The following is a 119,072-nucleotide window of genomic DNA, read 5'->3' on the forward strand; positions in this document are numbered from 1 at the left end:
ATAATGATACCAAATAAGTGATTAGTTGATAAAACTAATAATAATTAAATATACTAATCAGAGTAATTTTGTTGACTAAGAAACAATAAAGATAAACAAATAATTACAAGTGATCTTAAATTACATATTAAATTTGTTCTAAGAATATGTAAAATATATATATATATATATATATATATATATATATATATATATATATATATATATATATATATAAATGATTGTGAGAGGTTTAAATTAAAAATTTGAAACAAATTATATTATATACTGATATCAAAATCTAAGCATATTTCATATTTTATATTGAGTTAGCTACTAATTTGATATCCGAAAAATTTTGTCGTTAATAAAAAAATTTCCAAAAGATATTATCGATAAAATAGTTTTTAAATAATTTAAAAATACGATAAAACAAATCAATAAATATTAAAAATTTTTTTGTAAATAACCAAAAAAAATTTATATTTAGGAAATAAATTATACCATTAATAAAGAAGAAGAAAGCCCGTGAAAGGTTCATATCAGAATTTTGGCACTTTGTTAATGGCAAGAAGCCAACAAGGCAACAACCACCTATGAATGTGTCAGAAAACTAACATGGTGCCTCAGAATGTTGTCTCCTCTTTAAACCAATAATACTGTCATCATCATTCAGCTACTACTACAATCCAATTCTTAATTCTCTAGTCCTCTCCTCAAAGGGTTTTTTTTTTTTTTTTTTTTTCTATTTCAAAAAAAAAAATTTCCAAGTTCATACATATTTCAATGTTAGATTATGAATTAAGGGGAAAAAACATAGCAATATTTCAAAAACTTTGTCTCATTATTAATTTACCTAAATAAATTTCAGATAACAATGTAAAAAAAAAAAAAGAAGTGTAAAATCAACTTGTCATGGAAATTACTTACTTAGTACATTACTTTTACAGTCATTGAAAATTGATAAGAATAAAAAAACACATTTTACTTTGGAAATAGTATAAGCATTGCATTTTCTGTGTATAAAAAATAGGAGAATTGATATTGTAAAAGTTAATTTCCAAGTGAGAAAACAGGATATAATATATGATGTTCATGAAGACTTTGGGGATTTGGATTTGGGTTTGGGCCAGCTTTATTAGACCCAAAAGATTTTTATGTGGGCCTACAAAACATAAATAGCAAACTTAATGGACCTACATAGGCCCAGTAGTTTTGTATTCCTTATGAAACTTGGTTGATTTTCATTATGAAATGAAAACTATTATCAAATTCAGGGGTGTCAGTACATCTTAATTTGGGGTTGAAATTCAGTTATATGTTTCACTAATTCCAATTATCCATTTTTCAAATTGAAATTAGACCCTCTAAATTTTAGATTTTCACTTTAGAAGATAAAGTGAGATCTCTCATAATTGAATATTTTTTCTCTCATATTTTCTCTCGGTCTCACCTATGAAATAAATGGTGATAGATCATATTTTGCCCTATAAAATGAAATTTAAACTTTAAATAATCCAAATCCAAAAATAAAGTAACCAACCTCAAGAATCTTTCTTAAGTTCTTCTTAATTACTCAACTTGATTAAAATTAGATTAACTAGTGTATAATTAAATCAAGACACATAGAGATAAAAAAATTTTTACGCGGTATTCTCTAATTCAGTCAATTAAAGATAAAAATCGGAGATTTATTTAAGAATTTATTATTAACTAATAAATTACTGTAAATATAGCAAGATTTAAACTCTTAACATTTATTTGTGCGAGCCAATGTACAGATCAACTAATCCAAGCTAGTTAATTACAGAGATAACTAATGGCATAGGAAATTGAATATGAACATTTCTGATCATACTTTGACAAGTTTTATAGAGCTATAGATTTTATTTATTTATTTATTTAGAGGAAATTGGTATCATCAAGTTGCATTAGCCATGACCATGACAACCTTGTCGTTATCGCCACTTCATTGGACAAAAAGAAAGGAAAAAATTAAAAGCAAGGGATAAAGAAAAGGATGTATAAGAAGGCAAGAAAAAAATAATTTATAAATGGCCTCATTAAATATTAAAATAGAGGAAGCAGTGACCCACTTCAATGAAGTGTAATGTGAGCAGGAAAATGAAAGCACCTAAGTATGTGCTGTATAAGAAAAATTAAATTCACCCCTCCACATCACCCCCATACATTTATTAATTATGCTTATTATATGCTTCTGTTTTCACATTAATATCAAACTACTGAACTTGCAACTATCAGATTGATTTCCACCTATTTAGTACAATGTCAAGTTAGTTATTAGGTTGTCACAATAGCAGTTAATTGCACATATAAATATTATGTTTGTTAGAATAATATTCCCCCCATTTAAAAATAAAAAACGACATTTAATTTTAAACGAAGAGTAATAAAAAGATCAATTTAATTTATTACTATGAATTTTATGACTGAATTATATTATATGAAAACTCATACTAAATTGAGCCTCATATTAAAAAAATGTGTATAAGTAAAACAATTATGTTTTGCGATAAATTTTGTGTAATTTTTTCATATTAATGACTTTAAATTTCATGTTTTAAGACATTTATCAAATAATCTATAAAATTTTCAAATTTTGATTATGGTAATCAAAACATGCTATTAATACAAAAGTGATTACTATTTTTTGTATGATTAGGAGAACTTCACCAAATCAGTCGATTCTGTTAAATTAACTAAGAATCTACTATTGAAATCGGTCTAATTCAAGATAAAAATCTATTGTTAAAAAATCAATCAAAAACCTAAAAAATTGATAAATCGATTAAACTGGTCTAATTTAACCAACTTGAGTTGGTCGAGTGGTCAACTCACTTGTCTGCTTAAGCAAGTGTTGGGGGTTCGAATCCTGCCTTGTGTATGCAGCAACCCATTAGCCAGCAACAGACCCTTAAATGGAGCTCCGATCCGCGACGGATTAGTCCTTGGCCTATCAGGTTGGGGGATACCGTGGACAAAAAAAAAAAAACTGGTCTAATTTTTTAACGGATAACCAATTTAAAATAATAAAATAAAAGAATAAATTTTTAAAAATATTACATATTTAGATAAATATATTATTTATTATATTAGTTGACCTTTAAACTTCTAATTTTCAGAACCGTTTTGGGACCTTTATTTGTAGTTAATAATATAAGAACCCATATAAACACTAAATCATTAAAAAAAAATGCTAGATTTAGATGGAAGAAATGTGATTGTGGGAAATGGGAATAGGCTAATTGGGCCTTAAGAATTAGATATAATGAATCTTTGGTAAAAGGGCTTATTAGAAAAGAAGTCAATGTCACAAAAGAAATTGGTCCCTCAAAGAGACAAAGGCGATGTAGTTTGGGACAGTTTTTTTTAGTCCCTCATTGGAGTGTGTGGTCCTCTTTTGAAGTGTGGTCCATACATTTTTCAATGTCCAAAAGTGGCTTAGTCCAATGAATAAATCAATCACAACCATTGATTCCACTCAGGGATTTTAATCCTATGGACCACACTTTGCTTTCAATGAACATTTAAAAATAAATAAAAAACACTTTGATTCAATGGGGTCATCATAAATGCTGAATAAATCCACAGGTGAAATTTATAACTCCAAGCCACAGCTTTAATTTATAACAGCCTTCGCTGTCATGATGCTTTTGTATTATTTTCCTTTTTATTTTTTTTATTAATATAGAATTATAGAATAATTTCTAGCCATGAATAATATAAATATAAATCTCACAAGACAGAAAGTTGTAGTAGTATAAAATTAATTTGTGTCTGTGGTAAAATGTTAAAATTGTAAGGAGAAATAAATGTTAGAATTTTACTTGAATTTTATTTTCCCATTCTTGTAAATAAAAATTTGGTACTGAAGGCATTAGCTCTACATTATTTTCTATTTGAACTCAAAATATTTTAATTGAAAAAACACATTAAATGTGAATTTATTTTTCAAAAATACTAATTAAATATAAATAATTAAAAATTAGTTACTAAATCGGTTACTGTATATATCTTGTTTTATATATTTTATATTAATGACTAATTTAGTAGTTAATTTTATAAATATATATAATAATTAAAAAAAGTTAGTTGACGTGTAAGGGTGGGTGATGGTGGGGAATAGGAGAAGATTTGAGAGTTACTTATGGTTTTATATGTATGGCCCTCAAGACTTACAATAATAACAAATGATGTTACCTATTAACTACTTTCTGTACCACACAATGTGCAAGATTCAATACCGTTTTCTCATTCTATATCTATCTGCTTTTAATGTTCACAAAAATAATTGCCAGCCAGCAATTTATTTCATGGCAATTTAAGAAAGTGATTGCAAATAAAATAGATTCAATCTTTTCTTATAATAATAATAATAATAATATACATGGAAGATGTAGATGTGTATAAGGTTACATGTGAAATTGGAAATCATTTTAGACTTCTTAATTAATGAAACAAATTAAATTAACACACACACACACACACACACATATATATATATATATATATATATATATATAGAGAATTATTTTTAACTCAAATTCTTTTATTGTTTTAGACTATTAAAATAGTAAAAATTGAGAGGTAACTATTCTTATTCATATGGCAGAAAAATTTACATGTATTAATTATGTATAGTATATAAATATCAAATCAATGTCTTATATATCTTCATTCTTTCATTTATTTAATTATTATTAGGGTGTATTGTCTTCACTAGCATTATAAAGATCTATGCCTAGTTAATATCATTTTCAACATTTGCATAATTAAAATATTAACATTTATTTAGAACTTCTACCATTACCACACATGATGTTAATTAATTTAATCTCTATATAGAACCTTTTTGCATATGACCATATCTAGAGATAGCTTAGGTTTGGTAATGGTGAACAACTTCACAATCTAGCTACTTTGGACTTTTCAACGTGCATATTAAACTACACTTCTATATTAGTCCATGACAACAATAAAGAAGTCTTGTGGCCCACAAATTCAGCCCAACAGAATACACAAATTAAATTATAATTTAGTCTTTTATTGATTGTTGATTGATTGAATTGTACTGAAATGTATTGTAAACTATGAGGGTAAAACTAAATATATATAGAGCATTGTCCTATGAAAGATAAAAGCAAATAAAGATAAGATAGAGATAAAGATAAAGATAACTATAAGATAAGATAAAGACTAAATTATAATTTAATTTGTGTATTCTGTTGGGCTGAATTTGTGGGCCACAAGACTTCTTTATTGTTGTCATGGACTAATATAGAAGTGTAGTTTAATATGCCCCCGCAAGCTGGTGGATGGAAGATGTCAATAATCCACAGCTTGGATAAGTTCCAATGAAATTGTTGAGGAAGACGCCTCTGACGTAGTGACGCGGAGGAAGATGCGTGCGGCAGAGCTTGAGCTGCCTACTGCAAAAATATAAAAGGAGATGCTGTGCTTGAACAGCGATCTTTAAACAATTGCGTGCGGCGGAGCTTGAGCTGCCGACGGCAAAAATACATAGAAGGAGATGCTGTGCTTGAAGGAGAGAGAGCAAGCAGCGATCTTCATAAAAAAAAAAAGAATGAAAAAATAAAAAATAAAAAAAATAAGCGTGTAAAACGCAACAAGATTGATCTTTAGAGAGCGCGTATGGCGCAATAAGAGTGGTCTTCAAATGGCGCGTAGAGCGCAATAAGAGTGCAGATGGAACTGCTAGAACAGATGCAGATTGAACTGCTAGAACAGATGCAGATTGAACTGCTGAAACAGAATACTGACAAAACTCCTGGAAGAAGAAGTTGCAGATGAAATGCTAGAAGAAGGCGCAGACGGAATTGCTGGTAAAGAACCGGGATAATTAAAACTATGGTAGAATTTTCACTTGGATGCATGTAACTAAATCTATGATTATTTATTGTGGGAGGAAGTTGAAAAAGAAGCATGGTGATTTCTCACCGAAAAGATGATAACTTATATATCCTCCTCAAGGAGGATACCATGGCTCTGATACCATGATAAAATTGTGAAAGAATAGGAAAAGCAAAGAAAAGAACTTTTATTGATTGTTGATTGATTGAATTGTACTGAAATGTATTGTAAACTATGAGGGTAAAACTAAATATATATAGAGCATTGTCCTATGAAAGATAAAAGCAAATAAAGATAAGATAGAGATAAAGATAAAGATAACTATAAGATAAGATAAAGACTAAATTATAATTTAATTTGTGTATTCTGTTGGGCTGAATTTGTGGGCCACAAGACTTCTTTATTGTTGTCATGGACTAATATAGAAGTGTAGTTTAATAGTGCAAGCAAGCCAAAAATATAATAAACTAAAAATAAAAAAAATCTTTGTACTTCGGATATATTGCATTGTGGCAGTTATAATGTGACATTTATTTATACATGTTGTTCTTATGTTATTTTATCAAATAATATGGTTGACGTGAATTTAATTTGTACTATTGATTTGATTATTATCATCAGTATTTTTGTTTGAAATTTGTAAGCATTTTTAAAGTTTTAAAATTTTAAAAATATATCTTACTTTTGAAAAAGTAGTTGTAAAAAAATAAAAGACTATACAAGTTGGATTTGACTATTAAAAAATTAGTCTTTTTTGTTCTGATTAGACAAATAATATTTAAATTTTATTATTAAAAGATTGTCTAATTCTATCCAAACAGACTATAATTCTACAAAAGAAGTAAAAGTTTCTACAATTTTTTTCTTTTTTATTTCATTCTCAAAATTTGACCTCATAATTTCTAATTCTTGCAACTTTTTATTTTTTATATTTTATGTTTTTGGTCACGCTATATGCATGCAAGTAATTATGGGTTCATTCCTAATTTTGTAACAAAATTTTCTATACAAAGTGGAAAGTATTGACCCTCTAATAAGCGTGCCGAATTTGAATTTGTCATGTAGTGGAAAAATACTAAGAAAAAGCCTCTAATCCTTTTTGAAAAGGTTGTACACAGAACATGGGTTGGAGTAGTAGTATTGGCATGGCATTACTTTATTTTTCTAAAATGAAAAAATATTGCAACAAATCACAATACCATATATACAAAAACAAGTCTCTTAATTTTTCTCCCAATTACACAAGATAACTATATACAAATATAACAGATATGATGTTTGAGATTATAAATTTAATACATATTATATACATCTGTTTATTTTATTTTTTCATATTTGTCAAATATAATTATTTGTATAATATTATAAACCAATTTAAGTTGATCAATTAGTCAACTCATCACCCGCTTTTTTAAACAAGTGTAAAAGAAAGTGTAAAAGAAGTAGGATGATAAAAAAATTCGCACTCACTGATAGGGCTGGCAATTCATACCCTACTCGTGAGTACCCAATTCGGTCCAATCCGTTCTGGTAGGGTAGGCTACCCTATCCGCTGCGGGTAGGGTAGGGTACGGTCCGGGTATGCTTGCGGGTAGGGTAGGGTACGGATTTAGAGTGTACTTTACCCTATCCTACCCGCACCACATATATAGCACATATTTTATAAAAATCTCTCTATATAGTGAAGGAAGTAAGAGTTAAACCCACAACCTCTCTTATGTAATGACTTATAATAAATGAACAACCACTAAACTAGTTAGTTAATTTAGTAATTTAGAGCATTAGTTTTTTATTTTTTATGTTATTAATACGTATAAAATTCGAAATAATTGAATTTTATATTTACTTTAAAAAATTTTGATATTTCTGCGGGTAGGGTAGGGTTTAGAATTTTAGGGTGCGGGTAGGGTTAGGGTTGAGAAATTCTCAACCAGCGGGTAGGATAGAATAGAGTTTTAATAAAATTTTCAACTCGCAGTAGGATTAGGGTCGGGTCCAAACCCTACCCTACCCTACCCATTGCCAACCCTACTCACAGATACTCGTGATGGAAAAGCTAATAGGATTGGCAAATTTTTTTTAGAGATGGACCTACCTCCACGAATAAATGGGATGGAGGTGGAAATTGAAGTATCCGTCCCACAGAGACTTGTAAATAATTTTAATTTATTTTATTTTAATTTATATATGTTAAATTTTATGTGTAAGTTATTATGTTAAATTTGTATTTAAATTGTGTTTGATTTGATATATTTAATTGAATTAGGTAAGATTTTATTATGGTGGTGTTAATTCAAAATAAAATAAAATTTAATATTCATAGACTACTCGCAAATATTCATCTCTCCCTATAAGAAAAAATAAACGAGAGTCTGTAACGAAAATGGAGTGAGAATAGAAGTATTTTACTAAATGAAAACGAGAGATGGAAGAAAAGTCTCCACTCTACAAAGACTCATTCCTAAAAGAATTTGAAACCTCCTATCTCAGAATAAATTTTAAATAAAATTTAAGTTCGTAATAAATTAGTCGTTAACCTAATTGAATTATTTGGGAGATATAATAGAAAAAAATTATATAACATTATTAGTGAAAAAAAGTTGGAATAAAAGAAAGTGATCAAAAGTCAATGATACATAAGCCTCATCCCTCCCCCTCCCCCTCCCCCCTCCCAAAAAGTTTCATGCGTGTTCCTAATTGTGGCTTGAAAATGACAAAATTTGAATCTAATAATCATATAGCCTTTCATTTTCTCAAAATAACAACATAAGCCTAATTTTGAATGTAACTAACAAACTTATGATAAGATCACGCCTTACATTTAAGAATATATAATCGTCATTATCCTAATCTTAAATAAACCTTAGACATATATACATTTATATTAGCTAAGCTAGCTTCCAATATTGCATGAGAATTTCAAAATGTTTGAAGGTGAGAGATTTTGTTCCCCTATATATTCTCTCCAATGACCAATTAGCTTTTATGTTTGCATCACCCAATTATTTGATTAGATTATTCTTTTCTTCTTTAAGGAGAAAGGTTGCTTAAGTTAGGTGAATCATATCTTCAACTTTTGACTTGTATATATCTGCATCAACAACGTTATGCACATCCACGCTTATATTTTCAAACTTTTATCACGTAGCTGAATTTAACTTTTCTTTCTCTTTTATTTTATTTTTTTATTTTTGATAAATAAGCAAAGTGATTCTAAAGATCAAGTAACTACAAAGATACGACCTAACCAAAATAAAACACACATAAGTGTGAATTTGATGATGAATAAGAATGGCAATGGGTTAAGACACGGCAGATATTTTAATACACACCTATTTTGAATATTAATTACATGTTTTATTATCTGCAGATATTTTATTTATCGTTTTAAAATGATATCTACAAGTATTTTATATACTCATATCCGTTTTGTTCCGTTTTTTGAACATGATATATTTTTTGGTTCTTTTAGTGACATTTTTTTTGCCTAAATTAAAATATAATATATCGCATGTGAAAATAGAATTCAAAGTACTAATATAAAACTATATGTAAACTCTAAATACAATTAACGTCATCACATTATAAATTTAAAGTAATATTAATGCAGTTTAAATTCATTAAATTCGATAACATATTTCAAACATTCATTTGTGTCTATTCGAGGCGAGACAATCTCTATAATTATCATCAGATGTTATCCATATGGAAAAGGAAAGTATAGGTAATCAATAATATTTTTTAACAATGTGTAAACAATATGAATTAATAGAATTAAAAGAGTAAATTAATCTTAAATTTAATTAGTAGTATTAAACTAGAATGTAATGTATTTTTATTTGATTAATGGTTGTTCATGTTGTTTAAAATAGTCATTATTTACCTATCACTTCCCTATCTATATTTGTCGTAATTTCTTGTTATCGATTAAAAAATTCGTTCTGTTTGAAGTAAAATAGGTCGGATCGGCTCAAATTGTCATATCTAATAATGATGAGAGAATTATAAAACCTACCTTAAAGACTCAAATATGAATGAATGAAATATTCAAATAGGTGTTACTTGTGATTATTAAACAAATGTAGTACCCAGGTGTAAGACAAAAGTTTTCAGCATAGCTTTGGCTTGCAACATTGCATGAGCTGAAATGTTTAAAATACCAAAAGTTAAATAAATAAAAGCAATGCTATGTATGGAAATGATAATGTTGTATTGAATTAATGAACAATTTCGGTCTATATTAAATATAATTAAGGTAGCATCTATTGATTAAAATTATGGGATTTAATCTTGTTTGTTTAGGTATTTTTTTTTTTTTTTGCTTGTGCAAAAGAGGTATATAGAACCCCTAATAATGCTTCAGCTGGATTGCATTAGAGTATATAATAAAGAATAATGCTACGTATATTTAAATTTTTTTGTTAATTAAATTTAATTAACTTGATCTAATATAATAAAAATTAGTTATAGTTAATATTATTTTAAGTCGTATTATTTGATTTCATTAAACTTGATTCATAGAAAAATTTAGGGATAAGTACGATTTTGGTCCCTGACGTTAAGGGTCAGAATCGAAATCGTCCCTCTTGTATATTTGAATTTAAAGTCATCCTTAAAGTCAGAATTAAAATTAAAATCGTCCTTTACAGTGTAATTTTTTTCTAAATGACCATAGTACCCTTCTATCCTTGAAGTGTTACGCATGAAACACTTCACCCCTTCATATGCTTCCAAACCCTCAACGTAAACAACAAAACCCATCAGAACGTTTCACTTCACCAATGTAGTTGCACTGTGCCCTAAGTAAGAATCTGAAACGACAGACGGTGTTCTTGGACCGAAGATCGAAGGCGAGTCTGGTTCACTGGAAGGCAGGGTCGTGCATAGGCATTCAGGTATGTTTCACTGTTTACTGAGAATAGGGATAAACATCACAGTGCGGTTTATTTTTTAATTTTTTCTTTTTTTTTCTGTGATATGGCACTGTAGGTTGTTGTAGAGGACAATGGTGTACTTTAAACTGAAAGTCTACCATGATGCAGATTCCATTGCTATGTGCAAAATAGCTGAGTTAAGAGATTATGTTGACTTGTATGTAATGCACAAGGTTGAGGAAGAAGACGTGTTTCCTGCGTCTGGCTACATTGATGTTGGGGGAGATCATAGGATGGATGATGAGGGACAACATATGGTTCTGTATGGAGGAGAACATCCTGGTTCAAAACATGCTGAAGCAGCTGCTGATATCTCTGGGGCAGAGAATAGTGAGGGTGGTGATGATGTTAATCTAGAAGCTGATATGGGTAACTATAATGATAATGACAGCGTTGATTCAGAGTATAAACCATCTGAGGAAGAGGAGGAGACTGAAGATGATTCGAACTTTACGAACAGTGAAGATGAGCTTGATCCTGATGTTAGTGGATTTCAAGATGTTAATGTGGCGAATAAAAAATGTAGGGCAGGGAAAAAGAAGGGTGTCGCAACTGATAACTTTGGAGACGAGGATGTAGCAAGGAGTGATGAATTAGAGAATGACCATGAGGTTGGAGGTGATGTCTCAGATTCAGAGAACCAGGGACAGAGTTATCCAGTTCACAAGCCTCAAAAAGACATGAGCTAATACAAGTGGGAAGTGGGCACATTGTATGCATCCAGAGAAGAGTTCAAGGACACTGTGACTGCATATGCCGTGCAGACAGCTAGGGCGATCACATTTAGGAAATGTGATCTGCAGAGGGTTAGGGCAGTTTGTACTGGCGAGTGTCCGTTTTGGGTATATGCAGCGAAAATGAAAGAAGAGGATACTTGGCAGCTTTGCAGCATGAATCTGAGTCACACTTGTACACAGGCACACAGGGTGGGGATTATGCACTCGAGATGGCTTGGCAAGGGATTCAAGAAGAAGGTCAGTTCAAATCCGAAGGTGAAGATTAGGGAGTTAGTGTCAAAGGCTCAAAAGAAGTGGAACTTGACAGTCACCAAGTCAATGGCAACGAGGACCAAGCAGATTGCCCTAGATGAAATCCAGGGAACCTTCCGAGAGCAGTATAAGAGGATATATGACTATGCACATGAGGTGATGCGGGCAAATCCAGGGTCATCCGTTCGCATACAGGTGCAGAGGTTCCCTGAACAAGATAATGCAGCAGAATCCTCATCCATGAGTAGCCACTGTATCTTTCAGAGAATCTATATATGCTTGGAAGCATGCAAGCAGAGCTTCAGCCATTGTAGGAGCTTCATTAATTGGTTTGGACGGCTGTTTTCTGAAGACACCCCAGGGGGGACAATTGCTCACTGCCATTGGTTGGGATCCAAATGACCAGATGCTGCCCCTTGCATATGCAGTTGTAGAGGCCGAGACGAAGGACTCATGGAGTTGGTTCCTACATCATCTGGCATCTGACATTGGTATTGAGAAAATGGGAAGAACTACTTTCATGTCTGACCAGCAGAAAGTAAGAAACTATTACCACATTGACTTATGTACATTGAAGTTGTGTATCACTGCATGTAAATATTTTACTAATTGTATCATCCTCCATATTCTGCTTGCAGGGTTTGTTGCCAGCATACGATGAAGTTATACCAAGTGTGGAGAATCGATTCTGTGTGAGGCACCTGTACAGCAATTTCAGAAAACGGTTCCCAGGGTTACAATTGAAGCAACTAATGTGGAGGTGTGCTAAGGCAACTCACTGGAGGGACTGGGAGAGGAACATGGCTGAACTGAAAGCTGTTAATCAGGAAGCATATAGGTACCTAAATGCTATCCCTCCTAGGTATTGGTCTAGATCTAGATTTACCTATAATTCTAAAGTAGATACACTGGTAAACAATATGTCTGAAAGATTTAATGCTGCCATAGTTGATGCTAGAGAGAAACCTATACTTACAATGTTAGAGGATATCAGGGTTAAACTAATGACTAGGTGGGCAGAGAATAGGGATCTGGCTCAGAACTATGCAGGGACAATCTTACCTAGGATTAGAATCAAGTTGGAGAGGAGGTCTAGATCTGCCGGAGAATGGCGGCCATATTGGTCTGCAGCTCAAAAATATGAGGTTGTGAGTGGGTTAGATAAGTTTACTGTTGACTTAGGATCCTTTGAGTGCTCATGTAGAAGGTGGCAGTTGAGTGGTATACCCTGTGTCCATGCGATTAGCTGCATCAAGTTCAAGGGATTTGGCTTGGAACCTTATGTGGCCGATTGCTACAAGATAGAAACATACCTGAAGTGCTATGAAGCAGTTATACACTACTTGTCTCAGATTTTTCATTAAGCCTTATGTTTATCTATATTAACTGCATCTGTTTCATAGGCCCAAAATTCCAAGGATGTAAGCAAAGGCAAGCAATCCAGGGGCAGCAACAAGTCAAACCCTCTTGTTGCTAAGGGAGGAAAGAAAACTGCATCTACACAGCCCACTCCTAAGCTCACTGTCAACAGAAAAGTTACCTCAGCAACACAGCCACCAACTTCAGCCCAGTCCAACACTGTAGCACAGCTAAAGAGGCCTAGAGGCAGGCCCAAGGGGACCACCAAGCCCACATCTTCAGCCCAACATGATCCACCACCCAAGACAACTGCAAGCCCAAAAACCTCAGCACCTTCTGCATCCTCATCACAGCCAACCACCACAACTCTTCCAGCATCTCAGCCATCCATTGCCACAGCTTCAAACCAACCCACTGGGCACTTCTCTGTCAGCCTTACTGGAGGACCTCATGTTTCTCCCAGAAAATTGAAGTTAATGGCAAAGTTGCCTCCAAGAAAATGGGGATTGCTTTAGGAAAATGACAACACTTAGCATCAATATGTCATAGTTATATAGCATGGATGTTGGTTTATTTTGTTTTAAGTTTGTGTTTAAGCTTCTGGTTAAACAGTGTGAACTTGTTGGTTACTTTTTGTTGCTTATGTTTTGCTTGTTAAGTTTCTGCTCAAACTCTTGTACTGAATTATTAGCTTCTTCCCAGCCAATCCTTTTGATGGTTACTTTATTTTGAGTTAAGCTTCTTTTAAGATGCTGCTAATGTCAAACACTATGCTTATGCTTATCATGTATTCAGACATTTACCGAACTCATGACACTGTTATGTTATTGATCAGTAATTGAACTCATGTTTGTGCCAAGAAAAGGCCTCAATCTCATTTCATTATCCAACCATGCTTACAAAACATTCATATATACATCTTGAAATAGACTCAACATAACACAATCAGGAACCACCCTAATAGATAAACCCTACCCCCAATTCACCAACAATAACAACACCAAAAGTGTACACATGTTTCATACCAGGTTCAATGGAATTACACACTATTGCGTTTCTTTAGACCAACTCTGCAACAACAAACAAAGAAACCCCACCCACCCAAAACACCCTAACACTGCAACGACCTTCACCTTCCACTCTGCCGCTTTGGTTCTTGATTTCATCATCGAAAGCTTCTTCCTTATTCTAGCAACTTCTGACTGTTCCACCTCTGTCTCCGGATCTGCCCAACGGAAGAAATTGCAGCCTTCTTGCACCTGCACATACCCACCAACATCATCCACCATTCCATCACCCAGCAGACCCAATTCAGAGGAAAAGTAACAAAACAAACCTCGAAGTAGACACAACCCCAAAATCTGCGACCTGGGTTCTCCTTGGTCCCTGAGATTCGCAACACTGGCTTCTCACCATGGGAACAAAGTAACGGCCTACCATGAGACGAAGCTCTGCTACGAGACGAGGTTGAGCTTTGTGCAGCTATGGCATTCTCCCTCCGGCAGCTCCTCCACGGTGATCTCTGCTCTGCAACAGTGGCTTCCACGATGCTTTACCCTTTCTTCCTTTCAATTCAATGTATACTTATTAAGGTTTTCCATTCATTTTAATTTTCTATGCATATATATATTTATAATTGTTTTCGATGGTAATAACTGCCTCATAACGACGCAAGGGCATTTTCGTCCGAAAATGTTATAAAGGACGATTTTAATTTTAAATATGACTTTAAGGATGAGTTTAAATCCAAATATACAAGAGGGACGATTTCGATTCTGACCCCTAACGTCAGGGACCAAAATCGTACTTATCCCAAAAATTTAGATGTATAGTATTATTTTATAAAAAAATTTAAAAGAATATTATATTATATATTGGTTTTTGTTACTATTTCATTTTTTGTATAAAAGGATTTTGTGAGATAAAAATGAGGAACTTATTATTTGTTAGCTCATGTATATATAAACAAGTGAAAAATAACCGAAAAAATTTTTAGCTGTTACTTTATCTGATTTTTAATTTAAAAATCATTTAACTCGTTTTTTTTGGGCCATTGTCCATTCTCAGTTACAAACAATGTTGGCTATCGACATCACCTACTACTAGTTTTATATTATAATAATGAAAGAGTTTCAAGTATATCGAGAAACTGATATTCAGTTGTTTTAACTGTTGAAATATAAAAAATATATAAAATATATTAATTAAAATCAACGGTTAAAATAATTGGAACACTAATATTTTCGATACATTTAAAATTTTTCTTATAATAATACATAAGGGGAAAAAAACAAATAAAACTGTTGTATTAATATCAGCAGCAGTATACAAATATATATGTATATTAAGTTATTAACGCAACATAATAAAATCATGTCAATTGGTTCCCTTTCACGAGGAAAAGTTTAAATATAATGAAAAATGAATATCAAATCTTTTTGATACATGTGTAATTTTTTTATAATTTTTTAAACAAACTAAAACTAATTAAAAAAAATTAAAACATTAATAGTTACAAATACAATTATGAAAATCAGACCGAATCAGCTGGTTTAACGATCGAAATTCATGAGATAATAAAATATCAATCATCAAATCGATCCACTTGAGATAAAAAATTGATTAGCAATAAATTGATCGAAAAGTTAAAAAAATCAATCAAAAAATTAATTAATCAATTAAAACAGTATATTTGTTATTATTAACTGATATAAAATATAAAAAATATATATTATATTTAATTTATCTTCTGATTAAATTTTAGTTTAATTTTTAAATGTTTAACTTTATCGGGTGAATAACCATTGAAGAACCTTGGTCACAACCTACAAGTTACAAGTGAATCATTTTAATGGTTAAAATTTGTATTACAAAAATATTATTATTGAGAGAATAAAAGAAAGGCAGAGAATGAATGAAAGGTTGTGTCACTGCCACTTTGATAAGACAGTTGAGGCCGGCGATAGAGGCGGCATGGCTTTTGTCAAAGCCTCTTTGCCATTTCATCATCAACAATAGTCTCACAAAATTAAAAAAGACCATTTCTATTCCTTTATATATTTGTTACTAATTATTTTCTTATATGATTTAAAATTGTTGGGGAAACACTAAAAAATGGGTTGGGATGAGATTTGTAAGAATATGTAATGGTGCATAATTTAAACAAATTTTAGTTATACAAATACTTAATTATATATTATTGCTAAGTTAATAATATATCTTAATTAACTACTCAAAAATTTATCATTATTAAATGTATAGTTAAAAAAAATAAAAATAGACAATTCTTAATCAGCTAATTTTAAATAACTATAATTAATAATTATTAATATATTTTTAGAAGTATAGGTAGTTAATTTTAAAGTTTAGTAGTTAAGTTTTGTAAAATATTTTCAGAATTAATTTTTAATTATGTTAAAAAAATAATTTAATAATTATTTATAAAAATTAATTAAACGACACATAATAAAATATATTTTAATGAGATGAAAATTAAATTCCATTTGGGGAAGAATGATGGGGATGGGGTCCCCCAAAAAATTATTTCTCTTTTAGGTTCGGATTAAATTAAATATATTCTTGCCTTATATGGTTCCTAGTTGCTGTGCTGCATGGAATATGATTATGGTATCCTTTTGCAATTTTAGGTGGTAATGGTGAATTGGCGGCAACCACTAAAAAATGGGTCATTTTCATTTTTGTATCCAATTTTCCTGAAAAAGAAAACAAGGGTCTTTAAAGTGAAAGAGAAAGTTGTGTATGCAAATGCAGAGATGCAAACTGTGTCCGACGTAGAATGCAACGATTTTCTTTCTTTCATCATTATCATGATTCATGAGATGATTTATTCATACATGGTTGACGTATGAGTGTGGTATTGAATAATAACAAAACACTATTCCTACCCTATACTACAATATTTTTAGTCTATCATCACGTTTTTAAATCATCACCATAATTAATAAAAATTGTGACTCATAAATTTTTAATTACCGTTTTTTATTTTAGATCACCTGACCTATTTTTTGTAGTCATAGTTTTATAATCACGATTTTTCGGTCTAAGTTATTATTATTTTTGTCAAACACTTTTTACATCACGATTTAAAACAGTAAACATAACTTATTTTATGGCCACGATTAACTTGTTATATATACGATCACGTTAGTTTAAAACTGTGATTATAGTTTATTTTATAGTCATAATTTTAAACCGTGACTATAAATTATTCTATAACTAGTTAACTACGCTAGTTTAAAATTGTGATCATAGATCATTTTATAATCACCCTTGTTTAAAATTATAGACGATAGTGTATTTTATGATCACTTTTTTAATCTATGGCCATAACTTAATCTATAATCACACTTGTTTAAAACGATAATCATAACTTTCTCTATAATTGTTGATAAAATTGTGAAAGAATAGGAAAAGAAAAAAAAAAGATGAAGACATTTTTATTAATTGTTGATTGATTGAATTGTGAATGTAAAACTAAATATATATAGAGTATTGTTTATGAAAGATAAAAATAAAAATAAGATAAAATAAGAAGATAACATAAAGATGAGATAAGATAATAAAGACTAAAATTGTAACTGAATTTATGTATTTTGTTGGGTTGAATTTGTGGACCGTGAGACTTCTTTATTGTTGTCATTGGATAAGGTGGAAGGATGGTTTAATACGCCCTCGCAAGGTGGAGGGTGAAAGATGCCAAGAACACCAAGTTTATTGAGATTAAGATGGAAGGGTTGAGAAGATAAAGGTTTGGTGAAGATGTCAGCTAGTTGTCCAGAAGAGGGAATAGGGAAAAATTTCATCACTCTTACTTGAACTTTTTGTCGAACCAAGTGACAATCAACTTCTAAATGTTTAGTTCGTTCATGAAAACTGGGTTAGCAGCAATATGAAGAGCACTCTGATTATCACAATATAAAACTGGTGGGCGGATAGGAGAGATGCGTAAAAATTGCAACACATTTAGTATCCATTGAAGTTTACAAGTTGTGTTGGTAAGTGCACGATATTCTACTTCAGTGGATGAGCGGACAACGATGGTTTGTTTCTTAGTCTTCCAAGAGACTAAAGAACTGCCTAAGAAGAAACAATAGCCTGTTAAAGATCGCTGAGTGTCAGGACATCTGCCCCAATCAGAGTTACTGAAGCCGAGAAGCTGAATTTCTGATTCTCTTGAAAAAAAGGTCCTTTGCTAAAGCTGATTTTCAGATATCGTAACACATGCTTAGCATCTTGAAAATGAAATTCAATAGGAGATACCATAAATTAACTTAATTGTTGAGTGGCGTACATAATGTCTGGTCGAGTAGTGGTGAGATAGATAAGACGCCCAACCAAACAGCGATATACAAAAGGGTCAGATAGTAGGAAACTTTTGTCTTAATATAGTCTTGGGGTACTATCCATTGGAACAGAGGCATGTTTAGCACCTAATAAACCAGAATCCTCCAAAGATCAAGATAATATTTTCTTTGATATAAACAAATTTTCTTCGCTGATTGAGCAACTTCAATACCCAAAAAATATTTTAATGGACCCAAATCTTTAATTCGAAAGTGTTGGTGCAAAATAAACTTAAAGACAGCAAGTTCAGAAATGGAATTACCAATGAGAACAATATCTTGACTAGAAGGATAGAAATTTGAGTACTAATGAATTTAACAAATAGACTATAATCAGCTAAGGTCTGCTGATATCCATGAGATAGTAAAAGATGAAAAAGTTTGCCATACCACATACGACTAGATTATTGTAAACTATACAGTGACTTCAGTAGCTTGCAGCATTGATTCAGTCAAGGAGATGTAAACTCGGGTGGCAGAGTCATATAAACATCCTCAGAAAGATCCGTATCTAAGAAAGCGTTATTGACATCCAACTGATATATGGGACAATACTTCATAGAGGCCAATGCCAGAAGTAATCTGATGGTGGCAAGCTTGACAACAGTGGAGAAGGTTTCCTAGAAATCAACACCTTCAGTCTGAGTAAACCCTTTAGCCACAAGGCGTGCTTTATATTGATCAACTGAACCATCAGGCTTGCATTTGATGCGATAGACCCATTTACAGCCAACCGGCTTAACGCCAGCAGGGCAATCAACTAGATGCCAAGTTTTGTTCGACTCAAGAGCATCCAACTCATCTTTCATAGCACTACGTCAATTAGGGTGTTGATCAGTGTCCTTAAAATACTTTGGCTCAACATCAGAATGTAAAAATAAAAGAAACTTATGATGAGAAGATGAAAGAGAAGAAAAAGACATAATTGAAGATAGAAGATAATGACACTTTGATGGAGAGAGATTTATGGAGGTAAGAGAGGAATTACACAAGTAATCAAAGAGATATGCTGGAGGTCGGTGAGGTCAGTCGGAATGATGAGGATGGGGTTGGTCAGGTAACGAGAAAGGTGACGTGGGATGAAGAGGTAATGGTGGGATAGTGTCTATTGCCGAAAGAGGGGAGGTTGTATGACTTGAAATAGATTCGGGGGTCATGGGTTCAAGTTGGTTAGGACACGGCAGTGAGAAAGAAAGAGGGGTTGTTGGAAAAGAGAAAGAATTTGATGGAAGTAATGGATATGGGTGTGGATATGGGTGAGGGGTCCAACTGGAAGACTAATTGAATCTTATTTTTTAGAAGGTGTGTTTGGCAATGTTGGGTTGAGTGTATGGAATCGGACATTTTTTGTGACTAAGGGCAAGATCATTTCATAAAAAATTACATTTCTAGAAATCTCAATTCTTTTATCTTCTAAAACATAAACAATATATCCTTTAAAACCATGTTGAAAATCAATAAACACAACCTTTTTGGCTTTTGGATCAAATTTTGATCTGTTTGCCATTAGGGTAGAAACAAAACATAAGCATCCAAAAATTTTAAGGTCATGATAATTTGGTGGATAATTAAATAAAATTTTAAATGGTGTTTTAAAATTAATTGCAGATGATGGAACTCTGTTAAGTAATTAAATAAACAGCATGTTTAACAGTATAAGACAAAAAAGATGATGGTAAATTAGATTGAAACATAAGAGCACGAGTTATATTCAAAATATGTTGATACTTGCGTTATACCCTTTCATTTTGTTGAAGAGTTTCAACACAACTACGTTGATGAATAATGTCTTTTGAAGCATAAAAATCATGTAAAATGAATTCTGCTCCATTATCGAAACGAATAGCTTTGACTTTAGAGTTGAATTGTGTTTCAACTAAAGTAATAAAATTTTTTACATGATTTTGCACTTCTCCTTTTGATTTTAATAAAATAACCCATGTAAAGCGACTAAAAGCATTAACAATCGTAAAAAAAAAATTTATGATTATATATAGAAGTTTGTCGAAACAAACCCAAATATCAAAATGTAATAAATCAAAACTTGCATTGGCTTTGTTAAAACTTTGAGAAAATAAAAGTTTCTTTTGCTCAAAAAGATGACAAACGTCACAAGTCTCATCATGATGCATAGAGATAAAAGAAAAATGTTTATATAAATGATTAAGTCTTTGTTTAGAAAGGTGTTCTAAACGAAATGCCATATATTTGAAGGTGTAATGGGTGGGGATTGGATGGAATTATGGAATGTGTAGTGGATGAATTTTTATTGAAATTGGGTTCAAGGAGATACAATCCCTCTCTCATTCTGCCCAAATCAATCGTCCCCAAATTGTTGCTCTGTAGAGTGCAAGAAGAAGATGAAAAAGTGAGTTCACATTCAAGTGGTAAAGTAATTTTTGAGATGGAGATAAAATTAAAGTTAAAATGAGGTAAATAAAGAATATCATGAAGAACCAAAGATGGTGAAAATTGAACAATGCCTTTATAAGAAACAGTAATTTGAGAACCATTTAGTAAATGAACAATAATAGGAAAATTTTGTGTGTAAGAAAGGAACCAAGAAAAATTTGATACAATGTGATATGTGGCACCAGAATCAATGATTCAAGTGTTCAAGAATGAATCTGGATTTGAAAAATTGTTAACAATAAAAAAAGTACTCAAAGAACAAAGATAATGAATAGTTAAACTTGACAAAAAACCAAGTTGGTTTGAATGACGAATTTTTTTATTGGAAGAAAGTGTCATAAAAGAAGAGCGTTGGGCTGACGAGAGGTCCAAAAGAGGCTCCTGATGAAGTTGCTGGTGTGCCATTTCTCCTTGACCTAGGACAGAGTAGAGAAGCAACTCAGCAATCGAAGAAGATCTGAATTGGTTGGTTTATTCATAGATGTCAACAGAGTTTAAGAGGAGCTCTGATACCATGATAAAATTGTGAAAGAATAGGAAAAGAAAAGAAAAGATAAAATTTTTATTGATTGTTGATTTATTAAATTGTGAAGATAAAACTAAATATATATAGAGCATTGTCTACGAAAGATAAAAATAAAGATAAGATAAGATAATAACTGAATTTATGTATTTTGTTAAGTTGAATTTGTGGACCGTAAGACTTCTTTATTATTGTAATGGGTTAAGGTGATAGAATGATTTAATAGTTATCTTTTTAAACCCATAGTGACAATTTTAGTATTATAGGATCATAATTTTGTCTAATCTACTCTCTATACGTAATATATGAAAATATTTTTTATTATAAAAAATTTGTTAAACCTATTTTCTTAATAACCTACATGATCTATTACAAAATATATAAGTGTAAAAAGGCAAATAAGTTCAAGTCAACCAAACAATAAAGTTGGATAAAAAAGAAACGAGTTTGATTAGGAAGTTTGTGTTTGTTGTATTCATGTGTGTGATATTCCCCTTACTTTGCTATATAGATAGATGGCCATATTTATACACAACTACTAGCACTTATCATCAGTGCTTATATCAAGAATTACACCAAAACTGTTAACTAATTATATTGAGAAATGTAACCAACTAACTAATACCTTCTTAATAATTCTTAGTCATTTGAATTATAACTCATTCACTACTTATATATCATGTTTAATACATATATATTAAGTGAAATTGATTATATTAATTTATTAGTACATCTATATATATTTTCATGATCTATAATCCAAAAAGCACAAATGATAGTAATTAATTATTGATATTATCAAATAAGCTGTTATTAAGGAACATTTCCAACCTCATATACAAGGTAATAATTGATTAAGAAAATTACTTGGGGAATAATTAAAAGGTCTTAATAAGTATCACACCAAACAATTGTGTTTATAATGAAAACAAAAATCAAATTCACACCTTGATGTTGACTAGAATTCTAGGCATGATTATGGGATATACATGTGGCCTCTCCTTATCAAAAGAAATTTGTGTTGATTTCACAATTCTCATTGATTGTGGTCATGGATATCGCAGTAAAGTAAAAAAGTATTGACAAAAAAAAAAAAAAAATTAATGATGGTCACTACATTATTATAAACTCTAATAATCCTTCTCATCTTTTTCAAACTTTATAAGCTTATTTGTAATTTCATTCAAGTTGATTAATGATTAATAATCAGTCAATGATACCTAATGTTGTTAAAGATTCTCTCCTGAGTGGGACTCCATATATATATAATAGTCAATGATATTCAACACTTATATATACATCTTATATATATTATGTAGGCTCATAACAATGTGGCACCTTTTTTTTTATTATATATTTTTCATTCTCTCTCTATTTTGTGTGTGTTTGGAGGGTCAACAAAAGTTAGCTCAGCTGCACCTCCTGTTTGATGGCATGCTCACAAGAATCACCCTTAATTTTGTTGGTTTCTTAATGATGTATAAAAAATATATAAAATAATAAATCTACAGTTTTTTTTAATGATGAAAACAAAATTGTTGAATAAAACTAATAGCAATATCAAATTTAATTTATATAATGAAAAACAAACTTGCCCAATATAATAATTAGGCATTTTTACATAAAAAAAGTATTTGAAAAATAATAAAAAAAATCTAAAAGTAGTTCAAACAAAATTTCCTTACTTTGTATTTATTACTTACTATTAAAATAATTAAATATATATTAAATAAGATAATTTTAGAGTATTATATTCCTAATATTATTTTTTTACATCCTAAAAAGTCAAACTACTATATATATATTTATGATCACCTTATGCCTATAAAAACAAATTGGAGTTTACTACTATATAGTAATTGTATTATTAATATTAATTTTGTAAATTGTGCGTATAAGGTTATAAGGTAATGGTATGTTAAATGTGAAATGGGAGATGAGATCAAAAGCAATAGAGAAAGGAGATAACGACAGAGAAAAGAAAAATAAATAAGAGTTTAAAATAAACTTTAATTATATAATGATAAGAAAGGGACCGTTCCACTAATGGAAAGCCCCATTGACGTAACCATATTAGAATATAAACTATTCTATATGAGAGATTGAGAAAGACACTGTATAATAATAATAATAACAATAATAATAATAATAATATCCTAATCAAGTTAGATTACTCTAAATTAATTCTTTTAAATAAATATAAAAAATTTAAATTTTATTTTGTACATGCAGCAATTAATTAATTATCGACAAATTTTTAAATGAAATTTCGATCCACGATAAATTAATGATTATCCTATTAAATTAAAAGAGAATATGAAAACTCAAAAAATAATATTTACATGATCCAATATTAAAGTTAAGCTCAAAATAAATAAGACCCAACCTACAAAATTCAAGAATAATCTAGATTTCTAACAAAAAAAAGTAGTATATATGCCAGATCCTACTTGTATATAGAATCTTAATTGTATTAATGTGTATCCCTACAAATTAGTCCTTGAATAGGGGGATCTCAACAATAAGTTAATAGTCAAAATCGTTTCTGAAAGATATTTCGATCTTTATTTTAGTCTTTGAAAGACAAAATTAATCGAAATCGTCCCCGAAAGATACATGACTTGGTCACGTTAGTCCTTCCGTCAGTTGGACGATAACATGTCACGTTAAGTGTCACGTGGCATGATGACGTGGTGGATTAATGTCACGTGTCACAAGATGATTAGTTGACGTGTCAGATCAGTGACATCTGGCACACCACGTATCAATTGACATGATGTAAAAAAGCTATTTATAGTCAAAATAATTCTTGAAAGTTCAGACGTAAGTCATTTTCATTTCTAAAATTTTAAAAATTAATCAAATTAGTCCTTATATAATTTTTTTAATTTTTTCTTCATAATATTAAATTTGAAATATTTTTTGATACTACTAATTTTAATAAAAATGTAATTGACAAACAAAAAATTAGTAATCGTATATTTTCTTCTTAAATTTTTTTTCAATAAAATTATCTCTCTTTTAATTCTTCTCAAAATCTCTCTTATTCTTTTCTATTTTAAAACATTTTCTTACATTATTACATTTTGCTGGAATATATATATATATATACTCAAAATTAAAATGTATGTATTTGTTAACCTAAACAAAGTTATATGCTCAAAATCAAAATTTATGTATGTTAACCTAAACAAATTTATACCACTATTTTTTTACTACATCTTTTTTTTCATTATGGTATTACTTACATATAAGATGTAATGATAGTTATATTAAAAGTCAAAATTCAAGAAGATCTATAAATTTTGCTTCAATTTCAAACTTTACAAAATATTAAAAATTTGTTGCTTTTTTATTATTATTATTATTATTATTATTATTATTATTATTATATATGCTAAACGAATTATTTCTTAAGCGTACTACATGCAAAGATCATAATAAATTTTTGTGTGTTTCATATGTTTGAGATAGATTATATAATTTTTCTTTTAATATCATTACCATTACATTCTATATGTAAGTAATACCGTAATGAAAAAAAAAGATGTAGTAGAAAAAAAATAGTGGTATAACTTTGTTTAAATTAACATACATAAATTTTGATTTTGAGCATATAACTTTATTTATGTTAACAAATACATACATTTTAATATATATTCCAGCAAAATGTAATAATGTAAGAAAAAAGTTTTAGAATAGAAAAGAATACGAGAGATTTTGAGAAGAATTAAAGGAGAAAGATAATTTTATTGGAAAGATTTTTAAGAAAAGATACAATTACTAATTTTTTATTTGTCAATTACATTTCTATTAAAATTAATAGTATCAAAAAATATTTTATATTTAATATTATCAAGAAAAATAAAAAAAATTATATAAGGACTAATTTGATTAATTTTTAAAATTTTAGGGATGAAAATGACTTACGTCTGAACTTTCAAAGACTATTTGATTATAAATAACTTTTTTACATGTCAACTGACACATCAACCAATCATCTTGTGACACGTGGCATTAACCCACCACGTCATTATGACACGTGACACTTAACGTGACACGTCATCATCTAACTGACAAAAGGACTAACGTGACCAAGTCGTGTATCTTTCGAGGACGATTTCGATTAATTTTGTCTTTTAAGGACCAAAATGGAGATCGAGATATCTTTCAAGAACGATTTTGACTATTAACTCTCTCAACAATCCTAGACAAGAGAAAAAGTACCCGCCTATCTATCTTTCTTACCGTATAAAATTTCTTTCACACTATGATATTTTTCGACCCAAAAATCCTTCCTACCCTTAAATATTAGAGTCCATTATAGGTACCACTAACCATTCACCATCAAAGACTTGCTTTACTTTATTGGAAAAGACGTCGAAACCCTCCTGAAAGAGTATGGATCTCATATTCAAGCTATGATGTACAGACAGTGATACAGACGCGGGATACGACACAACACGAGATACGCGGACACATGAATTTAAAATTTTTATAAGACACGTGGATATTACGTATTTATAAAATATAAAATATTTTTTAGATAAATTATAATGATATTTTGGTATTTTATTGATATTCAAAAATAAATTAATTTTTAGTTATTATTAATATTTTTTAATTATATAAAATATTTAAAATATTATTCTTTTAATAATTAATAATATATACCATTTATAAACTTATTTCAAGAATACATGATAAGAATAAATTAAAGTTGGATACGCTGACACATAATGGTATTTAGATGTATCTAAATGTATCAAGAGAAAAAATTTTATTTTTTATTAATATACGATTTGACACAAAAAATACGCGTGTCGAATAAATATCGTATTTAAAGTGTGTCTGACATGTAGACACGTAGATCAAGCCAAAATTACATTAATAATAATAATAATAATAATAATAATGATAATAATAATAATAATAATAATATGAGAAGAAATCAAGAAAAGGAAGAAAAAACCTGACAATCAAGGTGAGTTAAAAATGGTTCAAGTGTTCAACTGCAGGTATGTTAGGTTAAAGTATACGTGCCTCAAACTTTTGTCCTATATCACGTGTCTTTACATGGATTATAATTTATGAGTACCAAAAAAATTTCTTAAAGTTCCCATTTATTATTTTTACTATTATTGTTGGGTAGGAATCTATTTGTTTAAAATTTAGAAAATTTTTAATATAGTATTAATATAAAATTAAAGGATTTCATATATATTATAACCAATTAGATTTGAACTTTTAAGACGGTGATCAACTCAAGTGTGAAAAAAACAAAAATTAAAGCCACTAATATGTATATATATTGTTTTTGAATTTTATTGAAATTAAAATGATATAAATTAACAAATACTTACAATCTAGATTTTAATTAATTGTATTATATTGTATAAAATTAAGAGTTAACTGCGTAGAAGTTGGACCAAATAAACAAACATATCTTTTCATCAGGGGCACCTAATCTCCATGATTGGCTTTACTTTCATTTGAGAGCATTATTATTAATATTATTCAGCAAATTTCGGTCGTCCAATAATACATTAAATCCTAACATTTTAATGTGCCAACTTCACAAAAGTCTTTTTCTTTTGAAATTGCCCTGCTATTCAATCTCCACCCCAACTTTAATTTTTTTTCCCCAACAAAAAAAAAATAAAAATATTCCCATATTCCTTATTTTGCTAAACTTCCTACCCAAATAGGAATAATAATGTTTTGAAATTTCGGGTGACTAGAGAATTAGTGCTTTAATAACAAGATCCCATTGGTTAAGAATTAATATAGCTATTAGCAGGCTCTAAACAAAAAGGCTCATATAATATAAGACCCCATTTATAATTAACATGTGTTTGGTTTACACACTTAAAATTTTTCTTCTTTATTCTTTTGTTTCTTTCTTTAAATGTACACAAGTTAGTTGATTGTGCCATAAAATTGAAGATAAGTACTTAATAGGGGATTCACTAAATCTAACAAAATAAATGAGTGATTCTGCTACTCTGTTACAAGATATTGGAATATATTGGGCTTTAAATCTAACGAACCTTAGTCTACGACATTAATTAAATGAATCATATCAGTTTGTAATTAAAAAAAAAAAATCATTAATAATAAATCAATACATCAGTACATAGATTAAAAAGCCAAGTTTGAGCTAAACATTTAAACTTAATTATTAATAAATGAGCTGAACTTAATTTAAACTCGTGAGCTGAATCATAAATTTGTGTGTCGTATTTGTATTAATTAATTAATTAATAATAATAATAATAATAATAATAATAATAATAATAATAATAATAATAATAATAATAATAATAATATGGATTTATCTATCATGTACCTTAAGATATATGTTAAAATTATAAAATAAAAAAGTTTTAATTGAAAATATAAAAAACAATAAGTTTCTAATAATGCATTTGTTTGTATATATTTATTAATGAAAATATTTAAAATTTTTTACTAATAATAAATTTATCATATGCTAAAAATATAACAATTTATGTGATTTTTTTATCAGCTTAAACTTTAAAAAAATAGTATTATAATGTATTTATTTATATTATTTTATTTCATGCGTATAGGTTAAATATATTGACATATATTGAGAATAAATTATGTATTTATAAGAAAAAAAGTTTAATTTATATCTAAATTGAGATAGCTTACAAATTTGATCTTAGATATAATTTTAGGTATTTTTGGTGAGTCAACCTTAAGTGTCATATATTTTTTTTAATTTGTCTTGTGCATAATTTCTTTTTTCATGAATAACAACGATCAAATTTTAAGTTTTTTTATCATAAAAATTATAATATCATATGCTTTAAAACTATTTAATCGAAAAATTTAAATAACTAATAAGAAAAATGAGACTTATATCTCTAACGCCTATTGTATGATAGCTTGCATACACTACCCTGAAAAAAGTCTCTATATAGATTCGATCTCCTTCCAAGCATTATCAATTCTACGCATGCATTTAGATTTGTCAAAGAAAAAGATGTTGATAATGACACGTAGTTTCTTTTGTGGGTAAAATAGAATGCACGTAGGAGCTAAAGCAAAATAAACTAAAATATTGGTTATTTTAGTATAAAATTTTTAAAAATAATAATGTTATTTGTATATTAAAATCAGTCACTAAAATGAGTTATTAATATATTTATGTATAAATATATATGTAGTTTAGTTTATTTTTAATATATATTTATATTCTAATATATATTTTATACTGATGTCTGACTTTGATAGCTGATTTTATTGGATATGTAACATTACTCTTCTAAAAATGAAAACATTAAATACATGTATATATTAAAATTTAATTCTGATACATGATTAGTGTAAAACAGTTTTATACGTGTATATCTAATCATATAATATCACATCATTAAAAATAATAACTAATTTTAATTTTTTGTTGATCTCGTAAATAATCATTTAAAAAAATAAATGTGATTGTATAACTGTATAAAGTATTTTATATTATAAATGCATTAAAATTAAACTCGTCTATGTTAATGGTAAAACAAATGCAACTCGACAAAACAAAATTGTTGTGTTTTTTTTATTCCCATGTTATCACTCAGTTTCACAGACCAAAAACTAATCTATGTTAGATATGAGTTTCATTTAGGAGTTTGTCTCCGTATTTATTATTATTTTAAAACAAATATGAATATAAGCATTTGATTACAGTAATTAGTTTATCTTTTAGAAAAGATTAGAATTATGTGGACATATATAGTTGGATGATTAATCAATATACATTTATTACCGATATAGCGAACATATTCTTTATGATCATTCATCTCACCACATATTCTTTATGAGGATTAGTTGTACCTCAAAAAATAGCTGGATAAGTTGAAAAAACCATACCTTAGGGTAATTTGTTGGGTATATATCAAATCACATTACATATATGTCTCGCAATCGAAGAATTATTCTCATAAAAAGAACCATAGATAATATTATATAAATGGAAGTGTTTTAATTGGATTAAAACGTTATTTTTTTAACGTTTTGTTATTTATTTTTCGTTATTTGAAAAATGCAATTTTAATGAGAAACAAAAAACTTAAGGAAATTAATTAATTAATTACTACGCTACTTATTATTTATTATTATTATTATCTCACAAATTAAATTTTCAATTAAAGTAATGTAATTAATAAGATTCGTAAGGAAATTATTTGAAAAATGAAGTTACATTTTTTCATTTTATATCATATTTTGTTTACAATAATGTGGACAGAGAAAAAAAATAAGTATATTATGTTTGCACTGCAAATAATAAGACAAGTAATGTAACATTTTCAATTTTTCATTGCATTTTGGATTGGATATGTTTATCCAAATTTAGAAAAATTAATAATTTAAAATTTGAATAAAATATAATTTATATTTCAAATTTTTTAAAATTTATATTGGATATAATTTAAACAAATCCGATCAAAATTGATAATAGTTTAAATAAAATTAATTAAAAAATAAATTCAAATTGATCCGGTATAAAATATAATAGTTTAAATTATATCTACTATTTAATTTTGTATTGTTTATACCGTAAAAGATAAATAATAACCTCCGTTAGTTTGTTATTTACTTTTTCTTCAAACAATATACTTAAAAATACTTTTATGCTCTTATATTATTTGTATACAAGATAGATAAGAATTTTACATTATTACTTATCTTACGTGATATGAAATACAAAAATGTAATTTTTTTAAATATACGTATAAATTTATTATTTATTTATTTATTTATTTTTTTTACCAAAGATAGGAGACTCGAACCCGCAACCTCTTAATTGAATATAGAGAGACTATGCCATTTGAGTTATAAAAATATATTATTTATTTATTTATTTAGAATAATCAAGTTTTATGTCTTATTTAGGCCAATGAGTTATAGCTCAAATGACATAGACTCCCATACTCAATTGAGAGGTTGCAGGTTCGAGTCATATATCTCTCCAAAATTTTAGCCAATGAGTAATAGCTCAAACGGCATAGTCTCTTCATACTCAATTAAGAGGTTGCGGGTTCAAGTCTCTTATCTTTGGTAAAAAAAAAGAAGACTCCAGAACATTTTTTTGGTTAATTTCAAATTTAAATGGGATTTCTTTTATTAACATGAAGTTGGTTTTATCGGTTTTTTTTTTTTCTTGATATGGATCGAGAATATGAATAATTTATTAAGATGCTGGTAATAGTTTAAACGTTTAATACACAACCATCATGTATGTTTACAAAAGTAAAATAAGGAATGAAACGCACGCATGGTTTTTAGTCGGCAAAGTGAATTAGTTCTGAAATTCATCATGGTCCTAAAAGGAACAAAATATTAAATAATAATAAATAAAAAACATAAATAAAATAAAAAAAAATAAAAAAATAGGTGTGCATGCCGTTGTCTTGTATGTATGAGATCCAACCATACATACATACATACATACATACATATATATAATATATCAAGATTTGAAAAATATGAAAATATATATGGAGAATGAAAGTATATAAAGTCCTGTGAACATCAACATCAGACTAATAATTATAATGGAGAGTGAAATGAGTTGTAAATAATGAGTTTGAAAAATTAAATATAACATGTCGGTAGATATTATTAACAAATTAAAGTTGATGTGTCAACAATAATATTATCTCTATCTATTAGCTGGTTACAGCAGCCTCAATGTATGTTGATAATATATATGACTATACCTTATAGCATATTATGCAAGCAAAGCTATTTAATCTTATAGCTGTGACTTTGCTATCCAAAATTATAATATGTTTTCAGCATGTGTGCCGCCATGCATTACGCCTCTATCACCATGGATCCTTTGTTGCTTCCTACTCTTCCCTTTCTTTGCATTTTTTCTTTTTTTTAATATTATATATACACTAAAATCAGTCACTAACATATTTATATATAATTATATTTATAATTTAATTTTTAATATATATTTATATTTTAACATATATTTTATATTGATAGTTAATTTATTGTAAATTTAAATTTTATTTAAAAATTTTAATTAATAAATTACTGTATATATAAAACAAAATTCAATCTCTTGTGTGAAATTAAATAAGAAAAATTATTAACGGTGGTATATATATTTAAGGGTAAAGTATATTTTTTGTCCTTGAAATTTGGTAAAAATTTCAAAAATACTCCTAAGTTTTATTTTGTTTCAATTTTGTCCCAAAAGTTTTCGATTTGCATCAAATATACTCTCGACGGCTAAATTTTCAAAAAATTTAAGATCAATTTAACAATAATGCATGAAAATTATGCTTGATTTGTTTGTGTTGAGGGTTGTTTTTATAAAATTGTTGTTAAATTGGTCTTAAATTTTTTGAAAAATTAGCCGTCAGGAGTATATTTGATGCAAATCGAAAACTTTTGGGACAAAATTGAAACAAAATAAAACTTAAGGATATTTTTAAAACTTTTATCAAATTTTAGGAACAAAAAATATACTTTACCTTTTATTTAATTAATTTTTAGAACTTTTTAATTGTTTGGTTAGAAAAATAAAATATCTAGCATATATTGACCAATTTCATTGTCATTATCGTATTTTATTCATTAAATATTTATTGTGATATTTATATAAATCAAAGTTTTATTTTTATTTTTTTCTTTTGATCCTCGACCTTGGGTGTGCAACTTCACGTGTATAGGGGGATAACCATATAAAAATAAGAAACCTAAGTCGTTCAAACCATTAAAATAATTGTTGAGAACAACAATCAATACAAAGAGCATGAGCAAACCTATGCTTTATAATTTAAGATATCTCATTAATTATATCGAATCGAAGTCTTATACATACTACCATTGAAGATTTATTAAATCAAATTTCGTACCATACAGTAGTAGTAATTTTGTTTATTTATTTAATTTTTGGGCTAAGGGGACCAAGTGTATTAATTGAGTTAGACGAATTGATGCACCTTTTCTTTTAAGAATTTTTTTTTTAGAAAAATACAAGATTGTTATAAATGTTTTGATGACATTACATTTCCAAAATGAATAATATATAATATAATATAATGGGAGGTGCCTTAAACAACGGTATTAGAATAAAAAGTCTCCATGGCAATTTCCATATACATATATATATATATATATATATATATATATATATATATATATATATATATATATATATATATATATAGAGAGAGAGAGAGAGAGAGAGAGAGAGAGATTCCCGGAGAACCGTGCGTGGGCTTAATATTAATATTAAACATTTAAACCCATTAATTATCTCAATTGATTAATGTATCGTTTAAATCTTAATCACGATTTCTTGCGAATTAAAAAAATGAGCTATACGTGCAAGACAACTCAGCTCGCGCTAATTACTTTTTATAATCAAATTATTGAACCTAAGCCTAAAACAAAAAGAGAGAGAGGTTAATGGAAATATGGAATGATTGTAATTTGTAAATAAACCTTTGAGAAAAATTCCTCAATTAATAATGTAGACAATGGTTTTCAGTTTTTTTTTTTTTGACAGTAACAACGAAATTTCATCTCTCCCTTTTTTTTGGTGGATACAGATTAATTTTTACTTTATCTTAATGTCTAATTAATAATACTAATTTAAAATAATTTCCTCCTTTTAATAATAATAATATTAATATTTTAAAGTAAGACATACCAAAATCAATTTTTTTTATCTACGGTATATTTTAATAAATCAGTGACTAATTTATTGTGAATCTGTCGTTTAAAAATTTATCGTTGATCAATGTGTTATTATATGTACAAAATAAAATTTAAATTCTGACACATATTTAAGAAAAATACTACTTATCTTTTAAAATTCAGTCTTTGATCAATCTTTTTAAGGATTTATTATTATTTAATTAATTTAAATATCTACTTTTACATATTAATTATTTAAAAATAAAAGAATACTTATTTTTTATTTTTTTCTCCTCTAAAAACGGAATAAAAGATACTTAGTTGTACTGTATATTTAAATAGACAATAAACTAACTATTTAGCCAATTTAAATTGATTCAATTGTATTTGGACTAGTTTTTTACATAGTAAATTACTTAAATTTAAATCTTTTCTTTTTTCCCATTGGACACGTAGTGAAATAAGCTAAATTTTAATAAAGTAATTTAGATAGAAAGAGAATATCTATATATGGTATTTTGTTATTTATTTAAAGCTCAATCCCTCTAAACATTAATAGCAAGTTATAAAGATGTATTTGGTTCCTCTTTTTCTTTTGTTTGGCATGTCTTTGGAGTTATTATTAAGTATATTATTTTGTAACTTTCGTTTTCTTATCTATACATTGATTAAGTCCATATATAATGGTTATGGTAGTGAAACCCCATAATAGCATGTCGTTTTCATCTTCTTGCAATAATGTTTCTCCTTAAGCCTAGAAAGCAGGGAGGAACAACAATGAAGTACAACAATTGATGGGTCATTTGCTAATTGCTTTGGTCATGTTCCATGTTTAGTGTTTATTAATTAATATTTCTCTATTATTATTATTATTATTATTATTAGGTGGAAACTCAAATATAGTCGACTTTACGTGAAGTTAATAGTTGAGAGCGGATAGATAATTTGACTGATTTGACTAAATTTTCATCTAATTAATCTCAGCTATCAACTTTACATGAAGTCGACTGCATTTGAGTTTCTACCTTATTATTATTATTGTTGTTACATTTTTTTTTCACTTTTCTTGTTTGCATTAGTAGTAATAATATATATCTAAATAGATCTCTAACAAATTTTATATTAAATATTTTTGTTTTTAAAAACTTGTTATTACATTAAAATTCTTATATTTTATAAAAATAAAATATATAAATCATTCTGTCAAATTTTTTAAAATTTTTTTTATTCAAATAAAATAATATATTTGATTAAAATAAAAAATTTTTATATATATTTTTTATAAAATTTAAAAACTTTAATATAATAATTTTTTTAAAAAACAAAAACGTCAGACGCAAAATTTTTTAAGAATCGTTTTAGGTATATACTCATGTAATAAGTATTATTTCAGTGGAAATAAAACACTATTTATGGATACATATTAAATTCAAATTATCGTTATCATTAAAATGAATAAAATGCAATAGGCCCTCATGAACTTTGATTTATGTGTATATTTTAGTATTTTACACCATACACCTGAAAATTGTCATATAGTGGAAGAAGAAAGAAAATAATCTTGATGTTGACTTTTCTTCCATATAATAATTCTTTTACGAAATATGTTGCATTGAAAAAGTACTCTTAATGAAAATAAAGTTAATCAACCTTATTATTTACCATAGGCATTTATATCCATTACGAGTTCGATAAATATACAATATAGTACAACGTTTAAAAAAAAATATTTTATAAAAATAATTTAATAATTTTATTTTTTAATGTATTTAGAATATATGTATTAAAATATTGATTTTTTGGATTTAACTATCTTGTAGTTAATTAGAGATACATTTTAAAAATTTAATAATAAATAAATATTTTAAAATTTTTTACGCATTCAATACATTAAAAATAATTTTAAATTAAATATTTTATTTCATAATATTCTTAAAATTAATATATACTTTGATAGTACAAAATGGCAAGAGCATAATTTTTTTTAATAGTGACATATTTATTATGGTGCATTTATTTGAGTTGTTAAGGATGTTACTCGACGTAAACACTGGAGACCTTAATTTTAATGTCAGTATACTAAATACTGAGTATATTTTTTAAGATTTAAAGGACAAAATTTAGTTGGTATTTTGACCCAAATAAGAGGACAAAAACAAGTATGATATGATAGCTGTTTCATTATTATTCATATATATACTCGTCAAAGGTAAATAGTGAAATCGATCATCATTACATATTTACATTATTATTAGCTATCATAAAACGTCAATGATATATATACGGATTGATATTATTATTATTATTATTATTATTATTATTATTTTATGGAGTAAAGTATCGTTTTTGTCCTCAACGTTTGGGGTAAATTCTATTTGTGTTCCTAACGTTTAAATCGTCCTATTTGTATCCCTAACGTTTGTAAAAGTGATTCAATGTTATCCTGCCGTCAATTACACATCATGAGCGCTTTAGTTTGAGTTTTAAAAATCACTTCTTGAAGTTATAATACAAATATATGAGATAAAATCGATAATCTATTCCGAAAAATAGCTCACCAAATGTTGAAACTAATTCCTACAACATTTATATAATTCACTTTTCTAGGGACATATAATTGAATCTAAACACAAATAGTGGGTATAATATTAAAATCGAACACATCCAAATGAGACCTAATTGAGAATGAATACATCCAAGTGAGAATAATTGAAAAATATAATCTGATTTGTTAGTATAATTGATAGTAGGATAACATTGAATCACTTTTATAAACGTTAAAGATACAAATAGGACGATTTAAACGTTAGAGATACAAATAGAACTTACCCTAAGCGTTGGAACAAAAACGATACTTTACTCTTATTTTATGCTATTGTTTATCATTCTTATACCTTTTATATATCATTTCATTTTAATCTAAATTTATCCTTTTAACTTTATCGTCCAAAGAATATTTTTTTTATATTAAAAAAAATTCAATAAATAGTAAGCATGCTCATATTAATTTATACTTTATATTTTTATAATTTCTTTGTGGAAATAATGATAATTAAGTATTTATTTATAAATAAAAACATTTTATTTAAGTATTTTCCTAATATCAAATTTTATATGTTGGTTGAGAAGGAAAATTAAGATCAATTACCAATAAGATTATCTATCACACAAATTGATCATATTTATTTGAAATTGGATAAATTTTTGTAATTAATCATAAATAATTTTATTTATTACACACAAGTTTAATAATTATTATGCATTTCCAATCAAAAGAATAATTACCCTAAAATGATCATTAAAAAAGATAACTAAATGACTGTACAATAATTAAAATGCAATGCAAATAAACATTATTATATAAGGATTTATATAAAATATATAAATAGTAATAATAAAAGGAAAAATGTTTATGTCACAATTGATGAAAGTGGGGTAGATTAGGATTGGGTGAATAAATGAGTTTGACATGACTGTGTGGGGAAACAGTTATATATATATATATATATATATATATATATATATATATATATATATATATATATATATATATATACTTAGAATGAAAACGGTCACATATTATATGATTGGACATGCATGATGTCTAAGTTCCACTGGAATTCATTCATTACCCTAATAGTATGTCTTTTTCAAAATTTAATTTAAGTTTTTTCTTTTCATACTAAACCATTCATAATGTAAAATAATTGCAATAATGATCAAAATAATATGAGTTCGTATATGTGACATAACTATGGAAACATTATCATACCTTATATCTATTTTTGATATCTTACTAATTAAATGTACAATTATCGCTTACATAATTGTCAAATTATGTAAAATAATTTTAGTGATAAAATACTTCATTATTCTTTTATAATTGCCTAATAAACTACTAAACGTACACAGATTAATTTTATAAAATGTAATAAATGTAGTTAAGGGTAAATAAACTATATAAATGGTTCATCCTTATGTAAAAACTAAAAACTTAAGATTTTCTTAATCATGCATCATAAAACAATTTTCCAAATAATAGAAAAGTAATTTTTTAAAAGAAAAAAAAATATAAAAAAAAACTCTTATGGGCATTGACAAATGAAAAAAAAGGCCCAACATTTTTTCTGTACAATAAGTTTGGCACTCTGCTTTTAATTGTGGTTGGCATCTTTTATATTTTAAAAAAAAAATTTACATTAATATCTTTTTTTTTGTTGAACAATTTACAATAATATTTAAATATATAGTTATGAAAATTGAGTAATTATGATAGATAATTGTCATAATAGATAGTAATTATTTAGCATAATTTGTTATTTATAGCATTTTCATTGATTGATACAAAATTACTTTACACTAGATTTCTATCATGACATATTAATTAAATTCATAAAGTTTTATCCAAAATCATGGTATTTTTTTCTTTCTTTCTATTCTATTGGATCCAATGAAGTTTGTGTAACTTATCTAGGGTATGAGAAGATAATAAAAATAAAAAAATATTTATAGAAAAACAGTAGTTAAATTATTTGGATGAAAATGTGGTCCCCATTGCATCCATGATCTTGAGATCAAGCCGTGTAACTTGAATCATGAGATTCCCTTTCCATATCCATTACGATACACATTATAACACTTTATCAAACACACCATCTCGCGATATATTAAAAGAAGAAAGTACATAAATAAATAACAAGAATTTCTCCTTCTCGTCTCTATTTTGTACTTTCTATAATTCTATCCCAAAATTGTTGTACCTTCAAATTCCTTTGGTAAAAATTAGAAATTACGTATGACAGAATACTATGATAAAAAAGTAAGTGAATTTTTGTCATATATTTTGTTCAACTATTATTACCATAAATTGCTATAAAAATTCATATGCTATGAATTGTCATCATTTGATATGTCTAATATTTGTATTATTACAAAATAACCCCTCATTCAAACTCCCAATGATACATAACTTCTTTCATGATAATTTCTCAAGGGATTTACTATTTTTTTGGGGTGACAAGGTAATTTAGTATTATATTCCATAATTCAGTATTTATATCTATAAAAAAAAATACTGAAACTCTGAAAGTAAAATTTATAGTAATAGAATTTTATTATGTAATTTCCTAATTTCATATTAATAAATTAATAAATAAATATAAAACAATAAATAATTTTTTTGGTAATATCATAATAAAAAAAATTAAGAATACTCAACTTTATGGTTAAGTAAAAAAATGAATTTATTTTTTTGGCAGGTACATAAATAGGTTTTTATATTAATGTATTAATTCAATTAAATAATATAGTTTTCATATTGTCTCACATTATTTTTTGATAAGTAAAAAATATTAAAAATAATATTATATATTGCTTTTCTAATTATTTTTATAATACAAAAATTTAAACTAGTAGTAGTATAACATATTCATTTTCACAAAGAAAAAAGAAAAAAAAAAACAATCAACACGTTTATTACTCGCTCCCAATTTCTCTCAACCGGATAAGATCCCACCTTCAATCTCACACCGCTAATCCAACGGTTATCCTTCGACAAAAATCCACCTGGACAGGCTCAGAACCGTAGATCCCACTCTCATCACAACCCTTTCCCTTCAACCACCACCTATTTAACCCTAGTTAATTTCTAACCGTCCCCAATGGTTCATCAATCATCACCATCATCACCACCATCATAATAATAATAAACCTCCACACACACACTCGCACCCTTCTCTCTTCTTATCTTCTCTCTCTTCCACACACCACTCTCTCTCTTTCTCTCTCTTTCAACTCTCTTCTTCAAAATGTCTTCTTCTTTTTCTTCTTCTTCTCAGATCTAACACAACAGACACAAGATTCAGTTATTAAGTGACTCACCTTTCACCGTAAAACGACGTCGTTTCAATAGAATTCGAGAGCTTAACAAAATCGAAACCCTAGCCATGAAGAAAGCTGCGTACTCGTTTCCAGAAGAGGTGCTGGAGCACGTGTTCTCCTTCATCATCTCCGATAAGGACAGAAGCTCGATCTCGCTGGTGTGCAAGTCATGGTACGAGATCGAACGGTGGTGCCGGAGGAAGGTCTTCGTCGGAAACTGCTATGCCGTTAGCCCTCCGATCTTGATTAAGAGGTTCCCGGAGCTGAGATCCGTTACGCTGAAGGGGAAACCGCACTTTGCGGACTTCAATCTTGTTCCAGAAGGTTGGGGAGGGTTTGCTTGTCCTTGGATCAGAGCCATGGCGGGTGCGTATCCTTGGCTTGAAGAGATCAGGCTCAAAAGGATGGTTGTTAGCGACGAGAGCCTCGAGATTATCGCCAAATCGTTTAGGAACTTCAAGGTTCTTGTTCTAAGCTCATGTGAGGGCTTCACCACTGAAGGACTCGCCGCCATTGCTGCCAATTGCAGGTTTGCTTAGCTCTTCTTCTTCTTCTTCACTTTGCTTTGCTTTGGTCTTCTTTCATTTCGCGATCTATTGTGCTGTGTTTTGGTTTTATATCATTACTGTTTACTTCATTACTAGAAATTGTACTGTACTTTTTCTTTTTTGGGTTTTGAATAGTTTTTATTCTGCTTTATTGTTTCTGTTAGTTTTATTTTTTGTTTTGTGGTGTTTGGTTGAGAAATCAAATCAAGTGAACTATGATGTTTAATTTCCAAGTCTAAAGACCAAAGTATGTTGAAATCAGGTTATAGGCAATTTTTTTTGTCTTTTTCCGTTTTTCTTATTAATGATTTTTAGTAAAATCTAGAAACAGGAGTAATTTATTTTCTAAAGGAAAAACTACTAGCTAAATTGTTATATGAAAAGGATAACTTTTTCTTTTAATTTTGGACGGTGCTAGTTCGTGAAATGAGATAGAGATTTGTCTGCTATGTCATGGTAGCTAACTTTTTTTTCTAAGGTGAAAAAATTCAAACATTAATTAAGAGAGTAAATTATTTCATGAGGATGAGAAAAAAGGTTGAAATAATTAAAAGAATTTACAATTAACAATAACATTTTTTACTAATGATTTATTCTTCAGTTCAAGATAAAATTAATGAGGATAATAGGCATTAATCCGCCAGGTAATTTTTTAAATTTCTTATGTAGGGAAAAACTCTAGAGATTTCTGAGTTTGTACCCCGTTTTGTTTCGTCAAAAGAAATTCTACCCTTTCAATGATGGTATTGTTATTTGTGTTTTGTAGTTATTCGACTAGTTATGTTAGTTGGGAGCTACGGTGAATTTGATAGAACTAATAACAGTTAAAAAACATATCCCAGTATTGTTAGTCAACGACAATGATTTTTGTGTATTGGGTCAACGTCTATTGGTTGAAAACCTGAACTTTTGATGGTTTTGTTAACCTAGTGCCTTAACCTCTTTTTGATAAACCTACTATCTGCTCGTGTTGTAGGAATTTGAGGGAGTTGGACTTGCGGGAGAGCGAAGTGGAGGACCTTAGTGGGCGTTGGCTAAGTGATTTTCCTGATTCATACACGTCCTTAGAATCCCTAAACATCTCCTGCTTAGGTAATGAGGTCAATCTGTTGGCACTAGAGCGCCTAGTTAGTCGGTGTCCCAACTTGAAGACCCTCCGGCTCAATCGGGCTGTGCCCCTTGATCGGCTACCCAACCTTCTCCGTGGGGCTCCTCAGCTGGCTGAGTTAGGTACTGGAGCTTACACCTCTGAGATGAGGCCGGACGTCTTCTCGAACTTGGCAGAGGCATTTGCAGGATGCAAGCAGCTGAAGACATTGTCTGGCTTCTGGGATGTGCTCCCGTCTTATCTTCCAGCTGTTTACCCTATCTGCTCCCAGCTAATATCACTAAACTTGAGTTATGCTACAGTTCAGAGCCCCGAACTTATTAAGCTTGTCTCTCTGTGCGAGAAATTGCAGAAGTTATGGGTATGTTGGTCCATATAATGTGATCCATTTATTGTAAGTTTCATGTCCAAACAGTGGTAGTGTTTGATTATTGGCTGATCAAGGTAATTTCTTACAGGTTCTGGATTACATTGAGGATGATGGCCTTGAAGTTCTTGCTGCATCATGTAAGGACTTGAGGGAGTTGAGGGTGTTTCCGTCTGACCCGTTTGGATTGGAACCAAATGTAGCATTGACAGAGCAGGGTCTTGTTTCTGTCTCCGAGGGTTGTCCCAAGCTTCAGTCGGTTCTTTATTTTTGTCGTCAAATGTCAAATGCTGCCCTAAACACAATTGCCAGGAACCGGCCTAATTTGACTCGTTTTCGGCTATGTATAATTGAGCCACGATCCCCTGACTACCTCACCCTCCAACCTCTGGATGATGGTTTTGGAGCTATTGTTGAACACTGCAAGGATCTTCGTCGCCTTTCCCTTTCAGGGCTTCTTACTGATCGTGTTTTTGAGTACATTGGGACATATGGAAAGAAGCTCGAGATGCTTTCTGTAGCTTTTGCTGGAGATAGTGATTTGGGACTCCACCATGTTCTCTCTGGGTGCGACAACCTCAGGAAGCTGGAGATTAGGGACTGCCCGTTTGGTGACAAAGCTCTCTTGGCCAATGCTGCAAAGCTGGAGACAATGCGATCCCTTTGGATGTCCTCTTGCTCGGTGAGCTTTGGAGCATGTAAAGTTCTGGGTCAGAAAATGCCGAGACTCAACGTTGAAGTCATGGATGAAAGTGGACCTCCGGACTCGAGGCCAGAGAGCAGTCCGGTGGAGAAGCTTTATGTCTACAGAACAGTTGCCGGGCCAAGATTGGACATGCCAGGATTCGTATGGACAATGGATGACGATTCTGCATTAAGGATCTCATGATTTGAATTTGCTGTGTGGATTCAGAGCCATGGAGGAAGAATCCTGTGTGAGCATTTTTGTTAATGGAAGCAGGTAAATGCTCTGTATTCTACTCAATAATGCAATAATTTGTTAACTGGCCTATGTTGCAGTTATGGTTGGTGTATGAGCTTGCTAAGTACAGGAGATGAGGGTGTATACAGAAGAGGCTTTGAGCTCTATTGCCAATTCATTTTTCACTTTGGCTGAGCTACGGGATCAATGAAGAAACACATGAACTGTGTTGTTTTTATGTGGGCATCAAATAGAGTTGATATATTATAATTTTTCCTCTTTCGTACCATATGTACTTTTCAGATTTTTAGCATAATTTATATTCATGTTCTTTTCACCTTAGTCTCTTTATGTAGCAAGATATTGTGGACTATTGTTATTTATTATTAGCCTTCGCGAAGGAATAAAATTCATGAATATTCATAATCCGACCATATGGTTGTTTGCTGTGTTTAATATATTTGAAGCAACTTGGGTGTTGATTCTGTTGGTGGATGTGGAGTGAAATAAACAATTGTTTCTTTTTCCTCAACATGCAACTTGCAAACCTTGTACCCCTTAGAAACCAGGAATAAAATCATTAATCTCTATAACTGTTGGAGATCGCTTTTCTTATGAATCCTATATCTTGAAACAGTATCTCTATAGAGCCTGAGGAACCGAAAAAGAGAAAAGAAAAAGGAAATGATGCGGTGATGAAGGGCCCAAAATTGTGGCAATGGCGTTTAAAAATGGGAAAGAAAAGAGAAGAAAAAGGAGTGAGGGTGCCTGGTCTGGTAACAGCAGTGGTAGCGGTCAGGTGTGGTGAGAGCTGCTTTTCATTGAATGTTAATCGAGGAGACTCTCTCCTCGACTGGTGAGCCACGTGATAGATTCGCTCACATTGGATTGTGTCCACTCCACACACTTTACCCTTTTTTCATTTTTTAAGTTTATGTAGAATATACTAAACATGAAACTCTTCTCTTCTTTTCTAATCAGTAACCACCAAACGTTCTTAATATTTTTAGGCTATTCTTTAAGGAGTAAACACGAGAGGTTCCTTTCTTTTTGAATTGTGAAATTTAATTATTTGTTACTTTAAAGTTTAAACATGTTAAATAATGGACCTAGTATATTTCTTAGTAATTTCCTAGTTTGATTTACTGAATTTGTATTAAATATTTGAAAGTTTATACAAGGTATTTATATTCCCTTTAATTTGATCATTAAAATAATAAAATCAAGCAGCATTCAAGCAGTGCCGGAACTACACCGCAAAACCTTGTGGAATGGGCGATTTTGTGCTGGTGCGTTTGGAAAGCTAGGAACCGCTTCATCTTCGACCAAGAGTCTTCACTGCCGGAGCAAATTCTGGAGATCAGTCGCAAGCTCACCAATGAACTTCACCCAAATCCCTAGCTCTTGAGCACTTTTCCTTTCTTAGCTTCACTCCATTTAATTTCTAAATGTTTAACTCGGTTGTGAGGTAGTGTTGGAGACCCCTTTTTTCTTGTATTGAAGTGTTAGATATGGACAATTTCTACTTTATCCTTAATGAATAAAAAAAACAATAATAGTAGAATCAAACTTCAAATTTACAATTGCACCCAGTCTTTTTTACTTATTTATTTATTTTCACTGGTAGGTGTTAGCACATATTGCATACTCATGATCATATTACAGTACAACCCAAATAAAAATGATACCGCCTCTACATGATTAAAAAAAGTTACAATGATGAATTTGCTCTCAAAGTTAAAAGTCACCGTCAGTAACATTTCGTCGGCTTTTTTTTTTTTTTTCTTTTTTATATTTTGCATCATCATAGCATTGCTTTGCGAGTTTTGACATGGCCCAAAATTGAAGTTTCCAAATAATGCAGAGCCAAAATGATTCTTGAAATAAATAGGTCACACACCATTGATGATGATGATGATTGCTTCGATTCATCTTCAAGGACTAGAATTCTATGGTTCGCTGTTTTATCTTACTGGTTACTAGTGGCAAATAATATTCTCTCTGCACTTGTACACTGAAATACGGTGAAGAATAATTAAACCCGTCGTATCTTAGAAAAAAAAAACGAATTTACAGTTTTAGTAATATGAAATTATTGCAAAAAAATGATAATTATACTAATAATCATTTAATGAACTTGCTAATATCATTCAAATAATCATTTATATTAACATCTCTTCGCAATTGCTTGAAAGATGTAATTTATGTTACTTAATAATTAATTTGAGTTAATCTATTAGTTAGTTTATTAGTCTGTTTAAACAAGTATAAAAAATTCGAATTTCGTATTGTACATGCAGCATCTGATTTATTGGCCAAGAAAAAATCTTTAATGGAGATTATATTTACGATAAATTAATCTTTAATTTGACAAACTACAAGATAGTACCGTAAAAAACCAAAATAAAATTCATGTTACTTTAAAAGATCACATTTTTTATTGGATTATTTCATATTTCATGGTTCTTAAAGTATTTGTCACAGAGAAAATATTCTTGCATTAGTCCTTCATCAATATATGCATGATATGATGACATCATGGGCCTTGTTTTTCTTCACTCATCAATCGTCCTAATCAGTCAACATTCTCTGCATTGACAATCCTACATAATATTTTCGTCACAAACCACTTGTGGAATTTTACCACCTTACTAATAAAGCCTTGGTCACACTCATCATCAATATTCAATACTCTATACATAATATTTACGGATTCTCTTCCAGAGTTAAATAGAGGGTAAAGTACTAAATTAATTCTTTATATTTGGATCTAATTTTATTTTGGCTCCTAAAATTTAAAGTATTTTATTTAAATTCAAAAATATTTTATTTAACTTCAATATAGTCCTGTCATGAAATCAATATTAAATAATTAACGAAATTCAATTTTTAGATATAGAAAATTTATATAACAAAACTCTTCGCTTGTCGAGAGAAATTTTCGGCAATAGACGTGACGATTGCCTTGTCCTCATTGTCGCTGACGAATTTTCTCGTGAAAAGTGAGTTATTGACGATGTTCTCTATGTGCTTGGACTAAGGTTAATGGCTTGCAGTGATGCATCCGCTGCTGATTTGTGCCTCTCGAATTTGTACCTCTTCTTTAAGAAAGAATATTAAATTTTGGAAAAATAGTGATGTTAATTATTAATATTGACTTCACTGCAGAACTACACTAAAATAAAATGAAACTTTTTTTTAATTCAAATATAAACTTTAAATCTTAGGGATCAAAACAAGATTAGGCTCAAATATAAGGGACCAATTTAGTATTTTACCCTTAAATATAATACGAGATGTTACTACATCAAGATTATATCTTATTGTTTTTTTTTTAATACTTTTAATTAATGACAATATCATTTTTCTTTATACTTGGTGAATGCTATAACCCTAAGACCATTTCTAGTGTAGTGTAGTGTGCTAGTTTTTTCACCCTAAACAGTGGGATATATATAATGGGGTTTTAAATTTGAGACAAAAGGGTGCAAATACAAAAGAAATTTCGTGACTTCGTTCTTGGCTCTAATTATATCTCCCACCATCACAATATTTTCAATCTTAGTTCTCTCTTATAATAGGTTGCATGTTCAATATTTTAGATTGGGTTATTCACTTCTTAGACATGTATATAACGTTAATTAGTCAACTAATATTTACCAAATATAATGATTGTTCATTTTGAAACTTGTTTGCGTCTCTTATTAAGGCCATTTATGTTTAAATTAAAATTTCAGGATTTTATATAAACGTATATAGCAGCTAATTCAATTCAACCATGCTTCAAATCAACAGCAATATTATCATTCAATTAAATAAATAAGGTTTATAATATGCATATGTGTCTATGGGACCATCAAATGCAACAAAAGTAACTAATTATTGTTAGGAGGCAGATGATCTTCCATCAAACGTTCAATTTGAGTGAAGGCTTTAGCAAATCGGTGGCCCCTTTGACATTTGTGGCTGAAATCCGGCCTCTCGTTGCCTAGCCTTTCAAAATCAATGAAGACAACAACTACAGCAAGGTTGTCGTAGAATCCTTTTTATTTGGAGTAAGAACATGAAGTAGTTGATCATATGTGAAATTTGCCATCTTTATTATTGCTGCCTTCTGAGCTTCTTTAATAAGTCTCATTGCAATAATTTCATTTCTTAGATAGAATTTTGTGTATAGATATAATTTTTTTTTAAAATATGTATATATTAATTTGAATCTTCTAACATGGAAAAGAATGGAAAAATGACTAAATTTATTAAATACAAAAAGAGTACTAAAAAAGAGTATTGATAAAGTATTAAATTTTAACACATATATTTAAGTTTTTTTTTTTAATTATAGTAAAAAAATATTAAAATAATATAATTTATAAAGATATAAATTCATGTCTTTTTAAATAATTTTTATTTAAATATAATTTTAAATAATGTACTCAAAACAATATTTATTTTATTATAATTTATTTTAATATAAATTTATCAAATATAAATTATATTAACATTAACTCACTTTTTATTAAAATCAAATTTGTAAGATCAATTTAATATAAATTTCTATTTGCAAATTTTAATCCAAACACAATAAAAAAACGTAATTACATATGGCATACCTTGATGACTTAGCACCAATTTAATTCTCATCAACAAGAAGAATATTATGAAAGATAGATTACAAGAAGATTATCTTTTTAAGATTTTAATTCATACACTTAGTACGAAATTATAAAAGTTGCATAAACATACAAAAAGAAAAAGTATGTACTTATGATCATTGTTAGTACAATTCAATAAATATTTTTTAAAAAATTTTTTTATTTTTTTAAAAAATATATTTATTGAGTTATTACATCTTATATACAATGTACTTCCTATGTACTCCTACTAAAAAATTACAATGATAAACTTATATCTATTATTGATAAAAAAAATCTAGATACATGTATGAATGATCTGAATTGGATATACTTACATATGCACCAACAACACGGATCCATCCTTTTAGCTTGAAACCAACGAACAAAACAACTATTCCCAATGTTTGAAATGTATATGATTCTCCTTAATGGGGCACCGATTAAGCAGCTAGAGCCTCTGTTTACTATTTCCTGGAGTATGATTCCTTGTGTTTCTCGTCACAATTTCTTTGAACAGTTCTTCCATTGCATTGATAGATCAACCAAGGGTGTCATCCGTAAGATTCTTTTATTGGTCAATTTCGACTGCATGTTGTGAATTATACTAGATCAAAAATAGACGCATATTATATTATATATCTACTTAAATAGTAATTTTGCTTATTTATTTTTGTATTAAATTTAACAAGTCTGTACTTATCATCATTGTTAGTACAATTCAATAAATATTTTTTAAAAGGATTTTTCATTCTTTTAAAAAAATATATTTGTTGAGTTATTGCATCTTATATATCATATACTCCCTATGTACTCTTACTAAAAAAATTACAATAATAAACTTATATCTATTATTGATAAAAAAAATCTAGATAACATGTATGAATGATCTGAATTGGTTATACTTACATATGCACCAACAGCACGGATCCATCTTTTTGCTTGAAACCAATGACAAAATGGCTGTCACTGATGTTTGCAATGTGAAGGATTCTCCTGAATATGGCACCGATTAAGTAGCTAGAGCCTCTATTTACTATTCCCTGGAGTATGATACCGATTAAGTAGCTAGAGCCTCTGTTTACTATTCCCTGGAGTATGATTCTTTGTGTTCCTCGTTACAACTTCTTTGAACAGTTCCTCCATTGCATTGATAGATCTACCAAGGGTGTCATCCGTAAGATCTTTTTGTTGGTCAGTGTACAAGATGTCTCTGGTACGGGTTGAAGGGTGGATCGGGAACCTGCGAGCAAGACTGAAGCCGGGTCGCTTGGCTGGAGCAATGGGGGGAGGTACCTGCAAAGACACTCCAACGCTCAAATCAGAATAGATCTAAGAGGTGTAAGGTGTGTGGAATGAATGAATACCTGGAGGGACTTGGGTCCTTTATTTATAGGTGGTGATGAGTATTTTATCTTATCTTATCTTATCCGGTTAAGATAAGATGGACGAATGAATTTGAAAGTTGGTTAGGGGCTCAGGGCCGGTTTTAGGGCCTTTTGAGCGAGGTGCGGGTCGGGCCCGAGGTGCCGGGTTCGGGCGTAGTCCCGGGTCTGGGATCTGTGGTTAGGAGCCGTAACAGTTGCCCCCGCAGCGGGAGAGCAAGCGAGGTCGGTCTGTCGCTGGGAGATATTTGTATTCGAAAGTCGATTAGAAGTTCCAGAGGGCCGGTTTTAGGCCTTCCCTGATAGAGAGGCGGGTCGGGACCGAGGTGCCGGGTTTGGGTCCACATTGGGTCCGGGATTCATGGGCTGGATCCGTAACAGTTGGTTGCCCCCGCAGCGGGAGAGCGAGTGAGGTCGGTCTGGCGCTGGAAGGTGTGGTTTTTGACCGCGGGTTAGGTCTTTTTCCACGGGCGTTCGTTTGTTTCTTTGGAGGGAGATCGGTGTCTCGGCCTCGGCTTGCTTTTGGAGGGCTCGTCTAACCGTTTTGGTTTTGACGTGACTCTTCCGAGCCTACTGCGTCCGTTGCGTTCTTCGAGGCATGTTTTATTGGCTTCTTTTCCTGAGGGGGTATTTAATGCGAGGGGGCGTTTTCCTCTTTTGCCCCTACGATCCTATCCTTGCTTAGGGTTAGTTTGTGTCTTTTCACCCCTCCTTTTTGTAATCGTTTTTGCTTTTTAATTGAGTTCTCTTTTTCATTTTTTCTTTTTCGTTCTTCCTTCTGAAAAATCTTCTTTCTTCTCTGTGAAATTGTTCTCTTGGCGTTTGCTTGCTGCTCCTGCTATCAAAGCTTTTTCCCAGATTACCTTCTGCATTATCAGGTTGGCGTGCTTCGCTTTTTCTTCTTTTTGTTTTATGGTGTATCTGTTTGTTCTGTTTCTTCCATGCATTGCTCTGTTTATTTCCTTTGTTGCTTTCGTTTTTGGACCGTGTTTTGTGTTTTGGGAGGTAGTTTTCGAGTCTTTGGAGGGGCTGAGTGTGGTTGTGTTTGGTTAACAGTGGCGGTGCACCACCGTGTTGGATTAGCAGTAGTGGTAGGTTTTTGTTCTTGCTTTTGCGTAGGGTTGTTAGGCTGATGGTGGTGCTCCTCCGTGTTTTAGGTATGCATCGGCGGAGAAATGAGGGTGTTGGTGCTCCCGTAGCTCCCTCCAGGGGCGTCCCCGCTCGCTATACTTGGGTGACTAGCGACGTGTGGGGCGTTCCGTCACGGATGACGGAGGCCGATCTTCAACGCCTTCGTGATCAGGGGGCGATTTGTGGCGGCGGTGAGATGGAGCGGCAGTATGAGCTTGCCCTTCCAGATGTCGACGAGCGTGTTTGTTATTTAAATCTTCATTCGCCCACTGTTCCGGACTGGATGTGGGTTTACGAGTCGATGTTCACTCGGCTCGGCGTACGGTTTCCTTTCTCGCCGTTTGTTCAGGATTTGCTGAGTCGGTGTTCCGTGGCGCCGTCTCAGCTTCATCCGAATAGTTGGGCTGCTGTGCGGTCTTTTGAATTGGTGTGCCGGTATCTCGACCTTCCGGCTTCTGTTCCTGTTTTTCTTTTTCTCTTCTTATGCACTCTCTCGACTAAGGAAGGGAAGCATAAGAAGGGATATATGTCATTCCGTGCTCAGCCTCATCACCAAATTTTTGGGTTATTTGAGGATTCCTTTCATGGTTTCAAAAGGGAGTATTTTAAGGTGCGCCCTGTCTAGGGGCATCATCCGTTTTGGCTGTCGCCAGAGGGCGTACGCCGATTTCTGACATACTGGAATTTCCGTGCTGGCCCGTTGGTTCTGACTAAGTTCACCTATGATTGTTTGTCCCAGGAGGATAAGGATGTTGCCAACGTCTTGTGGCATTTGTTTGGCGAGCGTCCGTTGAACCCTCGGGATGTCATGGGGGATCCCGAGGCTTGTCGGGCGTATATTGGTGTGTGTCTTGTTCCTTTCCTGATTTTTTATGTTTTGTTTTTCCGGCTTTATAACTTGATTTTTCTTTGGTTTCTTTCAGTTGAGATGGCTGGTGGGCTGACTTCTCTGGCTAGGTTAAAGGCAGCGATGGGTCGGGAGGAGGGATCTTCGTCTCCTTCTACCCCTGTCTCCAATCCTGCCGTGGATTCTCAGCCGGTTTCTCAAGAGATGATTTCCTCGGGTGCGCGGGCCGACGCTCAAGTTTCTCCTGGTCCTGCGAACTCTCCTGAAGTCGTCATGGTGACGGCTGCTGATGCTTCTCGGGAGAGAAAAAGGCCTGAGGACCCGAGCAGCGAGACTTTCAAGGAGGAGGGTTTGGTGCCTAGTGTGATGGACCGTCGTTTTGATGCCCCGGGTTTTATCGATCAACACTTGATGCCTGGTACGGAGCCGTTTTTTGATGGTTGCGATGTTTCGTTCCAGGCCAAGTCGGTGTATCGTGCCCTCCTTTGGTCTGCTGTCATTGTTCGGAAGGCTGAGCCTGTGATGGCTCAAGTTGGTTTGTTGGATAAGAAACTCCGTCATTCGCAGGCCGAGATGGTTAAGCTGAAGGAGAAGCTTGAGGCTGCCGAGATTGCGAGGGAGAAGGCGGTGAAGTCTTCTGAGGAAGCCGGGGCAGAGATTCTCCGGCTTTCCGAGGTTGAGACTTCACTTCTTTCTCAACTGGGTGAGGAGCGGCAAAAGGCTTCTGATGCGGGTTCCCAGGCTGCCGTGCTTCTCGGTGAGTCGGAGGCTCTGAAGGCCGAGGTTGTTGCCTTGAAGAGGGAGAAAACGGAGTTGCTGGCTGATGCTAAGGATGCGATTACCGCTACTGAGGAGACGATGAAGGCACAAGCCCTGGTGTTGGCTCCGAGTGTGGATGTGTCCGTGATGGGGGCTTTCAAGACCGTTCGTGATGGCCAGATAGTCGACCTCGAGTAGCTTTATCTCTTGTAATTTTGAATTTTTGCTTTTAGACTTGGATTGTTTTTTGGATATTTTGGTTTGGCCGTGGGCCGTGTAACCGTGACCACGTGATTTTGGATTTCGTTTAATGAATTTTTCGGCCGTTCGGGTCTTTGTATAATCCGTTTTAAGGTTTTTTCGGCCGTTCGGGCCTTTGTATATTCCGTTTTAAGGTTCTTTCGGCCGTTCGGGCCTTTGTATATTCCGTTTTAAGCTATTCCGTTTGTGTTTTTATTTGTTCCCTCGGGCCGTCGTTTGGTCGGGTTTTTCGTGGATATCCGTGTGTTGGGCCTGGGGGGTGATCAGTCCACCGGTCGTGGCCGTGTTTTTGTGCCGTATTTGGGACACTTAGAAAAATAGAAATAGCTTTTAATGGAATTTTTATTGATGGTTGGGCCTCGTTAAAACCCTCCATCTTTGGGGGGAAAGAGTACCCGGGTTTGATACTTAAGAAAAAAAAATTTAAAATTTAAAATTCAAGAGTCATGGAACATAAATGAATAGAGGACAAGGGGGTGACCTAGTGAGGTTGGCCTAAGTGTAGTATCGCCGTAAATTGGCGGCGTTCCAGGTCCTTGGGATTTCATCGCCGTTAAGCCGTTCGAGTTTGTATGCTCCCTTTTCGATTACCGACTTGACTCTGTATGGTTCTTCCTAGTTGGGAGTGAGTTTCCCTTCTCCTGGGGTCGGGGAACCGATGTCGTTTCGTCGTAGGACAAGGTCGTCGGTTGCGAATTCTCGTCGGACGACGCCATGGTTGTATCTTAAGCTGATTCTCTATTTTAGGGCTAGCTCTTTGATATGAGCTATACTTCTTTCTTCGTCAATGAGGTCTCGTTCTGCTTCCTCGTCGTTACCGCCGACCGTTTTCCTGGGGCTTGGGTCTCGGATTTCTACTGGGATGACTGCCTCCACATCGTATGTTAATCGGAAGGGTGTTTCTCCTGTGGTCGTTTGCGGTGTGGTTCGGTATGACCATAGGACCGACCCGAGTTCGTCGGCCCACAGTCCTTTGGCTTCGTCGAGCCGCTTCTTGAGTCTTTTGACGATTATTTTGTTCGCGGATTCCACCTGTCCGTTTGTTTGGGGGTGTTCTACCGAGCTGAATCGGTGAGATACGCGTAGCCCTTCTAAGAATTCTCTGAATTTTTTGTCAGCAAATTGGGTTCCGTTGTCCGAGATAACGGTCTCGGGGATCCCAAATCGGGTGATGATATGTCGCCAGAGGAATTTTCGGCATTGGGTAGCCGTTATGGAGGCTAAGGGTTCGGCTTCGATCCATTTGGTGTAATAGTCTATGGCGACGATGAGATACCTGAGTTGGCCGGGTGCCGTAGGGAAGGGCCCGACGAGGTCGATACCTCAGGTGCCGAATGGCCGTTCTGCCGATATGATGCTGAGCTGGTGAGGGGCGGCTTGGTGGATATTGGCGTGCCTTTGGCATTTGTCGCAGCTTTTGACTATTTGTATGGAATCCCGGATAACCGTGGGCCAGAAGTAACCTGCCCGGATGACTTTTTGGGCCAATGTTTTGCCTCCGACGTGGTGGCCGCAGCAACCTTCGTGGATTTCGCGGAGTATGTACTCCGTGTTCTCGGGTTCGACGCATTTGAGCAGGGGTTGCGAGAATCCGCGTTTGTATAGCTGTCCTGCGATAATGGTATAGTTGGCGGCTTCCCTTTTTATTCGTTTTCCCTCTTTGGGGTCTGGTGGCAGTATTCCGTCGAGGAGGTATTGTAGGATAGGGTAGGTCCAAGATCCCTGCTTTGAGAATGTCAGATGAGCGTTGGTCGTTGTAGACACGGAGGGTGACTTAACGACTTCCTGGATTAGCGATTTGTTACCGTGTCCGGGTTTGGTACTGGCTAGCTTGGAAAGTAGATCTGCCCTGGCATTTCGTTCCCTAGGAACGTGCTGTATGGTAACGTGCTCGAATCCTTCTTTTAGTTTTTTTACCTTGGCGAGGTATTGTTGGAGTAGGGGATCTCGTGTCTGGTAGTCTCTGTTAATTTGGGAATTGACTACCTGTGAATCGGTATTTACTTCTAGGACCTTTGCTCCAACTTCCCGGGCTAAGGATAGGCCTACCAAGAGGGCCTCGTATTCTGCCTGGTTGTTTGAGACTGGGAATTCGTATCGTACTGACTGTTCGATCACGACTCCGTTTTGGCTTTCGTGAATGACTCCGGCGCCTCCGGAAGTGATGTTCGAGGAGCCGTCAACGTGTAGTTTCCATGATTCGGGGGTGGAGTCTCCTGGTGTCATTTCAGCGATAAAGTCGGCCATGGCTTGTGCTTTGATCGCATATCGGGGTTCAAACTTGATATCGAACTGGGATAGTTCGATGGACCATGCTATCATTCTGCCCGCTAGGTCGGGTTTTTGTAGTACCTGCTTGACCGCTTGGTCGGTTCGAACCGTCACGGAATGAGCCTGGAAGTATTGTCGTAGGCGCCGGGAGGCTGTAAGGAGTGCGTAAGCTAGCTTTTCTATGCGTGAGTAGCGAGCTTCCGCGTCCTGTAAGACTTTGCTTATGAAGTATATGGGTTTTTGATCTTTTTTCTCGTTTTCACGGATTAGTGCCGCTTCGAGTGCTTCCTCCGTTATGGAGAGGTATAGGTAGAGTGTTTCCCCTGTCTGGGGTTTGGCGAGGATTGGTGGTTCCGCTAGGGCTCTCTTGAAGTGTTGGAAAGCTTCTTCGCATTCCATCTCTCATTTGAAAGGGGCCCCTTTTTTCATTAGTTTGAAGAAGGGGATCGCCTTTTGAGCCGATGCCCCGAGAAAGCGTGATAACGCTGTCAATCGGCCGGTGAGCTTTTGGATGTCTTTAAGGTTTTTTGGGCTCTTCATTTCGAGGATGGTGCGGCATTTTTCCAGGTTTGCTTCAACTCCGCGTTGCGTGATCATGAAGCCGAGGAACTTCCCTGCCTCCATCCCGAAGGCACATTTTGCCGGGTCGAGTCTCATTTGGTGCTGTCGTAGGGTGTTCATTACGACCTTGAGGTCGTCGGTGAGTTGTTCGCCGGATTTGGTCTTGACGAGCATGTCGTCTATGTAGACTTCTAGCTTGCTTCCGGAAATATTTTGAAATATTTTGTTGACAAGTCTTTGATAGGTGGCTCCTGCGTTTTTCAGGCCGAAGGGCATTACTGTGTAGTAGTATGTCCCGTCGGGAGTGATGAACGCTGTTTTTTCTTCGTCTGGTCGGTGCATCGGGATCTGGTTGTAGCCGGAATACGCGTCCATGAAGCTGAGGTATCGGTGGCCGGATGCGGCATCTACTAACCCGTCGATGTTTGGTAAGGGAAATACGTCCTTTGGGCAGGCTTTGTTGAGGTCCGTGTAGTCGACGCACATTCGCCATTTCCCGTTATATTTTTTCACTAGTACGACGTTGGCTAGCCATGTCGTCTAGGGGAGTTCTCTGATGAAGTTAGCTTCGAGTAGGGCTTTAACTTGCATTTTTCCCTCGGCGGCTCGGTCTGATGACATTTTTCGTCTCCTTTGTGCCACTGGTTTAGCTTTGGGGTTCACGGCTAGCCGGTGGGACATTAGGTCGGGATTTATTCCCGGCATGTCTGCTGGTGTGAATGCGAACAGGTCTCTATTTCGTTTCAGGAGTTGGGAGACTTCTTCTTTGAGATCATATGGGCGGTTCCTATTAATGAAGGTGTATTCATCTTTGGTTGGCCCTATTTGTAGCTTTTCCATATCTCCTTCTGGTTCTGGCCTGGGTTGGCCGTCTTGTCGGGCGTCCAGATCGGCTAGGAATACCCCGGCCGCATCTCGGGATTTCTTCCTTAGGGCTAGGCTGGTGTTGTCGCATTTGGCTGTGACTTCTCGGTCCCCGTGGATGGTACCGACGGAGCCGTCGTTGGTTCTGAACTTCATAAGGAGGTATTTGGTAAAGATGACTGCGGAGAAGTCATTGATTGTTTTCCTTCCGATAATCACGTTATAGGCTGTGGAGTCTTTTAGGACTACGAATTCAGATAGGATTGTCTTCTTCTGGCTGCTCGTTCCTATGGCGATGGGAAGTGTGATTGAGCCATCTGGTTTGAGAAAGTTGTCTCCGAGTCCCGTGACGCCGTTGCGGTGTGTTTGGAGGTTATCGTTGTGGAGCCCAAGTTTATCGAAAGCTCCTCGGAAAAGAATGTTTGAGTCTGCCCCGGTGTCTACCAGTATCCTTCGCACCAGTCCTGTTCCGATTCTAGCCGAGATGACGAAAGGGGCGTCCTCGGCCGAGGTGCCGTGCTGGCAATCCTCTGGTAAGTAGGTTATCGTGTTGTCGGCCGCAACGGTTGGGGTTTGGTTTCTGACAGCCATTACTTTGAGATCTTTTTTCATCGTTAGTTTTGACTTATTTGATACGTCCTTGCCTGTGATGACGTTTACTATGATGGTCGGGTCTTCCTCCGGGCTTTTCCTGGGGGGTTGCTTTTGGGTTCTTGGGTTACGCCCTTCTCTCTCCGGCGACCTGTCTCTTTCCGCGCGTCTTGGTTCTATGATGATTTTGGTAAATTATGGGAGTTTGCCGTCTCGTATGGCTTGTTCGAGGGCGTCTTTAAGGTCAAAACAATCTTGTGTTTTGTGACCGTAACCCCGGTGGTAGTCGCAGTAGTGGGTTTTGTTGCCTCCCGTCCTTTCCTTGAGTTGTCGGGCTTTTGGAATGATGCCTCGATCTGCTATTTGGTGGTATATCTCGGTAATTGGTGCTGTCAGGGGCGTGTAATTAGAGAATTTTCCAATTCTTGGCGGTCGGCTTGTATTTGTCGGTCTGGGGTGGTCTCTTTGATTCTCTCTGGGTGGTGGGTTTTGGCGAGAAGCCGAGTTGCCGTGTTGGGTGTTGCCGTGTTGCCGTTTGTTGGCGGCGACGACCTGGCTGACTTCTTCGTCATTGATGTAATTTTTGGCGACATTCTGGATCTCGTACATGGTCCATACTGGTTTGGTGGTGAGGTGTTTGCGAAAATCTTCGTTCATGAGTCCGTTGGTAAGGCAAAGGCTTGCGACGGAATCCGTGAGTCCGTCGACCGTCACGCATTCGTCGTTGAAGCAGTCGAGGTATTTCCTTGTGAATTCTTCTTGTTTTTGCGTGATCCCCAGTAAGCTGATGGGGTGTTTGGCTTTAGTGATTCTGGTTGTGAATTAGGCCATGAATTTTCGTGTCACATCGTGAAAACTGGCTATGGATCCGTTTGGGAGGGCGTTGAATCATTTGATCGCCGGTCCTGCTAGGGTTACCGGGAAGGCTCTGCATCGGACCGCGTCGGCCGCTCCTTCCAGGTTCATTCTGGCCTCGAAGGCCGTTAGATGTTCCTGGGGATCTTTGGTTCCATCATACTTCATGTCGGTAGGTTTTTCGAAACCTTTGGGGAGTTTTGCTCTTAAGATTCTTTCTGTGAAGGGTGTAGCTCTCATTATTGTATGGTCGTTTCTCATGCGCTTGGTGTTTCGGTACCTCCGATCTTCGTCTGAGTAGTGTTGATGACTCGGATCTCGGGAAGCGCTGCGGTTGTGTTTTTTGTTGTATCGCCGTTCTGGCGATTTCTCGTGCCCGTGGTCGCGTGAGGCACTGCGACTGTCTCTTCTGTTGTGTCGTCGGGTTGGCGACCTACCGCGGCTAGACTTTGATCTGGAAGTTGCGTGGCTTCCGTGTTCGTTGTTGTATTTTTCTCTATTGGTCAATTTGCCTTTGAGTTCCTGGACCCGGAGGCAGAGATCCTGTATGATCTGTGCCGCTTTGTCCCTAGCTTTCTCAGGGTGTCGTTGGTCCGTGACGACGTGGTCGTTCGTGTGGTGGACAGTACTTGCTATTCTTGCTTGGTTTGTGACCTCCCGGTGTTCTGGGGTTGGGTTAAGCGGTCGGGAGTCATCCTGGCTTGAGGGGGTTTCCTCCAGGACGTCCCCCATCCGGCTCGGCTGGCGCAAGTTCCCCACAGACGGCGCCAATGTACAAGATGTCTCTAGTACGGGTTGAAGGGTGGATCGGGAACCTGCGAGCAAGGCTGAAGCCGGGTCGCTTGACTGGAGCAATGGGGGGAGGTATCTGCAAAGACACTCCGACGCTCAAGTCAGAATAGATCTAAGAAGTGTAAGGTGTGTGGAATGAATGAATACCTGGAGGGACTTGGGTCCTTTATTTATAGGTGGTGATGAGTATTTTATCTTATCTTATCTTATCCGATTAAGATAAGATGGACGAATGAATTCGAAAGTTGGTTAGGGGCTCAGGAGGGCTGGTTTTAGGGCCTTTTGAGCGAGGTGCGGGTCGGGCCCGAGGTGCCGGGTTCGGGCGTAGTCCCGGGTCTGGGATCTGTGGTTCGGACCCGTAACAGTCAGCTTCTGTAACATTCTAACTTTTTAAATCAAGTCATTTTTTTAATAACTAATTAATTAATTAAAATGATAATGATTTAAGATTTGAATTTAAAATTTAAACATATGAAAGCACTAGTGGTAGTAAATCTCTAACCGACAGTAAATAACCTTTTAAAACATAGTCATAACTAATTCTACATTTATTAGATTTGAATGATATTTTGTTATATGAAAAGATAAGAATACTAGCTCTATTCCTTAAGTTCAGTATAAAATCAAATTCAAATTAAATTAGGTAGATAAATCGGTTACAAGTTCAGAGTAGAAAATCGCGATCTTATCAGCTAGCCTGATTTACTAATAGTATTTTAGAAATATCTCAAGCTGTAGTTATCCGATTTACTTCGTTTAAGATTTGTTTTAAATCTAATTCAATTATCTATAAATTTTTCTCTAATAGCTAATTCCAAATTACAAACGTAGAAAAAGTTATAGGGCTCACAAAGTGACGATCTAGATTGAAGATTTCACCTAAATGCCTCCTAACATAATCTGCACATACCTGAGAGCTATTTGATCATTCCTTTCTCATTCTATTCCCTTTTTCTATACAAAAAATTCTAGTATACACAAATTCTAGCCATGAAACAAGTCTCTCTTTACTAACAAACCGCATCTATTTGCATCGGAATACCTAGCAGAACTTCACTCGAGGTAGGGGTTTTGTGATAATTTTTATATGTCATATCTTAAATGTTTTTGAATATATATGTTAGCATTGCACGTCATGATATAATGTTTCTTTTCTCCATACCCATTATGCATTATAATAACAATCTTATGTGCATTAAAGAACTGAGGGAATGATCCTTCGGTAAGGGAAGGTGACCCCCAAAGACAAGATAATCGAGATGATCCTTCGGTAAGGGAAGGTGATCAACAAACTTTTGGGAACCTTCGGTAAGGGAAGGAGACTCCCATCAATTTTATATAATAAGATATCTTTGTTGATATAACTCTTTTCTTGTGTATGTCTAAATAACCTTGATTGTAAATTGAACTGAGGGAATGATCCTTCGGTAAGGGAAGGTGACCCCAGAGACAAGATATCGATATGATCCTTCGGTAAGGGAAGGTGATCGATTGAGATGATCCTTCGGTAAGGGAAGGTGATCGCCAAAACGTTTGGGATAAGAACCTTCGGTAAGGGAAGGGGACTCCCACCTTTTATACCGGTTTGAGCTCAATACATTCCATAAAAGCTACGAGAAAAAGTAATGAAAAGTGCAATGAAAAGTGTGATCATGATTGTTCTTCTTTATCTTTTTTTAATTTATGATTATGTTTATTATTGCATTTAAAGATTCTTCTTTTTTTCAAAGTTCCTTTTTGTACGATGTGTGATATTGTTTAAGATCTTTATTTTATTCAGATCTATTCTGTTTGACTTATCTATAGCAATGTTACTATTCTTCTCTTATTTATTATTTATTTCGTCTTGCTTTATGGCCTATGAGAATAGCATACCAAGGTTTATGAGTTACCTTTATATGTTTTAACGCTATAGGCATTTTGTATGCATCACACATGTCATAACATAAGTAAATAAGAAGCATATAAAAGTCACACCACTCCAACTAACAAGGGTTTTTGAAAATAATAATTGGACAACATTGCATTATCACTGTTTTTATTTTAAAACTCGGAGTGGTTGGGGATGGATACGATGACACCATATAGATAAACTACTGAGAAACTTTTGTTTCTCACCCCTCTCTCCATACCATCTTCAGGAACGATGCAATACGAAGCAATACAGTTGAGGTGAAAAGACAAGTGCACTAGTGGGAGCAAGCTATCGAGGACGTAGATAAAAAACATTAAACGTTTACCTTAAGAAGGAAGAATATGCAATTGTTTTAGCCATAGTTAAACAAATTAAGAGAATTAGGATTTCCTATATGTCTTGTTTTATCCTTATTAACTGATTGCAATTGTAACTATTATGTTTCCTTTTTTATTTGGTATAAGTAAAGCTTGTCATTGTTGTACCTTCATAGTTTAGCACACCGATTTTTCATGTTAGTATTTTCAAATCCACTTATATTTTTCAACTAATAACTATTCTAATAAAAACTAATTATTTAATATTTTTATCTATAAATTATTTTATATAAATATTTCACATTTGTTTTAAAAAAAAATTTTCACAAGGTTTTGAATATCAGCTACTAAATATAATCCAAATAAAGCTTAACTCAGTCTAAAAGTATTAGGGTGTTACAACTTCGACCGCATATTGTGAATTATACTAGATCAAAAATAGAGGCATATTATATTATATATCTACTTAAATAGTAATTTTACTTATTTATTTTTGTATTAAATTTAACAAGTCTGTATTATTAGTACTCTTTATTAAGTTTTGTTTTTTTATTTATTTTTCTTATTCATAGCATAAATATTTTTGTTTAGAGTTTTGTATGTTCACTAATATTTATTGTTGTATTTTTTTAATAGAATTTTCTGTAGTCAACATTCATCAATTTTTTTAATCATTTTTATTCATATATTTTTTTATAAAATTTTATTTTTTTATTTGATTTTGTATAATTTTTGCTATACATTCTTAAGTTAGTATATATTTTATTTACTATTGTTAATTTTTATAATTTAAATGATTTATTCTATTAAAAAGATCTTATTAAATATAATAAGAGTACTAAAAAAGAGTATTGATAAAATACTCAATTTTAACACATATATTTAAATTTTGTTAAAAAAAAATTATAGTCCAAGAAGGTTAAAATAATATAATTTCGAATGATATAAATTCATGTCTTCTTTAATAATTTTTATTTAAATGTAATTTTAAATAATGTATTCCAAACAACTTTTATTTTATTATAATTTATTTTAATATAAGATTATTAAACATAAATCACGTTAACATCAATTCACTTTTTATTAAAATTAAGTTTATAAAATTAATTTGATATAAATTTTCGTTCCCCAATTTTAATCCAAACATATACTTTGAGGTCTTGGGATGAATTCGAAAAAAAAAAAAGAACGAGAATTTTAAAGAGAAAAAATAGAAATCATTTTAACAAAAACTTATAACAACTCCATGTAACAGATAATGTAAAAACAAAAAAACAACACATCCTATAACTTAATACATATATAGTATTTAATTAATTTTTTTTTGTGTTTGCTACGGTACGATGATAAATTCATACGTACCGATACGTTTAAAATATGGACAAATAACAATAAGACATGTGGAATTTATTTTCCACGTCAGCATTTATTTTTTTTTTAAATATATTATATATCATCACTTTTACTAAAATATCCTTTTAATTAAATAAAAATAAAAAATATTTATTTATTTAATTTTATAAAAAGACTTAAACATTCTTCCTTTATTTGATTAGACAAAAATACCCTTTTAAATTAATCAAATTTTAGAATTCAATTAATTCTAATTTTATAGTTTTAAATAATTGAAACAACAAAACAAAAATATATTAAAAAAATAAAAAATCAAAATTGTTCTTCATCTGCTTTAAACATATTAAAAAAACAAAAAACTAAAATTGTTGTTCATCTGGATTCAGAAACCTTCTCGTCTCTATGCTCCTCGATCTCTCTCATCGTTTTGGATTAAACTGTCATTTTGGTCCCGGATGACCTTCCTTCCCCTTATCTTCAGTCTTCATTCTAAATCCCTATCTTAACAGCTTCTCCCCAAATCAAAAAAGGAAGTTGAAATAGGAAACCCTAGCTTCTCCACCACCACCGCAAGGAATGCCGCCGTCCGTCGCTCTCAGGCACTACCATCGTCGTCTGGTCGTCCATGCTTCTTCCTCCTTCAAGAATCGCAGCTTCTTCTTCCTCGAGCTCGGCGCGTCAGTTCCTGATATTCATCTGCTCCATCGCGCTCCTGCCGCCGTCCGTCGGACGCTCAGTCACCATCGTCTTCGTCTGGTCGTCGCAGATTCTTCCAACCCACCACCGTCTTCTGAGTTGTGTTCGTCGCCTGGCCTCTGTCTCCATCACGATTCTGCCCCTCTCTTCTCAGACTGCTCAGAAGAAAAACCCATCTCCATTCCAGTTTCCTTCCTTCGAGTTCAGAGAGCAGAAGCTCAACCAAGAAAAAAACCTTAGACTTCGACGGTCAGTTCACTGCTAACTTCTTCTGCGTTTTTTATTTATGCCATGTTCAATGATTATTTGATTACTAATGAGCTCTAGTTCTGCTGTGTTGCTATTTTTGTGTGTTGTGATATTTTTTTGAATGATCTTCTGCTGTGGTGCTGTTTTGTGTGTTGCTGTGTTGCTTTTTTATGTGTTCTTTTTTTTTTTATTGACATGCATCTGAGTGATATCACCACTGTAACTTAACTACTTGCTCTGTTGATGTGCTTTTGATTTCTGAATGTCATGCCACTTGTTATGTTGCATAATCTGATTTAAACGCTTTTGATTCTCTTTGGTTCTTTTCGGAGGCCAAATCTGTGCATTTTTACAGTTTTGAAATACCTTGGACTGTTCTGTTGTTTTGTCCTGCCTTGTCTTGTTTGTGTAGTGCTAGTGACTTTGCCTTATTATACTAATGAAGAGAAGAATTTCCTGGTGTGCATGTGGACATTGGTGAGCTATCAGATTTATATCATGTGAAATCCAAGAAGTCGTAGAGATAGTTTACAGAAATATGAGCTGTAGTTATAAAACAAGACTTGGTAGGATGCCAATTATAACTACCATTTTCTTTTGCTGTATTTTTTCTCTTCATTTTGCTGGACTTGTGGCTCTGGTAATGTTATTGCTTAGGACTGCAACATCAATGACAAGCTGGAATTTGTTATAGTTGTGCATTTAGTAATAATTGTGAAGACCGTTGATTGCTGGGGCTAAAGTGTGTTGTTTATTGTCTGATATATACTGATATTTACATTATGCAGGCGTACAAGGAGTGGATTCTTAAGACAATTGAAGATACCTGGAATCTTTTCCATCACAAATTCACTGCTCTTTGGGATGAGCACAGACATGGTGCGGGTGAGGCATATCTTCCAGCTATATAATATAATCCTGAGGTTCAGCTGCTTGTACAGAAGAAATACATGACAGATTTGTTTCATGATAGTCTTGGGTTTGGTGCTGCCAAAATGATAAGGTGAAATTGCTGATCATCATTTTTAACCAGAATGCTATATGTTTAATGGGACTTATTTTGTTAGTTAGATATAAAACTATTTGAGAACTTATGCTTAAATTGGGCAATTGACTTGATCAGACTCTTTTTGACCAAAATGGCGACAATTTTGATTGTAGTTTGCATTCTTCCTATAAACAATATGGAATGGTAATATTAGAATGTGTCTTTTGCATGACTCTAGTCTAAAGTGCTCGTGTGAGGAAACATATTAGGTATAAAATTCAGTGACAATGTTGGAATTGCTCTCTACTTTCTAATGTGTATATAATCATTTACACTGATGTTTACTTGAGGAACTTGTGATTCACAGTTTAGTCCCTACAATGTTCTGAAAGAAGGCATATACACTTATTGGGCTCCAGAGGTGTATCAATCAAGGTGGATATTGTACATAGATCTTCAAGAACTAGTATCCTTTAATTTTCTGCAACTACAAGAGCCTATTCAAATGGGACAAAGAGTGAGTGAGTTTCACCTCGAGGCATTGCAACAAGATGATGTATGGAAGAGAGTTACAAATGGCACCACAATTGGATATCAGAGGCTTTTGCTGTTTCCAAAAGTAAAATCTCAGCATTTGAAGCTTTTTATTGACAAGTCTAGAGCTGATCCACTGATATCATACTTGGGGATCTACATGGATCCAGTTACCATTTGGAGCAGCATATATGATGATACAGTATTAACAAGCCATTTCAATGCCACTCAAGTTATTCATGTTATCACACAAGACAACTCTCATACTGCTACTTAAACACCTACAATGTAAACTTGCTCAGTTATTTTTCTTGTAGTTGTATGTTACACGGAAATAGAAGAAAATTTTTTGCTCATTTATGTATGTGTGAATTGGTATCTGTTTTTCTCCCCATGTATTTTGTAGAATCTTGTAGAGGACTCGTCTCTCAATAAGGAGAGCACTAATCTGTGCAAATTGCTGTGTAATTTACTTTCATAGTATCAAGAACAAATCTTCCAAGTTCCAATGGTCATTAACTTGCACGCATTGGCCTTCAAAATTCCTAAGATAATTTTTTTTTGTTGACATGTTTATTAATAAATCAAAGAAATTAATAAGTTCACCAATATGTATAAACTAAAACTTCAGTAAATTAAAAAATGGAGAAAAATGGGGACACCTTGTTCTTGCCACAGAGAAGGAGAAAAAAATTTGTATTCCATACAACAAAAATGGTAGCATACAAACAAGGAAATTTTTTTTCCATTATTTGTTACCTAAAAGTACAAGGGACTGGCCCCAGAGAATTAAATGGCACCAGGGTCAAGCACCAAAAATGAACTGTAAAGAATAGAGTAAAACAAAAACAAGGTTGGGAAAAAAGAAAAAGAAAAACCACTGACATGCAACACACTTTTTTTTTGTGCTTGTCAGAATCTCTCAAAATTATTCTAGCCATATCAGCCATCTGAGGTGCACTTGAAAGGATTCATTTCCATTCTGAGTCCAGTCCTGAAAATGAGACATATTTCCTCAGTTATGAACAACAGCACTATCAATGGTTTGAAATAGTTCAAATTTTGAGCATATGTTCAGAAAAATACAAGGAAGCAATCAGCTTCACTAGTCTTGGCTACCAAATTCTTTAACATATGTAAGTTCCTTTAATGTTTGTCTCACAAGTGAGAAAGCAAGCATCTATCTACCTGTAGCCGAATATCTATCCCCAGATTAATAAAGGGCATTATAAACTAGAAAATCAAATTGTAGAAAAATTTTAACATGATTTTAGAAAATAGCAGAACAAAAGAAAATAAATTTTGAACCCCATCATGAACACTAATACACCAAAATGCAGATGGTGCATGAAGACACAAGCGAAAAAGGGCCAGTTTTTGAAAGGAGAAGTTGAATGGAAAATTGAACCATGCAGCAAATTCCTAGTGGTGCTAAATAAATAATGAAAAAAAATCAAATGTAAATTAAAAAAAGGGATTTTCGCACTCATAAGTAATATAAGTCTAACTAGAAAAGCACACTCTAGGTAAGGGAAAATATTGAGACGCATTAGGAGAAAGCGTACACGCATGTCACCTTAGATAACCATTCCCATTGGTAGCAGAAAACATTGATGTCCTCTCTCTCCCGGATGTTAAAAAATCTTGCATCCTCTCTGTCCAGTCAGAATTTATTCTGCAAGCAAAATCTGCTACCTCCCTGCATCATCAAAGGTTACCATGCACATGAGCTGGGAGAAAACACGCATCTTTGAAAACATACTAGCATAATCACCACACAAAAATCTTTTACTCAAAATCAGCCAGGGAAAACATGGAAGGAAAATGGAGTGTTGAAAACATAGCCACTACTACTACTAAGGCTTAGCTCAAGTGGTGCTCAAATCAAATGGAAAAAAAAAGGAAGAAACATGAGGGAACTAAATGCTAGGAGAATGGAATAGGCATAATGAACTAAACTTTTTTTTTTATTAAAATTATTGGTCAATCAAATTCTATGAAACCTAAGAGCTATTAGTGCATAAGAATGTTAAAACAGTTTTTAAAACTTAAAAAAATTATAATAAAGTTTTCCAGAGAGAGAAGACAAGAATTCAACCATTCTTACAATGGCACCACTGAAGGATATCCTTAAATATGTTGGCTGGTTTATAGCTTTAGTAGTTGTATAGTTGTATTGTTTCTAGGGAATATAATAAAGCGACCAATTTTTTAGATCAGCAACATAATAGATATGTCACAAAATTTGATACCTTCTATCTACCAATATGCAACAATACAAAGGCTATGGGATCAAAGGCATACAGATCACTACGACTTAGTGAGGAATATGAAAAAGAAATTCCTAAAGTGGATCACAAGATTTACATCCTTAATCATCACAGGACCAACCTCAGAGAGAAGGTCCAAGCATGGTGGTAGAATCTCTTTGGAAGTGTAACAACCCCGGTTTTCGAGTACGCGAGATCTATTCTGAAAGTACGAATTTCTCCGGAAGATCAGTGAGGGGAAAACCTTTGATATATCATCAAGTATCTCAATCCTCATTGTCATTATGTCATCTTTAAGTTAGAACCTTTTCCGAGACAAGCTCGATAATGCAATCACGAGGAATCTAGTTTTTGAACCGTATCGGTTAGGAGTTTTAATTCGATTTTTCGTAAATAATCTCAGTTTGACAAACCGGACTCGATTTATGAGAGGAGAGAGATAATAGGATGATATTATCATTATATGAGTATTAGAAGCCTCTTGAATGATATTATAAGGTTACCTGATCAGTTTTAGTTAAAAACAGAAAACCGGTTTAACCGGGTTCACAATTTACTGGTGCAGCTTAGCACCAGCACTCCCTGATGACTTTAGCAATGCTAAGGCCTCATTATTCATGTTTCATTCTCATAATAAATATGTTACTAGTGTCATTTATGCTAGTAGCTTAGAAAATAATTTTTAGACATGTTTTTGCAAGTGTTCCGATACATCTAGTTTTAGTAGTTATACACCTGAGATATTTTAATATTATTTTAATCCACCTCCAAGCCAACCAATCACAACTCACCCTACACCCCCAAAACCCCCAAGGCTGGCTCATTTTCACTTTGTGGCCGAAAATAGGTAGAGAGAAAAAGAGAGAAAAGTTCTTAGTTCCAAATCTTCAAAGCTTGATTTCTGCTGAACTAAAACTCAAATCAAAATTCCAATCCGACCAAAATGATCCTCTCTTCTTTCTCTACATGATCATATGACTTATCAAGGCTGGGATCAAGGTGAGTTGGCTGTACCATCTCTCTTTTGATTCAGTTTCAAGGAAACATGCTTAAATATGTGTTTTCTTGATGTGATTTAGGAGGAAAAAGTGTTTAAGGACCACCTGAAAGTTTGATTGAATTAGGAGCAGCAAGACCAGGTAGGGTGTCACGAAATTAATCTTGATTAATTGTGTTTGAGATGTGTGAATGTTGTATTATTTGGCTGTGCTAAAAATTGGTTGCATATATGATTGATTTTTGGTGAAAATTTGGTGAAATTCTGATGAAATTTGATGAAATTTAAGCTTTAAAGTTCATGTTCTTGGGCAGCTGGAAAAACGAAACCCTAAGCTTAAATTGAGGTTCAATTTGTGTTGAAATCATGTAGAAAAGATGGGGTTTTAGTGGCTGCTAATTTATTATGAATTATAGTAAAAATCGGTTGCTGAAAAGACTGAAAAACGGGTAAAAACAGAGAAAGAATCTGAAGAATTTATGAAGAACATGAAGAACACTTTGAGTGTGGTGAAGAACAATGAAGAACACCTTTTTGATTCATAAAAGGGCAAGGAAGTAAAATTTTTGGTGTTTAAGGGGTTATATGGTAATTTCTGGAAGTTAGGGTGGTAAAAGTAAAAATATTAAAAGTTACGGGTGGTAAAAAGTGAATTTTAAAGGTTAAAGGTTAAAGTAAAGTTAATTTTCGAAAATATATTAATAAAATAATAAATAATAGTAAAATATTAAATAATAATATTTAATTAAAAATAATATTTTAATAAAAATAATAAAATAATGCGAAAAAGGCAGTTTTCTGTAAAAGTTTTAGAAAGACAACTTTAAGCGCAGAATCTCATAATTACCTTCATAAAGCACTTAGGGAGTGGTAAAAACATATTAGTGAGGCAAAGATAAAGAAAAGATAAAAAGTTGAAGAAAAGATAAAAATCGAAGAAAAAGTCTGTAAAATTTTAACAACAGAGAAACAGACAAAGACTAGTGAACGAACTAGGGCAACATAGCTAGTTCTTGATTTGCGAATAGGGTTAAGTATTATATGAAAAGTTAAACTGTTTCAGTATAGACTTAATGAACCTATACTTGGGGCAGGCTAACTAATCATACCGAAATTTACATAAGCTTTAAATACATACGTTAAATAGAGAAAGCAGAATAAAGTGAGGAAGCGCAGAGAAAGGAACAAACAGAGCAGAATAAAGAGACAAAGCGAAGAGAGTAATATGATAAAGAGTAGAGGACCTATTGAGAGGTCATCTGTTGCATTAAGGCAACCTCAGAGATATCCATATGTTCATCTACTGCATTGTAGCAGTCAGATAGATAATGGTGCAACCACTGAGAAACGCTTTCCTGCGGTACAGATCCATATTTTATTTCTGTAAGGCAGAGGGGTTATTTCCTGCTACAGAAGTACCGTGACCACCTGTTCCATTTCTGTAGTGGCAGAGGGGTTATTTCCTGTATACAGAAGGTGTGTCGGCATACAACCCTGCAGTGGCAGATGTGTTATTTTCTGCGTGCAGTGGACCCTGTGGTGGCAGAGGGGTTATTTCCTGTACACAGGGGTATAGCCAAAAGGAAAGTCATATCCGGCTAGTAATGCTGGGTTACGTCGGGAGCGGGTAGAAACCGACAAATGAGCTCATTACTTGCACTAGGACTAGACATGCATCATTCTTGTCTGTGCATTATTCTCTATTGCATTCCTACTTGTGTTTGATCAATTTCTTTATGTTTGTTTGCTTGAGTGCTATGTCTATGCTTTATTTTCTTGCACTCTTCTGTTTGTGTTCTGTTTTCTGTTTTTCCTATCTATTTTAACTACTGTTTACTACTTTACTGTATTCTAATATCTATCTGCTAATCGGAATCAAATAAATGAACGTAACTAATAACCCCGACCCTACTAAGAACTCCCCAGTTCTTACCCCTTCTCTCCCTTCCTCTCCCCTCAGATGGAGACTGGCGTGATCTTCTATGAGTTCGAGGACCCTTACGTCTACGAGGATCCGGTACATCACAGTTACTTCATTATGGGTTTGGAGCCTCGTATTAGACGATATGCGTTACCTAATCGAGCTTTTCAACATCCTCTGTCTAGCCCGCATTTTGACCCTGATGCTCCTTACGACTTTCCCTTATCCTGGTTACACCCTGACGCACCTGGACATCCTTTTCCTGATGATCCTGAGCACCCTATACCAGCTCAACCTTTGAATGAGGCGGTACCTGAGCCTATCATTCCTGATGAGCCTGAGTTAGCTGATGACTACGTACCTGTGATACCACCAGAGTGGGATTTTCCCCCTGAGCCGATCCCCGACTTTCCACAGCCTGATGAGCCGGCACTACCGGACGGTGGGGTAGCTCCTATATACGCGAACGGACCTGTGCTTGCGAATGGTTTTGTACATAGTGACAGCAGTGTTTCTGGTGGATCTGAGGACATAGTTGCAGCTGTGGACGATGAGGAGGAGGAGGATCCTGAGATAGAGATAGAGCAGGATGAGGAGATGGACGAGCCTCACGGCGATTCTCCGAACGGCCACATGTAGATATAGCTTGACTGCGGAAGGGGCATTCTTTTGATGACACTCTAGTCTGACATTATCTGTTAGTTAGTCTCTCACTTGTGTTAGTACACCCGAGAGCTAGGAGCTATATAGTGGTTAGGCTAGCCTGGGTGCCAGATTAGTGGCTTTTTGTATGGGCCAGGCCCTGGGAGTGTCGTGTATATATTAGCTATGTAGGATGACGAGGATGTAAACTGACTTGATCTGGTGTAAACGCCGCATGTTTTGTTATAGTGTACATGATGTATATTATCAGTTGTGTCTCTATGTTTCTTTATGCCGCTTTTCTGTTACTCCCAATATATGCTTGTTTATTTTACCTTGTTATCCGCAACGATACGATATAAAATAATAAAAAAAAAGCTACCCGTAAAATTGGCATCGCTCTAACAAGGAACAGGCTCATATAGTAAATAATAGTTAATAATTAAGAGGGATAAGTTAGTAACACTTAGCTTCTTGTATGACCATGGCATACTGGGAGTTGGGTCGTTACAGGAAGCATGGATTGAGCCATACTAAACCAATATGAGTAGTTTTAACATGGCAGGAGCAATTTTACCATGGCAAGTTTTCATCTTCCACTCAATGAACAATTTATTAAATCAACCACAGCAAAACACAATATAACAATCAAAAGGTAGAGAACAACACCAAAACAATAATTTATCAAATTAACAAGTTAATAAGATCAATTAAAACTGAAAATCAAAATAACAAGAACAATTAACATTTTAAACTACAGCAAACTAACAACAAAATAAGAACTAGAAAACATACTAACCATGAAAACAACAATAGAAAAAACAATAACTGAATAATTAATACAAGAAAGAACAAGAAGAAGGAAAAAAAATCACCCTAGGATGGAGCAATTCTGAAATTCAAACAGTACAGGGAAAGGGAGGAGCTTTAAATCGCGACGGAGATGGCTGAATGGAGGCAGACCATGGCGGAACGGTGGTTGAAAGGCCGCGGAACAGAAGCTGAACAGAGGCTCGAACACGTGGCATAGAGGACTGAACAGAGGGCTAAGCAGCTCGAACAAGGGTTGGCCAAAAAGGGCAGAACAAGGGTTGGCCAAAAACCAGACGCAGAAGCTTGGCCAAAAAGGAGGCGGATGCGCGGCGAACAAGGGCGACGTTGCGCCGAGGCTGTAGCAGCGGCGGTGGCTGGATGTTGAGGAACGGCGACGAGAGATGGCTGCTTCGGTGCTTCCTCCAAGCTGCGTTCGAGTTCTCTTCTGTCTTCTCTGCGTTCTTCAGTGTGTTCGTTCAAAGGCCAGAGAGAGGGAAGTGAGGGAGTGAGGAGGAGCTCGATGAGAGGAAGGAGGAGAGTGGCTGAGTGAGACTGTGAGAGATGAGAGGCCAAGAAGGTTGCAAGAATTTGAAAAGTGCCACGTTCAACTCTTAAGTAGCAAGTTTAAAAACAGAGCAATTTCTAGAAATTTGGGCAGCAAGTAGCAGCAAAATATAAGCACATGAATCCAAAAATTGCAATTAACATGAGAAAAGCATGGATTGCATGTACAGAGGCAGCATCAAACTTAACTTCACAAGTACAGTTCAGCAGGGAGCAGGTAGAATCAGGTCACATAAAACAAAAACAGCACAGCAATGATCACACCAACATCATTCAGCAAACAAGCAGTATTAAGCCATGTTGGATAATCAAGAACGGAGCAATTATCAGGCCTAGAATCCTCTAACCACAACCTAGCTACCTAACAGCATATATATCTATCTATCCTAACAAATAGAATTAATCAGCAATCTAACTAAAATTAACAACAGAATTAATAAAAGAAAGTAAATAAGCAGAGCAGGAAGCAGTGATGAGGCAGGGGACCTGGAATGTAGCAGAGACAGACTGGGAAATGGAAAGGGGAAGAAGAGCAGAAGTAGTGCCACCCAGAGTTGGTGGTGGCCGGCTGAGCTCGCGGCGGCGCAGAGAGCGGCGCGAGCGGCGGAACGATGCAGGGCAGAGAGATTCAGCTTCTCTCTATGGCTGTGACGAGAGCTGGGGGGGGGCAGAAGCGTTTGAAGGGAAGAGGAGAGGCGAGAAGAGAAGAGGGAAGGTAAGAATGGTGGTCAGCTTGCCGGACGGTGGGTCGCCGGACGGAGAGCACGAAGAGAGAGGAGCGGTGAGAGGGGGGTGAGAAGAGGGAAGAAAAATAGGTAGAGAGGGAGGTGATTAATTTAGGGTTCAGCAGCTTCGTTTAGTTTAGCCTTTCTTTCTTTCTTTTTTTTTTAAAGAGACAAAACGACGCAGTTTAGGGGTATTACTTTTAAACCAAAAACTCGCTAAAAAACTGGACGGTTATGTCGGTTCATCGGTTAACTGCCAGTTCGATCGGTTTTTTAACCGGTTTTTTGCCAAGTGGTTTCTGGCCTTATCCGGATCGGCTAGATGATTGGTTCCCGGTTATTTCAGTTGAACCGACCGATCCGGTTCGGTTTTCAGAACCATGGTTACTGGTTAGGGTTCCTCTAACCAACGGCACCGTTTTGAGCAAATTTTAGAAAATCGGTCGGGTCCCAGTTCGGCTCGACCGACCGGTTCTAGACCGGTTCGACGGTCCAACGACGGTTTCTGAATCTTTCGATTTTGATTTATGACCGATTCGTTTTTTATACCGGTTCAGGTGACGGTTCGGTTCGACCAACCAGTTCTTGGCCAGTTCGAGGTTCAACTGCGGTTTTTGAAATTGGGGGTTTTAACATTTGTCCGAGTTGTTTTTAGTATCAAATTTTCAATTAAGCTTACAACACAGAAGTGGTTCAAGGAATCAAAATGTTAGAGTGAAAATTAAGCTTCGCCTAAATTCAACTATAATCGAACGAAAGACAGAAACATGAATTTTCAACAAGAGTCCATAAAAAACATAGTGCATAATAATTATTTAAGTAGAAGAGATGAAACTAACAAGTCTTAGTAGTTAATATAAACTAAACATGACTACATGACAATTACGATTATTTAATTTTTGTTTGACTCCTTTTGTTTATACTTATTGTAATTCCTGGTAGCAGATTCAATGACATTACGCAGCATCAAGTTATGGGGCATTAGAATCAAATCCAACGCAAGTCGCATCCTTGTACCATCATTAACCTGAAAAATATAAATATTTTAGGTTACCAACAAAACCATACACATTAACAATTGAAGTATTTTTTTTTTACCAAAAGAATATTACATTTATTGTATAACTATACGTCTTCCTGTAGTCTGTCATCCAGGTTGCCACCCATAGTGAAAGAAGGTTTCTGTGATGAGGTTAAAGCCAATTTACTTGTTCTTTTCTTCAACTAAGTAGCAATATAAAGAATTTAGGTAATATGATCATCCAATTCAAATTGAATTTCATGTTTCATCTAATTTAGTAACTAGATAAGATTTTAACAGAAGACTTAATCCATAGAAATCGATATCCAAGATAATTCCACTCTGCAATCTTCTTCATTCACGGTTAAACTTTGTTTCTATGTGGTCAGATTTTAATTTTAGAACTTGGTATAAATTTGTTTCCATTTTTTTTTGGGCAATTGGATGAATTGAGGCAAATATATGAGGAACTGCCAGAATTTCTCCAGCATGTTGCTATGGTGCATTCTTTAATTTGTTAAAACAAGTATTTATATTTTTTCTTCATCATGAACATGGTATATATTTTTGCAGGTTTCATCATTAGAATCGGCACAATTTCCTGTTATATTCAAGGACAAGCCTATTCCTTGTATAGTTTACATACAGCAGATAGGTATTTTGATTTTATTGATTATATTTGTATCCTTAAGAAGAAAGTAATGGTCCAATGGGTCACTTAGTACATATCGTTTTGTCTTTAAGTTCTTCAGGGTCTTGAGTTCAAATCCTGCTAAAACCTGCCTTTGGTTTTATCCTTTTTTATAAAGAGAGTACCCAATTCACCTATTCCCAAGGTTCTGAAAATCGGACCGGATCGGCCGGTTCAACCGGTTTAACCGCGAACCGCCATGCAAACGGTCCGGTCCTCCTCTAAAAACTGCAGTAGAAAAAACCGCTGGAAAATCGATGAACCGGTCGATTCTGCTAAACGACGCCGTTTTTTATTGTAAAAAAAAAAAGTAACCCGACCCGACCCGCTCCTGGAGCACCCCCCTTCTTCTTCCCCGACCCCCATTCATTCATGATTCATCTCACTATCTGAAGTCTGAACCCTAGCCGCCCAGTCGCCCTCCATCGTCGCCGCGGTCTCAGGTCGTCAGCGCCACCACCGTCGCCTGGTCCGCAGCCCCAGTAGCCCTCCATCGTCACCTGGTTCCCTGCCCAGTAGCCTTCCATCGTCTTCATCTTCTCAACACCAGTAGCCCTCTCATCGTCTTCATCGTCGCGTGGTCCTCAACACCAGTAGCCCTCCATCGACCCCAGGTGAGTGACTCGTCCTCTGCTCATCTTCTTTGTTCTTAGCCTCTTCGGTCTTCTTCAGTCTTCAATATCTGTTTGTTGATACTCTGTGAACTTCCTCTGTGAACTTAGATTTTTGTTCAATTTCTGTGAACTTCGATTTCTGTTCAATTTCTGGGAACTTCGATTTCTGTTCAATTTCTTCGGTCTTCAATTTAGTGTTTTGCACTTTTGCTGCTCTGTAACTGTTAATTTGTTACTCTGTTTTAATTTGTTACTTTGTAATTGTTAATTTGTTATTCTGTTTTGTTAATGCTGATGTGTATATTGAAGCAGCACAGAATGAGGTGATTGTTAGGGTGAGTTGCCCTCTTGATTCTCATCCGGTTTCAAGAGTGATCCAAACATTCAAAGATGCACAAATCAATGTTATTGATTCAAAACTCGCAGCTGCAAATGACACCATATTTCACACCTTTGTAATTAAATCCCAACAAAGATGTGAACAGCTCTTCTGGGTGTGAGAGAAATTGGAGTCTTTTTGACCAGATTCATACAAAAAGAAATAGATTGGAGCATGATAGACTGAATGACATTGTTTATGTTACCTATAATTTGCGTCTTATAATTATATTTTAGGATGTGTATTTATAATTTATTTATTATTCTATTCTAAAACGGTTTTTCTGATTGAACCACCAGTTGGACCGGTTAGACTAGTAAACCAATGAACCTAATATTCTGAAAACCGATTCAAACCGGCCAGTTGAACCGGTCAAACCGTGAACCGATAAGAAAAACAGTTCGGACAAATAGCATAACCGCTCATTTTAGAAACCGGAATTGGACCGTTGGACCGGCCGAGAACCGGTCGATCGGACCGAACCGGGACCCGACCGGTTTTCACATTTCAACTCACCGTTTTGAATTTTAAATTTAAAAAAAAAAAAGAAAATTGAAAAAAATAAAAAGAGCGTCACCAACACCAAGTCACCGTCTCCCTCTCTGTCTCCCACTCATCTTCCCTCTGCATCCCTCTCTCAAAAGAAAAAACCGTAGCCTCCATCGCTACTCTCTTCTTCAAGCTATCACTGCCGCCGTCCTACCGCCGCCGTCGAATCTGGTCTAGCTGTCGCCCCACTGCTTTAGCGTCGTCTCCGCTCGTCTCAGCCGTCGCGTCGCATCGCATCGCATATGCTCGAAGCCGCCGTCCCACTGCAACTCGTCTCGTGTCGTTTCTCCGTGGAGCAGCCGCTGTTCCGCCGCGTCGGTTCTGGTCCACCGCGCTCCAGCCCTCCTCTGCTCCAGTTCTGCCGCGCTCCACCCTCCTCTGTTCCAGTTCCACCGCGTTCCACCCTCCACGGCTCCAGTTACGCGACGGTCCAGCCACCCCTTCTCCAGTTCCGCGACGGTCCAACCACTCCTTCTCCAGTTCCTCAACGGTCCAGCCACCTCTTCTCCAGGAACCCTATGTCTATACCTTAATCATATAACTGTTTCAATTTAGAAGATTCATATGCTTCACCCTTTTACTTCTGTTATGTTGTTGCTCTGTTTACTTTAATATTTTTGGTTTTATTGTGGTTTTTTTTTATTGAACTTGTTAAGTTGATAATTTGCTAATTTATTGGGCTGCTGTTGTCTTGATTTGTTAAATTGTTGGGTTGCTGTCGCTGAATTTGTTGGATTTTTCTATTCAAGTTTTGTTGTTGTTTGTTTCATATACCTATTATTGTTCTTCAGATTATTGGGTTGCTGTGTTTTTTTTTTTTTAATTGTTAATTTGTTGATTTTTTAAATTGTTATTGTGATTCTTGGGATATAGATTGCTTTTGTTTTTTGTTATTAGGTTGTTGGTTTTTCTATTCCAATCTTGCTCTTGTTAATTCATTAAATTATTGTTATTGTGATTCTTGCTGTTGAGATTGTTCTTGCTAGTGAGTATATTAATTTGGATTTGTTGAAATTTGTTAGACTATAACTATATTTGGTGTGTTTATAATAGAGGAATAGAGAAAGGGGCAGCTAGCATTGTTTGATTTGTTTCATTGATTGTTGTTTCAATTCTCCCTCTTTTCTGTTGTAAGAAGCTCACCCTCTCACTAATTCAATCTTCCTTCTTAATGGTTGTGAATTTGCTTATTTTATTGATGGTTGAATTATTCACAGTATACCTTATACTTTTCCTAATTCAATATAATTGTTGAGTTTGCCTGCATGGTTATATGATATCAGTTTATTTATGTTTATTTTATTATAAAACGGTTTTTTCGGTTCAACCACGGTCGAATCGGTTGAACCTATAAACCAGTGAACCAGTAGCTAGAACGGTTCGATGACCGGTTCGGTTTTCAGAACCTTGAGTGAACCAGTGACTAGAGCGGTTTGATGACCGGTCCGGTTTTCTGAACCTTGCCTATTCCGCAGCCAAAGTTGTGGGCATCATGGTAAAAGAAAGTGAACAGAGCTAATAAATGTTCATGCTTTAAAGTCACCAATCACAGTCTAACGGCTAATTTCACCTGTAGTTTTTCAGATTTGATGTGGCTATATTTGATGTAGAATTAAATATATTGTGATGGAGATTCTCCTGTACTAGTGATTGAAATTTAATTTAGCTTTGATTATTGTTTGTTACTGTAAAATTGTGTTCAATATAGGATATTTGATGTGTATCTTTGAAGAAAAACTTGAAGAAACCACTCTGGAGAAGCTTGTGGATTGGGAATACACAGTATGTTGATGTTTGCACCCGGTAAACAAATTTATGTAACTGATATGTTCTATTTGGACAACGTTAATTTCAAATATAGTTTTGTGACGCAGATGCAGAGACAAAAATTTTCAACATGTACACTAAATAAATAATTTTTAATAAATTAAAAGTATTATTAAAAAAATTAGTCTCTTCCATAAGAAAATCAATCTTTTTTTATCTTTTAGAAATGTATTCTATCTAACACTTTTGAAATTTAATTTGAGTGATTATTCAAAATTTTATTAGAACAAAGTGTATTTTTGGTCGGAGGAAACGAATTCTAGGAATATTTTTTTTCTTTTTAAAAGCACAGGCCCAAAGAGAGAGAGACAGAGAGAGAGAGAAGAAGAAGAAACACTTGGACCAAAGAAAAGGTTTGTAAATCACGTAAAGCAGCAAGAGATTTTTTTGATCAAAATGAAAAAGATAAATGAGAATATGTTAGGAGAAAGAGAAGTCTTTGAGTTTGTATATTATGGTGTTTGTTACTTGTTATTATGCTGATATTTCATAAGTTGCCCACCATGTGTTTGATATAAGTTCCCAATCACGCCATTCCCTTGTTTTCATATGGATAATTACTATTTTAAGAAGATATATTGACTTATCAATCATTTGCTCTTTATTTTCTACTTTGATTGTCAACAATGTAGCTTTTTGTTAACGATTTTACGTTCATTGATTCAATCACATGACTTGGTTGTTGTTTAATGCATGGTTGGTGTTTAAGGTAGGTGGACAAACCCCATTTTGTTATGGATATAGCACATTACTATTTGGATGGCAATGCTGATGCTGTGGAGTTTTGTCCACATGATTCGTACCACCATGTTCTGGCTGCCTCGACATACAATCTCCAAGAAGGTGACCGTCCCAGTCGACATGGAAGCATTTCTCTCTTCAGTGTTGATGGCAGTGACATAGCTGGTGGTGATGACCACCTTGACTTGGTTTGCAGTGTGGAGACCTCTGGCATTTTCGACATAAAGTGGAGCCCGCCTGGACAGCATTCGAATCCTTTTCTTTCTCAAGCTGATGCTGATGGATACTTGAGAATTCATGTGCTGGAAAGTAGCTGTAATGGGGTTGAAGGTATTGATATATCCTTCATTAAGCTTCCTTAACACTATTTGAATATTTCAAAACCAATCCAACTCTAGATCTTCATTTCCTTCTAAGCTTGATAGCAGGTATTATTTGTAATTGTAGCACTTTTGTTTTCAATTACAATAATAGTGCACTAGGATTTGGTTTCTCTATGACATACGTTTCTATTTTGCCAAGGAATGTTCCTAATAAGAGTTTTTTCAATTGATAAATATTGATGCTATGGCAGGGATTAATCTAAAGCATATGATCAGTGAAAAAATCAGCGACTCTATGTGCTTGTACCTGGACTGGAACCCTTCAGGCAAATCCATGACAGTGGGGCTTTCTGATGGCTCTGTATCCATTGTTTCTTTCCTTGAATCCAAGTTGGAAATACAAGAAGAATGGAAGGCACATGACTTTGAACTCTGGACAACCACATTTGATATCCACCAACCAAATTTGGTATATACTGGCTCTGATGATTGTAAATTCAGTTGTTGGGATTTAAGGGATGGTCCTTCCAATCTGGTATTTCAGAATTCCAAAGCTCACAAAATGGGTGTTTGTTGCATTCAAAAGCGTTCTCATGATCCAAATAGCTTAGTAACCGGTAGCTACGACGAAACCTTGAGGGTATGGGACTTGAGAACAATCTCAAAACCTGTTAATGAGACTTCAATTGGCTTAGGGGGAGGAGTTTGGAGGGTGAAGCACCATCCGTACATTCCAAACTTGGTCTTGGCTGCATGTATGCACAATGGTTTTGCAATTGTTTCCATCAAGGGCAACGAAGCGCAAGTGTTGGAAACTTACAAGAAGCATGATTCCCTTGCATATGGAGCAGATTGGCAGAAAGGTGAAGCAAATCACAGAGTTGAGAGAACCAAACCAATTGTGGCTACTTGCTCATTCTATGACAAACTTGTTCGGGTATGGAAGCCAGAAAATGAGATTAACTTGTAAGCTTTATGCTTAATGTTTGTAGCAATCTGGAAAAAAATGTAATGCTTAACTATTTATTTGTTGAATCATATGATTGCAGGAAGGTTGGAAGCATGAGTGACACAAAGCATTTCCACTTTTTTATTATTATTTCAAATCCCTTATTTATTGATTCCTTAACCTAATCAATGAAGAAAAAGATAATGATCATCATTATTTTAGGATTTTACTAATTTCATCAAAGAGATAATCTACATAAGAGACTAAGTTAATTTACCTTATTATAAAACTCATGACTAAATTAATTATTGAATAACAATTAAAATAAAGTTTATCGAAATATGTTGGTGAAGAAAATTCAAAAGCTATTGGACCATATTGGCACGACGTTGTTATTGTCATTTTATTAACAATGTCAAAGTAGATAATTATAAAACTCGACTTAATTAATCAATTTTAAAAATTTTAAGGATTAAATTGATTAGCTAGATAATTTATTAGTGTTAAATTTAATTTTTGTTTGATTCTAAAGTATTTTTCAAAAAAAATTACGGATGAAAAAAATTATTTAACAGTTGTTAAAAAAAAGTATTCCATCGTTTAATAGTTGTGCAAAAGAAAATTATGAACGGAAAACATTGTTTAATTGTTAAAAAAAATTCAACTATAATCTACTTCTAAAGTTTTTATTAAAAAGAAATTAGTTAAAAAAAAAGTGATGGTTTATGAGCAAAACATACCAGGCCATGTGGGCCGAGGGTGCAGCAGCCTGTTAACCCTTTACCCTCTAGCCTACACCCAAGTCCCGAGACCCAACTCTCAACTTGGAGAGGACAGGACAGCATATTGCAAACCCATTTAGCCCAACCAAGAATATCCAAACCCATGTTCCATCACAATAATGCCCCTACTCAGGTCACAAGCTCACGATATTAAGTTCGAAAAATGTTACACCTTCTCATAAGTTTTATAAACCCGTGTACTCTAATATATATATGACCGAGGTGAGACTTGTCAAGCGAAGAACTTAGAACAATGTTATAAATATTTGAATAAAAAATTTGATCTCTAAAATCTATTTTAAAAATATATATATCTGATTCTTTTCGCCTCATTTTTAAATCTTTTAGAGGCTTATTTATTGTTAATATTTTTTGTAAATTTTTTTGTCAATAATATAAATTTTCGAGTACCATTTTAGTAGTTTATTTTAGATAATTATAAAACTCGACCTAATTAATGAAATTTAAAAGCTATAAGGAGATTTATTTGTTGTTAATATTTTTTGTGAATTTTTTGTCAATATAAATTTTGGAGTACTATTTTACTAGTTTATTCTAAATAGTTATAAAATTCGACTTAATTAATGAATTTTAAAAGTTATAAAGATTAAATTGATTAGCTATAAATTTTATTAGTGTGAAATTTAATTTTTATTTGATTTTAAAATTTTGTTTTCCAAAAAAATACGAATAAAAAAGATTATTTAATGGTTGTGCAAAAGAAAATATATGAAGACAATTTTTTTTAATTGTTGTTAGAAAAATTCAATTATAAAAAAAAATAAAAGGCCAAAGGGCTAGTGTAGTGACCGAGAAAACAAATCAACAGACACCCATTCAAGTCCAATTGCAACATAATAACGCCTAACATTACCAATACTTGGCAATCATCATTACTTCTCATTAATTATATAAACTCTTGTTCTTCAACATACATCACCGATGTGGGACTTCAAACTTAATGGCGGAAACCGAATCCACCAAAACCAGCAACGTAACCATCGTCTCACTCTACTCCAACTACCTCCGCAACCGTCTTCGCGCTTTCTACCCTTCCATCCATCCAATCTCCTCCGCTTCCTGTCCAACCTCGCCGCTCCTTTCCGATCAATCCACCACCGCCAATGCATACCTCTTCCTCTCCCTTCCAATTTCCGCGACTCTTCCATGTATGCTCATTTTCATTTTCCGATAACTTCTAACTGAATTGAAATTGATGTCACGTGCTTCGATTCTACTCGTGAATTTAATTTCTTCTATTCTACTAAGATGTTGAGAACTTCAATAAAGGATTTGGATAGAATTTTTTGTATGGATATATATATTTTTTTAAAATATGTATATATAATTTGGATCTTCTAACAAACATTAAAAAGAATTGAAAAAATAATAAATGAGATTTAATGGCTTTAAGATTATTTGATGAAATTCACTATCAATTCAAGAATATTTACCACTTATTTTTATTATTTGAAATTGAAGCCTCTCTACTTATTTTTAAAGAATTCACGCCATGCATGATTGTTAATTATATAAAGAACAGACTGATTTATTAAGTTGTTATATTTGTATTTTAGACACATTTAAAATACAATATTCATCTAATATACATGATTTTTGTGTTTAATAGTATCTTAAATAAAAAAATATTTTTTTAATATATTTAAATATATTTAAATTTTATCAAAAGTTTTGTTGGAAACAACTACAACTACTACTCATCCCACAACACCTTCAGACATTAAACATAGCAACATTTTGCATCTTAGATACCCATGTTTAAATTAATTTTACTAAAGAATAACAAAAGAAATTATCTTTTAATCTTAGTACAATTGAAATAAAATATTATTTTAACTTGATTTATATAAATATTTGGAGTCCTATTTTTATCTCTTTTAATAAAGGATATAGGTATTTTTTTACTATAGTAAATGATAAAAGCAGATTTACTTAAATCTTTTTTATGAAAACTAGATCTAAGATATCACAATTAATTATTAATTTTATAAATTTTATCAAATTACAATTTAAAAAATAAGTAAACTTACATCTACTATTAATACAAAAATAATCTAGGTAACATAATGCAGCATCTTAACATATTTAGATCAGAAGTTCATTAGGTTCAATTTTGAACTTGATAATGCCGTGGAGTTTTACCTTCGGGATATGGATTTCCTCGAAAAATTAATGCTTTCAAATTAGGATGTTTTTTTTTTAATGAAAGTAAATCTATATCTATTATTAATGATAAAAAAAAATCTAAATAACACATGCTAGCATATTTAACTTTGTTCTTATATTATATTTTAAAATAAATTTAAAAATAGCATATTTTAACTTTGTTCTTATATTATATATTATTTTTTATTAATATCAAAATTTATTTTAAATGCTTTCAAAAAATAATTTATATTTTATATGCACATATCTAAAAAATTGAAATTAATATATATATATATCCAAAAGAAGAATATGCATGAATTTTTGAAGTTTAAAATTAGAGTAAGATATGAGCCAAATGTATAATTAATTTATTCTTATATATTTAGACTAGGATAATAATCAAAATTAAATCCAGAATGAGATATGAAAGGACCAAAATAGTAACTCCATATGAGGATTTCTCATGATGAGTATCGCTTTCTAACATATAGAACACTAGTTTAGAACGTCCCACCAAACCAGAAAACCTTAGCTTGTAGTATATCCATTATTAGATTACTGAGTTACAATTTCGATATAAAAAAGGGAAAAATATACAAAAATTAATCTTTAATTAATTAAAAATTAAAAATTAAAAATTCTCTTTGACATTATGATCAAGAATAAATTAAATAATTAAACAAAACTAATTAAATCAAAATCAAACACAAAGAACCCTGCATCAGCAGTAAAGTAAGGTCTAAAAAATTATAAAAATATTCAAAAAAAAAATAATTAAATGTTCACTTTTGAGACACCAACATAACTAAACTTTTACCTTTCAAAAAATTTATAGACTTCCAATGATAAGTGTTAAATCAAATATTCATCTCTCACTTTCCAATACAAATTAATACTCATAATAATTGAGGCTATTTATATCAAATACATTATCTTCTTTTAACACCTTTCAATGACATCTTTTCTTTGCTAACACCAAATAACACTCTGTTCTCATATATATAAACTACTGTTTTATATATTTCTGTCGAATAATGTATCTAATTCCAGATTCATAATTTTAAATTGAGAATATCTTCTTATATATACCATATAACAGAAAATAACAATCTTAGTGTATATTTATTCAATTTCATCCATATATATTACCTTGTTTTGATAAAACATTATTTAAATCATATGCATCAATTAGAGTTAGGGACAACATAAATGATGTGTTGTAGCAAAATTATAATCAAGCATCATTATGAATAAGTAACTAACCGAACTAATACGTTATTTAAGCATAATAGAAAGGATTACTATTATTTCTGTGCTGCTATATGAATATATGATTTTTTTATCCCCTGACGCCATCCTCTATGTGAAGTTGAGGGGAAAAACAAAAAAAAAAAGTGGTTAAAAATTGTATCGAAGCATGTCAAATAATAGTAAAGAGTAAACATTTATTTTTTTTCTTACTAATTTTAGATAGAACATTTTAATTTATAATAAATTTTTAAAAAGTTTAGCAAATTAACTTTTAATTAGTTAATATTAACTTTTTTTATTACTTTTATTAGACATTCCTAAATAATGTTCTGTGTTACTTAGATTGACTAACTTGTTGTAATTTTTTTTAATAGGAGTACATAAAAAATACATACATAGTATATGAAATGTAATTACTCAATAAATATATTTTTTTTTACCAAAGATAGAAAGATTCGAACCCAATTTCATTGTCATAGTCTCTCTATACTCACCTAAGAGATCGCAGATTCGAGTCTCTTTATCTTTAGTAAAAAAAATATCTGCTGAATTATTATACATTATATACTATATATTCTTTATGTACTCTTACTAAAAAAATATATTAATAAAAAATAATAATAATATGCATATGTGTCTATAGAATCGTCAAATCCAATTGTAATTAAAGAAACTAAAATGTTAACAAAAAAACCAATAAAGGTAACTAATTATTGTTAGGAGGCCGATGTTTTCCATCAAACGTTAAATTTGAGTGAAAGGCCTGGCCCCTTTGACATTTGTGGCTGAAATCCGGCCTCTAGCGGCCTAGCCTTTAATCCGGTCTCTCGCGGCCTAATCGTTCATAATCCACAAATAGCACAACTACGGTCATGTCATCGTGGTTGATCAATTATGATTGTTGCCTTCTGATCCCTTTTTTTTTTTTTTTTTTTTTTACTAAAGATAGGAGATTCGAACCCACAACTTTTTAATTGAGTATGGAAAGACTATGTCATTTGAACTATTATTTATTGGCGCCTTCTGAGCTTCTTTAATAAGTCTCCTTATAATAATTTTATTTTTGGATAGAATTTTGTTTATAAATATAATAATTTTTAAAATATGTATATATTAATTTGGATATTCTAACATGGAAAAAAATGGGAAAATGACAAAAATTTATTAAATACAAAAAGAGTACTAAAGAGTACTAAAAAATAGTATTGATAAAGTATTAAATTTTAACACATATATTTAAGTTTTTTTTTTTAAATTATAGTCAAAATTTATTAAAATAATATAGTTTACAACGATATAAATTTATGTCTTTTTAAGTAATTTTTATTTAAATATAATTTTAAATAATGTACTCAAAACAATATTTATTTTAATATAAAATTATTAAATATAAATTATATTAACATTAACTCACTTTTTATTAAAATTAAATTTGTAAAATCAATTTAATATAAATTTCTATTTGTAAATTTTAATCCAAACATATGCTTTGAGGTCTTGGAATGAATTAGGAAGAGAAAAAAAAAATAGGAATTCGAAGGAGAAAAAAGAGTGAGTGAATGAATGAAATGATCAGTGTATAATGGAGAAAAAAGATTTGTGTAATGGAGAAAAAAGTTACTATGACTCCATTCTCTGCCTTTTCATTATTGACAACTTGAATGAAGTTATTCTCAGCTTTTAAAATACCATCTATAGATAACAAAAAAAACTATGACAATCCATAACGCATTGGATCTCTATTTAAATTATAAAAATGTTATATAATTGATATATTTTTTATTATTTATTGTTCATAATTTTCATGAGATAAAAAATATCCTTTACCAATCGAAAGATTCTCTATATTCCTTACCAATGTAAAAATAGCTAATCATAAAAAATCAAATAGAAACCATCCTAACAAAAACTTATAACAACTCCATGTAACAGATAACATAAGAACAGAAAAACAACACAGGTATAACTCAATACATACATAGTATTCAATTAGGTTATTTTTTTTTATCAAAGCGTTGGACGATAATGAGATTGTGTTAGTATTAAACATAGGTTTAGACACCAAAAAAATGAGTTTGTTGAGTTGTTAAACTTAATCCAGCATTGCCCATTATAACATTATTAATCCGAAATGATAAACATGAGAATTAAACACAAGCCAGCTCATTGCCAATTAAGCTAATTTCATTTTCTATCTATATGCTACTAATGCATTTATAAAATATTTGGAGGGTTATATGACCTTCCATTGCCAAAGAGACGAAGCTCCACCTCTAACAACACCTATACTCGAAGATTGAAGAGAAAAGTTGATGAAAGGCTCTCTCCACTTTTCTAAATGAGAACAAGACAGTATCAATCTCTTAAACAATGCGAAAATCCGAAAACAAAATTTGAAAGTATTACTTCCGATATGGCCAATTGTGTTTATAATAATTCAAGTTAGTTGTTGCATGTTTTCAAATCATAAACCCCAAACAAGGCACAATAAAAAAACGTAATTATATATATATGGTATACCTTGATGACTTACACCAATTCAATCCTCATCAACAAGAAGAATATTATAAAAGATAGATTACAAGAAGATTGTCTTTTAATTAAGATTTGAATACATACACCTAGTAAGAAATTATAAAAGTTGCATAAACATACAAAAAGAGAAATTCTTTTGACAAAATTTTGTTTGAATAATGTATATTTAGACACATTATGTATGTATGTGTAGCATCTCCCTCTAAAAAAACATTCATACATAATGCAAATTAAAAGGATAAAAAGAAAAGATGAATCCAACTGCAAATATAATCAGAGTTTTAGTGGTAGTGCAAAGAAGAATAAAAGAGAAAGGAGTCGCCACGGCCGCTGGACGTAGCCATAACTACTATCCATGGACAAGACTACATTTTCAGAAAATAACCATTTATAAAACTACATTTATTTTTGCTAAAAATCTGTAGTCATCGAGAAGGAGAGAGTTAATTATTATAGGCCAACGAACTAGTTTACACGTTTCTAATTAAATATTTTTAGTAAAGAGAAACCAGTCGACTTCACGTGAAGTTGATAATTAAGAGTCTTAAATGATTTGACTGATTTGACTAAATTTTTATTTAATAGCTCTCAATTATCAACTTCACATGAAGTCGATTGCACCTGAGTTTTCACCTTCTAGTAATTGCAGTGACTAATTTTATAGAGTTTATATAATGTTATTCTAAAAAATTTAATTTTTTTGTTAATTTTCATAATTTTATTAAATTTTTATAATTTAAAAGTTAATAATTAATTTTTTTATTAGACAAAAACTTGTAATTAAATCTTTGTTAATTATTATTTAAAAAAATAATCCTAAAATATTTATTTTAAAATATTTTATAATTCATCGTACGTTGATATATCAAATATAAAAATGAATATTAAACAAAGAGTATTTTTTAACAATAGTAAATAGAAAGGACCTTATTAAACATATGTGTGTATATTGTATATTGGTTTATGAAAATTATTATCTCCATTCATATTTTGTTCATTTCTTTTTAAATTATTTCTTGCAACAAAATTAGACATAAAAAAACAATTGAAATCAACAAAACATATACATTAAAAAAGTCACCAAATATAATAATGAGATCCATCATCCTCTTTTCCCAACATAAAAAAAAAAATATCATCAAATACTTGCCAGAGTCTCAAAGTATGGGTAAACTTTAACATCTACAAAAGAGTTATCTTCTTCTTCGTAGAAAATTTTGCAGCTATGATTCTTTAAATTATAAGACACTAGTTTTTTGTAACCAACTAACAGAATTGCACATATTGATTCCTCTTGTTCATCTTCATTTGGTGGTTGGCAAATAACACATAACGGATCAGCGTAAGTTCGATCTACATGACATTTTAGAATCCATTCACTGTAATCTTCTTTTAGCTCCCAAAAATCATATCTTCCACTGTAACGACATTCCTCTATAATTAAGTACAGATTCCCTCCACTTTCTCCGAAATGCTTAACTTGTAATAACCCTGTACGTGGTATTGGTAATACTGGTAATTTCTTAAAGCAAAGCCGATCAATATCGAGATACGCTGAATGATCGTACCAATGTATAGCGCCGTTGCAATAAACACCACCATCATCATGGCAGGGATCAAAATTTTTATTTGGGAAAGAAAGACGAACATCAAGTTTACTCCATGAACCTGTCTGTGACGAATAAACACTCATCTTGGGCGTGGTCTTTGTGCATTCCAAAAAGATAACTTTATAGTGAGGAGATTTCCAAGGTTCGAAGGCAAGATATGGCCTCGAAAATCGATATTCATAGCCAAATTTGTCTATACGAACGCAACGGCCAGTTGGTGAGTTGTTTATGTAAAAACTGCATTGCTTAACAAGTTTGTTAGACCATGGCATTGGGATACTATCCCAGAGTGTTAGACCATTGCATGATCGAAGAAGAATATAGCTGAGTGTTCCTTCGAACTTAACATGAGCATTGAGCTGCATGAACCTGCTGCAGTTGTTGAATGGGATCACGCAAGCTTTCTTATCCCTCAAGCAATCGAGTGTTTTTTGGCACAACATTCCAGATGGGTAAAGGTAATAAGGGTTAGGGTTAGGGTTGTTTTTGTGTTTGTGTTTGCGGCATAATCCAAGAGTGTGCCAATAACAAAATTGGGGATTCGAGATCAGAGACATCCACTCCTTGCACACGCACTTGCATCGGAGCGCATCTTTAACCGGCAACCGGAGAAGGATTTCTGTTAGCAGATTCACGTTTCCAATCACATCATCATGCATGATTGATGATGAACAATGATTGTATCTGAAACTAAATGTTCGTGATACTTATACATATTTCATGTTACGTAAAATATGCATCATTTGATTTTATTTAGCCTTGGGATTAGGTCAAATAGTTTTACGTAGTTATAAATAGAAAAATATTTAGTTACTCTGTTGGTCCTATAATTTCGCGAAATTTTCAATTAGGTCTATATATATATATATATATATATATATAGTGTTAGAATTAGAAACTTTTAATTATCTGGAGGGATAGAGGCTTCTCAGTGGTTATGTTATTTAATTTCTATTGGTTAATGGCCAACGAAGCTCTCCTGCCGAACGAACTTTGCCATGGCAGACATATGTCTGAAGACGATCGTTGTGTTATTTGTAATGAAATTGGGTCTTTGCTCCATGTAGTACGTGATTCCAAAGTTGCACATCATACATGGAAGAGCTTACAACAGATTGAGTCCTGAGAATTTCTTCAACTAAACAAGCTAAGTCCATCAAAGACTCGCTGTTGGTGGAGAACTTTTCGAACCATTCTCCTTTTAAAGGGGTTTCATGGCCCCTCCTCTTTGCAACCACCTTGAATACTCTTTGATTACGTCGAAATAATTATAATTTTGATAGGACCAATGCAGTGTATGAGGATAAAATCCACGATCTTGTGTTCCATCTTGCTAAAGATTACTTACCATCTAGCCCAAGAGGAATGTGGTCGTGTGAGAAGGACAATTGGAGAGTTTTATGAACGGCAAATTAGGTGGCACCCACCTAGTTTAGGGACTGTTAAACTAAATACAGGTTGATCAGTGGTTAATGATGATAGAGCCTCTTGTGAAGGGATTCTTAGAGATGTTGAGGATAAGTTTTTAGCCTGTTTCACTGCTAATCTAGACTCTTGCATTGTTACTTTGGCTGAATTATGGGCAATTTTGTTTGAGTTTGGATTTGGCAAAGAACATGGGCTGCTGTTACGAATTTGGAGATTGAAGTAGATTCTAAGCCAGCGATTAATCTCTGTCTTCATTAATTGGTGGGCTTACACTCCGCAAAACCTTTAGTTGCAGTCATTAGGAGTCGCTGCAGCACGCGATAGGAATTAACGTCTGCACTATGAATTCAAAAAAGCAAAAAATTCATACGTTGACTGCCTAGTATCTTTGGGACACAGCTTGCAATATGGATGTCATGTTTTTCCTCTTTGTCTTCCTGTATCTCTTTGTTTTATGATTAATCTAGTAAGAGTTTCTTTTCCTAGAGTGATTTCCATGTAGCTCCTTTGGGTGTTCTTCTACCCCATTGTTTATCAATTTTTTTTTTCAAGTTATAAACCTCAAATAAGGCACAATAAAAAAATCATTACAAATGGCATGGCCTTGAAGAGTTATTAACACCAAATTCCCAACAATAAGAAGGATATTATGAAGAATTACAAGAAGCATGTCATTTAAGATTTTAATACATACACTTACTAAGAAATTATTATAAAAAATTTGCTTAAATATCCATCACAAAATAGAAAAATTATGTTGACAAAATTTTGTTTTAATAATGTATAATTGGATACATAAATGAATAGTATCAAACCTTTATTCACAGATTAAATATTAATTTCAGCCCAAAGGTGAAGCAATAATTTGGAGAATAAAGGGTAGAAAACACATTATTTTTTTTGTCTCACAAGTTGCCACACCTCGGTTCATGGGTCTTTAGGTCTGCTTCCGATGGAGGAATGGAGAAAGGGCCATGACTCATGAATGGAAGCAATGACTTCAACTGAGGAGATAACAAGGCAAGGACAAGGAAAACAACAATGAAAAAGTAGATAACGAAGCATTGTCAGCAAATGAAGGAAGAAGAAACGACGAATTATTGGCTATAAGAGAGACAAAGAGCGGCTGGTCAACTAGAAGGAAAGTTGAGAAGAGAAAAGCTTAAGAATTAGCACAATTTATTATTTTTTACCAATATTTTTAATTATTATTTTTTTAATTTAATAATTTAATAATATATTTTTAGTCTGCACTTTTGTTAATTTACTATTGTCTAAAAATAATAAATTCATATTCCTTGATTGGAGAAATTGGTGCAAGGAATAGTTGTATTAAAAAGCATGGTGGCATTTACCTTGGTCCCTCTTAATGTTTGTCTAACACAATTATATTTTTTTTTTTACAAAAACACCCTTAGTCAATTATTATAATATTAGTACTATATCTTTTATTTATTACAAGAATAACCCAATATTAGTCATTTACCATCATATCCCTATTTCTTTATTGGGCCAATTAAAATTATATTAATGACTAATTTAACAAAACACTAGAAACTCTGAAACCTCTTAGGGTTGATATGGAGCACGCATCTGATAATGGAGGCAGCAATGGCGGTTTCGACAGTGGCACAAGAGAAGTGCGACCACCGGTAAGTCCTCTCTATTGCATGAATATTGTATTTTATCACATAGTTTCTTCTTCCTTCCACATTAATGGTTCCTGTTCATTTTTTCATAAATTTAAATCCGTTTCTTGTACATAGTTGTCGATATTTTCTGCTTGGCCATTGATGTTTTTTCTTCCTTTTGTTTGTTTAATCGATATTGAGTTTAATAGCATAAGGGAGATTGTTTTCTACATTTTCAACGCTTTCTTCTATTTTACTTATTTTAGAATTTAATAAGTTAAAAAAAATATAGAACCAGAACAGTGCTATTATTTTCATGTTAGTGGTCTCTGCACTTTGATTTATTAGAATACTATTTGTTTTATATTTTTCCGGTTGCAAATAAAATTACTAAGTAGGATCTTGAAGTGGATGATAAAATGGAAGAAAGAGTATTCTTTGATGAGATGATAGAAGAGTCAGATGATACAGAGGAATTTCAAGGAATGTATCAAGATGAAATTGAGCAGGAAGCTGTGAATTCTGAGGATTTAGGGGAGCAAGAATTTCAAGCAATATTTGATGGGAATGATTTTTTACATGAGGTGGATGAATTATATCGAATAGAAGATATTGAAAATATTGCCATGGTTGATTTTCTGAACATAGGTGCTCATGAGATGGAATGTTTTCATTTTCCTAATCTTCAGATAGCATTTGATTTCTATAACCATTATACAAAATCTGTTGGTTTTGGTGCTAGAAAAAGTAAGACTTGAAAAAATAGCAAAGAAGAATATGTGAAGCAATTGTTTGTGTGCTCTCGTGAGGGATTTAGACCAGAGAAATATTATAATATGGAAAACAGAAAAAGAGAGCCAAAATCGGAGACTCGTTGTGGTTGCCTGGCTAGGTTTGTAGTTCGTTTTGTGGCTTACACTGGAAGATGGCATGTGGCTTTGTTTGTTGAATCGTACAATCATGATTGCCTTGATCCTAGGTTAGTTGGTTTTCTTCCTACACATAAAAAAATGGCAAAAGCTGATGCTAGTCAAATGAACAACATGAAGGATGCAGGCATTAGCACACCCCATATATATGCTATGTTAGCTAATCAAGCAGGTGGTTATGAAAATGTTAATTATACCTTAAGGGATATGTATAATGAGATTGCTAGGTGAAGGCGTCATGTCCTGGGTGATGCTAGAGCGGTATTGCGATACCTCAAAAACCAGAAATCTGAAGATACAAACCTCTATTATGAGCACATAGTTGATGCTAAAAGGGTATTGCGAGCTTTATTTTGGTGTGATGGAAGAAGCCAATTAGATTATGAAGTATTTGGAGATGTGCTTGCCTTTGATGCGACATACAAGAAGAACAAGTACTTGTGTCCGGTAGTAGTATTTTCCGGTGTGAATCATCACAACCAAATAGTGGTATTTGGAAGTGCTCTAGTTACCGATGAGAGTAAGGAGGTCTACGTGTGGTTATTACAACAATTATTGGCAGCCATGAAGGGAAAAGCACCTGTATCTGTGATTACAGATGGTGCTCCATCAATGAGGTTTGTAATTGAGACGGTATTCCCAAATGCCCATCATAGATTATGTGCTTGGCACCTCATTCGGAACGCCACAAGTAATGTTGGAAACCCAAAATTTACATCTATGTTTAAGAAGTGCATGCTAGGAGATTATGAAATTAGTGTGTTTGAGCAGAAGTTGTTTGGAATGGTTGAGGAGTTTGGTGTAGTTAAAAAGAATTGGATTATTGACATGTACGAGAAAAGGCATATGTGGGCCACTGCACATATTCGAGGCAAGTTTTTTGCAGGATTTAGGACAACTTCTCGATGTGAAGGTTTGCACTCTATTATTGCAAAATATGTTAAATCTCAATACAATTTGGTTGATTTCATAAAGCATTTTAAGCGGTGTCTTACCTACCTAAGATATAAGGAGGTTGAAGCTGACTATGTTTCCATATCTGGTCTTCCAGTACTTAAAACAGCATTAGAACCTCTGGAAAGGTCTGCATCAAATTTCTATACACGAGAGATTTTTTTATATTTCGAGGCATGCTTGTTAGGGCTGCAAGAATGAAGGTTGTGCAAGATGTGGCATTTGATTCATTTGTACTTTATACAATATCTAAATATGGAAGTCTAAATAGTTCATGGGAGGTGTCTGTAGATAATGAAAGGACAAAATTTAATTGTTCATGCTTAAGGATGGATTCTTTTGGAATTCCGTGTGAGCATATAGTTTGTGTGCTGGTGTTTCTTAACATCCTTGAGCTGCCAAAGTCTCTTGTGTTGACAAGATGGTCGAAGAATGCCAAGACAAGCACTTTCGATTCAAGTGGCGTTACTTGGGAGTCTATAATATTGAGTCAATATGGTTGCTTGATGGATTGGTGTTGGCAGTTGTCCTATGTCGCTAGTCGAAGGCAGGAGAGATTCCACCTTGTTCGAGATACTGTTATGAGCCTAATCGAAGATTTCAAGATTGAAGATGAACAAAAAAAGCAAGTTGGTGCTGAAGCTGATTATTCAGATGGTATTTTTCCTAAGAATCCACAAAATTGTAGGTCTAAGTGTCGTCCTGGTGAGAAGGTAAAACGAAAACTACAACGATGTAGTATTTGTCGTATGGAAGGGCACAATAAAAAATCTTGTCCATTGGCAAAGGACATTCAGCAGCAGACCAATGCAACTTCTTATGGTATAAATAGGAACCATGTTGAGGAAGGTTTGGATGCAGATACAGAAATGGTAATACTTACTTTAATGATTTGCGTACCACAACATATTAATTATATAATTTTCATTAATAAGAGTGGAAATTGATCAATATTTTATTTGATATTGCAAGAATTTTGGGCATATGATCTTGAAGAAGATTATGAAGAACAAGAGTTTTGGGCAGGAGATTCTGATGCAAGTGCCGACGTGGAACTTAGTGAAGAGTTCTCGATGTAGTATTATATAAATTATTATTATGTGATATTTGAATAAAACTTGAGTAATTGAACTTTGTGTATGAATTTTTATGATGAACTTGGAAGTGGAGTTTGCTTAATTGCTATGAAAAAAGTGAGATTTGAGACAAGATTGGTATATTTACAATAATGAGTACATTTTGAGTTACGGCTTACAAGAGACGGTTTTGTGATCCTGTAATTGTAAGATGCAGAACTCAGCAAGAAGAGTCTTATTATGATTAGTTAAAGTGTGAAAGATTGTAAAAGAAGTGCAGTTGGGTTAATTATGAAGAAGGTTCAATACGGTTTGAGGACCCTTCAGAAAGGTTGTTGCTTGCGCTTTTGTATACTGACATTACTCTCTGTTCTTCTTAGCTTTTGTATGAATTTTATTGAGGAATATGTGCATGAAAGTAGATAGCTTATATTTAATGTATGGTTGCAGTAACAGTTAAACCAAGATTTCGGGGGAATATAAGCTTGATGCATGAAAGGCATCCTTTCTATGGCATGATAGTGTGGTTATGTATTTGTTGAGACATGTGTCTGAACCTGGAATAAAAAAAATTATGTGTGAATCTTTAACTAATCATTTTCAATTTGGAATGGCAAAGAACACATGATGAATATAGGTGATCATAACGTTACAACAAACTCACACACATGTAAACTCACACACATGTTCCAACAAACTCCTAAATTAAAAATAGCAAAATATTATTGATCTTTGTATTTATTATGAATATAATAATATAACAAAGTTTTCAGACCAGACAAACTTTCTCCTTTAAAATAATAATTCAACAAATAAATTATAAATGTCACTAATCTCGTTCACAATTGAGGATTAAAGCAAATTTTGAAAATAATAACTGAATATGCAAAAATGTTGCTCTCCATGCTGTTCACGCTAAAGCGTAACCCAGAACTCATTGCTCTTCTTCTGAAACTCATATTTGTGGTCATTGAACACCCCCAACAAAAGATCTACCACAACAGATGTACGGATATATTGCTCATTTAGCTGCAAATATGGATTAATTAGTTAAATAATATGTTCAGCATGCATATAATTAATCAATATGTCTTTGGCTAACTTACAATGCCCGACACTGTGGGATTAAACTTCTCTCTCATAGACAACCATTGAAGAACCCAGAGACCAGAGTCGCGACTAAAAGTTCAGTGGCAATATTAAAGATGTTAGTGTCAATAAAAGATCACTTTAATTAAAGATGAATATAAAAGATTCATTGTAATTATGTGTATCTTTGAGGATATTTGGGCACCCTCTAGCCTCTTTCACATCAAAGTTCATAAAATCTTTTCTTTCAAGAATGTCACCTTTTAGGTAATGACCAGAAGTTACCATATCTGATAATTTTAAAGCCTGAAAATTATATTCATGACAAGACGGTTAAGGTTTATGTATTATTTTACATGTGTATAAAGAAATGGATTAAGGACACCTCACCAAGGATTTCATAATTTCTTGTCTTGGCTCAACTTGATCATCATTTAGATTAGAATCAAACTGATATAATTTTCCATCCAATAAGCTAATGACCATAAGATACCAGTGGTCACCTTCTTCCTTAATTGACACATAAATCAACAGCGAATAGTTATGTGTGGGTCATTTCACATTAAACTCGTAAATTTAGATTTAATGAGGTTTTGCATAAATTAATCCATTAAAGAATTCACATGCACTCACAAATTTAAGATCCGGTGCGACAGGCATAAAGCGATATATATAGGCAGCATTCATTTTATCCAGTGAATGTCTCATAAAATGTTCCACCTAAAAGGATTAAAGAGATCTCATTCTAATGAATTACACATAATTTAAAGAAAAGTAATATAAGTTAACATGATATTTACCGCAAAAGATGGCGGAAGCATCCAAAAAGTCTTATTTGCTTGGTTCCATGTGGCCTTCATTACTACAAGCTTGATTATCTACAAATGAGAGTAAAGCAATTTATGGCTGGAGACAAATATTCATAGCCAAAAAAAAAAAATACATGCAAAAAACAGCTTGTGTAGCCGTGTAGGTACCTTGTCCGAGATTGGTCTTCCGGGAGCTAGACAAGCAAGTTCTTCCCTAGTTACTATCGTGTCATCCACATTAATCATGGTCTCACTGAAATTCAGATGTTTCATATAAGATAGTTCAACAACACTAATCCTACAAGTATGAGCTGAAAAAGAGGAACTCACCTTGGATCTTCAATACTTGCACAAAATGCATATGCTAATCCTTCAAGTTGAACAAACTTTAGCTACATTTTAGCACATGGTCTGAATATGACCATTCAAAACCAGTAATCAATGATTGTCACCTTAATCATTGCATTATAGTAACGTGATTTCTCCATTTGGTTAGAGTTAGAGCCTTGTGGCAGTGACCTCTCACCTTGGAGGCAAGGCACACCAGCAGATTGAGCAGGAAGTCGACGTGGAACAAAAAATAATGTGGCATCCCCTGTCTTTGTCATCTTAGCAACTCGCATATTAGGAGAAGGGGAGGTGAGCAATTTTTCTCGAGTCAATGAGGATTCAACCTGTGAAATAACCATTAGAATATGAAATCCATCCAATTTTTAGGTAAAAATAATGCAATGAGGTTTGAGGTTAAGCTGGTAAGTAAAAAATAGTTGAAGACAAAGTTTCAATAACCAAGGTTCCATTACCTTAGTCGGCAATGTCCTGCAGTAATTGCTGGCAAGAAAAGCTGTAGACTTAGCCTTGGTTCTAAGTTGAGGGTTGACAATGCACTTTCCTTTAATGCTGTCAAGTCGTGAAGATTGTGATGCCTGAGACAACCCCGATTCATGCTTATCTGATATAGTGGCATCATCTTCGGCATCAGAGATATCAATGGTGACATCATTGTCGAGTTGTGCGGGGCTGCATCTCAACCTCTTTCTCAATGGTGGATCAGCGACTGGTGTCATCATTGGGTTCCTGTCTACACTTTGCTGAGTAAAATCAACGTTGCTGACTGAATCTTTGGGAGGTAGGTTTGTGTTGTACTCATCATGGTCTTTGCACTTATCTTCATTATGGTACAGCTTAAACTCCATCACCTTGAGTGATCTCTCTATGTTGCCAGAAGCCTTGGTTAGTTCTTCCATAGACTTCTTTAGCTCTCCTAGCTCCTTCACATCTCTCCTCAAGTCCTGTAAATAAACAGCACCAAGGTCTACGTTAATGGCTAATCAAGTTGGAAGTGGAGACTTATTTAAATGATTTTATTCCTTTGGATTATTGGATTAATATAATCTAATGGCTAACATACTTCAATTGCACGAAATAACTCATCTATAGAAATATTCTGCAGTTGCGGCGATGTCGGATCTTGCGTAGGGGTTGCACTTGTTGCAACAAATTTCACACCATTTATACGCATAAAAGGGTCAGTTTCAAACCTGCAACCAAATATTAGAAACATTTACTATCACGTAAATATTGAAATTGATGAAAAGTAAATTTATTTACTTGAAATTTGAGACCGAATCAGGTGCAACTGCAGTGACATTCTCTGCAGTGGCCATTGAAATTGTAAAACGTATTGCCGACAAGGTTAGGTTGGTTGACAACAAATAGGGTTTACAACTGGCTGACCGTTATGGATTTTATAAAGGAACAATTACAGGAAACAAATCGAGTGAAATTAATTGAGATATCCCGAGATTTTATTACATTTAATTCAGAAAACATTTAATTCAATATCAAATACAGAAACTTGCTATCACATTAATGAGCATTCAATTTTTTAAAATACCTAGACGTTACTCTAACTGTTAAAATTTATACTTTAAATTTTAAATTTTAATATGTCCAATTTTAAAATTCAAATTTAGAATACTGAAAAAAAAGGGTGGTTACGAAAGTTGCAGTATAAATTCAACTCACATATATAAAAAAAAAGTTTACTTTAATCTCAAGTATAAATTCAACGGTTGTGGCAGCGTTTTTCAAGGTAGGAGAAGAGCAACAGAAGGCAGCAGAAGAAGCTCGAGAGAATCTGAAGAGGCTTGAAGTTGGACTTGAGGGAACGCTTCTTTGGAGGTGATAACATTGGCTTTGCGGACATTTCTATGGGTGACTTCCATACTGGATTGGAATAGCTGAGGAAGTTGTGGCCATCAACCTTATTGATGCAGAGTCAATGCCTAAGCTTAACTCATGGTTCCATGCTTTTATTGACATCCCAATTATCAAAGAACTCATGCCTCCTCGGCATAAATTGCTCCATCTCACACCAAGGCATCACATATATAAAAAAAAATTTCTTTAATCTCAAGTATAAATTCAACACAACACACTAAATTTATGAATATTGTAATTTCTTTTTTCTACTTTAAACTCAAGTATAAATTCAACTCACATATGTAAAAAATATTTTACTCTACTATAAAATATAAAACTACTTTAACACATTTATTCTAACAAGTTTGGCTAACTCATAAGTTTAATTTATTGGAACCGCCTCTGTGAGCTCCTTTGAGCTAAACTCATTAATAGTTTAAGAAATTGGATCCATATATTAGTAAGTGGAATTTGAATAAATACTAGTTTAACCGGTTAGATCATAACTTGACTTAATGTATATATGTATGTGTATTACTTATTTGAGCTAATATATGTTATCTTCATCATATTTGAGCCATTTCTTAAGTTTAAACTAACTCTATATTTTTTATAAGCTAAATTTTAAAATAATCAGGGATATTTCTAGGACTTTTCATGAAGACATGAATTAACTATTAAAATCAACCCAGTTACCATATAAGAAAACACCCTTCACTCATAAATAAGGAGATTTGATTCTTCTCATTAATGAACTCTTTAGAAAGAATTCTGACAGTTTTCTTATTATACAAGCACATGTTATATTTATCACAACTATTTCCAGAGGCATTCAAATTTTTAATACAAATTTTCTCACTCAATTTTAGTAAAATCACTTTTTCTTTATTGTTGTCCTAACCATAGTGCTAATATTATTTTCTATGTGGTATGAACATATTTTGAGCTATAAATAGTCTTCTTAGAATTCTATTTGCTTGATTTTTTTCATTAGTTTCACAATCATTTTCTCCGTAAGCATACAAACAATATCTATGAGTGAATACAAGCTATTCGATGCATAAAATAGGACAATGTATGCCATACTTGACATTAAATTGAGTAAAAATTGACATCATACATATTTACCCTGTTAAATAAGTTTAATTATTATCATTAAATAACTCTTTTTAGAGAAATATGAGTATTTTCATGAATGTATTTTTAACACCAATTAGCTATTAAAAAAAATTCATCAATAATCCTTCACTCATTCCCTCCAATTAACAAAGTTCAATGATGTCCTGCTCAACCATAAGTTTCAACAACATTAAGAAAAATACAAGATTATTTACTGACCTTTTTTGTTCTATGGCTAGATTTATTCTATTAGCTTATAGTTGGTCTCATGCATGTCTTTTCATTGATCTTTTGTGTGGCACACCATCATTTTCAGATTTCTAAGCATCTTATGAACCCAAACAGCCACAGCCATAGACCTGTTGATGAAGAAGGTTAAAAAATTAAAGAAATTACAATAAAATATTTTTTTATGTTATTCTAAAAAATATAAAAATAAAAACATTGTAAGAAAAAAAGAAAAAAAAATGAAAACCTTATTTGGGGAAGTAAGGAACAACTCTGATGCTTGACAAATGGTTGGAAGTCGTGGGTCTCCTTTGAGGCCATTCTCTTCAGCAAACACTTTTTCCCTTTTTTTTCATGTTTCTTCTTTTTTGGGTCTCTGTGTATGTATGTGAGGCACCTTCGATAAAAAATACCTCCTCCTCGAAAAACACCACACGACGTCGATGACCATACAGACGAGAAGAACATCACAAATTTTAGTGGCGGGGTGAGCAGGGGTGCAGAATAATGTCGATCCAGGATCTGACACTTGCATGCGTTCATGGGTAGTCTCGATCCAGACCTTGGTAGTTGCTGTTAGTGCCGGGGTTCATTGCAGTGGTGAAGAAGGGTTCATTGCAATGGTGAATAAGAAGAAAAAGAAGAAAAAAATCAGAAGAGGAAGAGACCCCATCTGCAAAACAAATAATAAGAGGAAGACAAATTCAGACCTGGTAGTTGCTGTTAGTGCCGGGGTTCATTGCAGTGGTGAAGAAGGGTAATTGCAATGGTGAAGAAGAAGATAAGAAGAAGAAGAGACCATCTGCAAAAAAAAAAAAAAAAAAAAAAAGAGAAAAATGAAAAGGTTTATTTGTAAAAACATTAAATATTAGGGAATATTTAATAAAATTAAATATATAAATTTATATTTAATCTACACCATTAGATATAATATTAAAATAATCTAACGGTTTAAATTAAAAATTAGCCTAAAAGACTAACGTTAGTCCTAAAGATGGTTGGAGGAAGTTAACAATGTTTCCTTATTTTAGCCCTCCAAAAATTAATATTATTCTATTGTCCACTTGTCAATTTTATAACTTGCCCGTCATTTTTCAGGAGTTTTGACACCATAAACAACACTTATATATAAAGATTGAAAAGGAAAGTTGACCAAATTAAAGGCTCACTCGACTTTTCTAAGTGAAGACAAGAGGGTTTCAACTTTCAATCTCTGAAACAATGGAAAAACAGAATTTGAGATTACTTCCAATATCGTCAATTATAGTTGTTGCATGTTTTTAAGTCATAACCCCAAACAAGGCACAATAAGAAACATAATTACAAATGACATGCCTTGATGACTTAGCACCAATTCAATTCTCTCATCAACAACAAGAACATTGCCTTTTAAGATTTTAATGCATATACTGATATACACCTAGTAAGAAATGACGACCAAACTTCCATGAACATAGAAAAAGATAAATTCTTTTGACAAAATTTTGTTTGAATAACGTATACTTGGAAACATTATGTATCTAGCATCTCCCTCCAAGAAAACGTTAATGCATATATAATGCAAATTAAAAGGAAAACAGATGAATCCAAACGCAGATATAATCAAAGTTTTCGTAGTGTAAAGGAGAACAAAAGAGGAAAAAGTTGCCTTGAGCCATAACTACTCTATCCATGGCCACTGGCAAGGACAAGTTGTTTCAGAGCAATATGTAAAAGATTTACACATTATAAACTAATTTTATGGTCATGCTATATTAAAGAGTGTTTTTCAATGAAAACTAAAGATTATTTTTTACAATAGAAATAAAAATAAAAACATCATATACAACACACTATCAATTAAATAAATTTTTCTAATTTTATAATTATTTACAATCTTCACTCTTCATTCAATTTCACTTCCCACCAAATAAATTCTCCTAATTTTATTTCAACTTGGGTAGATTATGTAGAATCTAAAGCGACGGTAATTGATGAATGGAACTGGAATTAGAATATACCTTATTGCGTTATTTAAGTCCTTCAGTTGGTTATTCGGTTTAATTTGATTTGCCTCTCTTTCTGATATCAAACAACATCTTTATCTCAAGAAAATAATAATAATAATAATAAATTAAAGATTCTATCTTGGGTAAACAAAGAAAGAGAGAAATATTCTGATCATGACTTATGAATAAAATATTTTTGTCCACTAATAAAAAAACGTAAGGCATTACCTCACCTTCAAATAGGAGTATCTGAACTACCTTAAGTTACAGGTAGATGAAATAGAATAACTTATTATTATCAGTTTATCACCCATATAAATGTTATAAATATAATTAATATATTTAATCCCTACAATATTATAAATTTTTAATATTTAAAATTTAGTAAACTACCTTCTGATCTATAAAAAAGTATATGATGACATTATATATCTTATTATAGTCTCTAAAAAGCTTGATTTTTTTTTTTTGAAAAAAAATCTTAAAAAAATATGTCTGACATTAATTAGTGTAATCTTCAAACAATACATGTAGTATCACCTATTTTTTTCTTTTGGATAGTTAATGTAAATTCACTTTGACTTTTGAAAGATATATCACAAAATTTTTTTCTTTTATAGATAAATTTAATATCAAAAGTTTTATTCACTAAATTTTTTGTTAGCCTAAAGTAAATTTTTAAATTATTATATTATATGTTAATTGTTTATATTCTAGCACAAAAAAAAAAAAGAGTCAAATCTAAAATGAATAAAGCTCAATCTACAAGAATCAAATTTAAGTTTATTTTATCGTATTATCCGACTTAATATATCCGACATATGTATAGACTATAGAATTTTAACTATACCTACAAATTCACCTAAAATATGAGATCTCAATAACTTCTAAACAAAAAAAGAATACCCTACCCGATCTCTCACAATTATTTTGAAAGGATAACGAGGTCTTCAAGAAAAAAAAAACACCCGACCCGGTTCCTAATCTTTTTTTTTTTGGACTGATTAACCCCTGTGTCAAAAAAAATAACATTCACTTTTTTTGGCACAAGGGCTAATCAGTCCCATAAAAGTAAAGCTCAGGGACCAGGTTGGGTATTTTTTTTTTTTGTCAAAGACCTCGTTATTTTTTGAGGTAATTGTCAGAGATTGGTTTAAATTTTTCTCAAAAAAAAAATAACCATCCATCATTATTATGAGTAAATAAATTACTAAAAGATAATAAGATTAAGATAACAAACTAAAATTATCTTTTTTATTGTATAAATATGCCGTTAAACTCATATTTTTCAATCTAAATTTATTTAAATTTGTCTAAAATCCTTATTAACTTATACATCGAAATACTAATATAATCTCGGAACACCAATCAATCACATTTATGTAATCATGTAAATGACTCTTATTTTATAAAATAAGGGGAGGAAAATACTGTGTTTTAGTTTACTTTGTGGTCCCACGGAAGAGTTCCCTTGAATCCATCATCCACTTGCAAGGGTTAAAATCTACATGCAATATTAGAGATCATTATTTTTTGTGTGGGGGAGAGCTGAGTGTATCTCACAATGATGAGAGAAGAGATGAGTTTTTCATTGCTATGGTGTGAACAAATCGGTCCCTTCGATTTGTTTTATTTTTAAAATTAACAATCACAAATCGGACCATCTGATTTGTGTTTTTAAAAATAAAAAAAAAATTTACTGTTGAAATCGGACCGTCTGATTTCTATTTCAAAAAATAAAAAAAAAATTAAAAATACAAAACGGACCATGCGATTTGTAGTTTTTTTTTTATCAAACAAATCGGACCCTCCGATTTGTACTTTACTTTTTTTTCCAAACAAATCGGACCGTCCGATTTGAATAAAACACCATATAAAAAAAAAACACCTAATCTTCCCATAACAATGTATTACACATATATTTATGCAATATAAAAAAAAATTAGCCGCAATATTATGCCCTTAACTGAACAATTGTTGTGCTTCTCCCTCCAAGGCTCCAACTATTAGATAATTCATATCAAGATATTTGAATTATGTTAGAACAATTTTTTTTTTATTAGACAACGGGATGAATGTCCAAAAAAACCAAATAGAAAATATTTTAAATAGTAATAAATAAAATTATGGATAAATCGGTCTAATTTGATCTAAATAATAATAAATTATATTAATTTTTATTTTATAAATTGAGCTAAATTATATCATAAATTTTTTTAAATTATATTTTTTAACTATAAATACTCATATATTGTTTACAATGAAATATACATATATCTTATTTATAGCAAAATATAACGACCAATTAAAATTTTTACACATATTTCATTTACATCCAAAATATAATTTTAAAAAAGCTTGACCTATCTCGTTTGTATTCGTTTACGGTGTAAACAAGATAAATAATACGATACAAATTGGTAAATATTTCTAATAAACTACATATTTAAGTAAATAGAACATTTAATTTAGTTATTTAAAAAATCCATAAAAACTTAACTTTTTTACTATACTAATACTATAAAATATCAGAATTTAAATATTAAAATGGTTTTCACAATAAAATTTTAAAAATGATAACTAAAATGGGTATTAGTATTAACATCAAGTGCAAAACAAAACTAAATAAATAAATAAATAATCATATTTTGCAATGGCCCGTGACATTAAAATTGACAAGTTTGGTTTTGTGATGAGTCACTTCCATAAGTTGAGCTACTTCTGATGAGAAAATTGACCTGTGCTTTAGGTACATGCTGACAGGTATATTATTTTCCCAAGTTGTTGGAAAACCAGCCTGTTACAAAGGATTCGGGCAAACTAGCTGATTTGATTCATTTATCATCACCTTACACCTCCTTGTCTGCTTAGCAAAATAATAATAATAATAATAATAATAATAATAATAATAATAATAATAATAGTAGTAGTAGTAGTACACAGATTATTTTTTGCGAAGATAAACTTCAAAATATTTTTTTAAATCAAAATAATAAATATATAGTTAATAAAATTAGTGAAAAAGGAGAAAGAGAGAATAGATACAATTAATTTTGAACCATAAAAACATTTAAGAAAAATGTCTTCTCCCCCTACAAATTAAAGGATCAAGATTCAAGGCAGCGAGCGATAGATTTTATTTTGGATTTGCTTTTTAACTTTATTCTTTTGTGGACACTCTTAGCCACGATGTGATTTCTCACCAACAAATAATTAACAAGGTGCAAATTCAGGTGCAGTCGACTTCAATTCACGTAAAGTTGATAGTTGAAAACTATTAGATAAAAATTTAGTCAAATCAATCAAATCATCTAACGACTCTCAATTATCAACTTCACGTGAAGTCGATTGTATCTGAATTTCCACCAATTAACAATTTTAATTATTAATTATTGTTTGTAAAATAAAGACACATCCTTAAACGTTTGTTATTAAACTAGGAGTATTGTGCTCTTTGTTAATTAAATAACTCATGATTTTTTATTTATTAATATTTTATATCAATAATTTAAACTTAAGTTAGGTTTAGAATTGAATTTATAATTTAGATTAAAATCTGATATTTTTTGTTTTTTTTTATATCAACTTTTAAAAAATATTGTACTTCTTACTTCTTTGTTCCAAAAGCATTAATATTTGCATTTGCATTTGTAAAAGGTATAAAATAATGTAAAACATAAAAAATGATCGTAAATATATTTGATGGAAAAAAATTGTCAATTTTATTTATTTTTAAATTCAGCTGATCCCATCTTCTATTCAATAAAACCACAATTAGAATATTTAGTAATTAATAGTATATTAAGAAAGACTTATTAATTTTCAAATAAACCAATTTGGATTTGTCGAGTGGTCAGCTTACTCGTCCGCTTAAGCAAGTGTTGGAAGTTCGAACCCCGCTTTGTGCATGCAGCAACTCATTGGCCAGTGGCAGATCCTTAAATGGAGCTCAAATCTGCGACGGATTATTAGTCTTTAACCTATCAGGTTGGGGAATACCGTTTGGGTAAAAAAAAATTCAAATAATAATCTATATATCATTGGATATAGAACTGGTGGTGGTGCTGGCGAGGGAGGGCGAAAAGAAGAGAATAAAAGAAAATCTAATTAAGCAAAGAAGAAAGGTAAGGAATATAATACCACCTTTCTTTTCGGGTATAAAGTTTGAAGAATCGAAGCACTCTGTATTTGAAAGACAAGAGCTTCACTGTTAGCTTTTTTCAGAACATATATATATATATATGGACAACGCAAAAAAGATGGAAAAGTTAAATTCTTTTTTCTTATTTATTTTTGTATGCAATCCTAAGATTATATTCTGCTCTGAAACATTTTTTCCAAGTCTTCATATTCCTTTCTTTGGTTACAGTACCATATTGCTACACAGTGTTATTAGTGACTGTTTTAGTAAGGAATAAAATTTACAAGTTTATTAAAGGTAGGTTACAACTTTCATAAAGCTAATTAATTTTTATGAGTGTATTTAGTCGTTAGGATTATTGTATTTTTCTAATTTCTCAACATGCATGGGATTTAAATGAAGTTCAAACCTCATCGTTCATATGTAATAAAAAATGTTTACAAATTTATTTTTAGATTTATTTGCAAGAAGGGTATCTTTATTGGTGAAGTTGGTGAGATTGCTACTCAGTTTGATTTTCATTATTCTCATCATAAAATTATTTATTTCAAAAATTTAAATTAATAAATAAAAAATACATAAATAAATTTACATAAAATATACCACATGCAATAACTTTTTTGAATTTGAAGCATAATTATACATATACCTTTTTTTATTCTTAAAATTCTATGTCAAAAACTTTTAAAAATAATAAAAATCAAACTCTAAAGTTTTTTAGAACAATAGGATCAATTTTTAAATTTTTTTATCATAAAAATTTTAATATTATACTATAAAATCATTCATCTAAATAATTTAAAGAATAAGTAAACATACATAAATAGTACACATTTATCGGTTATATTAATCAAAACCATCGGTGTTTTTATTTGCTATATGAAAAATGCTATTTGTCCTTTAAATTTTCAACCTTTAGTCAATCTTTTAATTTAAATAATATTATTTAATTAATTATTTAAATATTCATTTTTATAGGAAGTTATTTATTTTTTTATGAAAAGTTATTTATTTTTTAATTTTTTTTAAAAGTTGAATGATGGATAATTTTTAAAGATATCTAATTACACTGTTGCTATATTTAAGACGGTCAAACGAGACAGTTTAATGTAATCCATTCTTAAACTTGTGGGTTATATGGGTTAATTCATTTATTTTTTATTGTTTATTCATGAGTTTTAATTTTCACGTTCAGACCATTTATGTCGGCTTAATGAATTATACCAATTGACCTGTTTATTTTTTATATTTTGTTTTTGAATAAATAATTAAATTTTAGTGAAAATAACTATTTTTGAACCAAAAACTTTAAATAAACGGAATTTTTTTAGTATGTGGGTCAAATTTTTTGACTATATCAAAAAACAAAAAGTGCTGAATTATTTTGAAAAGCATACAAAAAAATAAATAAATAAATAGACTGCTTGATTTAGTCCACAGACTAATTCGTTTAGCTTGCTATTTTTTTTGAATTAATTGGTGTCAACTCGAAATTTAAATGAATCTGATATTAAAAGCAAAAATTTGCCCTTTTAAATGAGTAAACGAATTGCCCTCTATGATTTTTGTTGTAATTCGATAGTTGACGTTTTCATGTCATTTTTCCATCATTGTGTAACTAAACATTTTTAACTTCTTTTTTTATATAATTAAGGAGGGAAAAATTACTAATTAACTTACTAGGTAGTGTTATTACTAGTAAAGTAAAATGACTAAACAGTGTGTATATATACATTATATTATGCAACAACCCACTTTTAGTGCTGCTAGGTGCTACCCCTGAAAAGGAGATGTATATAGAGGGCCAATCAAGCCTTATATATAGAAGAAATAATTATTATATATGTTCCTAAATCTAGAACAAAGTGTTATTACTTTACACTATCTAATAATAGTAAATGACTCAATTCCATGATTAATTCCTGTCTCCTACTTTAACCATATGTTTTCTATGTAACAATTTAGTAATTCTGATGAGTGCAATTAAGGTAAGCTATAGAGTAAGCTAAGAGAATTAATTCCATTAGATTCATGAATTTCATAAGAGAATGATAGCAAAAATAAAAAATGAAAAAAACAACCATACACAGAGAGAATACAGAAAGTTTGGCCTTTATGATGCATGCGCAGATGGAAGATGGAGACAGGTAAAACTACATTATTGTGTTTTAAATTTGAGGAGTGCTAGGAGCTAGTAATTTTTATGTTTTGTAACTATTAATTGGTCATTAATAGTATTTTTAATGGTGTGAAATTATATTTAATGGTGAGAGATCACTCATTTTTCTTTTGATGGTTAAGTATTGATCACAAAACATAAAAATTGTTGCCCCTAGACTTTCTCTTTAAATTTTTATGCTGCTAACGTTCTTTTGATGAATTATTATGATAATGTTAGAGAGATAAAATTTAAAGTTATTTTATTTAACTTAACGGTATTTATAATTTTATGTATGTAATATTCATAAGTATATTTAATTATTCTAGCACAAATTAAAAAATTGATAATTTTAGCCTACTTTGAATTTTTTTTTTTATTTTCTACTCAAGCTTTTTGAATTATTATTATTATTATTATTATTATTATTATTATTATTATTATTATTATTATTATTATTATTATTATTATTATTATTATTATTATTATTCACTTTGCATATAGAGATCTGATCTCCAGCCATGAGAATATTATTGTCTCTACAAATAATATATATATATTGCATTTTAAAGCAAAAGAGAATGGACACAGTATTATTGCGTGTAGATATTTTCATGCATAAGCATGCTCCGAGGATGGCTTCAAGTTTATGTTAACATGATATCTATGTTACAAGTATTATATTTAACAAAAATGTTATATGCTGTGTGGATATCAAAATCAGTTATTATATATTTATATATAAATATATATATAATTTAATTTATTTTAATATATATTTTATATTGAGTAAATAGACAAAAATACAAATAAAATAATTTAGAAGGGACAAAAATATACACCAAAAATTATAAATATCAAAATACACTCCAGAAATTATTTTTTTTTGGACAAAAGTATACTCTAAGTCTTACATAATCACTACAAACATAGTACTTTTGTTTATCAAAATTAGTCTTTGAAATGTATTTTCGATATTTATAAACTTTAATTTAGTGTGTATTATTGTTGATGACAAACTCTTTTATACGTATTTTTTTCAATTTTTTTTATATTTAATATATATTTTACACTAATAACTAATTTTAGTAGTGTACACTAAATATAGTCGTAATTAATTAATAGTATTTTACTTGTAGTACGTAGCACAAGAACAACACAAGTACACATAAAATAAACTTCATTAAGAATATTTAGCACATTACATTGTAATATGGCTATATATAACATGATCAATTTGGCTAGAAGAGATCAGATAGCTAGAAATTAACCCACTTCATAATAATATATATAAACTAATTAACAATAATAGTTAATTAATTAAAAGTAATTAAGCTCATCATCACTACAACACCCTATATATGATTTGAGCCATTATTCTCCTTCTTGTACAATAAGCTAATTAACTAATTAAGGTACATAATCAAATATGGGACATTAATTAATTAATTAATAGAATATTAATTTGTTCAAGATAAAGTAGCACTATATGGCTTGAGGAGTGGGATGAGGGAGCCACTAAGATGAAGGGACATAACTTCATTGGTGGAGCCCACAAGCTTGCCTCCGATGAACACTGCAGGGACAGGTGCAGTGCAACCAAGCCTTGTTATGGCTTTTTCCATTTCTCTTCCTTCATTGTCCTTATCAATCTCATGAATTGTTGGGTTCACCCCAAGTTCTTGGAACAGAATGTTCACAGCATAGCATAGGCAACATGAACTCTTTGTGAATATCACCACTCCCTTTTCAGATGCCAACCTTGTTACCTTCTCCATGATCTTGATATTTCAATTTATCTGTCTCAAGATAAATAAAGAAATCAAAATTTAGATTTTTGAATTTTCATGGAATAATGTTAGTGTAAAAAAGTTTACATAAATAAAAGATAATTAATTATATATTATCTGTTATATTAATAAAAATAACTAATTTTTAAATTTATTATTTAAAAATAATCTAAACACATAAATTTAATTGAATGGCCGTATAATATTTTTTATATGGTTAATATATCAAAATTAAACTCTAAATAATATTGTATATCCTGACAGAGAATAACTATCTATAAATGACTTTGATGGTGATAATTAAATTAAGAGTCTTATTGATGTGATAGATAAAATTAAATGGAGAGAATATAATAGTTGGTGAAACTAGGAAAATAAATAAAAAACAAATACTAAATGTAAAATGAGAGTTGCATTTGCTTTACAAGATTAATTAATTACCTTATACTGTTGTATATGGCTAATTGGAAACACTTGAAACACCAATTAGATCAAATCCAAAATAGTATTTGAATTTGACCCTATATATAATGGATGATGAAAAATGGGGTGGTTGAACAATGTTTATTTGTTGCCTAATGAGGAGAATTGGGAATGAACTCTTAAATTATTTTATAAGAGGCTTTGAGTTTTATTTGAGAAATGAGAACCAACATACTAGGCTATTTATAGGGACATGGTGTAGCAAAGAGAGTGCTTGCTTTGAATTGAGCACATTGATGTGAGGAGAGAAAAGAGGTTGTGCTTTTTAGATGCCATGTAAAGAAAGAAAATAATAAATGAATAAACAAATAAAAACTTTAGAGACAAAGACTATTGTGCATGTATGTATATATGACTACTTTAATTTAGACTAAGAACAAGTTGGGAGACATATATTATTTGCATATGCCTAAGTTAGTAGACATGCAATGAGAACATAACCGTGAAATGTGAAGAATTTAATTTGAACCCTTAATAAAGATTGAAATAAAATAATAGTTAATACTTTCGAAAGATTACTCAATTTTTATATTAGTCTTTCAAAAAATAAAATAAATCAAATATGTCAGGTATGAGTTGTGATGTCATGACTACTTAATATATCAACTCGTCAATAGTTAAAACTAGTAAATTACAGAAGTGACGAATGAATAAATGCGACTGGTATTTTTAGAGGATGAATTTAATTAATTTTATCTTTTGATTTTAAAGATCAGATAATTTTTAGCGACGCTTTTGAACATTAACTCTAAAATAATATGAATAGTAATAATATCTTGTCACATGACGAAGCAATAGTGCAATATATTCATTATTCAATTTTGTTGCGTAAGGCGTGTATGTCCATCGACCATTTGTTAGAAACTAGTGCTTTATGACAATAGAAAATGCTTCAATTCATTCTCTATCAAAAAGGTAACAAAAGTGTAAATACCGGGATTGTGTTGGTCAATTTATACCAGATTGAAGATTCTTATATTATCAACCCACTTTGAATTTGAATCTTTACATGCATAAAGAGAGAAAGAGGTTGAGACAAAGATGGCTTTCATGGGATTCTTGTTTTTGCGCCCATCAATTTCGGCTCTCATAGATCAGATGCACCCTTACTACAAGCTAAGTATATATTATATATATACTTATGTTCTATGTTATTACTTGCATCGGCACTTATTATATATAAATAACTAGTAGTAACTAGTAATTAAGCAGGTTTTAAATTGAGATGGTGGATTGGTGGTAGTTCTCTATTGGTGATATTTCTATTATGCTTGTTCGGTTAAGAATTTTTTTTATATTCAAAGCCAGCGTGATTCTACATAGATATTTTTACTCTCTTCTATGTTTATTTTATTTTTTTATAATAATAATCGAACTTTATACTTTTTAACATAAACTAAGAAAAAGAGGAACCGAGCGAACTCTAATTCTAATTTATCTCATCTAAGAAATTCTTCCAAAACAAAATAAAATACCCTTTAAGAAAAAAAAATAATGTTAGTCCGTCCTATTCAATTATGTTCACGAGTTTATACATTTTCTGAAAAATAAGAGATATAATAAGTGTGACGACCTAGTTTTAAAACTTGATATGAATAAGGCTTATGATAGAGTCGAATGGTCTTTTGTTTGAGCAATGATGAAAAAGTTAAATTTTTGCGATAAATGACTAGATTGGATGAAAGAATGTGTGACAACGGTTTCTTACTCTGTTACTGTGGATAGTCAACCACATGGTTATTTTAAACCATGTAGAGGGTTGCGTCATGGCGATCCTCTTTCTCCCTACTTATTTCTATTTTGTGCAGAGGGTCTCTCCCATCTACTCCACAAAGGAGAACAGAAACAGGATAGTTTTGATTTGAGACTGAATCACAGATGCCCCAAAATTACTCATCTATTTTTTGTAGATGATTCAATTTTATTTAGCAAAGCTACAGAAGGAGATTGCCGAGGCTTACTAAGTATCTTACAGACCTACGAGGGTATAAGTGGCCAAGTATCTTACAGACTTACGAAAATTTTGCGGCTGTTTTACAAAATCGCCGCCAAATGACATATTGCGGCGCATATCGCGACAGTTAGAGACAAGGCTGCAATCAGGATTGTATTTAACGGCGGTTTTTCTTGAACCGCCGCCAAATGACATATTGCGGCGCATATCGCGGCGGTTAGCGGCGATGCTTCAATAAGGATTGTATTTGGCGGCGGTTTTTCAGCGAACCGCCGCTATCTGTAACGTCAAGTGACTCGTCATGTTACATTTTGCGGCGGTTTTTATTCCAACCGCCGCAAAATGCGTATAACGACATATTTCATTGGTTTTCTTTAAGGGAGACACTCTGATAAAGATGCTTAAAACGTCTTTTTTTAAAGATGTTTGTTATTAACTAACATTTAATACATATAATTGATTAAACTATATTATTTTTGTCAAAGATTAGACAAATTGATTTTGTCAAAAAATTGATAAACCAAACCTTGAACCGATTTAAATTAATATTTCTTTATAAAAAAAGACTACAATAATCTTATTATGGAAAATGAGTAAAATATTTTTATTATATTTTTTTTAATTTTAAAAATCTTAAATTCTAACCCTATAATGATACAAAAAAAAAGGAAAAAAATATTAAAATTTAGGAATATATATATATATTAGTCAATTTTTATAATAGAAATATTATAATTATTTTTAATAAAAAAATAAATTTAGACCGGTTTAAGGTAGGATTTATTGATTTTTTGGCCAAATCAATTTATCTGATCTAATTTTGATAAAAATAACGTAGTTTAATCAATTATATGTATTGAATTTTAATTCTTAAAAACATCTTTAAAAAAGACGTTTTAGGCGTCTTTATCTAAGTGGCTCCCTTCCTTTAATAACAACCATCTGGATATAATCTAGTTAATTTAAGACTACTATTTTAGCCTACATATGGTTTAATCATTGTTACTTAATTTCGTAACACTTTTTTTAGATCTGTTTTACGTAAAAAATTTCACAAATTAAATAAGCTATATATGTTAACTCATGTGAACAAATTTACCAATAAGATTTTCTCGTTTACTTTATTGTCATTTAAATTTGCATTCAAACATAAATATAAAATAAGAAAATATAGTCATAGGCTGGTTTTATAAAGTTAAAATAAAGTTGTAACGAGCATATATTAAAGTTACTCTTCTTTGAAGTTATGCCTTACTAAACATAAATCAGGAAACTCTAAGAGTAGATAAACATGTAAACCTGCGACCCAAATCATTAAATTAAGAGAATCAATATAACTCTTATAATAAAAAATCAAAATTTCTCTTCAACATTGTATTGACCTAGCGAAAAATTAATAATTAAAAATATTTTCCACAAGTCATTAAAAATTTAAAACTTTATAATTTTACCAAAATTATAATTTTAAATTTTAAATTTTTTATTTTAATGATTTGTTGAGCATTTATTAAAATAAAAAATTAAATTTTTTTTTAATAACAATCTTAACTTGTATTCTTAGATATAAGAATTCATAATAACTAAATTCAAAATTAATTAATGTTTTATCAAAATTAAATACTAAATAGAATAAAAATATTTTTATATGAAAACCAATCAATCATCTATATAATTATTAGCACTATATACATTGAAGAGTCATTTGGCTTGGTGGTAACATGACATTGTTAAAGTTTTTCCTTCTTCCAGGTTCCAGGTTCGAGCCCTGCCTTCTTCATTTGTGGAAGGTTTACATAGAATTGATATTCTACAGTGATCCACATGTTGTGGGTCTATTGGTGGGCGCAGATTTAATGATTGAGTCGGTTGAACCATTGGACCACCGGTTGGTTCGATTCTAATAACTATGAACTGGGATTTAATGGGAAATTTAAATTTGGCGGCGGTTTTGAAACCGCTGCAAAACTATAATATGTTTTCTTCATGTTCGACATTTAGCGGCGGTTTGTAACCGCCGCAAATTGGGCAATTTCAATTTTCCTTGGTATACTGCGGCGGTTATTCCAGCGGTTGACTAAAACCGGCGCTATCCATTTTGCCGCGCCCTATCTTCCGGTGTTTCATGAAACCGCCGCGAAATGTATTGCGGCGGTTCAAAATCGCCGCTAAATGGCGTTTTTGTTGTAGTGTAGAGAGAGAAAAATGCAATGGATAAGTTGGCAGATTACATATAGACCCAAAAATCAAGGAGGACTAAATTTCAAAGACTTAAAGGCTTTCAACCTTACAATGCTTGCAAAACAAGGCTGGAGGCTACTTACTAAATCGAATTCACTATAAAGTCTACAGGAGCAAATACTACAAGTTCACAAGTTTTCTGAGAGCAGAGACAGGGAATAACCCATCATGGGGCTGGAGGAGTGTCTTGGAAGGCAAGAAAGTCTTGGAAAAAGGACAAATTTAAAAAATTGGTAGGAAAATATGGTGAACATTCATACAGATTCTTGGGTCAATGACTACACTGCAATTATGTCTATTTCTAATCAAAACACTGATAAAATTCCTCAGTGGGTCTCAGAGCTAATTTTTCCTAACAAAACTTGGGACCAGGATAAAATAGCAAAAATTTTTCAATCAGAAATCACTGAAGCAATCATCAATACTCCTATCTGTGAAGGAGATGATAAACTAACCTGGATGCGGACCAACAACGGCGGATATTCTGTAGCGCCAGGTTATCAAGTAGCATTTCTCTTCTACCACCCTCCAGCGGAGTTCCTCCCTGATCAATGCAAGCAACAAGAGCTTTGGATGAACATATGGAAGATGAAAAGCCAACCTAGAGTAAAAAATTTTATCTGAAAGATGACTCATGAAGGGTTACCAGTTAACCAAAAGCTGCATTCTAGAATCGCTTCTTCTAACCCGATGTGTATTCGCTGCCAAATGGAAGAAGAATCAGTGGGTAATTGGATTTTTGACTGTCCGAACTCAGTGGAAGCATGGAGCTTCGCAGAGCTTGAAGTTTCTGCACAACAAATGAAACTATAGAAGCGATGGTTAGAGTTCATACAAGCAACCAGACTTAGAAGCCACAACTATTCAAGTGATATAGAGCTAGCAGCAAACCCGTGCTGGCAGATCTGGAAAGTAAGGAATGAATTGGTCTTCAATAAAGATCGGAGGATACCTTGAATGTGTGTAGACGCGGCTCGCCGATCCATGCAGAGGAGATGAAGAAGATGAACTGGACATGGTGTTCTTCGTGAGAGAGAGGAGAACGAAACTTCTACTGAGGAATTAAGAAAGTTACTTAATTAATGTAATTCAATTACATCACAGTCTTTATTGGATATTTTCCAAAATTACCCCCTATGTGTAGTCCCTAGTGGACAGTTCATTTCATTTTATTAATGAAATATTTTCTTTGAAAAAAAAGTTTGTGAGTTCAGCGGTGCGGATTTGACAAATTCAAAATTTTATCTTAATCTGCTTTTTTTTTTTGCGATTTCAGTTGGTTATTAGTTCGTCAGTTCGGCCTGTTTTACATAAATACCTAATTATATTTCTAATCCTGTTATTGATAATATTATAATTTTATTGATGTGTATTATATATTATAGTGCAATGATGCGAAGTTTTTTGTTGTCTTTGCAATTATAAATTTGGTTCTATTGCAATACCATGAGTAAATAGCTAAATTAGTCCCTAAAAGATTACTCGATCTCCAAAGTGGTTTTCGAAAAAATAAATTAATCAAAATTGTCCCCAAAAAATTTAAAAATGGTCACGTTAGTCCTTCCGTCTCCCCTTTATTCATTCCGTCAGTAACGCCGTTAAATCTTGCTTATGTGGCCATTAGTGTGTCATATCAGCATGACAGGTTGGTGCATAATGGCTGATGACAAGATATATTTAGAGATTTATGTCAAATTAGTCCTAGAGAGAGTAAATCCTAATCCCTTCTTCTCGTTAAATGCCATTGTTGCTGCAGCAGCAAATTGATTCTACAAAGGCCAAAATTGTTGTTGAACTGCATCATGGGTAGGTAAGTGGGGATCGCAGTTGGCCACTGTCGCAATCACACGGAAGTAATTCTTCGAGCTCTTCGCTGCGATGGCGGAGGAGGAACATGGACCAAGTGTGCTTTTGTGGGTTGAAGATAGTGATCAAGAAATCTGGGACAATAGAGAATCCAGATAGATTGTTCCATGTTTGTCTAAGATACTGGGTGAGTTATGAATATAGTCTTCTTCAAGCTCTTAGTTATTTGTGTGGGATTTTGAGATTTTTGTAACCTAATATTTTGCAGAAGGGCAACTACTGTAATTACTTTAGGTGGGTTGAGGATGATGAGTATGAATGATTAGATAGTGCAAAGGGAGATGTTAAAACTGATGCAGAAATGGAGAGTGGTCTTGTTGTCTTGAACCATAACCTATCATGGAGAATGATGAGCTTAGAAGCTGAAGTTAGAGCACTTAGGATGCAATTGTATTTTGGATTAATAGTTGTGATTGTGGTGGTTATGATTATGTGTGTATTCTTTAGTGCCAAGTGAAGCAATTATTGTGAAATTGTGGATGTTGTGAACCTTCTTAGTTTGTTGTTATTGTATATATATGAACAAACTTCTGAGTAAACCTTTTGATATGCCATGTTCATTTTTTTTAGTATTACAAAAGTCTCTACATGCACTATTTTTGTTGATCATAACATAATTTTAGCAAATCAGAAAAAACAGAATTAAAATGAAGTGAACTAGGATTAGCATTACAGAATTAAAATGAAGTGAACTAGGATTAACATAATTTTTGGTGTGGGCTTAGGTTTGGGTTCAGGTGTGGGTTGAGGAGAGGGTAACTTGGTGGGTTGAGAGTTGTTCCTTTTTGGTTGAGGAGATTTTTTTGTGGTCTTCCAATCTGGTTGAGATATTGCTTCATTGTGGTTCTTATTTAGTTTCTATTGGGGTTCAGGGATGGTTGGCAACTGTAGTACATTATCATCATCCTCGCTCATGCAGTCAACCACGTGTGGCTTAGAAACTACATGCTTAAAATATATGTTTATCAGGTGATGATTCCTCCTGCAGTCCTTAACCAATGCCAACAGATCAGCATCATTTTCTAGCCTCCTCAAGCCATCGTCGAGACGTGTTCCAGGAACCTTCCACAAACAATTGTTCATCTCAGCATATCCTAACTCCTTATAATATCTCTTCACAAAAAACACATCTAGAGTATCTGCTTCTACACCCATTAATACTTCAGTATTATCTGGTTCGTAAAACAGATATCCTGATTCATCTGTTTTGAACTTTTCACCATGGTGAAATACGAAGGTCATAGGGGGACCTTCCATCTGCAACCAAAACAAAAACACACTGAACTATTGGAAGATTTTTTAAAAAACAAGCAAAGCAGAATCATCATCAACTACAAAAATAAAATACACACATGCAGGTATACAGAGCACAAACATTTTTCTCAAATCTCGAAAAATAGAGTCATTCATGGGTCACCACGCAAGCCCTAAGCCTGAACATATTTTTCAAACCCTAACATTACAAACAGTAACAATGGATTTCCAACTATCATAAAAACACATTCGTCAGGAGATAAAACTACAATCACTCTCAGAAAATAACAAAAAAAGGTAACCTACCTCTCACGCAAGGCAATGGTGTGCCCTCTTCGCTTGACCAAGGTTGTCACAAACCGGTCACCTTCAACTCCAACACAATGTCGTCGTCGGTCTAGGCTGATAGTCGCCATTCAATGCTTCGTCTTTGTGGAGGTGAGAACCGAAGACGAAGGGATTAGAGAGATGTTTTGTTTTCAGAAGAAGGATGGAATTAGAGAGATGTAACGAAACAGGGATGAAAAATGAAGCGTTGTAAAGGGTGACCAAAGAAAACGACGCCGTTGAAACTTTTGTTGACATGTCACACTAACGGCCTGGTAAGTAAATGGTAACGTCGTTAGTCAAATAATAGACAAAAGGACTAACGTGACCATTTTTAAATTTTTGGGGGATAATTTTGATTAATTTATTCTTTTAGGGATCAATTCGGAGATCGAATTATCTTTCAGGGACTAATTTGATTATTTACTCCAAATACAATTATGAATTTATCAATAACATTATGATCAAATTATGTAGGTCGGTTTCGTATATACTATAATTGTGGCCTATCATAATTCCAGAAACAAAATTTAAGAGAAACTCTGAGAAAAAAATTGAAGAGCATACAAAATGATATATAATTTTTCAACAATAAAAATACAAACATTATTTAGTTTAATTTTCAAATAACCATTATAAATTGAAAAAATGTATTATATATTTTGTTTGCTATTAAAAAATTAAATCATATATTTTAAAATTTTTCATAAGTGATTTGGTTGGATTGATTTCTACTGATTTTTACTGATTTTTATTAACTTTAACCGATTCTTACCGATTCTTGTCTTTAAATAGTCTTGGAATTGAATCGGATTGGTTGGAGATCCAGTTTACCAGTCGGCCGATTCGGTCCGATTTTACAACTATATTATATACTTGTATTGTATTTCCTGTTTGCGGATTTTTCCATATATATATTGGGCTCAGCTTTTTTTGCTCCTAGTTTTTGGACTTGTATTTTTATTTCTCCTCGAGAATTTTTACAGATTCTTACTCCTCTTAAATATTTTTGGGTCTGAGAAAAAGCGGGCCCAACGTGAACCAGATTATCTGAATGGGCCATTGTCTTGGTACCTAAATTTGTTCTAACATTGATGATCCAACTAATGTTGAAGGATTCAAGGTCAAGGAACTAAGCAGACACAAACCAAAAAATAATAAGTGAAACTAAGAGTTTGTTTGGGAAGTGATAAAAATGACCTTTTGTTTTTTTTGAATTATATTAACATCTAACAGTTTTTAAAAGATGCTTTTAATTTTTTGAAAAATTATTAAGAATTTTTAAAGAAGTAAAAAAATATAACTTTTTTTATTTTTAAAAATTTATTTTATCATTTTTATTTATTAAAAAGAGTTTAATTAAATTATTTACTTAAATATATAATAATTTATTTATAAACTATTTTTAATATAAATTTTTATATTTTAATTTTTTAAAAAAAAATAATTAAATTATTTATCCAAATCGAATGAAAGTGAATAAAATGTTATGTATTTATTAAAATGTTGTCCAATGAAAAAAAAGTTGCTAAATTTTGAAAATTTAAAAACGTAAGATATGTTAGGGGTGTGCATGGGCCGGGTGAAACCGGGTTTAATGTGACACAGACCCGACCCGAAATATATACTGGGCCTATTTGTTAGACCCGAACCCGACCCTAGACCCGATGAAACCTATACACTTTCGGGCCACGATTATACCGGGTGAAAACCGGGCCGTTAACATTATATTACCTTAATACCTTCTTGTAAGTTAGCATATAAAAATATCCAAATTTCCAAGACTCCAATCATTATTTGACATAGTAAAATTCACTTAGAAAAATATAATAAGAACCAACTCTTCTCTAAAATTAAAGCATAACGATAATCAATACTAATATTGCCTAATAACACCAAATATTTAAATCAATACAAATAACACAAGATTATGCATTAGTCTAAAGTCTTATGCATTTTAAACATAAAATATTAACTTATAGTCTTATATATAATGACTAATAACACAAAATATTAAGGTTTACAACACTTAAATTTCACATAATAATAGCCATCATCCATCACTAATAACAAAATATTAATTATGTATGATGACCGGGCCACTGGGCCGATTTCGGGTGACCCGAGCTATGGCCCAGACCCGACCCGAAATAATGACCGGGTCTATTTTTGAGACCATACCCGGTCTTAGACCCGATGAAATCACACCAAATTAGCCCCTAAAGTGTTCGAGACAGGGCCGGGTCTTCAAGCCAGGCCGGGCCATGCACACCCCTAAGATATGTGGTCAAAAGTATTCACATATTGATCGAAATTTATATAACAGTCTTCTAGTAGTAATAGGTTAGAGTTGAGATCCAAAATGTAGGCAGTTAAAATGGGCTAAACCTATCGGGACAGTCCGTCTACTTGTTTAAATGGGCGGGTTTTGCCTATAAAATTAATTCTGTTTAAATTTTGGGCTAAACGGGTTAGTTCGCGGATTAAATGGGTGGCCCGTTTAAATTTTTTTACTTTTTTTAAAAAAAATAGTATTTTTAGTTAATATTTCTTTCGATTCGATCCGAAAATCTGACTCATCAACTAAAAAAAATTATTTTTTATGGTTTTTGACCTAAAAGTAGTATTTTTTGTCAAAATATTTTTCAAAAAATAAAATAAAATGATAAACGGACTGGTCTGTTTAACTAAAAAATTATGGCCCGCAAATAGAGCAGGCTTAAACGGGCTAGTCCGTTTAACCCGCAGGCTTAATGGGCCGGCCCTAAATGGACCGGACTAGCCCGTTTGATAGCCCTACCAAAATGTGACATCTCACTAGAGAGTAGAGATGCTCTAACACACGTGTGAAAGTAGAGTTTATAAACCCTAATAAATGAAGCCCAAGATATATAAAACTCTAGCGTTATTTTTCCACGTTGATAAGAAATGGATTCCCTTCGTTTAACGAGTGAACAAAAGAGTTACACGTGTCATTACCACTGTGTAATTACGCTGTTCATCATAAAGAACCAGCAATCCAGCATAAAAACAATCTAGCTTAACGCACTCAGCTGCAGTAAATTAAAATT

General features: G+C 32.4%; 9 protein-coding genes and 1 long non-coding RNA gene across 29 annotated transcripts; 5 read left to right on the top strand and 5 right to left on the bottom strand.

Moving 5' to 3' along the window:
* Positions 1–11,662: 11,662 nt before the first annotated feature.
* On the top strand, positions 11,663–13,668 carry LOC107627927 (uncharacterized). Its single transcript, XM_016330735.1, has 4 exons — positions 11,663–11,989; positions 12,147–12,332; positions 12,433–13,125; positions 13,198–13,668. The coding sequence occupies exons 1-4, from the start codon at positions 11,663–11,665 to the stop codon at positions 13,666–13,668; spliced, it is 1,677 nt and encodes a 558-aa protein (XP_016186221.1).
* Positions 13,669–38,795: 25,127 nt separating this feature from the next.
* On the top strand, positions 38,796–42,389 carry LOC107626119 (protein TRANSPORT INHIBITOR RESPONSE 1). Of its 2 annotated transcripts, XM_016328906.3 has the most exons (4): positions 38,796–39,545; positions 40,541–41,033; positions 41,131–41,974; positions 42,060–42,389. In XM_016328906.3, exons 1-3 carry the CDS (start codon positions 39,082–39,084, stop codon positions 41,926–41,928), a joined length of 1,755 nt encoding a protein of 584 aa, XP_016184392.1. In that variant the 5' UTR covers positions 38,796–39,081; the 3' UTR covers positions 41,929–41,974; positions 42,060–42,389. The 2 variants fall into 2 exon arrangements, with proteins under 2 accessions (XP_016184392.1, XP_016184391.1); XM_016328905.3 differs by having other exon boundaries at positions 41,131–42,389.
* A 9,909-nt stretch (positions 42,390–52,298) lies between these two features.
* Positions 52,299–53,645, bottom strand: LOC148575413 (uncharacterized). The gene has a single exon (XM_088506223.1). It carries the CDS (start codon positions 53,643–53,645, stop codon positions 52,299–52,301), a length of 1,347 nt encoding a protein of 448 aa, XP_088362349.1.
* A 702-nt stretch (positions 53,646–54,347) lies between these two features.
* Positions 54,348–55,283, bottom strand: LOC148575414 (uncharacterized). Its single transcript, XM_088506224.1, has one exon. The coding sequence runs from the start codon at positions 55,281–55,283 to the stop codon at positions 54,348–54,350; it is 936 nt and encodes a 311-aa protein (XP_088362350.1).
* Positions 55,284–60,876: 5,593 nt separating this feature from the next.
* Positions 60,877–63,503, top strand: LOC107626121 (uncharacterized). Of its 2 annotated transcripts, XR_002358075.2 has the most exons (3): positions 60,877–61,439; positions 62,228–62,442; positions 62,795–63,503. It is a non-coding gene; the product is annotated as an uncharacterized LOC107626121 (long non-coding RNA). The 2 variants fall into 2 exon arrangements; XR_015904964.1 differs by having other exon boundaries at positions 62,228–63,503.
* A 10,663-nt stretch (positions 63,504–74,166) lies between these two features.
* Positions 74,167–78,114, top strand: LOC107626120 (uncharacterized). Of its 10 annotated transcripts, none has more exons than XM_088504057.1 (5): positions 74,191–74,667; positions 75,856–75,950; positions 76,267–76,327; positions 76,684–77,045; positions 77,290–78,114. In XM_088504057.1, exons 4-5 carry the CDS (start codon positions 76,709–76,711, stop codon positions 78,006–78,008), a joined length of 1,056 nt encoding a protein of 351 aa, XP_088360183.1. In that variant the 5' UTR covers positions 74,191–74,667; positions 75,856–75,950; positions 76,267–76,327; positions 76,684–76,708; the 3' UTR covers positions 78,009–78,114. The 10 variants fall into 10 exon arrangements, with proteins under 10 accessions (XP_088360177.1, XP_088360180.1, XP_088360178.1 ...); XM_088504058.1 differs by having other exon boundaries at positions 74,203–74,667; positions 76,688–77,045; XM_088504054.1 differs by having other exon boundaries at positions 74,188–75,950; positions 76,688–77,045.
* A 7,748-nt stretch (positions 78,115–85,862) lies between these two features.
* Positions 85,863–86,993, bottom strand: LOC107627928 (F-box protein At5g07610-like). Its single transcript, XM_016330736.1, has one exon. It carries the CDS (start codon positions 86,991–86,993, stop codon positions 85,863–85,865), a length of 1,131 nt encoding a protein of 376 aa, XP_016186222.1.
* Positions 86,994–89,330: 2,337 nt separating this feature from the next.
* LOC110269079 (uncharacterized) lies at positions 89,331–92,564 on the top strand. Of its 3 annotated transcripts, none has more exons than XR_015904769.1 (2): positions 89,331–89,414; positions 92,249–92,564. XR_015904769.1 is itself a non-coding variant. In XM_088503514.1 (2 exons), exons 1-2 carry the CDS (start codon positions 89,343–89,345, stop codon positions 90,149–90,151), a joined length of 432 nt encoding a protein of 143 aa, XP_088359640.1. The 3 variants fall into 3 exon arrangements, 1 of the variants encoding a protein (XP_088359640.1); XM_088503514.1 differs by lacking the exon at positions 92,249–92,564 and adding an exon at positions 89,792–90,151 and having other exon boundaries at positions 89,343–89,414; XR_015904768.1 differs by lacking the exon at positions 89,331–89,414 and adding an exon at positions 91,846–92,148.
* A 568-nt stretch (positions 92,565–93,132) lies between these two features.
* Positions 93,133–98,605, bottom strand: LOC107628575 (uncharacterized). Of its 6 annotated transcripts, XM_088504062.1 has the most exons (14): positions 98,513–98,605; positions 98,050–98,375; positions 96,279–97,933; positions 95,662–95,791; positions 95,054–95,542; positions 94,703–94,924; positions 94,581–94,614; positions 94,419–94,503; positions 94,242–94,319; positions 94,075–94,161; positions 93,832–93,951; positions 93,702–93,747; positions 93,459–93,531; positions 93,133–93,381 (listed from the first exon to the last, which is right to left on the bottom strand). In XM_088504062.1, coding segments are annotated over exons 3-8 (888 nt in total). In that variant the 5' UTR covers positions 96,281–97,933; positions 98,050–98,375; positions 98,513–98,605; the 3' UTR covers positions 93,133–93,381; positions 93,459–93,531; positions 93,702–93,747; positions 93,832–93,951; positions 94,075–94,161; positions 94,242–94,319; positions 94,419–94,492. The 6 variants fall into 6 exon arrangements, with proteins under 6 accessions (XP_088360188.1, XP_088360190.1, XP_088360187.1 ...); XM_088504064.1 differs by lacking the exon at positions 93,702–93,747 and having other exon boundaries at positions 96,300–97,933; XM_088504061.1 differs by lacking the exon at positions 93,702–93,747 and having other exon boundaries at positions 93,832–93,947.
* Positions 98,606–107,268: 8,663 nt separating this feature from the next.
* On the bottom strand, positions 107,269–108,529 carry LOC107628576 (monothiol glutaredoxin-S11). 2 transcript variants are annotated; one of them, XM_016331205.3, is made up of 2 exons: positions 108,321–108,529; positions 107,269–107,892 (listed from the first exon to the last, which is right to left on the bottom strand). In XM_016331205.3, the coding sequence occupies exon 2, from the start codon at positions 107,865–107,867 to the stop codon at positions 107,559–107,561; it is 309 nt and encodes a 102-aa protein (XP_016186691.1). In that variant the 5' UTR covers positions 107,868–107,892; positions 108,321–108,529; the 3' UTR covers positions 107,269–107,558. The 2 variants fall into 2 exon arrangements, with proteins under 2 accessions (XP_016186691.1, XP_088361198.1); XM_088505072.1 differs by having other exon boundaries at positions 107,269–107,888; positions 108,321–108,524.
* Between the last annotated feature and the right edge of the window lie 10,543 nt (positions 108,530–119,072).

The sequence above is a fragment of the Arachis ipaensis genome, chromosome B2 (genome assembly GCF_059453495.1).
Source record: "Arachis ipaensis isolate K30076 ecotype BB chromosome B2, ASM5945349v1, whole genome shotgun sequence".
In the NCBI taxonomy this organism is placed as follows: Eukaryota; Viridiplantae; Streptophyta; class Magnoliopsida; order Fabales; family Fabaceae; genus Arachis; species Arachis ipaensis.

Coding starts and splice junctions, on each gene's coding strand:
- LOC107626120 (XM_088504051.1), top strand. CDS start 76,709: ATGGATATAGCACATTACTATTTGGATGGCAATGCTGATGCTGTGGAG. Junction 77,046..77,289: donor TAGCTGTAATGGGGTTGAAG/GTATTGATATAT, acceptor ATGCTATGGCAG/GGATTAATCTAAAGCATATG.
- LOC148575413 (XM_088506223.1), bottom strand. CDS start 53,645: ATGGAATGCGAAGAAGCTTTCCAACACTTCAAGAGAGCCCTAGCGGAA.
- LOC107627927 (XM_016330735.1), top strand. CDS start 11,663: ATGAAAGAAGAGGATACTTGGCAGCTTTGCAGCATGAATCTGAGTCAC. Junction 11,990..12,146: donor GGTCATCCGTTCGCATACAG/GTGCAGAGGTTC, acceptor TGTTTTCTGAAG/ACACCCCAGGGGGGACAATT. Junction 12,333..12,432: donor TCATGTCTGACCAGCAGAAA/GTAAGAAACTAT, acceptor TTCTGCTTGCAG/GGTTTGTTGCCAGCATACGA.
- LOC110269079 (XM_088503514.1), top strand. CDS start 89,343: ATGGAGCACGCATCTGATAATGGAGGCAGCAATGGCGGTTTCGACAGT. Junction 89,415..89,791: donor CAAGAGAAGTGCGACCACCG/GTAAGTCCTCTC, acceptor ATTACTAAGTAG/GATCTTGAAGTGGATGATAA.
- LOC107628576 (XM_016331205.3), bottom strand. CDS start 107,867: ATGGAGAAGGTAACAAGGTTGGCATCTGAAAAGGGAGTGGTGATATTC.
- LOC107627928 (XM_016330736.1), bottom strand. CDS start 86,993: ATGCATGATGATGTGATTGGAAACGTGAATCTGCTAACAGAAATCCTT.
- LOC148575414 (XM_088506224.1), bottom strand. CDS start 55,283: ATGAAAAAAGATCTCAAAGTAATGGCTGTCAGAAACCAAACCCCAACC.
- LOC107628575 (XM_088504063.1), bottom strand. Junction 95,543..95,661: donor AGTTATTTCGTGCAATTGAA/GTATGTTAGCCA, acceptor GTTTATTTACAG/GACTTGAGGAGAGATGTGAA. Junction 94,615..94,702: donor ACTATAATGCAATGATTAAG/GTGACAATCATT, acceptor TTGAAGGATTAG/CATATGCATTTTGTGCAAGT.
- LOC107626119 (XM_016328905.3), top strand. CDS start 39,082: ATGAAGAAAGCTGCGTACTCGTTTCCAGAAGAGGTGCTGGAGCACGTG. Junction 39,546..40,540: donor GCCATTGCTGCCAATTGCAG/GTTTGCTTAGCT, acceptor CTCGTGTTGTAG/GAATTTGAGGGAGTTGGACT. Junction 41,034..41,130: donor AGAAATTGCAGAAGTTATGG/GTATGTTGGTCC, acceptor AATTTCTTACAG/GTTCTGGATTACATTGAGGA.